The 144179-nt window shown below is 44.4% G+C and overlaps 1 protein-coding gene across 1 annotated transcript; it reads right to left on the bottom strand.

Moving 5' to 3' along the window:
• Positions 1–15111: 15111 nt before the first annotated feature.
• Positions 15112–94864, bottom strand: BARX2 (BARX homeobox 2). Its single transcript, XM_055415878.2, has 4 exons — positions 94533–94864; positions 30792–31089; positions 24978–25062; positions 15112–16487 (listed from the first exon to the last, which is right to left on the bottom strand). Exons 1-4 carry the CDS (start codon positions 94717–94719, stop codon positions 16221–16223), a joined length of 837 nt encoding a protein of 278 aa, XP_055271853.1. The 5' UTR covers positions 94720–94864; the 3' UTR covers positions 15112–16220.
• Between the last annotated feature and the right edge of the window lie 49315 nt (positions 94865–144179).

Genomic DNA, 144179 nt, shown 5'->3' on the forward strand with positions numbered 1-144179 from the left:
AAAGCAATCCAAATAAAATATAGACAGAGTATCTAAACAGACATTTTTTTCCAGAGAAGACATACAGGTGTCCTGCAGGTACTCGAAAAGATGCTCAGCATCACTAATCTCAGGGAAATGCAAATCAAAGTCTCAATGAAATATCACCTCATACCTGTTACTATCAAAAAGACAAGAAATAACGAGAATGGTTGAGGATGTGGAGAAAAGAGAACCCTTGTACAGTATTGATGGGAATGTCCTTTGGCGCAGCTACTATGGAAAACAATATGGAGGGGCCTCAAAAAATTAAAAATAGAGCTCACATGCGAACCAGCAATTCCATTTTTGGATATTTATCCAAAGAAAATGAAAACACTAACTCCAAAAGATATTTGCTTTTTAAAGTAAAAAAGTAAATGGTAGATTACAGTAGATTACTAAGGTGAGGGGGAAAAACGATATATGTGTCACCCTGTTCATTGCAGCATTCTTTACAATAACCAAGATATGAAAACAACTTAGGTGCCCGTTGATGGATGAATGGATAAATAAGGTGTGGTTTATATATATGCAATGAAATATTATCCAGCCATAAAACAGAATGAAGTCTTGTCATATGACTTGAGGGCAACAGGCTAAAGTGGAATAACTCAGACAAAGATGAATGCTGTATGATCTCATAAGTAACAGCCAACAAGACAAAACCACACAAAAAACAACCTTATAAATATTGACAGATACGGGAGACAGATTGCTGATTCCCAGAGTGGGGAGGCGGGGGAGGGGGGGCAAAATGGGTGAAAATGGTCAAAATGTACAAACTTTTATTTATTTTATTATTTATAAAATAAATAAGTCCTGGGAACATAAAGTATAACATAGTGACTATAGTTAACAATACTATATTGTACATTTGAAAACTGTTAAGAAAGTTGATCTTAAAAGTTCTCATCATAAGAAAAAAATCTGTTAACTGTGAATGGTGATGAATGTTGTTCCCAAGACTTATGGGGTGTATATTTGGAATATACTTATTTGGAAGTGTATACACATATCTAATCATTATGTTGTATACCTGAAACCAATATAATGTATGTCAATTATACCTAAATAAATAAACAAATGAAATAATTTTAAAAGTTTGGCCAAACGGGCAATTTTCCAGGAAAATAATTTTTAAAACTAATTCAAGAAAAAAGAGAACGTGAATCAACCTAGAGTCATTAAAATTGATTGAGTAGGAAGAAAGGAGATTGAAAAGTATAAAACAAAACTGCTATTGTTTTCAGAGGATATAATTATTTAGAACACTTGAGAATGTCTATAATCCTAATATTAGAATTTTAACAAAGTTCTACATAAAATCAGTATATAAAATCATCAGTGTTCTTACAGACCAACAGTTATCAAATGGAAAATATAAATTTTGAAAAATGATATAATTTGCAATGGGGCTTCCCTAGTGGCTCAGACAGTAAAGAATCTGCCTGCAATCTGGGAGACCTGGGTTTGAACCCTGGGTCAGGAAGATCCCCTGGAGAAGGAAATGGCTACCCATTCTCCAGTATTCTTGCCTGGAGAATTCCACAGACAGAGGAGCCTGACAGGCTACAGTCCATGGAATCACAGAGTTGGACATGACTGAGTGACTTACACAGACACACCATTTGCAATAACAACAAAAACTGCAAAGTACCTGGGAATAATTCTAACAATGATGCGTAAGACTTTTGTGGAGAAAATTATTTATTATGAAAAGGAACTTAAAGAACTTAAAAATCACTTTACATAGACAATATATCTTCCAAATTAAAGTACAAATTCAGTGCAAAATATAAAATTACTGGTAGAGTTTTTCCCACATAATTGATCATCTAATTCTAAATTTAACATTTAAAAATAGGCAAAACAATTGTGTAGATGAAGAGTCTATGGAAAGGAATTAAACTTAGCAGTAAGACTCACTAGAAATTAAACTCACTAGAAAGTAAAATAAAGTGAGCATGGTATTATAACATGGATAGACAAAATGCAAATTGAGAGACCAGAGACCCCCTAGACACAAATCTAAGAATATATCAATATAACCATAAGTTTGGTGTCATTATAAGTCAGTGGAAGACAGCTATTTAAGGCATGATACCTGTCCATATGGGAGGAAAAATGTGTCCTTACCCTACAGTGATTCCGTGGTAAAAGAATCTGCCTGCAATGCAGAAGAATCTAGTTTAAACCCTAGTCGGGAAGATGTCTTGGAGAAGGAAATGGCAACCCATTCCAGTATGCTTGCCTGGAGAATCCCATGGACAGAGTAGCCTGGCAGACTGCAGTCCATGGCATCGCAAAGAGCCGGACATGACTTAATGACTAAACAAACATAACAACACCCTACATGATATATAAAAAAGCTATAGTCCAAAGATGTTAATTTTTTGAAAAGAAACATTCCAAATTTATAGAAGAAAACATTAAAAACACAAAGTGATAAGTACAAAATGGGAAAAGATTTTTGTAACACTTTATAACTCAATATGCCAGCAAATTTGGAAAACTCTGCAGTGGTCACAGAACTGGAAAAGGTCAGTTTTCATTCCAATCCCAAAGAAAGGCAATGCCAAGGAATGCTCAAACTACCGCACAATAGCACTCATCTCACACGCCAGTAAAGTCATGCTCAAAATTCTTCAGCCAGGCTTCAGCAATACGTGAACCGTGAACTTCCAGATGTTCAAGCTGGTTTTAGAAAAGGCAGAGGAACCAGAGATCAAATTGCCAATATCCGCTGGATCATCAAAAAAACAAGAGACTTTCAGAAAAACATCTATTTCTGCTTTATTGACTATGCCAAAGCCTTTGACAGTATGGACCACAATAAACTGTGGAAAATTCTGAAAGAGATGGGAATCCCAGACCACCTGACCTGCCTCTTGAGAAACCTGTATGCAGGTCAGAAAGCAACAGTTAGAACTGGACATGGAACAACAGACTGGTTCCAAATAGGAAAAGGAGTACGTCAAGGTTGTATATTGTCACCCTGCTTATTTAACTTATATGCAGAGTACATCATGAGAAACACTGGGCTGGAAGAAACACAAGCTGGAATCAAGATTGCCGGGAGAAATGTCAATAACCTTAGATATGCAGATGACACCACCCTTATGGCAGAAAGTGAAGAGGAACTAAAAAGTCTCTTGATGAAAGTGAAAGAGGAGAGTGAAAAAGTTGGCTTAACGTTCAGAAAACTAAGATCATGGCATCTGGTCCCATCACTTCATGGGAAATAGATGGGAAATAGTGGCTGACTTTATTTTGGGGGGCTCCAAAATCACTGCAGATGGTGATGGCAGCCATGAAATTAAAAGACACTTACTCCTTGGAAGGAAAGTTATGACCAATCTAGACAGCATATTAAAAAGCAGAGACATTACTTTGCCAACAAACGTCCGTCTAGTCAAGGCTATGGTTTTTCCAGTGGTCATGTATGGATGTGAGAGTTGGACTGTGAAGAAAGCTGATCGCCGAAGAATTGATGCTTTTGAACTGTGGTGCTGGAGAAGACTCTTGAGAGTCCCTTGGACTGCAAGGAGATCCAACCAGTCCATTCTAAAGGTGATCAGTTCTGGGTGTTCATTGGAAGGACTGATGCTAAAGCTGAAACTCCAGTACTTTGGCCACCTCATGTGAAGAGTTGACTCATTGGAAAAGAACCTGATGCTGGAAGAGATTGGGGTCAGGAGGAGAAGGGGACGACAGAGGATGAGATGGCTGGATGGCATCACCGACTCGATGGACATGAGTTTGAGTAAACTCTGGGAGTTGGTGATGGACAGGGAGGCCTGGCATGCTACAATTCATGGGGTCGCAAAGAGTCGGACACGACTGAGCGACTGAACTGAACTGATAACTGAAAAAGAATAATATCTATAATACATAAAAAACTACTCAAATTAGAAAAATGAACAAAGGATATTTATACACAATTCACAGAGGAATAGATCTGAACAATAAACGTGAAAATATGCCACACCTCTCTAATAAACAGAAAATGCAAATTAAAATGATAATTAAATACCATTTCACCCCAATTAGATTGCAAAACATTAAGTCTGATCACACTGTCATTCACTGCTTTCAGTTGGGACACGTAGGAGAGTGATTTGTCAACATCTATTATGTTGGCCATGTGCACCCTAGCAGATGCTAGAAGAGTTAGGTGTCTATTCTAGAGTTGCTTGCAAACATGCCCCAGGAGATGTATATAAGCATATTTCTCATATTCCTCGTGTTCCAAATTTTCATGACAGTTGCCTTGATGTGGGTCTTTTCTCACTCACACTAAGCATAAAGTAGACTTTCTTCATCTAGAAATGAACACACTCAAATTCTTGAAACTATTATGACATTTATTTCTTTGATAAATGCCTTCACTGCAAACAACTTACAAACATAGGTACCCCCTGCCCCCAAAAGAGGCCAGGTCCAAGCCTGAAAACCCATTGGGAAATAAAGCCCACCAATTGATAATTCTACCTGCAGTCTCCATCAACTACCTCATGCATAATTTATGTAGTTGGGCAAGGATCATGGATGAGAAAAGCTGCCAATATGAAAGACAGACAAAGAGAAGAAGGTAGAGGGAAGAGACAGCACGGGGCAGGAAAGAAAGTTCTTCCTCTGCAGCCTCTGAATTAGGAGCTATACTTGGGACTTGGGGTGGGAGTTACTCAAGGATCTCCAAAGAAACAGAGCCAGTGGAAGATATAGGTCATCTATGGATAGACATGATAAAGAGAAAGATAGATATGTATTGGCTTATGCAATTGTGGGACTGGCAAGTCCTTAATCTGTGAGGCAGACTGGTGGGCTGAAAATTCCAGAAGGAGTTGATTGCAATTTTGAGTCTGAAGGAAGCATGGAGGCAGAATTTCTTCCTTTTGGCAGCCTCAGTGTTTTCACTTGCAGCTTTCAACTGATTGAAAGAAGCCCACCCATATTATGCAATATTATCTGCCTCAAAATCTGCTGCTGATTGTAAATTTTTTTTTCAGTTTGACAATTTTTACAATTTTTTTTCAGATAGAACTGACATGTAACATTGTATTGGTTTCAGGTGTACGGCATAATGATCTGATATTTGTATATATTGCAAAATGATCACTCTCGAAAGTCTTAACATCTGTCACCATATATATAGTCGCAAACTTTTTTTTCTTGTAATGAGAATCTTTTAGATCTACTCTTTTTCAGTTCATTTCAGTCGCTCAGTCATTTCTGACTCTTTGCGATCCCATGAACCGCAGCACGCCAGGCCTCCCTGTCCATCACCAACTCCCGGAGTCCACCCAAACCCATGTCCATTGAGTCGGTGGTGCCATCCAACCATCTCATTCTCTGTCATCCCCTTCTCCACCTGCCCTCAATCTTTCCCAGCATCAGGGTCTTTTCCAGTGAGTCAGCTCTTCACATCAGGTGGCCAAAGAATTGGAGTTTCAGCTTCAACATTAGTCCTTCCAATGAACACCCAGGACTGATCTGCTTTAGAATGGACTGGTTGGATCTCCTTGCAGTCCAAGGGACTCTCAAGAGTCTTCTCCAACACCACAGTTCAAAAGCATCAATTCTTTGGCGCTCAGCTTTCTTTACAGTCCAACTCTCACATCCATATATGACCACTGGAAAAACACTGGCCTTGACTAGATGGACCTTTGTTGACAAAGTAATGTTTCTGCTTTTTAATATGCTGTCTAGATTGGTCATAACTTTCCTTCCAAGGAGTGCTGCTAAGTCACTTCAGTCGTGTCCGACTCTGTGTGACCCCACAGACGGAAGCCCACCAGGCTCCCCCGTCCCTGGGATTCTCCAGGCAAAAACACTGGAGTGGGTTGCCATTTCCTTCTCCATTCCAAGGAGTAAGTGTCTTTTCATTTCATGGCTGCAATTGCCATCTGCAGTGATTTTGGAGCCCAGAAAAATAAAGTCAGCCACGGTTTCCACTGTTTCCCCATCTATTTGCCATGAAGTGATGGGACCAGATGCCATGATCTTAGTTTTCTGAATGTTGAACTTTAAGCCAACTTTTCACTCTCCTCTTTCACCTTCATCAAGAGGCTCTTTAGTTCCTCTTCACTTTCTGCCATAAGGGTGGTGTCATCTGCATATCTGAGGTTATTGATATTTCTCCCGGCAATCTTGATTCCAGCTTGTGCTTCTTCCAGCCCAGCGTTCCTCATGATGTACTCTGCATATAGCAACTTTGAAATGTGCGACACAGAACTGTTAACTGTAGTCACCATGCTGCACACGACACCCCCAGGACTTATTTATCTTATAATTGGATGTTTGTACCTTTTGGTCACCTTCACCCACTTTGCTCACTCCTACCTCTGGAAACCACCAATTTGTTATTGGTATCCATGAGCTCAGTTTGTTCTTTTTTTTTGAGGGGGGGTGTATGTGTGGTTATTTTTTTTTTTTTTTTAGATTTCATACATAAGTGAGATTGTATGATACTTGATTTTTGTCTGATTTATTTCACTTAATGCAATGCTCTCAAGGTTCATCCATGTTGTCACCAATGGCAATATCTCATTCTTTTTTATGGTTTAACAATATTTCATTATATACATTATACATGTATATACATACCACATTTTCTTCATTCATCCATCTATCAGCATTCATTTAGGTTGCTTCCATATCGTGGTTAGCATGTATAATACTGCAATGAATATGGGGGTGTAGCTATCATTTTTGTTGTTTTGGTTTCTTAAGATAAATACCAGAAGTGGGGTTTCTGGATCCTGTGGTAGTTCTATTTTTATTATTTTGAGGAAACTTCATACAGTTTTCCAGTGATTATAAATGGCAATCATATCTATCTGCACAGCAGCATTTAAACTGATGTTTGACCAAACAACATAGCCATAGTTTAGCTAATTTTGACACATAAAGTTAATCATTACAGGGTCTCACTGTTGTCCATGTCCCACATATCAAACATTATTTAGCACTTACTTTCTTTTTTAGAGGGTGGGTTGGGGGTGTTTGGGGGCTTTTAAAAAATTATTGAGAATAATTGATTTACAATGTTGTATTAATTTCTGCTGTACAGCAGTGACTTAGTTGTTGAGACTCCTAAATGTGATTGGTTTGAAGAACATCTGAGGGGTTTAATTTTATGGTAGATGCCAATGCCAAAAACCTGGAAAATGTGATTTCTCATACAAAATCAAAGAGAGATGCAAGTATAATAATATGGCTTAGGAAATGTGGATACCTAAAACCCCACTTTGGAAATGAAAAGACTTTACCTTGATCTAGAATAAAAGAATAGAATGTAGAATGGAGACTCAGTTTTCACTTTGGTAAAATCTAAACAGATGTAAAGTAATTAGATCGTATGAAAACTTCCAGGTTCCTATCTACATGCACAGTGGAGGGAACCTCCAGGTTCTACCTTGAAACTTCTTTGTATTATTTCAGCAGCACTGATTTAATGCTGACTTACTCTGGATAAAGGTTTCCATTGATAAGCCTTCACTGTTCTCTTGGGAACTAAATTGTTTCCTCCAGGGTTTTGCACTTGACTTCCTGAAAGTAATCGGCATGTGCCAGAGTAGTTATAGATTGGAAACTACCCCAAATGGAAGATAATTACTAAATCTTGCTTATAAGCCAAAAAGATTGAAAACTGGGCATTTCCCTTCACATATTCCCATTCACCAAAAGAGTCATATTCTTTTGGCTGAAAGAATGTGACCCCCAAATAAAGTTATTTATTCTTAAGAAGTTTTTTTACTATTTTTAAAGACCTAGATAGCATATTAAAAAGCAGAGACATTACTGTGCCAACCAAGGTCCATCTAGTCAAGGCTATGGTTTTTCCCGTGGTCATGTATGGATGTGAGAGTTGGACTGTGAAGAAAGCTGATCGCTGAAGAATTGATGCTTTTGAACTGTGGTGCTGGAGAAGACTCTTGAGAGTCCCTTGGACTGCAAGGAGATCCAACCAGTCCATTCTAGAGGAGGTCAATCCTGGGTGTTCATAGGAAGGACTGATGCTAAAGCTGAAACTCCAATACTTTGGCCACCTCATGTGACGAGTTGACTCACTGGAAAAGACTCTGATGCTGGGAAGGATTGGGGGTGGGAGGAGAAGGGGACGACAGAGAATGAGATGGCTGGTTGGCATCACCGACTCGATGGATATGAGTTTGAGTGAACTCCGGGAGTTGGTGATGGACAGGGAGGCCTGGCGTGCTGCGGTTCATGGGGTCGCAAAGAGTCGGACACGACTGAGCGACTGAACTGAACTGAACTGAAAGACTTTATTGAATTTGTTATAATATTGCTTCTGTTTTATGTCTTTTGGTCCTGAGGCTTGTGGGAGCTTAGCTCCCTGACCAGGAATCAAACCCACACCCCTCACACTGAAAGTGAAATCTGTACCACTGGACCACCAGGGAAGTCCCAAATAACTTTAAATTAGTGCTGTTTGTTTCAGTATATGTAAAAATTTAAAACATCCCGTGAGCATTTTTTGTAAATCTTGGAAGAAATTAAAAAAAAAAAAACTGAGGTAAATTGAACACTGGAAAGTTATCTGAATTGAGCTCATAAAAATTCTTTTATGTTATTTTTATACTTTTTCCGCCTTTATGAATAAGGCTAGCTTTGAAGCACACTCTGTCAGCCAGTGTTTTAAATGGTTAGAACCTGACACCCACTCTAAAACCAGCTTGATTCTGGAAAGTACGTTTTATACAATTGCCTGTGTGTACAGAAGCCTGTGTTTAGAAATATGCACTCACTGAATTCTTTGACAACCATGACCATACTCTGGTGTTCCAGGGTCCAGACAGGTGTATAGGCTTGATAACAAAAGCAAATATTTGCCATTCTTAGAAAACAGTATGAAACAAGCATCTCCAACACATCTCAAGCTTTCGTATGCCTCATGAATACTCCTTGTTGCTTTCTATTCGTGTGTGGAACATCTGCTTGGATCATCCTTGTATCTGTGTAACGACGCTCGGATTCTCAGTGATTTACTCATATTAGGGAATTTGTTTGCCTTGAACACATACTACAAATCAAGAGAAATAAATGGCTGAAGGAGAAATCAAGAGGAGGAGGACAGGGAGGAGCGGGAAAAGGAACACTAGCTTTGGGACCTCTAGGTATAGAAGGCAAGCTCCAAGGCTGGCCCAGACCTCAGAGGGCACCCAAGACTGCCAAGAAGGCATAGCATCCACATTCGGAGCCAGAATAGAAGTCTCTGGACTCCACACAGATCCTACCAGGGGTCTCCCAGCTTCTCTGTGTCCCTCCCACTTCGGGATGGAAGCTGGTGTCCCCTGGCACTGCTTGCCACTTGGTAGCGAGGATCTATGCTGTCTCTATGCTTCAGACATGACCCCTCCCACCAATATTCCTCCAAATGCCGGCACCCCTTTCCAAGGTCACTGCCAAGGACAACACACCCCCAAACTCTGACTCTTTCCAAGCCTCTGAAAACACAATAGAAGAAGTGGGAGGGGGAATCGGGTGTTCTCCATCACAGGTGGGTAGATGGAGGACTTGATCATTCACATCCGAGGGGAAGACTGCGCTCTGTTCTCTGTACCCCACACTGTAAGAACATGCCATGACAGGGACCCCAGTGACAGTCGTGTGGGAGCTGGGCAAGGGCACCTGCAGGGTGCTACTGACCTCAGATCAGACTTGGTCGCCTCAAGCTTCTTAGAAGTAAGCCCAGGCATGATTTGTGGGGGAGACAGACCCATAGATGTCGGGGAGACCTCACCATGTTGTCTTCGCTTCCCTGTCTCTGAGCCGAGATGCTAATGATGCTGCCATCACAGGGCTGTTGAGGTGTTAGCTGTGATGATGTAAGTGGTCCTCATTGCAGGGCCTGGCATCTGGTCAGAGGGTATAGAGAGACATGGACCAGGGTCAGCTACCCTCTATATGTTTAAGCAGTGGGTGCTTGGGAAGAGATGCCACCTGGATGGGGGAGGGGAGCTCTGGCAGAACCGGCCCATCAACCGAGGACGCCCAAGGGGCACCGGCTCACCCAGGAGGCCTTGAGGTTCTTGGAACCGCTCAGAGCAGGCGCACACAGCCGAGACCAAGGAGTGAACTCTAGACCCTGCAGTCCCACGGGCACGATGACACCTGTCTTGAAGGACAGGGTGAGTGCGAGGCGGCTCCAGGCGCTGGCTGCATTCTTGAGCTGAGAGGCCAGGCTCTGGTTTCGGTCCCTCCTGGCCTCCTCATTGACCCGGGGCACTACTTCCTGGTCCTCTCCTCTCCCCCATCCCTCCCCACCCTCTTGTTAAAAAAATGTTTCAAAGGTTTTGTCCGTGAATAATCTTATTCATAAAGCAGGGGTGCTGACAGTTTGCAGAGCTAAATGGGCACTTAACTGCGTATCTAATAAATCGGCACCCAGAGTAAACAGAGGGAAGAGGGTTTGGGAAGGAAAGGAGGCCAGTATGAAAGGGGCCTGTCACGGTGACTTACCAGCCCTCAGCAACCACAGCGTCTGCCCGCACCCTCCCGGTCATCACTGACCTGGAGCAGCCAGGGGCCAAGACTGTGCATGGCTGGGTGAGCACACACACCTGGACGGGTGCACACACCTGCAGGGGCACACACAGCTGGATGGGGAGGAGGCGGGGAGGACCACTCATCCCCTGTCCACAGGAGGGGCAAGAGCAAAAGGAGGCAGCGAGGCCGAAGCAGGCTGGTGCAGAGCTCCATTCTTTTCAGCATCTGCACCCGGATTAGAGGCGGTGTTACCAGAACCTTCCTGCCTCCCAAACCACCCTCCGCCCAGGACTGGGGCAACGATCTGGGATTAGAGGCAAGTTCAGGTGACTTATCGCACACCTGTTGTTCCAGCGTTAATCACCCTCCCAGGTGCATAAGGGTCCCACCTAAGGACTCAGTGCTGCCTTCGCTGCGTAGCCTGGTAAGGACATGGTGAGGATGGGCCCTCCATGAATCACCTTCCTTGTCCGCAAAGAACACCAGCCCCCGGGTAGAGGCAGGGGAGAAACACAGAGATCTAGCTGGAATCCCCGCCTTTGCTCCAACACTCACTCAGGCGTGTCTCCGGCAAGCTTACTGAGGACAGAGAAGTGTTCCTTGGCCCCCTTGCAGCTCCCCTCCTCTTGGCACCAGCCCTGGGCAGGCACGGGAAGTGCCTGCTGACTCCAATGGGGCTGACACTGCTGCTGGGCCCGGAGGCCAGGACACCCCGATTTCTGAGGGCAGAGGTTGCTGCTGGCTTCCCGCCTGAGTGTCAGGCCTCTCTCTGCTGTCTCCCCCAGCCCTCCCTCCCCACAGCCTGCAAGTACTGCCAGCCCCAAGACTTTAGACTTGAGCCCCGGGCGCAACTGCCACCTCCCCCTTCCCTGTCCCCCCAGTCCTCCAGGACCAATGCCTTCCCTTCAGCCACCTCCCGCATTGCCTCAGGAGCCAGACCAGACCGCCTCACCCACCCGCCACCAGCTACAAATAGGATTTGCGTCTAAATAGGAGATTTTTTATTCATTTATTTTTGGCTGCGCTGGGTCTTTGATGCTGCATGGGCTTTTCCCAAGTTGCGGTGAATGGGGGCTACTCTCTAGTTGCACTGCTTCGGCTTCTCATTGCAGTGGCTTCTCTTGTGGAGCACGGGCTCTAGGGCATGCAGGCTTCAGTAGTTGGCAGCACATGTGCTCTGTATTTGTGGCGCACGGACTTAGCTGCTTCCCAGCCTGTGTGATCCTCCCCAACTAGGGATGGAACCTGTCTCCAGGACTGGCAGGCAGATTCTTTACCACTGAGCCACCAGGGAAGCCCTAAATAGGATTTTAATTCTGTTTTAGACAAACACTTCTGTATGCATCTTTTTCCCAGGCTGCCGGCTGCATCCCAGCCTGTGATCTGGAGAATCTTCCAAGGGTTTCTTCTTCAAAGCTGTTTCAATGCCTTTCCCCTCAAAGGGTTAGCCAGATGGAGGTGAGCTGACCCTCGGCCCTGCAGGCCAGCCAAGTGGGGGCTCCCCATCACCCTCCCCAGTGCCTCTGTCCCTGGGGAAGCAGCCTGGCACAGTGTTTCTTGGCTGGTGGGACTCTTTCTGCAGACAACAGATGTTTTGCTCAGCCTTCTCTCTCGTCTCTGAAAAGTGCTGGCAGCCCCCTGCTGTGCCACCAGCAAGCAAGGTGCTAACAGGGATCAGTGATGGGAGAGGCAGTGCATGGCTCAAAACCAGGCCGACCCTCCTGCTGAGAACACAGAAGCCCTGGGCCAGGAGTGGTGTCAGCAGGTCCTGATCTCCCAGTGCTTGTGTGTGGTTCTTGGGAGCCTCTGTGCAGAAACTCGGAACGTATCAACTGGAAAACAGCCTGAAGGAATTCATGCTCTAACAGGGAAACCAAACAAATCCGTGTGCTCTTTGGAAGAATGGCAGGATCACAACGATGATGACAAAAGGTGCATTAAGAGGAAGCAGGGGAAGAGGAGGGAGCAGGTTAGACTGGCGTAGAGGTGAGCTCAATGAAAGAAGGGGAAGATGTGGCTTCAAACTCATGCTGGAGGAGGGGAAGGGAGAGGGAGCCAGTGCGGAGGAGGACGTTGTCTCCTGGGTAGGGAGGGGCGCAGCCTCGCGGAGTGGCACTGGAAGGGTCCAAAGAGGGGGGAGAAGCCTCTGGAGAAGCCTGGAAGATGCAGCTTCTCCCTCCACGAGGATAGCAGAGAGGGGACCGCCAGCGAGTCTGTATGGACACAGAGCAGCAGCCCCCCACAAACTTTAGACAAACAGGCATTCACTGCATAGAAATCCTGAGAAACATGTGTGGGGTGTGTGTGTAAAGCACATTTCAGCTGTCCAACCCCAGTACTTCCTGGTCTTCAAATATGATGGGGTAAGATTTCTGTCGCACCTACAGAAAATCACCGGGGGCTCAGGCAATCATCCAGCGGGTGACCCGGGCAGGAGCTCTGTAGGGTGAGTCTCCAGGACAGCCTTTAACCCGGTCCTGTGAAGTCCCTGGTCATTTTCTGCTGAGTGGACAACATGCAGGCAGGCTGACAGAGCACAGCTTCTTGAGGAAAGAGCTTCCTGCCCTGCAGTCCAGTTCTAGCCCCGGCCCTTCTTAGGACATGGGGCAAGGCCTGGTGATGAAGTTGAAAAGTGGTGAGAAGTGCAGGGGAATCTATACACAACTCGAAGGGCAGATCACTGAGGTCCGCAGACTCCCTTCTCTAAGATGGCTCTAGAACTGATCAATCTCTGAGACTGACTGGAAACCAGCCCAGTTAAGGTTGGTTTCTGATAGATCTGCCTGGGCTAGTGTGAGGGCTCGAAGCTCACAGCATGACCCATTGGGAGACTGTGTGAGTCAAGCTGGGTGAGACCTTTGTAGACCGTGGAGAAGTCATTCAGGGGATGCCATGGCCCAGAACGTGAATGCAGAGCTCGGCAAGCAGGCCTGGGCACCCAGGGAGACTGGGACCTGCCCTAGGAGTCCAGGTGGTGGGAGCGGAAGCAGGGAGGCCACCTCCCAACCCTGCATTAGGATGAAGATGTGTGCAGGGAGCAGGCTGCTGCTGGAAGCAGTTTCCCCACTACCACCCCAAGAAGGCGCAGGCGGTTTCCAAGTAGGGAGAGAGGGCAGGCCAGTCATGGAGACCTTCTGCAAGGACGAAGGCCACCAGGCTTAGTTCTTGGCATGGCTCCCCACCAACTGCACGACCAGGGTTAAATGATCAATCTCACTCCAACGAATAAGTTTCCTGTAAAACTGGGAAAAACAGTCCACATTGCAGCCCAAGGGGCAGCATCAGCTATAGTGCTTGTAAGAGACTCCTCCATCCTCACAGGGATGCAGGAATCTCACGTAGTCACCTTCCCTCCATGCTTAGTTTGCCTCGGCCCTCTTCCGTCCTTTGGAAAACAAAAGTCAGCAGGTGAGCAGGCCCCAAAATAAGGCCCTGAACCCTCAGGGGTCACCACCCTGGATGCTGGAGAAGGGAATGCTTTTGTTCATCAGCATCCTCGAAGGTGGACATCCAGCGGCTGCTGATAAAGAGAGAAGGCGGTCCCCCATAGGGACTTGTGGAGCTGGTTTCTGGGTGCCGATCACGAGGTTCGAGACCTGGAAGGAAAAGGGAAGGATGGAGGTGGAGACGGAACTTGACTTGGCCCCTGAATCTGCACCCACCAGCTTTGGAAAGGCCCAGCCCAGACCCACCTCTGAGCCACGGGGCTGAATTCCACAGAGCTGAGGCTGGAGGAGAAGCTCAAGGCTGGTCAGTGGATGTGACATTGAGCTCGGGGCTTCGAAAACAGGAGGGAAGATACCCCCAAGCTCTTAAGACTCTCCACTCACCCCTCCAACCCGTAGGGCCAAGTGCTGTGCTGTGCTAAGTGGCTTCAGTTGTGTCTGACTCTTTGTGATCCCATGGACTGTAGCCTACCAGGCTCCTCTGTCTACAGGATTCTCCAGGCAAGAATACTGGAGTGGGTTGCCATTTCCTCCTCCAGGGGAACTTCCCAATACAGGGATCAACCCCCTGTCTCTTACGTAGGGCCAAGAAACAATACCAAAGATGACGGGCCAAGAACCCAGGGCTGGAAGTCAGAAACAGTGCCCAGAGCCAGGCTGGGGAAAACCCAGAGTATGTGCAAACACCTCCCCTGAGCTGTGGTGGTCACTGCCAGACACCTATAAGAAGGACAGCATGAGAGCCCAGACCAGAGTCTGAAAACCAGCCTAAGAAAGCTGCATCCTAATGAGGGCCTTACTGGGGCAGGAGAACAGGACAGAAGGGAGACTCACCTGCTTACTTTGGCCATGGTGACACCGCCTGGTGGGTAGATCCTAAAGCCCTGGGTGGGGTGGGCTCAGATGAGAGGCAGTGGCCGAAAGCTGGGTGTGGGCTGCACTAACTGGTTCGCAGAAGCCAAGTCCTTACCTCCGCGTTAAGAGAGAGACTGCTTTCTCTTTGTTGATCTCAACGGCCAGGGGAAGGCACGGCCTTAGCAAAGTTGAAGTGGCAGTCATGACACTTGAATCCAGTCCTGTCGAAGGAGCTGTATACTACAAGCTCACAGGCTTACGAGTTTTGGTTTTCCTTTCTTAATTTTATTTTTGGCTGTGCTGAGTCTGTTGCTGTGTGTGGGCTTTCTCTAGTTGCAGTGCATGGGTTTCTCACTCCAGCGGCTTCTCTTGTTACAGAGCACGGGCTCTAGGGAGCTCAGGCTTAACAGTTGTGGCAAATGGGCTTAGTTGTCCCATGGCATGTGCGATCGTCCCAGACCTGATGTTGAACCCGAGTCTCTTGTGTCTCCTGCATTGGCAGGCGGGTTCTTTACCACTAGCACCACCCTCTTTCCGTAGGACATAGTTCAGTTCAGTTCAGTTCAGTCGCTCAGCCATGTCTGACTCTCCGCGACCCCATGAATCATAGCACGCCAGGCCTCCCTGTCCATCACCAACTCCAGGATGTATTTAAGAAGATCTAAATACACTCCCCAGAAGAAACACACCCCAGCCTTTTTGAGAGATTTATTTTTAATTAAAAAATAAAAGTTATCTTAACATATCTGCATTGCAGCTTTAGGGATGGCAACTGAATCAAGCGAGAAAAACAAGGTTTATCAGTTCCTGGGTCACCTGACTACCTTATAATGGGTACAAAGGCACACGTGTCTTCAAACAAACTTTATTCTATTAACTCAAAACTCCCTTCCCCCAACTCTTATCTGCCCGCCCTCACCGACCACCCCTCCCCGCCAAAAAGAACAACAATCAAAAACATTAAATTCTCTTTTAAAACTACAGAAATAAGTGCTGAGTCAGCAAGGAACCTGGACATGCTGCCCACTCCATCTCTCTCTGCTTTGATGGCTAGCTGCTCCGAGGCTGGTCGGAATGTCCCCCATCATGCCAGGGGGAGCTTGGACCCGGACAGCTCCACGGCGTCACCCCAACTGGGGCCGGCAGTTCCAAGGCACTGTGTCCCTTAGTCAAGGGCTTGTGTGGCTTAGGCACCCTTTCAGGAAGAGCAGGCCAAGGCTAGCAAGCCTTCCTCAAAAGCTGGAGCTGAGAGCCATGGGCAGGAGGGAGGGAGCCGGCCGCGGTCTTCTCCCCCAGGTCTCGGCAGCTTTCTTCTCCCTGCTCTCCCTGCCCTCTCTCTTCCCCTTCTTACCAGTCTCCCCCTTCCCCCCCACCAAGAGTTTTATTTTAGCTTAATGGTGGGGGTTCCGGAGAGGCTACTGGCAACTCCTGGGCCTGGCCTGGGGGCTCAGCCACCTCCACGGGGACCACGCATGCCTTTGGTTCCTGCGTATCATAGAGCCCCTCCAGGCCCTGGGAGGGCTCCCGGAGCTCCTGGCTCTGAACCTGACTGTTCAGCTTCTCTTCAGCTTCGATCTCTTCTGATGTGGGGATGGAGTTCTTCTTGGGTCGACCTTTGGGTTTTGTGGGTGCTTCCTGTCCACCTTTAAGAACCTACGTGGGAGACAAATGAGATCAAATCTAAGATAACTTCTTCCCTCCACTTTCCCATTCCACCTCTGAACCAGCAGTCCCCAACATTCTGGCACCAGGGATTGGTTTAGTGGAAGACGGTTTTTCCACAGACAGGCGTGGGGATGGTTTCAGGATGACAAAGGCACATTACATTTTAGTGTGTACTTTATTTCTATTTTTATTGCATCAGCTCCACTTCAGATCATCAGGCATTAGATCCCAGAGGTTGGGAACCCCTGCTCTAAACAATTCCTTCCCGGCAGTGAAGTTGCAAATTCTGGCAAAAAATATTCTCCATGAGTCACCTGCAGCCTACAAAGACAGCTTCATTCATGAACGGTTCGATGCACTTTTAGTCAATATCATTTCTATTAAATACAATGATCATAATACATTAAAAATCCAACTTCAAAAAGAGGGAAATAAATGAAAATTAAAATATGAATGTGACAGCAAGTTGATAAGTTAAAAGAAAAAAACAGTGTTTGTCACAGACAGGAAAATAAACACTCATATGTCTGCGTAAAAGTGTAATTGGTACAGCTTTTTCAAAAGACAACCTGAGGATGCAAATCAAAAGTCTTTAAAAAAATGTGCATAATGTTTGACACAGAAATTCTACTTCTAATAATTTAGCCTAAGGAAGTCATCAAAGATTGGGACAATGACTGATATGCAAAAATGTTCATCACAAAATTGGCAACAACAGCAAAAAAAAATACTCTAACGTTTCCACCATATAATTGAGTACATAATTATAGTATACGGCGAAGAGAGAAAACTTAACAACCATTACAATCATTATATAGGAGAACAAATAATAACATGGGAAATATTAATATATTTTTGTGAAAATGGGTTCTAAACCAGCATAATTTAATTTGGTGGCTAGACAACTACACACTATCCTGCTTGTAGTCTCAAGATCAAGGATAATTTCAATTCTTTTTATGTATTTTTAAATTTTTCAACAATATATTTCTGTCATCAGAATAGGAAATATCATGAAACATATGGTTTTATGTTGTTTGAAGAGCAGTAACGCATAGGAGAGAATGTGTTCTTGTTTTGAAAGTAAAATAACAAGATTAAACACCAACTGTGCCCCTTGTCTACTTTGCTTTTGGGAGAGTCCTTTAAAGACTCTGGGCCTCAGTTTCCTATTCTGTAAAACAACAATGCGTGCGTACGTGGTGTCACTTTAGTTGTGTCCAACTCTTTGAAACCCTATGGACTGTAGCCCAGCAGCTCCTCTGTTCTTGGGATTCTGCAGGCAGGAATACTGGAGTGGGTTGCCATTACCTTCTACAGGGGATCTTCCCGACACAGGGATATAACCTGGGTCTCCTGCATTGCTGGCAGATTCTTTAGCGTCTGAGCCACAGGGGAAGTCCAAGACTGAGGAATTTCCAGACTGTTCTCTTAAAGCAGAGCACCATGTTACATTCCAATCAGCAGTATGTGAGGGCTCCAGTGCTCCACATCCTCTGCAAAACTCATTTTTTAAAGGACTGTTTTGATGTGGACCATTTTTAAAGCCTTTATTGAATTTGTTACAATATGGCTTCTGTTTTATGTTTTGTTTTATTTTGTTTTGGCCTCAAAGCATGTAGGATCTTAGTTCCCCAGCCAGGGATTGAACCTGTACTCCTTGCATTGAAAGGTTAAATCTTAACCACTGGACCAGAGGGAAGTCCCAATACTAGTTATTACCTGTCTTTTTCATTCCAGCCATCCTAGCGGTTGTAAAGTTGTATTTCATTGTGGTTTTGATTTGTACATCTCTGATAATTACTGAAGTTGGAGCATCTTTTCATGTGCTTATGGGCCAGTTGTATATCTTCCTTGCAGAAGTGTCTATTCAAATCCTTTGCCCATTTAAAAATGCGGTTCTCTTTTGTAATTACTGCGTTATGAGTTCTCTATTAATATTAATACGTTAGAGGAAAGCCCCTTATCAGATAGAAGATTTACAAATATATTCTCCTGTTCTATGTTGCCTTTTCACGTCCTTTCTAAAAATGTTTATTTATTTATTGGCTTCATTTCTCCTTGGCATGTGGGATATTAGTTCCCTGATCAAGGATTGAACCCATATCCCCTACATTGCATGGCAGATTCTTAACCCCTGGCAAATTAAGAAGGGAAGTCCCACCTTTTCACTTTGTTGATGATGTCCTTCAACAGAACAAAAGTTTTTAATTTTCATGAAGTCGAATTTTGTTACTATTACTTGTGCTTTTGGTGTCTTATCTAAAAAGGTTTTGCCTAACCCAGGGTCATAAGCATTTACTCTAAAAGAAAATGTTTTTGTCTAAGGATTTCATAGTTCTTTTTTCCTTTTTTAATATTTAAATTTGGGAATTCCCTAGTGGTCCAGTGGCTAAGACCTTGAGCTCCCCATGCAGGGGCTGGGGTTTGATCCTTGGTTGGGGAATTAGATCCCACATGCCACAACTAAGATCCAGTGCAGCCAAATAAATAAATAATTTTTTAAAAATTTAAATTTAATTGGAGGAAAATTGCTTTAAAATATTGTGTTGTTTCTACCATATATCAGCATAAATCAGCAACAGGTATATGTATGTCCCCTCCCTCTGAGTTTCATAACTTTTTTTTAATTTATTTTTTTATTGAAGGATAATTGCTTTACAGAATTTTGTTGTTTTCTGTCAAACCTCATCATGAATCAGCCATAGGAGTTTCATAGTTTTAATGTTTACACTTAGGTTTATGATTCCTTTTGAGTTAATTTTTGCTTGTGGTATAAGGAAAACCATAAATTTGCACTAAACACCTCCATTTAGCTGGGCATCTACTCAGCCACTGTACTTTCAACCCAAACAGCTAACACAGAGATATGAAGGGGACTTCTAACAAGACAGAGATGCTGACAGAATCAACCTCTGGGGAAAAGAGGTCTCCATATTCCTTTTCATATGTCAGTATCTGATTTTGGTTTCAAGGTGAGCGCAGGCTGTTTAAAGCACCCAAATGTGCCAAGATGAAATTGACATGTTGAAAGCAGCTCCACTCGGTATGAAAGAGGTTATACAAAATCAAGTTGCCCCATGTAGTAATCAAGTTATAAAAGAGCAGGTCTAAGGAAGCCACCTAATTGGCAAAAGAAAGTCCAGCCCAGCAATTAGGGAACACCACCCACACAGCTTGGCTAGACCCCACCTGGCTGTTTTCCTACAGCATGAAAAAAAAAAAAAATCAAAACAATCAGACCATTTTCTAAATGGAATAAAACATTCCAGCACAAGCAATAATTAGGACATAACTACACTCTTGGCTGCTTTCTGCACCTGACCTCTGGCCCCTGCCTCCCAGCACACCTGAGACATGCAATTATCTTGCAACCACCCCACGCTAGGCCTACAAACTCGCATGCACTCTGCGGCCCTTCTCTCAAGACCCCTCCTCCCTAGGCATCTCTGGAGCCAATTTACTTTCCTTCATCCAGAGAGACCAGGCAACCCGTTGCACGTGAGGTCACATGCCTCTGGGAAAAACACCCAGCACACCACCTACTTTTATTAACCTGGCCCGCTGGCAGCCTTCCTCCAAACTCTAAAACTAGATTCTCCTGTGCCCTCCTGCTGGGGATGTCAGGACCTTCCTTCTCGACCTGCACAGGTGGGCAGGGGACAGGCACATTGATGGGAGGGCCCGTCTGTCAGCACAGAGAGAAACCTTCTACCTCTCTCACTTTTCAAGCAGAAGTGGTTTGTCATGGTGGAAAAGCAACCCAAGGCGGAACTGGGATTTGAACACAAAACCTCAGTTGTCTGAATCTAACACTCTCATTGGTATTTCATTGCACGTAATGTGCAAGGGAAGGATTCGACTGATATTTCTACCACATTTATCTTACCGATCTCCTAACCTACCAGCAGATCCTAGGCTATGGACTCATTATCCCACTGCCTTTTTGTTCCCTTTCTCTACCTGCAGCTCTATGGGAATGATGAGAGCCATGTTGTTGTTTAGTTGCTTCAGTCATATCTGACTCTTTGCAACCCCATGGATTGTAGCCCACCAGGCTCCTCTGTCCATGGGATTTCCCAGGCAAGAATACTGTAGTGGGTTGCCATTTCCTTCTCCAGGGGATCTTCCTGAACCAGGATTGAACCTGCATCTCCTGCATTGGCAGGTAAATTCTTTACCATGGAGCCACCAGGGAAGTCCAGAGAGCCATGTAAACTGATGCTATTTCTCTGAAGCTGAGACGTTCACCATCTCCAGCACAGATGTTTCCCCAGCTCACTGTTTAGCAGATTTTCTGCCAGAAGATGGGATGTTCCACTCAACTCAAGCCTGAATGCTAAAGCACCAACTGACCGGGGAAGGCTTGCAAGTGGGGAGGATGCAGAAAAACACCTGTCTTAACCAGCATCCTGGAAACTTGCAGAATTCATTTTCAGGTTATCTCTCCTGGCCTCCAAAAGTTGAGATTTCCTGGAGATATGAATTTTGTGGATGGGTAAAGAATTAAAAAAAAAACAACACTGAGACGAACAGCAGCTAACACTTCTTGACTGGATCCTATGGGGCAGACACGGTTCTGAGTCCTACAGGGATTGGCTCAGATTAGCTCACTGAGCTCATCTGCATCCCTGTAAGGTGGACGTCGGGCATTTACTGATGAGGAAACAGGCGCTTGCCCATGATTACATTGGGATAAACCGGTAACAGTCTCATAGAATTGTCGACCAGCTGGAGACTTCTGGTGCACAAGAAGACCGCTGGGCGTGGTATGTGGCCCATCCAGTTCCGTGACTGGGAGAGGAAGGTACCACCCATCTGGACCCTCTCACAGAACAGAACCCTACTTTGGAGATGAAAAGTACCCCTGAATGATGAGGTACTTCTGACCCGCTACGAAGCCCGCTGGGCCCTACTGGAAGCCAAGCCAAGCAGACATGGAAGGGAGGGTGCGCATCCCACCGAATGTGGGAGACCACATTCACCCAACCCGCTACAGGTTCTACACGCTGACCGGTAAAAACTAGTCTGAGATGCTATCTTGGTTCTGGCAGCATGCGAGTAACTCTGAGAAGCGAATGCTAATCTTTTTCCAATTCCAGTGAGGTTACTTGCCTTGAGACATCTTTATTACTCAATTATTCTTTTCTTCCCCAGTCCTTGAAGAGACAGCCTTGAAAGTTTTACCAGGGGAAACTATGAAGCAATCAGGATCCCAACAATGCCTTGCTGTTTTGGGAGAGTTAGAACGTGACCCACAACTGAGCCACCTTGTTCTCCTCTTCACTCCAGCTGTTCTGAGGTCCTTGCAGTGCCCCCACGTACTTCTGTTCCTTCCTTCAGCCTGCGACACCCTTCTAACTTCATCTGGCAGGTGTCTATTCATCCATTAAACCCAACTTAGATGGCACCTCTTCCAGGAAGCCCTCCCTTCTCTTACTGATGCTAAACCTTTTGTTTCCTTCCACTGTTGCCCTGATCACTCTGAATAATGAGTGACTTACAGGTCAGCTACCCCCACTGACTGAGTACCTTTCATGAATTTTTTCTAATGGATGGCCTGGTATCATGCTCATTGGAAAAGACCTTGATGCTGAAAAAGACTGAGGGTAGGAGGAGAAGGGGGCAACAGAGGATGGTATGGTTGAATGGTATCACCAACATAATGGTCATGAATTTGAGCAAACTATGGGAGATAGTGAAAGACAGGGAAGCCTGGTGTGCTGCAGTCCACAGGGTCGCAAAGAGTAGGACACAACTTGGCAACTGAACTACAACAACTGGTGTGTTATAGCCACATCTCTATTGCCTGGTGAAAAGTAACTGCTCATAAGGTGAAATGAAGTGGACTCTAATTTCCAGCGGCGCGCATTCGGTTGGCTTGTGGACAGTTCAGAGATTTAAATCTGTGCAGTTACTTCCATTTTGTTTTCTACGACATTGATAACCATCTACACGTGGCCTGCGGCTGTGCCAGCAGTGCCGAGGCCGGTGGAAAACAGCTGACGTCAGCGGCAGGGGCACATGTGTTCCCCACGGGCACTGGGCGGTGCTGGCAGAGCCAGTGAGCTGTCAGTGCCTCCATCGTCTGACTCACGAAAAGATCGCTGATAACCAACTCAAACAATGCCTCTGCCACTCAGGAGACATCAATTCTGATGACGATGATGGCTCGGGGAAGGAGGTGGGTGGTGGAACTTGCACAGAGAGCAGTGAAGAGACTTGCCCAAAGCAACCAGGGAAGGGCACGCCTGGAAACACAGCCCAGTGTTTCCAGGTCCCAGATCTGGTTCCCTTAGAGATCAGTCCCCTAAAAGGCTCCATGGGTGTCTGAGCATTCTAGAAGTTGGGAAGCAACAACATGTTTGTTGAAACTTATTATTTATCTTTCCATTTCAACTTCTCCCTGCAAGCTGTCCCAATACTTCACTTCTCTGGACTCTTGCTTGTGTGTGCTCAGTGGTGTCTGTTTGCAACCCCATGAACCGTAGCCCACCAGGCTCCTCTGTCCATGGAATTTTCCAAGCAAGAATACTGGACTTGGTTGCCATTTCCTCCTCTAGGGAATCTTCCTGACCCTGGGATCAAACCTACAACTCTTATGTCTCCTGCATTGGCAAGTTGGTTCTTTACCACTAGCGCCATCTGGAAGCCTATTAGCAGGCAATAGCAAGGACCAAAGTTTTCAGAGACAAAAATACATATATTGGATAAAAACACAAAATGGAGAAAACTCAAAATCTATTACCTATTATCAAAAAGTGCCTATTAACTTTTTTTGTTTCTGAAAACTAGGTGGCTGGTGCAGGGGAAGGGGGTCTTAGTTATTTGGTCATTGTAGAAAATTCATACTCCAGCCCTTGAGACACCAAGGCTTGTGACCAGATGGCTTAGCAATTAGGACATCATGCAGGCAGGCCTGAGATGCTCAGTCCACAGGACAGGAGAGGGGCCCAGAAACCCAGTGAGAACATGGAAAGGCCTGGGTCAGAGGTTTCTTCCCACTCTCTTCCCAACCCTCCTGTTTTCTCTGGGCTTTGACTTTGACCCTTGGAGTTTTCAAAACTGGAAGTGAGACAACTGCTTTGGAAAATCTGGATTTAACTGTTGCTTTTTTTTTTTTTTTTTTTAATAAGAAAAAGAGAGAGGGCTAAACCATTATGAAATGAGTTCCTTAAAATGTAGAGATGTTTCTTTTTTAAAGAGATGCTTATACTAATTTGGTGGTGTTGTTCAGTCACTAAGTCATGTCCAACTTTGTGAAGCCCCATGGACTGCAGCTTCCCTTTCCTTCAGCATCTCCCAGAGTTTGATCAAATTCATATCCATTGAGTCGATGATGCTATGTAACTATCTCATCTTTAGCTGCCCTTTCTCCGTTTGCCTTCCAGTCTTTCCCAGCATCAGGGTCTTTTCCAAAGAGCTGGCTGTTCACATCAGGTGGCCAAAGTATTGGAGTTTCAGCTTTAGCATCAGTCCTTCCAGTGAATATTCAAGACTGATTTCCTTTAGGACTGACTGGTTTGATCCCCTTCAGTCCAAGGGACTCTCAAGAGTCTTCTCCAGCACCACAATTCTAAAGCGTCAGTTCTTCAGCACTCTGCCTTCTTTATGGTCCAGCTTTTATATCCTTACCTGACTACTGAAAAAACCATAGCTTTGACTATATGGACCTTTGCCGGCAAAGTGTTATCTCTGCTTTTTAATATGCTGTCTAGATTTTTCATAGCTTTCCTTCCAAGGAGCAAGCGTCTTTTAATTTGATGGCTACAGCCACTGTCCACAGTGATTTTGGGGCCCAAGAAAATAAAATCTGTCACTGCTTCCACATTTTCTCCTTCTATTGCTATATAAGTTCATTTAAAAACCAAATAGGGAACAACTCATCTGTGAGGCACTAGCATGGTATTTGGGAAACCAGTCACTATACCATGTTCATCAGAGGAAGCTGGGTGCTAATTAACACACCCTGCCTTGGGCCAGCAGAGCAGAATCTTAGGAAGGGCCTTGAGTTCTGCATTCATACCTGCCACCCAGGTTCCTCTGATGCCCCCTTGAGTCGAGAATCCCTGTGTCAGAAGACACACAGCTAAAAGAGCAGGTGTACCCTGTATGTCCTCTAAAAACACAAGAGGACTGACTTCTATTCTTAGCTGTTGGTGGGAGTGGGAAGGAAGGTATTTGAAAAGGCTAGCAGGTGGGGTTAAAAGCAGCAACTGACAAGTCTGGAGGCTTTCTTTTTCTTTTATTTCCAATGAAAGTGTGAAAAAGAATATCCTTCTGGTCAGGAAATCCAGGTCAGAAAGAATTGCTTATCCTTTTGTTCAAATGGCCTCCCTTCCAGCCAGCATCGTAAAAGGCCTTCCAATCTCTGGAGCTCAATCCACCAAAGGGTCCTTCCTGCCTTCTTGCCAGCCCTGTAGTAAGAATTCTTCCCATCATGATGGGCCCGTGGCTAGGACTTACTCTCTTTCTTACCATTTTTTTCCATTTCATCCTGCGGTTCTGGTACCAGGTCTTCACCTGCAGTTGAGTGAGTCCCAGAGACTGGGCCAAGTCCAACCTAGAAGGCACGAGAGACAGAGGCAGGATGAGGAAGAGGGGAAGGGGCAGCAGAGGTGGGGCCTGTTACCAACACGTGGACCTCCCCATTAAACCAGTTCCTCCCAAAGAGCTCTGCTTTCCTTCCCAGAATCCGATGGAGGAAACTGTGCAGCTAAAAAATAAATGCCCAAACCTAAGAACTGTCTACATTGAACCTGAAAAGAATTTCTGAGCCTTCACTGCAAAGTGCTCTCCCTGACCCGACAGACTCTTTACTCTGATCCTGTATAAAATGAAGGCTCTGACCCCAAATCCAAACTGGGGAGGAAAGGTAAAGTCCCATTTTTCCAGGCAGTAAGCCTCCCGCCACCCCCACTCCCTCACCCCTGCTTTCTCTACACAACCCTTGAAGGTTGCTTCCTCTGCACAGGTCACCTCTCACCCAGGGGGTTCTGAGTTCTTGACGGTCTCTGCTTCTCATGAGTTATTTCTGCTTTCCTAACTCCACTGCTTCCTTCACAATCACAAACGTGCTTACAGCATTCTAAATCAAGAACAAGGGCTCAAAAATATGTTTTGACGGGTTGACTCATCCTCCATCCCTGCCCTCAACTGTTAAGATGCCACATTCCAAAAGGAACATTACATCCGTATCCTTCCTGCTCCCCATTCCACAGCCAAGCGTGGTCCTACATTTCTCTGTAGCCTGCAGAGCCACCAGCCTGGGCCATGGGGACTTGGGTGCACATCCTCAGCTGCACCCAAGCTTCCCTGGGGCTTCCCTGGTAGCTCATCTGGTAAAGAATCCACCTGCAATGCGGAAGACCTGGGTTCGATCCCTGGGTTGGAAGATCCCATAGAGGAGGGCATGGCAATCCACTCCAGTATTCTTGCCTGGAGAATCCCCATGGACAGAGGAACCTGGCCAGCTACAGTCCATGGGGCCACAAAGAGTCGGACACGACTGAGCGACTAAGCACAGCACCTCAGCTTCAACTTTCTCTACCTGAGGAGTAACACGTGACACCTCACCATCAGGAAGACCAGTTGTACAGGAGTGAAGGCTCCAGGTGTGGGTCCTGGCATGCCAGGTGCACTCCTCAGACCCCCTGCTTGGACCAGAGTGCCCAATTCAATCTCCAATAATAAAAACCATTTTCCTTCAAGGACTTCAGCTCCTGGCTTCAATCCCCATTCACACCTATCTGCTTGCCCAGTAAAAGGGCTACTGTAAGCTGACAGTTTTATTGGAAGTCATTAACAGACTGAAGCCAATAAATTCCTTGTGCTAGCAGTCCTCCCCTCCCCACTAATGAAGCCCTGCATCCCAGGTGTGTGCGCATGCTCAGTAGTGTCCGACTCAGTGACCCCATGGACTGTAGCCCACTAAGCTCCTCTGTCCATAGAATTTTCCAGGCAAGAAGTACTGGAGTGGGTTGCCATTTCCTTCTCCAGGGGATCTTCCTGATCCAGGGATTGAACTCACGCCCTTTGCGTCTCCTGCATTAGCAGGTGGATTCTTTACCACTGGCACAACTTGGGAAGCCCAAGAAGCACATATAAGAATCTAAACTTTTTCTATTAAGGCAGACATAAATTTGCATAAGTGAAAACAAGACCAGTTTTCTCACTTTTTTGGAAAATTTTTAAATTTAAAAATTGTTATTTATGTTAATGTGATAGGTCTAATATTGATATCCTGTAATGAATAACTAAACATTTTTAAACTTTCTCAACTTTAATACTTAATTTGGTAAATATCAATAGTTTTACCAACAAAAGTTCTCTGGGAGGGGGGGGCTCAAAAATTTTTAGGAATTTAGAAAAGGGTCCCAAGACCAAACCCTTTGAGAACTGCTAATGTAAAGCACCTAACAATGCCTGTCACCCAGTGGGTACACTGTAAGCAATAGTGTTATTAACAACCACATAGCAGTTCATGGTATCTATGGATAGCTCTTCGGGGGGCATAGGTAAATTTTGCACCATAGCCTTGCTGGCCATAATTTGGCATCCCAGGTAGCTATTCATTTAAACACCAAGAGCCCAGGGGGGCCAACCCACCGGTCTCCCAGACCTCCCTGGAGGCAGAGGGCTTCCTCCCTCCCCATCCTTCCCGGCCGGTTCACCTAAGGCCGTCAGGTGCATCAGTGAATGGAAGGATCAGTTCACAGTTCTGCCACAGCACTGGCAAACCAGGATGAGCTCACTTGGGAAAAATGCACTCCTGACTCATGCTGGCCCCAGAAACACACTTCGCTGTCATCAGCTCTCTCTCATTACCTGCCGCCGTTACAGATTCTCACTTCCCTGCGCAAATTCGCTTCAATGGGATCACCTAGGAGACTGGAGAAACAAACACAGCGCAAGAGGGTGTGCGCCGTGGGAGGAGGCGTGCTCATGGCCCCGGTCACGTACGAGGTGAGGAACAGCTGGCGGGGCAGCTCGGGCGGCAGCCTCCACGCCAGCCAGATGGTCCTCCTCTGCAGGCAAGTGGATCAAGCTCACCTGAGAGGTGCCTGGGCAGGTAGCAGGAAGCCCCGGGAGGTTGATTTGGAACTAACGTTTCTGCTAAAAAAAATTCTGACTTCTAAAATAAGCCTAGAATGTCATCTTGAGTGCGCTGATTCATAAATCCAGATGCCCACTCCACCTCCTGTACTCCATGTGTGTTGAGTACAGGAGGCGCTTCGTTACATCAGGGAGCATCAGAATAGCAGAACACCGTGTGTGTGCACGTGTGTGTGTGTGCTTAGTCACTTAATTGTATCCGACTATTTGCGACCCTATGGACTGTAGCCTGCCAGTCTCCTCTGTCCATGGGATTTTCCAGGCAAGAATGCTGGAGTGGGTACCCATTCCCTTCTCCAGGGCTTCTTCTCGACCCAGGGATCAAATCCAGGTCTCCTTCTTTGCAGGCGGATTCTTTACCATCTGAGCCACCAGGGAAGCCCAGAGATCTCATCTATTGATCCCCACATCACAGACCTGCCTCCATCCTCTGCCTGAAGGTGCCCCAAATTGCACATGGCCAAAACAGAACGCACTCTTTCCTCACCAAACTCACTCTGCCCTCTGCCTTCCAGCTTCAGCTAATGCTTGTCCCTCTTTCCCTGGTGGCCCATGCAGGAGCCACAGAATTCTGAGCTCTCTGCATCATGCCAATGGAAATTCTGTCGTTCTGGCTTCAAAACAGGCCTCCGATCTATTCTCTCGTCTCTGTTCCCACTGTCTCCACCTTAATTCAGCTCTTCAGTGACCCTCCCTGGACTCTGTCCACTGCTTTCCCTGCTCCATCTCTTCTCACTCTTCCCTGTTACTTATGGTACTACCAATACGAGGATTCCGAGATATAAATCTCGGGACTTCCCTGCTAGTCCAGTGGTTAAGACTCCATGCTCCCAATGCAGGGGGCCCAAGTTTGATTCCTGATCAAGGAACTAAAATCCCACATGCTATAGGACATGGCCTAAATTTTTTTTAATAAATAAAAATTTTTAAAAATAAAATTAAATCTGGCCATAGCACTTGCAGCTCTTCACAGATACTGACAAACAGCCTGCACAGCAAAATCCACATCTTTTAGTCAGACATACAGGGTCCTTCCTATCTCTGCAGCCTCATCTCCCCCCACACCCCCACCAACTCCTGAAGCTGGAGACACCCGACTACCTGCAGGGCCCTCAGCATCCCAGCAGCACATCTGGGCCTTTTGCACGTTGTTCCCTCTGTGGGATGCCCCCTCCCTTCTGGGATCAAAGTGCTTCTGAAGTGCTGCCTCCTCTGAGAAGTCTTCCCGGCTGCCACTGGACACACTCAGCAATACCTTTGTGCTCCTACAGCCCTCGGGAACATGTTGGCATCCACACCCCAAGTCATGATGCGGTTACTGCAGCCAGATCCTTCCCCGCGACCTCCTCTAGAGCAGGTCTCGTGTCTGCTATCTTCTGGACTCAGAATCCCTGGCACAGTGCCTTGCACACAGCTGCTGGGAGCTCAACTAACTGAATCAGTAAACAAATTCCCTTTCAATCAATGACTTGAAGGCTCCTCTCTCAAATTTTTATCTAGGAGCTAATAAACAGCTTGAAATGCATTTGAGTTTCCTTTCCTTCTCTTTAACAGGGTCAGACCTGAAATAGACAAGGCAGTAAGCAAAGAAAGAGAAAAAGTACCTGGAAAATCCTTCCAATAAACAGGGTCACATGTCAGGTCAGTCATTCCAGAGTGAGTTTGAAAGAACAAGGTAGAACACACACTCTTGCAGCATATTTCTTTGCTAAGATGTTAAATTAAAGAAAGTGGGGAGGTACTGAAGCCTCTGAGTAAAGCAGGGGTAACAGCCACCCTCACTGAGATCTCAAAAGGGTTTAAAGAGACCTTCATCCAGGTCCTCCTTGGTCTCAGCCAAATGGTTCTGACTTGCTACCTGTCAAGTCCATCAGGACATCTGACAGCTCCGAAGCCCCATTAATCCAGGCTGCCATGCAGAAGCCAGGTGTGCCTGCTAAGCCAGTTGGGGGTTAGAGGGTGGGCAGAAGCCTGGGAAGATCATGGACCTCAACTCCAGGTCTAATCCCAGTGCATCTGATCCTAAGTGTCAGTGGTTTTAAACGCCAAACCTGTTTTCCAGCTGAGCGCCTGGGCAACCATTTGCTAAGCTTTAAAATGCTTGTTGTATGGTAAACAAGCTTGCTGGGCTTCCCTTGTGGCTCAGCTGGTAAAGAATCTGCCTGCGATGCAGGAAACCTGGGTTTGATCCCTGGGTTGGGAAGATCCCCTGGAGAAGGGAACGACTGCTGCTGCTGCTGCTGCTAAGTCACTTCAGTCGTGTCCGACTCTGTGTGACCCCATAGACGGAAGCCCACCAGGCTCCCCCATCCCTGGGATTCTCCAGGCAAGAACACTGGAGTGGGTTGCCATTTCCTTCTCCAATGTGTGAAAATGAAAAGTGAAGTCGCTCAGTCATGTCTACCCACTGTATAGTCCATGGGGTCGCAAAGAGTCGGACACAACTGAGCGACTTTCATTTTCACTGTGCTTGTTGTACTGTGGTAGTTAACATACAGAGATGCAGTGAGGAGTAAAAATTCAGCATCAGGCAGGCTTCCGGGGCTAAGTATGACGAATTCAGGTGGGCTATGTGTGTGCTTAATGGCTCAGTCATGTCTGACTCTTCTGCGACCCCATGGACTGTAAGCAGCCCACCAGGCTCCTCTGTCTGTGGAATTTACCAGGCAAGAATACTGGGGCAAGTTGACTATTTCCTACTCCAGGGGATTTTCCCCACCCAGGGATCAAACCTGGTTCTCTTGCATAAAGGCGAATTCTTTATCACTGCACCACCCGGGAAGCCCTCAGGTGGGCTGGCTTCTGTTTAACCAAGGCTCCCTGGTGGCTCAGAGGTTAAAGCGTCTGCCTCCAATGCGGGAGACCCGGGTTCGATCCCTGGGTCGGGAAGATCCCCTGGAGAAGGAAATGGTAACCCACTCCAGTATTCTTGCCTGGAGAATCCCATGGACGGAGAAGCCTGGTAGGCTATAGTCCACGGGGTCGCAAAGAGTCGGACACGACTGAGCGACTGAACGGAACGGAGATTATTTGAGCCAAAGCATGGACAGACTCCTGCCCTAGTGTCCTGCACAAACCCTAGAACAGTCCTTGTGGCTCTCCCTGCCACATTGAGAACAAAAGGAGTCTCCCTTCTCAAGGGCCTTACCTGGAACATCCCCTTCCCTGTGTCCTCACCTGTCTGGGGTGGACAAGTACTTCTGCTTCTGGAACTTCTTCTCCAGGCCCATGAGCTGCAGCTCGGTGAAGATGGTGCGGCTCCGGCGGGGCTTTTTCTGCCGGGGCGTGGGCTGCTCCGTCTCAGACTCGCTGCTGCCGTGGTTCTCGCCTGGGGCCTCCACAGAGGCAGCTTCGGCGGCCGGGTGGCGGGACAGAGCCTGGGCGATTCCCGGGGTGGTGGGGACCAGATGGGAGATGACCGTGGGCTGTCGGGTGATCACTGAGAGGAGAGGATATGCCCGGAGGGAAGCGGGGCCTGGAAGACAAACCGGGAGGCAGGTCACATAGAGGCGGGGCGGGGGCGGGGATAGGAAGGGGGCCAGAGATCCCAGAGGACCCCACACTGAGACCCGTCTGCCTGGCAGGGCCTCCTGTTCACAAGCGGGTATAAATGGAAGGCAGGGTGGGCAGGACGCATGCAGGTTAGATCAGCCTAATGGGTGAGAACATTCAAGTCTTCCATGACAAAGAAGAGGGTCCCGAAATTCCTCTGGTTTTAAATGACTCTTTCCTCATCTCTTCCTTTTGAATCTCTAAATTCTGGTTTCACAGATATGAGTCAATAACACAGCAGATGCAAGGAAGTAGTCAGATAAAGCAAGGAACTGAAGACTTAAGGAATCTGAAATAGATTTGTAATGTACAAAATACCTGAGAACCACCTCCAGTCTTTATAAAAAATACATGGTTGTAAGTATAAATTCTTCCTGGGAAGTCTACAAACCTTGAATCAGAACATTTTTCAGAGGTAGAAGATGCTTAAAAGTTACTTCAACTCCCTCATTTCAGAGACTAGAAAACAGTTCCAGCCAGAAAGGCTAAAGGACTTATGGTGTCACAGAGCTAGAAACAAGCACATTCAGGAGTCAAACTAGGTTCTTCTGGCTTGAACGACGGGGCAGTTACCACACCATGAATCACACAGATGCATCATTTAGAAGAGGGGCCCAAAAGATTTTAATTCACATGAAAATTCAGATCTGTTATAGTGGCTGCCTCCAGCACTATGTTAAGAGGATTCTCAGGCTGGGTCAGAGTCCAGCTGATGGAAGCGAGCTGGGGTTGATTAGCAATGTCTGCCCCGGCTGGAGGGCGGGGGGGGGGGGGGGGGGGGGGGGCGGAGGGGGTGTGGTAGTTCCCAGACAGTTCTGTGTATCTTCTGAATTTTAAGAGAGGAGACCTTTCCTGTCCAAAAATATGTTCTCTCTTTTGTTGACTGAAAAGAATTGCATAACCTAAAAGTTGAGAGTTATGTTTTATATTTTAGGGACTTTCTTAAGACATGAAGCCCAGGAACATCCTTGCAGATAGCTCCAAGGGACTGCTCTGAAGAGGTAAGGGAGGAGCCAGGATATATAGGAATTTTTGCAACAAAGACTAGGTGGTCACAACATCAAGATTACTATTAAACTAAAGAAAACCATGGACAGACCTAGAGACTGTCGTACAGTGTGAAGTAAGTTAGAAAGAGAGAAACAAATATCCTATAAATCACTTATATGTGGAATCTTGAAAAATGGTCCAGATGGACTTAAATTTCCAGAGTATGAATAGAGACACAGACATAGAGAATAAATGTATGGACAACAAGGGGGAAGGGTTGGTGGGATGAACTGGGAAATTGGGATTGATATACATACACTGCTGCTAAGTTGCTTCAGTCGTGTCCGACTCTCTGCGACCCCACAAACGGCAGTCGACCAGGCTCCACCGTCTCTGGGATTCTCCAGGCAAGAACACTGGAGCGGGTTGCCATTTCCTTCTCCAATGTGTGAAAGTGAAAAGTGAAAGTGAAGTCGCTCAGTCGTGTACGACTAGTAGCGACCCCATGGACTGCAGCCCACCAGGCTCCTCTGTCCATGCGATTTTCTAGGCAAGAGGACTGGAGTGGCTTGCCATTGCCTTCTCTTTATACACTACTATGTATAAAATACATAACTAATGAGAACCAACTGTATAGTACAGGGAACTCCACTCAGTCCTTTATGATGACCTAAATGGGAAGGAAATCCAAAAAAGAGCGGATACATGTATACGTATGGGTGATTCTTTTTGCTGTATAGCCAAAACTAACACAACATTGTAAAGCAACTGTACTCCAATAAAAGTTTTAAAAAGAGAGGGAGAGAGAAAACACAAACATCTCAAGTTAATGGATTTAGCACTTTTCCACACAAGAGAAGAACAAATCTGGACTCACTAAAGTCATTCCTTTGATATGCACCTCAGCTATCTGGGGCCAGTATGCAGTTTCTTCTTCTCCTGAGTCCCCTCAGGGTGCACCGCTGGGGGCAGCTGCAGTGGTTAAGGGTAGTGGGCAGCCTGCAGCCTGTTGGTCTCCCTCCTAAGTTCCCTCAGGCTCACCAAGGCAGGGGCCGGTAGTGGCTGAGGGCTGAATGGCTTGAGGGCTACACCTTTTTTTGTTTGCTGATACTTTTAAGGCTCAAGTGAAAAAGTTCTCCCTTTCCATTTTTCCATAGAATTGCATTTCAAATGTCACCATCAGTACCTTTGGAAATCATTTTATCCCTCTGGGCCTCAGTTTTATCAGCTGTACAAGTGAGTAGAAGGAGACAATTTTGAAGAATTCTTCAAACTCTTATACAGGGCTTCCTCGATGGCTCAGATGGTAAATATATCCGCCTCCAATGCTGGAGACAAAGGTTCGATCCCTGGGCTGGGACGATCTGCTGGAGAAGGGAATACCCACTCCAGTATTCTTACCTGGAGAATCCCATGGATAGAGAATACAAGACTGAGCTATACACTTCCACTTTTTCACTTTCATACTGATGTCATGAAAGCACCTTTCATCCCAAGCCCATCTTGATATATGATGAAAACACAGGAAGTTCTGGGGTGCCCTTTGGGACTCAGCCCAGCCCCGACAACTCACTACAAGAGCAAGGCGAATATCTGAGCCAGATAACACTCACACTCGTTTAGGGTTAAAACCAACTTCACAAAAGCTCCTGGGTGCTATGTGTATGCTCTCTCCTCTAGGTTGGCATTTCTCTTTTTGCTCATTTCCATGCTTCTGTTTTTGGACCCCAGTCACAGCTATGAAAACAGGTAACTTCTCCCGTTCTTTGACCACATGTCTGATAAGACCTAGTAGAAACCACAAAGTTGTTAAACAATAAATCATCAAGGGCTACTACTTCCAATAACTATCCAGATAAGGCTAACACTTAAGGTTTTCTTGTTTCTTTTAATTAAAAAAAAAAGAATTTGTGAATGATATTTTATAATAAGTAGGATACCTAGTACAGTGGTTTTGCATCTGTGTACATTATGAGATGCTGCTTCTTCAAAAAGAAACTATCTAAAAGCTTCTTATACTACTATTTTTAAAAAATTATTTCATTTATTTATGGCTGCACTGAGTCTTTGTTACTGCAAAGACTTCCTCTCGTTGCAGTGATCAGGGGCTACTTTTCCTGGTAGCGGGCAGGCTTCTCATTGCAGTGGCTTCTCCTATTTCTAAGCAAAAGCTCTAGATCCATGGGCTTCAATAGCTGTGGCACATGGGCTTAGTTGCTTCGAGGCCTGTGGAATCTTCCTGAACCAGGGATCAAACCTGTGTCCCCTGCATTGGCAAGAGGATTCTTAACCACTGGACCACCAGCAAAATCCACTACTTTGTTTCTCATTACCAATGTAACACAATTTGTTATAAAAGAACTTTAAAATAATCGGAAATATATAAAATAGAAGTCTCCCCTCTCAGTTTTCAACCCCAAATCTTAGAGGTAAATTTCCATAACTGCCCCTGTGTATATACAAACATGGACTTCCCAGGTGGCACTGGTGGTAAAGACCCGCCTGCCAATGCAGGAGACTTAAGAGACACGGGTTCCATACCTGAGTCAGGAAGATCCCCTGAAGGAAGGCCTGGCACTCCATTATTCTTGCCCACTCCATTATTCTTGCCTGGAGAATTCCATGGACAGAGAAGCCTGGAAGGCTACACTACATATATAGGGCTGCACAGAGTCAGTCATGACTGAAGCGACTTAGCACGCACATATTCACAAATATACATAAGTTCTAAATCTAATAATGTATATTCTATTCCACTGAAACCCATAGTTACAAAGTGTTTATTTGGTAAAATATAGACATGCCACTTTATTTTTTCTAAACAGATAGCCAACAATTCCCCAAATCCTTTACTGACTAGTTCATTACTTAAAATGTCAACTTTGAGACATTAAGTTCCTAAAGAAATGAAGTTGGGAATTTGAATTCTGAGAGTCTACTGGGGAATTTTAATCACCATAAGTATGAGAACTTCCTGCTTTGTAGAAAAGCAGCCAAACTAGGACAAGAACCACCCTTCTCAAGGGTGGCCCTCTATTAGTATGGTTATAAATAGGTATAGAGCTGCTACATGAGGGCAGTGGGTGTGCAGGAGGAGATGGGGTTGGTGAGGTTAGCGTTAGGAAACCAGGTGGAACAGAAAGAGGCAGATTTTGAGGGGGCTGCCAAGAGTCTGCACTTTGGGGAGAGTGAAGACTATTTTGAGAGGATTTCTGAAAAACATTTTAGGGGTGTACTGGGTAAAATCCTTGAATATATTCCTTTAAAAATACTAAAGATCTTCATGCTCAAGGCTTCTGTAAATTTCAGTTGCCATTGAGTAGAATTCTACAGATACACTGGGGCATACGGAGCCTTAGAAATAGATGGATTACTTTATATATACATGTATCTGTTTCTGGACTCTATCTACTGAACTAATATATGGTCCTGTTATAAGACCATTCCACTTTTATTATTGTGGGGTGTTGGGTTTTTCCAGTGGTCATGTATGGATGTGAGAGTTGGACTGTGAGGAAAGCTGATCGCCGAAGAATTGATGCTTTTGAACTGTGGTGCTGGAGAAGACTCTTGAGAGTCCCTTGGACTGCAAGGAGATCCAACCAGTCCATCCTAATGGAGACCAGTCCTGGGTGTTCACTGGAAGGACTGATGCTAAAGCTGAAACTCCAATACTTTGGCCACCTCATGCGACGAGTTGACTCATTGGAAAAGACTCTGATGCTGGGAGGGATTGGGGGCAGGAGGAGAAGGGGACAACAGAGGATGAGATGGCTGGATGGCCTCACTGACTCGATGGACATGGGTTTGGGTGGACTCCGGGAGTTGGTGATGGACAGGGAGGCCTGGCGTGCTGTGATTCATGGGGTCGCAAACAGTCAGACATGACTGAGTGACTGAACTGAACTGAACTGGGGAGTTTTATTATAGAACAAATTTCCCCTTTTTATTCTTTCTATAAAACTTTTTTGGCTATTATCATTAATTAATTTTTTCAGTTGAATTTTAGAATCAACTTGTTAGTCTCTAAAAAAGCAAATCCTACTAAAAATGTATTAGACTTCCACTGACCTTATAGATTACTATAGGGAAAAATGATTCTTTTGACAATCCTGGTCTCTGGTAGGCTGAAAGCAATTGTGGGTATTTACAGATGGTTTTTGGAGATTTATAATATTTGGTTCCACAAAGTTTAAACCCAATGAAAACCTCACATTAAAAAACACAAACAAAATAAAAAACTTTGGAAGAATGGTAGTGATTTAAGGCAACATTCTAATCACCAAAGTTTATAATTTCAGGAATCTTTACCCAATACTCTGATGCTGATTCAGTGACAAAATTGTACTCCCCCAGTAGGCTTCCCTGGTGGCTCAGATGGTAAAGAACCCACCTGCCAATGCAGGAAACACAGGAGATGCAGGTTCGATCCCTAGGTTGGGAAGATCTCCTGGAGAAGGGAATGGCTACCCACTCCAGGATTCTTGCCTGGAGAAACGCATGGACAAAGGAGCCTGGCGGGGGTGGGGGTGGGGTGCTATAGTCCATGAGGTTGCAAAGAGTCAGACATGACTGAACGACTAACAGTTTCAATCAGTGAAAAGAGCACCTTCTGATGTTGAAGATACCCACGAGGCCTCTGGGATGCTGATAAATGTTTGGAGGGTTCAGGGAGGCCATCACTGTAAATAAACACAATCACAGTGAGACACCATGTCATGTTTTTAGTATCTGACGTGTGTCCCTAAGGAAAGAACTGCATGGCTGCACCAGGACACAGGGTGGGGTCTGCGTGTGCAACAAAGCGGTGAGTCCCTGAGAGGCAAACCAATGGGAGCAGAAAAGTGAGACCAAATATACTCCAGCCAACTGCTCCCTGTCTTTTCTTGTTTTAATATATGACCTGATTTCCAACAAAACAGTACCCAGCGCTTTCATTCCATAAAGCACTTACACACTCCCATTTCACATTCTCACAGAAGTTCTGTGAAATCATCCAGCCCCCTATTTATATTTTGGCTAAAAAATCAAATTTAGGTTTTAAAAATAGAGGGGAAATGATAAATGAGCATATACAGTGGAGGGGGGCCACTTGGGTTACTAAGAAGGCAGACAATGTATAACACTATGTATTAAGTACGCCTTTCTCTTTTCCTGAGAATCATCACTATGTGAAAATGTTGACTGAAGACAGCTGCCTGGCCACCCTGGATCATTTACATACTCTTGTGAAATTCGAGCACATTGTCTGCTACTGAGAGGGAGTGATGACTGTCATAAACCAAAGACTTTGTTTAAACAAACACATTTTAGTTGACAAAAGGAGTATAAACATGACCACAGTGAATGCATCTTCTAATAGCTGTTTTCTTCAACCCAGCCCCCAGACCAATAAGGCTGTAAGATGGGTATCGCGTAACTGCGTGTCCTGTCGACCTAGAAATAGCTGCCTGCCAAATGTTGGACTGTTTTGAGAATCTGTTTTGGGATTAGAAAACCTGAGCACATTTGTGATAGGCCAATGCTCAGGGACATCCCCGGCAGCCTGGGAAGAAGTGGAACATTCAGGAGGCCAAACAAAATGTTCCATCGCATGGATTCCACAAGTTGTTTAGCTGCTCAGTCTTGTCCAACTCTTTTGTGACCCCATAGACTGTAGCTGGCCAGGCTTCTCTGTCTGTGGGATTGCCCAGGCAAGAATACTGCAGGGGGTTGCCATTTCCTCCTCCAGGGGATCTTCTCCACCCAGGGATCGAACCCTCGTCTCCTGCATTGGCAGTTGGATTCTTCACTGATGAGCCACCTGGGAAGCCCAAGTGGATTCTGCAAACAGTGGAAGTGACGCATGTGAATGCAACTGGGCCAAGTACGGGCACAGTCCAGAATGGCCAGTTCCAGGCACAGCTCCCCAGCATAATTCCTCCTTCCCCACAAAGACCAGTCTACCACTAGCTACAGCAGGACTTGAACCTCAGAGCACCGTGCCGGCTCCCAAACACCTCCTGGGAGCTCCTCTTCCATTCCTCCAAGACACCAAATCCCTACATGGGCTCTCCACACCCACAGTCTGGTTGACACAAGTGAAGGTCAAAGGTCTGAGTGGATAAGGATCTCTATGCCACCTGCTTGACTGATTTATGTCCTGGGAATGTGTGACCTATATACCCGCAGAAAGCTTCCGAGGAACAGAGGCAGCATACACAGAGGCATGGGTAGAGATGTATTCAGTTAACCTAAAAGACAGACTTGGTGGAACAACTGGGGAGCTCTGGCTGAGTTTCCTGGGAAAAATCATAAAACCACACACACCAAACGGCTCCCATGGACTCACATCCCTACACACTGGCTGGTAAGCTAGGACAATGGAAAGAATGGGACCTCACTGACTCCTGGAGGGACCTTGAGCAGGTTAGCAAAACTTTCTTAGTTTCAATTTCCTCTTCTGTAAAGCAGGACTAATAATAATTTCCCCGTGTAGATTACTGTAAAGATGAAATGCATTTCATTGTCATTAGCTCTCTTTCTCTCCTCTTTTCACTTCAGTGGTTTGATGCTCCATGAATGAGCTCAATGGAAGTTAGACTTAGCAAGAAAGCAGACTTCCTTGTGAGCTACGCATGCGTTCTCTTCTTATCCTCTGCACAAAAGCATGAAAAGCAAGATTCAGCAACACTAGAATATGCCAGCTTCTCTTTGCCAAATGGCGGTCTTTAAACGCCCTAACAGCAAAACAAGACACAGCTAGAGTAAATCAGTGAGAGGGCTAATCTAGCCAGTGCATGCGTGCTAAGTTGCTTCAGCCATGTCTGACTCTTTGCAACCCCATGAACCATAGCCCACCTCTGCCCATGCGATTCTCCAAGCAAGGATACTGGAGCAGGTTGCCATGCCCTCCTCCAGGGGATCTTCCCAACCCAGGGACTGAACCCACGTCTCTTATGTCTCCTGCATTGGCAGGCAGGTTCTCTACCACTAGTGCCACTGACATCCCCCTAAAACCATCAAGAAATAACTATTGTGGTTATGCACACCTGGATAAACAATTCACAGCCCTTCCCAAGGTCAGTTGCAAGCGAAGAAGGATGAAGGTGGTGGCACACAGGACCGTACCAAAGTCAATTTCTAAAAATTGCAGGGCAAACAGAGATGCATGGTTAAAATTAACGTGCCTCGTCTTATGTTGAAGGTGGACTAAGAAAAGGCTAAGCTGAGGCTAAATGGCAACCAGACATGAAAGTTCAGTGCTTGTTTCTCTGTAAGAATATTCGTTCTTTAAGATTCTTCTTAATGTGGACCATTATTTAAAGTCTTCATTGAATTTGTTACAATATTGCTTCTGTTTCATGCTTTAGCTTTTTGGCCGTGAGGCATATGGAATCTTCGCTCCCTGACCAGGGATCAAACCCGAATCCCCTGTGTTGGAAGGTAAAGTCTTAACCACTGGACCACCAGGGAAGCCTTCTCCCTTACCATTCTTGAAGATTATCCATATAGGGACTTCCTTGGTTCCAGTGGTTATGAGTCTGCCTGACAACACAGGGCACAACAGTTAGATCCCTGGTCTGAGAGGATCCCACATGCTGTGGGGCAACTGAACCCATGCATCACAATTACTGAAGCCCGTAGAGCCTGTGCTCCACAAGAGAAGCCACTGCAGTAAGAATCCCAGGCACCTCAACTCAAGAGGAGCCCCTGCTCACTGCAACTAGAGAAAAGCCTGTGCAGCCAATAAATAAGTAATTTTTTTAATTAATTATTTTTTAAAACACACATAAAGAAAGAAGACTTTCAAATTGTTTACAATGGGTGAAAGTGAGTTTATATTTATTAAAATAGTATCATATGTGAAAAATTGTTCTCTGTTTCTGTTGATAATTGATGTAATTCATCCCAATACCTAAAGATACACTTACATAAACATTTTAAAAACAGCGGTCTACACTGTGATTGCACCTAATGCTTATTCAGTCATTCCTCCCTTTGTGGATATTTAGGATAGTCATTGGAGAAGGCAATGGCACCCCACTCCAGTACTCTTGCCTGGAAAATCCCATGGATAGAGGAGCCTGGTAGGCTGCAGTCCATGGGGTCGCTAAGAGTCAGACATGACTGAGCGACTTCACTTTCACTTTTCACTTTCACGCATTGGAGAAGGAAATGGCAACCCACTCCAGTGTTCTTGCCTGGAGAATCCCAGGGACGGGGGAGCCTGGTGGGCTGCAGTCTATGGGGTCACACAGAGTCGGACACGACTGAAGCGACTTAGCAGCAGCAACAGCAGCAGGATAGTTATGTTTTTGCTACTACATGTAATGCTGCAATGAACATCTATCCCTGCTGGGTACATTTTTAAATGTAAGTTTCTGGACCAGACAGTATGTGAATTTTATTTAAATATTTGCTTATCTATTTCTTTGGCTGTAGAGAAAGAAAGGCAAGGAAGGGAGGAAGGGATATAATGAGGCTGAATCCACATTTAACTCTGTGACACACTAAGTTTCTAGCCCAGTAAGAGTTAATGGAATACATGCTCCCTTTACAGGTTATAGCTTTGTATTACTAAAGAAAAAAGAAAATGTTTTAAGAGGCCAACTCAAAGGCTAACAAAACATCTTAGCCATTAACTACCTCATTAAAAAAAAAAAAAGCGGGTGGTCATTTTGATGAGTTAAGTGTAAATGAATTAGAAACACGTGGAATAAATTTATTCCACCATCCATATGCGACGGCCATAATGTCGATTCTGAAATAAGCATCTAGTTAAATTAAAAACTGAAGAAAGTTCACAAAGATTGACAAAGGGATGGAGTGGGGAGAAGACATTTTGGGTATTTAGAGCAATGAAGATTTGGGAAACAAAGAGGAGACATGAGAGCAACCCCAGCAGGCTGGACTTCATCATGCCATCTTTCAGATTCTTGATTTCGCAAAAAGACAAGCTCAGTCTTACCACATTCAACCTGCAGCATCATCAAAACGACAGACGCCCACAAAAACACAGGGCTTCACAGGGAGCTCCATGAAATCAATTAAGCTGGTGTGTGGACCTTCCCATCCTGCCTAAAGTGACCCACCCAGATGTGGTCATCAACCACCCTCTAGCTGTCACTGCTCCACGTCCTCTGGCACCAAAGCACACATAAGAAATGGCCATCCTGCTGTCTCCATACACCCACACCTGCTTTCAGCCATTCCTCGTAACCACTTATGGATGGAAAGCTTCCCAGAGCAGCTGTTGTTTAGAACAGAGATTGAATTCATCACTCCTACCTCCAGGCACCCCCACCCCAGCTTTTTGTATGTGTCCTGATTCACCCTTACTTAATCCAAACCTTGGAGCAAGAGTTAATGTGTTTACCCAACTATTGCTCACTAGATTGCAAACCCCATCAGGACAGAATTAAAGAGTGCATCGTTTTATGGACACAGGTTGGGGCGGGGAAGGAAGGAGAGGGTGAGATGAATGGAGAGAGTTGCATGGAAGCATACAGACTACCATATGTAAAACAGACAGCCAATGGAAATGTACTCAGGGAGCTCAAACCGAGGTTCTGTAACAACCGAGAGGAGTGGGAAAGGGTGAGAGGCAGGAGGGAGGATCAAGAGGGTGGGGACATAGGTATACCGATGGCCAATTCAGGTTGATGTATGGCAAAACCCAAAGCAATATTGTACAGAAATTATCCTTCAAATAAAAATAATTTTTTTAAAGTGCATCTTCCCAGTGAAAATGCCACGCCTGACTTGAACTGATTTTACCTGGTATCAGAAGACTGGGGCTGGAGACATTGTTCTGACACGTTTGGAGTCTGTGGTCTTGGTCAAACCATCCTTCCAACCTTCAGCTTTCTTTCCTAAAAATGACACTAATAATACTTCTCCCAAGCTTGTTGAAAGATAGCAATGGATAATGAGCATAAAACAATTTTGTAAACAATGAAGAACTATACCCAAAAAAGGTAGTCTTTTTTTTTTCCAACAGTCAAAAAAGTACTAGCTTTCCAAATTTCAGAGATGTTTCTATTTCCAAAGAGATCATAATCCTGGGACTTCACAGGCAGTTCAGCGGTTAAGACTCCGTGCTTCCACTGCAGGGAGCATGGGTTCAATCCCTGGTAAAGGAACTAGAATTCCACAGGCTGTGTGATGCGGCCAAGAAAACAATCGGAAAGACAAACATTAATCCTGCTTTCTGTACTAACCTAATCCCCCTTTGTCTTGTCTTTTGTATGCTGTCATTTCCAGTTAAGGTCCTTTGTCACAGGGCTAAAGGCTACACAAAACTGACCAGGAGGGGCCCTCTGGTTCACTGTCACCATCATCTGTGAAGCCTACTGAATAGCTCTGCCTCCAGAAGCTAATTTTCTCACTGGAGACATGAGGAATTACAATAAAAGTTAATAAGTAGACAAAGAAGCGAATGGCAAATGCTGGATAGCAGAAGACTCATGGGAATTCAGGATGGATTTCTTTGCTCTAGAGCAAACAGTGGCTGGTCATGAAAAAAGGAGGAGCTAGGGTTCTGAGAGGGAAGGAAGGAACAGATTCCAGAATCACTGTCTAGGAAGAACCCACAGGACCTGGAGAAGCACTAGATTGGGAAGAGAGGAGGGCAAACAGAGAAGATGCTGGAAGATTCAATACTGCAGCAGAACTGCTGGGAGCAGACAGCCTCTGCCCCTGTCATGTGACAGTGTTTCATTAGAAGAGATATGGCTTGCAGAGGCTTATTTAGTTTGAGGTAAAATCATACACTGATTTTGACATATGATTCCTGGCAGGCATGCGTGGGCACAAACTCATTTTTGCTGAAGGACTTGGAGATGAGTCTGTGGATTTTACATAGGGTAAGAGTTGAAGAACTGACTCATTGGAAAAGACCCTGATGCTGGGAAACAATGAAGGCAAAAGGAGAACAGAGTGGCAGAGGATGAAATGGTTTAGACAGCATCACCAACACAACGGACATGAATCTGAGCAAACTCTAGGAGACAGTGAAGGACGGGGAAGTCTGGCGGGTTGCAGTCCACAGGGTCACAAAGAGTCAGACATGACTTAGCAAGTGAATGACAGCAACTCTTTCAGCCTCTCTTACTACCAAGCTATAACCCAAGCTGCTGTACCTGGGCCATTGTGATAGCAACTGCCAGAATGAGGTAAAATGCAAATTTAAACATGTTACTTTCATGGTTAAAAGTGTTCTGCAGATTTCCACTGAATTTAAAACTAAACCCAAACTACTCACCAAGGCTCCTGAGGGCCCTGCAGGATCTGGACCTTGCCTGCTTTCTGAATCGTGGGACAGTCTTCTCACTCCTGTGCTTTGCTCTCACTAGCTTTCAGTCATTTCCTCAAAGACCCTGAGTTTTTTCCTCAACAAGGCATTGGCCTTTGGTCAGCACATAACGGAAGGGTTGAAAGTAGAATTCATCTTCCAAGAAGAAAGATTTAAGACCATCAGGGGATGAAGGACTGGGCCTTGGGGTACCTCTTCATCAATGGAGCTGGGAAAGGAAGTAGGACCAATAAACCAGACAGACATTGCAGTGTAAGAAGCAAGGAGCACAAGCAGGAGGACAGGGTCAGTGGAAATGACCAGAGAATTTCAAGAAGGATCCATTTTCAATAAGGTTTAGTTCAGTTCAGTTCAGCCACCCAGTCGTGTCCGACTCTTTGTGACCCCATGAATCACAGCACACCAGCACTCCCTGTCCATCACCAACTCCCGGAGTTCACTCAAACTCATGTCCATCGAGTCGGTGATGCCATCCAGCCATCTCATTCTCTGTCGTCCCCTTCTCCTCCTGCCCCCAGTCCCTCCCAGCATCTCACTAGGAAATCTCTTGACGTAAGTTTTGAAAATTTCTCCCCTTCTCTGATACTTCCAGACCGATCTTCATGCTATAGGAAACTCCACCAGGCAGACTGGGAAAATACATATTGTGCTAAGACCCTGGGCAGTGTCAAGGAGAAGCCACTGAAGATTACTTTCTGTCAGTGGTCCCGTGGGGCGCAGGCAAGCTCTTGATTACCAAGAAGGAGAAGCAGCCACCAAACACTGAGCATCTCATGCCAAAATGTAATTTTCTAAGTCCAATTTAGTTTTTTTCCTCTCCCTATACATTCTCTGTGCGTGTACTCAGTCATGTTTGACTTTTTCTGACCGCCTGGACTGTAGCCCGCCAGGCTCCCCTATCCATGGGATTCTCCAGGCAAGAATATTGCAGTGGGTTGCCATTTCCTACTCCAAGGGATCTTCCCAATCCAGGGATCGAACCCACATCTCCTGCATTGGCAGGTGAATGCTTTACCACTGTGTCACCTCGGAAACCCTGGAACATGAAGGCAAGACGTTAAACTGGAGGCCTCTCAAACCAGTGCCTGGTAAGCCCCCAGTACAGTCAATGACTAGAACATCTCTCTCTGCTGTGATAACCAGCATAACACAGGCATTACCATCAAGATTCCTTGATGTCATGCAGATAGTCATGTGATTTCAATGGCTAAATCTCCTCTTCCTGGTGCCGCATTATTTTCTGATAAAAGTGTACTCTTGAAGCTTATACAGATGCAGAACTGTGTTGCAAAATGCACTCAAACTTTGGAGGAACCTACTAATTGAAAAGAGAGGGATAGAACTCTGTTATTTGGTGGAAAGCTCTTATTACAATGACACAATCCCTCTCCTTTTCTCTTTTGTTCAAAGAGTTAAGATCAAATGGCAGCCAGCGTACCCCCAAACAGTCGTGGGAAAATTATACAACAGATTTCAACATGTACTCATGCTTGAGTCTTGCTCTTGTAGGTAATAAGGGAAAACAGTAATAAAATTCTGCAACACATTGAATGTGACTCATGTGGACCATGGTAATCAACTGGTCAACTGGGACCAAACAGAGTTGTTTCCTACAGCAAGATGCTCCCTGCACGGAGCCCCATCCTGTCTAAGATCCAGCTCTACTCTCAACAATGCCATTCCCCTTGCCTTAGCCTCAGTCCAAGATGAGGTCTCTCTTTCTCTGAGTTTTCCTCATCAGTAGTTGGGGGAGTTGGTTGGTTTCTAGGGTCCTTTTCAGTACCAAGATACAATGACTTTATGAGCAATAACCACACTCAGACACACGGAGTCTCTCACATTTGTCAACTCGATTGTAAAGTCTTTGTCTTATACTTCCTTTCCCACGATGTACTTCCCTTGCTTTGCAAATGGCATCAACTAAATAAATATTAGCTGCACTTAATGAGAGAGCTGAGAGCAAGAGTATTAATGCCTGCACGTAAACTTCCCCAGAACCACTAAATCTTGTCAGTTCACACGGGAGTGGAGTGATGAACTATTTACTCATTTGATAGCCTCATAGGTGATCCAGACTTTAACTATAAAGGCAAAAGACTATCTTTGAATAAATCTCACCACGCACAATTAAGACCTCGACACTATTTGATTTATAGGGAATGACACACTGAGTAACAAAACACAGAGTAGTTTTTTCTAACCCAGCCTTTGACGGGATAAAGTCACACAAAGTCCATGTCTGAACTAGGACCAGAGCCCAGACCTCCAGTTTGTTATTGTTGTCTAGTCGCTAAGTTGTGTCTGACTCTATGTGACTCCATGGACTTTGTGTCTGACTCTATGTGACTCCATGGACTGTGGCACGCCAGGCTTCCCTGTCCTTCACTATCTCCCGGAGTTTGCTCAGACTCATGTCCATTGAAGAGACAAATGTTCTTTTCACGTCACTTTTTTCACGTCACGTATTGCCTTTCTAGGCAAGAGCCTGCCAAAGTGCTGAGTACTGTTTGGCTTCAGATACTTATTCTTCCTCATTCATGTAGTCTATTTATTTTAACAGTTAACGCTTTTATTCTGCAATCTAGTGTTAAAGCACTATGGTTTTAATAACCTGAGAAGACATGGTAAATGTTACCTTGGAAGTTACTAAGGTTTTGCAATTTTACTTGTTTTTTTCAAGCTTTACTGAATCATGATTGACAGATAAAAACTGTATCTACTGAAAGCATATGACACGATGATTTTATATATTTTTGTATATATATACATTAGGAAATGATCACTGCAATCTAGCTAATTAACACATCCATCATCTCATACTGTTTTCTTTTGGGTGCGTGGTAAGAACCCTTAAGAGCTACTCTCTTAACAAATGTCAAATATATAATACATTATAATTACCTTAGTCACCTTGATGCACATCAGGTCTTCAGAAGGTATTCATCTCATAACTAAAGTTTGTACCCTTGGACCAACATCTCCCCATTTCCTCCACCCATTAGCTCCCTACAACCACTCTTTTCTCTGTTTCTATGAGTTATACAGTTTTGTTTTGTTTTGTTTTTTTGCCACACAGTGAAGCATGTGGGTGGGATCTTGGCTCTCAGACCAGGGAGAGTTTTTTCCCTGTAGGGGAAACTAACCACTGGACCACCAGGGAATTCTCAGTCCTACTATTTTAGACTTCACCTATAAAGGAGATCATGCTGTATTTGTATTTGTCTGACATTTCACTTAGCATGATGTCCTCCTGGTTCATCTATGAAGTCACATGGCAGGATTTCCTCCTTTTTCAAGACTGAGTAATATTTCACTGCCTAGAGAATGTTCATCTCACATTTTCTTTATTTATATGTCAACGAATACTTAGGTTGTTTCCATGTTTTGGCTATCATGAATAACATGGTACTGAACATGAGGGTACAGTTGTCTCTTTAAGATAGTGATTTTACTTTCTTTGGATACATATCCAGAAGTGAAATTATCACATCATATGATCTATCTTTCATTTCTTAGGAACTTTCATACTGTTTTCTGTAATGGCTGTAATCATGTGGTCTAGTTTTTAGGACGTTTGAACATATTAGAGATTAACAGCTAATAATCTGATATTTTATCAGCCAGTCTAAAAGACTTCTGCTTGGAATTTTTTCCTAAATTTGGCTAGTAGATGTTTAGGAGAAAGGTGGAAATAAGTGTAGATTTCTGACTATATTACAGCTCAATGGCCCAAAACATTGACATCGATTTGTTCATAAGAAAAAAATAATAACCCAATCTCCCCAAAAGAAGAGAAGCTTAACAGATGCTAAATCAACCTCACATCCCTTAAATTCCACCCATAACCTCAAGGTGATGGACAGATGGAGGGGAAAAAGGGAGGAGAGTTTATTGGCACCACTACCATGGGCTAAATTTGCACATACATATCTCTTTTAGTCCTCACAAAGATTATCTGATGATGAGGGCAAATATCTGGAATCTGTACAGAAACTTCATTCATGGCCATGCTAGTTATTATATCATGCTACCTTTCAAAATCCTAAAATTCACCTTACCAGGGACTTTCCCGTATGGCATTCTATTGTTCCAGTTAGTTGATGTACATTCAAGCACAGTTAAACCCCTGCCTCTTCCAGGGTGTACTTATGAATTGGGCACTAATATTGACTCACATGGGCTTCCCAGGTAACACTGTGGTAAAGAACACACCTGCCAATGCGGACGACATAAGAGATGTGGGTTCGATCCCTGGATGGGGAAAATCCCCTGGAGAAGGGTATGGCCACCCACTCCAGTATTCTTGCCTAGAGAATTGCACGGTCAGAGAAGCCTGGAGGGCTACAGTCCATTAGGTCTCAAAGGGTCAGAAACAACTGAAGCGACTTAGCATGGGGCACGCATGTGGGCTCACATGACATTCAAATAGTTAATTCTTATCTCAAGGTTCCATAATTTTCATGACTCAGTGCCCTATTTCCCCTCTCCAAAATAAACAGGCAAAGGATATCATCTTTTGCTTCTTCTTAAATCACATTAATTTTTTCCCAGTAGGAAGCAACATGTTTCAGTGTAGAAAATTTAAATCTATAGATACACAGACACGAAAAAAAAAAAAAGCTATGTACATTCCCACATACAGAAAAACCAGCAAAGCTCACAGATTTCTGAAAGACATAGGAGGTCCTATTTGGATAGACTCTGGTCTGCCTGGAAGAAAGATGGTGCCATGGTTTTAGTCCAACAAGAAAAAGAGGACAAACAGTTGTGTTTCCTGGGGAACAGCTTGGATGGAAACAAAGTATGACATTCTGAAATCCATCTAACATAGCAATAATGAGCCTATTACCAAGACCAAAGAACTGAGCCAAGCCACACACATGGCAAGGAACTCAGATTTGTAGCCAGATGCCCAGGTATTTTCTCATTTTCCATGAGCCATTTCCCCACTGACCATGTGAGAAGCAGAGAGGCATTTTTATAGAACTTGCAACTCTTATTCCTAGAGATATACATCAACACTGCTTCTCCCAATTAGTCAAATTTATTTCTAGAGCTGGGAACGAGTTGACAATTGCTGTAGAAAAGTTGTGCAAGCACAGATAAACACTACTTCTCACTAGATTCTAAGCTCAGGACTACTGGTTCAAAAATTGTCAATTATTTTTTTTAAATTTTTATTTAATAAATGGTACAAAGCACAATGCCAAAAACATTAGCAGTTAAAATTTCACCAAATGAAAAAATACTATAGAATACACAGTTGTAACAAGCTACATTAAGTTATTTTACAACTGCCTCAGGCTGCAAAAAGAAAATAAACCCAATGCCATACCTAAGTTATCCCTCTCTCAAAATAATGCCATTTATGTTATAAACCATGAGCACCCCATCAAAAGACGGGAACTGCTTTTGTTAATTCATATATATATATATATATATATATATATGACTGTATCACTTTGCTATACACCTAAAACAAACACAACACTGTAAATAAAATATAGTACAATATAAAATAAAAATAAGTAACAGAACTTTGGGGCTTTACACTGAGTTAGAATTCCTATCAGAGGGATAACAGCACCACAGCCGTACTGAATCCTCAAAAAATTGTCAATTATTAACAGAAAAAAATAAGGTCAATAAACGGCAGTGTAGAATTCTACCAAGATATCTCAAAGCACAGAATTTTTTCAATTGAAGTTACAGTTGATTTACAAAGGGGCAAATTTTTAAAATAAAGATATATAATTCAATATCCCGAGATAAACCATAATGGAAAAGAATATTTTTAAAAAAGAATGTATATATATATATATATATATATATATATATGTATAACTGAATCACTTTGTTGTATAGCAGAAATTGCACATCCACTATATTTCAACAAAATAAATTAATAAATCAAATAAGGCTATATATATACTAATTTAGGGTCTCTTCTGCCTATAAGATGAATATTAGAATAAGATTTTGAAATTTAATCAGAAAATAGAAAATTATACAAATGTCAATGTAATAATTGATGTATTTCACTTATATATACTATTTTATACTATTATACTACTATATATATACTATTCTAAACTGAAAAGGGCAATACACCTATAGACTAAAAGTTATCATCTGACAGGGACCCCCAGACAGGCACAGTCCTCCCCAGAACTTCTCCCTTCCTGCCGTCAACATGACAGAAAACAGTTCCCACATGAAGCATAACTAACTACTAGCTCAGACTCAATGGGACTCTGCAGTAGGTTCAACAGTCAAAAAAGATTCATCTCCACTCTTTAGATTTAGCACAGAAAAGAGAGTCTTTGACCAAAGCAACTCAGGCCCCAGTGAGAAGAGCTGAACACACAGCATGTCCTGTAGGCATGAGCTCTTTTCCAGTGGTCCAACCCTGCAGGCCCTGCGCCCAGCATCCCTGGGTCCTTATTTCAGGCCAGAACCCGCCTTCCCTCTCTCATCACACATCTGAGAGCTAAGCTGAGAGCTGCCCCAGGAAGCATCTTCTCAGTCGTGGGAGTGGAGCTGAGAGAGTCAGAACACGGCGGGGTCCCTCGCTGGTCTGTTGCATTCACATCATTACCCCACAGCTCATTAGAGGGCTGGCAGAGGCAGGAATGTGGTCATGTCATTTAAAGTACAGATAAAGACCCTGGTTGGATGAATTCCTTGGACACTGCAAAAGCCTCCCAAAATAGCCTCATGCCAATCTACACCCCATCAGAATCTCAGTGGCAAACATCCATTCACAAAGAAGATGAAGAACTGCAGTTAGTCTTTTATATTTTTAGGCCTATAGTGAAATTATTAGAGTCACGCTCAGGCTGTCACTTTTCTAAGGCACCAATTAAATAGACTCATGGTGACACCTGTTATCCTGCTCACTTAGCTGATGAGGGTACCCGGCTCGTCAGAGTTCAAAGGGGAAATAATTCACATGAACACACCAACTCCAAGTACAGATCATGGGCGCCACAATTTCTTCTTATTCTTAACCAGCAAGGATCTCTATAATCCTGAGTTTCAAAACTCTTTGGGCATTACAGCCAAAGATATACAGCCATTATGGCTTCCTTCAGAAGCACCAAGCCAGCTCGTTTCTGCTAAGGAATTTCTGAGAAAGTTCATGTAGGAAGAGCCTGTCCTGCCAAACTTCTCCATCCCCTCATGGCTCCTCCCACTGTCCACACACTACTGATTGCTAGTCTTTCATAACCAGCATTCCCACCTCCACCCCAGCCACACCCTACTCTCCCCACAGCCACCATCAGTGTCACCTCTTGTCAAGGCCAGTAAGCAATCTCAGAATCCACACACAGCATGGATCCCAAGCATGAGACACAAGAGACCCAACTCAGAGTCAGGCATAAGGATCAAAAAAGCACCTCCAGGAATTTCCTGGTGGTCCAGCGGTTAAGGCTCTGTACTTCCAACACAGGGGACAAGGGTTTGATCCCTGCTAGGGGAACTAAGATTCCCACATGATGACAGGTATGGCCAAAAAATAAAAAACAAATGAAAAAGCACACCCCAGCCTTACCCTCCATGCCAGCCTCAGCCCTGAACCCACTTGCAGACCAAACAGAATGTCTACATGGAGGTCAGCCAGCCCATCTAATCCAACCTTTCCCACACAAGACAAAGATGAAACAAAGGACAGGAGATTTCTGGGCTTCCCTGGTGACTTGGTGGTAAAGAATCTGCCTGCCAATGCAAGGGACACACGTTCAATCCCTGGGTCCAGGAAGATCCCACATGCCTCGGGAACTAAGCCTATGTGCCAGTTATTGAGCCTGTACTCTAGAGCCTGGGAGCCACAACTACTGACGTCCACATGCCCTTAAGCCCTTAAGGTTTCTCTGCAACAAAAGAAACCACCACAATGGGAAGCCCGCGAACCACAACTAGAGAGTAGCCCCTACTGTCTGCAACGAACGAAAAGCCTGCCCAGCAACGAAGACCCAGCACAGCCAATAAATAAATAGATGTGTGTGTGCTTAGCCGCTCAATGGTGTCCAATTCTTTGCAACCCCGTGGACTCCTCTTTGCAATCCCACACCCCGCCAGACTCCTCTTTCCATTAGATTCTCCAGGCAAGAATACTGGAGTGGGTTGTCACGCCCTCCTCCAGGGGATCTAGCTAAATAAATAAATCTTTTTTTAAAGGGAGAGGGACAGAAGATTTCTAAAAAATCCACATCTCTGAAACCGATGGGTCTCTCTGGGTGTGAACTCTGGGAAGCCAAAAAAGGGAGAGAAGAGCCCAGGGGAGGTTGGACCTTGGAAGAAGGAGCCTCCAGAAACAGAATCTTTGAAAGATTCAGGGAAATTAGTGGGTCTTCAGCCACACTTTTACTTCAAAACCAGTGAGGATCAGCTAAGGCTTCAGAGAAGACCTAAACTGGCCTATTGACCTCTTTTCTTCAGAAGGAGAAGAACAAAGAAAAGTTAGGGTTGGGGGAGAGGAATTTGTTCAACCAAATCTTGATAAATGTCTTGTGCAAAGATAACCTGTACAATAAAGGACACGCTCAATCCTCGGCTTATGACTCTTTGAACACTTTAGTTATGGAAAGGAGCCCATAATTTCCAGGACTCGGTGTTCTGTGGCCTGAGAAATGGTTTGCAAGCAAATTTGGTCTTTCTTGAGGAGAAGGGAGAGATGCCAAAAGTGATGGGAGAGGCACTTAATATACAAATTAGGAGAAATGGGCTCCAGGGAGCAACCAGCATTGCTTGTCTGGAATCTCTGGGCAGGTAGTTGTAGGAGGGGAAGCTTGCTGCCTGGGTCAGTTGTGTGCCAGCAGTTCCCATGATATCCTGGAGGCCTGACTATGAAAGTAAGGTGAAAGGCTTTTCCCGATACTTCTGGATCTAAAAGGAGAAGGAAAAGGATATCTAAAGGGAAGTCCAGTGTACAGCATGCTCAATTGCTCAATCGTGCCTGACTCGTTTGCGACTCCATGGACTGTAGCCCGCCAGGCTTCTCTGCCCATGGGATCTCTTGCCCAGGCAAGAATACTGGAGTGGATCATCACAGACACAACAAAACACTCATTGGGATCTCTATTATGGGGCCTATCACAGGGAAGGAAATCAGAAAGTTACAAAGCACCAAAAGCATTCTTGCTCATAAGGTTTATGATGGGGTGGGTATGAGGGATGGAATCTAATTTTTTAATTAAAATAAAAAACTTGGGACTTCCCTGGTAGTCCAGTGGTTAAGACTCCATGATCCCAATGCAGGGGGCCTGGGTTCAATCCCTGGTCAGGGAACTCAATCCCATGTGGTCCAAGTAAGAGTCTGAATACTGTGACTAAGATCCAGTGCAGCCAAATAAATTAATAAAAGATTTGATATTAAATTAAGATTAAAACTAAAAGAAATGAAAAGTAAAATAACTATCAAATAAATGTATACAATAACTATTAAATAAAGGTATAAATGAGCAATATTACTACTAGTCATCATCACAAAATGAAAGGCTTAATGAGCCAAAAAGAACAATGAGCCGGTTCACTAATCGCCATCTCATTATTTGGTTGCTCTTCTGGTAGCTCTATTGTTCACTCTAATTATTTTTGGCCCAAACACTTCGGCCATTGTGAAAATCATTAGTAATAACGCTCCTGGCTCACCTAGTATTTTCTCACAACCAGGATCCCAATAATCAAGGCACAGAATCTCTCCTATGCTAGCACAGGACAGCAATAGCAGAGAGCTCCAGGCAGACTCTGAACTGTCCCTTGCTTCTGCCTGCTTACCCCAGGCAGTGCGAGCACAGCACTTGAAGACACAGGTGTCAGCACAGCATTAGGGAAGCCCAAGATTAGATCTAGAAGGGCTTCCCATCCAAGACTTGGAGAAGATCTCATTTGGTAAAGTCTTGGGTTATTAAGGAAAGATCTGTACACAACCCAGGAGCTGTAATTAATACTAAAGAAAACAGGGGAAATGAGAACTAAGGCTTATTGGTTCACTGAGAAAATATTACCAGTTCTACATCAGAAGGAAAGGTTGAACTTACGAAATTCCTTTATCTCAGAAGCTCTAAGATAAGCCATGTGAAGTAGCTTAGTCCTTAGTTTCAGGGCCTAAATTAAATAATATCCAGGACTGAACTGAATCAAAGGTCATTCAATCCTTACAAGCCTAGAGCTAATTTAGATAAAAGTTAAACAATTTCAGAAAAATTGCCATTGGCCTTTTTCTTAAAAGAAGGAGAGACATGCTCAACTCCAAAATCTCCTTACCTTTCCTTAATTTAATGTAAGGAAATTCAAACACAAATCAAACCAAAATAAGCCCCAAGATACTTACTGTCCAATCCCACATACCCTGCCATCTTTGGACATGAAGAACAGATATTCCTCTCCAAGGTGCCCAAAATCGAATGCTTCCTTGTCCCTCTGTCACTGACCTTGTTCAGGCACTTTGGCCTTCATGCCTTGACTTCTGAGACATTTTTTAAAATTTATTTTATTGAAGTATGTATGTGTATGTATGCTTAGTAGCTCAGTCATGTCCAGCTCTTTTGCAACCCCATGGACTGTAGATTACCATGCTCCTCTGTCCACGGGATTTCCCAGATAAGAATATTGGAGTGGGTTGCCATTTCCTACTCTAGGGAATACTCCCAGTCCGGGAATTGACACAGCATCTCTTGTGTCTCCTGCATTGGAAGGCAGATTCTTTACCACTGTGCCACTTGCGAAGCCCTTATTGAAGTATAGTTGATTTAAAATGTGTTAATTTCTGTTGTAGAGCAAAGTGATTCAGATATATATATATAATATATGAAAATAGTTATATATATATAATATATAAAATACTGAAAATAGTTCCCTGTGTTGTATAGTAAGACTTTGTTTTTTATCCATCCTGTATATAATAGTTGCATCTGCTGATCTCAAATTCCCAATCCAACCCTCTCCTGCCCCCTTCTCCCAGGCAACCACAAGTCAGTTTTCTATGTCTGTGAGTCTGTTTCTGTTTTGTAAAACAGTTCATCTGTATAGTATTTTAGATTCTACATATAAGTTTTATCATATGCTATTTGCCTTTCTCCTTCTGACTTACTTCACTTAGCATGATAATCTCTAGGTTCAACCATGTTGTTGCAAATGGAATTATTTCATTCTTTTTTTTTTTAAGATATTTTTTGACATGGACCATTTTAAAAATCTTTATTGAATTTGTTATGGTATTGCTTCTGATTTATGGTTTTGGTTTTCTGGCTATGAGGCATGTGGCTCCCCGACCAGGGCTTGAACACACACACCCTATATTGGGAGGCAGAGCCTTAACCACTGGATCGCCAGGGAAATTCCTCTTTCATTCTTTTTTATGACTGAGTAGTACTCCATTGTGTAAATGTACCTCATCTTCTTTATCCATTCACCTGCTGAGAGATCTATATAGAGTTACATTCCATGAAACGGACATCAAAATCCCTGATAAACTGAACTGGGTCCCAACTTACTTTTCCAATCAAAGGTCTACTCAACCTCACCTGCTACTTCCTCAACATGCAAGAAATATTATTTGCCTACCCTGGCCTCCCCTCTCTGCTCATGCTGGTCCTACAGACATGAGTTCAAGCCCAGTCCAAGGACCACACAGCCCAGGTTTTGAATTTAACTCTACCAGCTTATATTTGTGTGGCCTTTGACAAATGTCTTCCTCAATAAGCCGTGGTTTTGCCACCCACAAAAGAGAGATAATAATAACATAGTTCATAGGTACACTGTGATCACTGAATGAGGGAATTCCTGCAAAGTGCTTAGCATGCTGCCTGGGAAGAAGGATGTCCTCCTTGTTTGCTTTTTAAATTGTAGAATTAAATTATTTGCTGTTCTCTAAGGCAAAACTCAGCAAATTTGGAAAACTCAGCAGTGGCCACAGGACTGGAAAAGGTCAGTCTTCATTCCAATCCCAAAGAAAGGCAATGCCAAAGAATGCTCAAACTACCGCACAATTGCACTCATCTCACACGCTAGTAAAGTCATGCTCAAAATCCTCCAAGCCAGGCTTCAGCAATATGTGAACCGTGAACTCCCAGATGTTCAAGCAGGTTTTAGAAAAGGCAGAGGCACCAGAGATCAAATTGCCAACATCCGCTGGATCATGGAGAAAGCAAGAGAGTTCCAGAAAAATATCTATTTCTGCTTCATTGACTATGCCAAAGCCTTTGACTGTGTGGATCACAGTAAACTGTGGAACATTCTGAAAGAGATGGGAATCCCAGACCACCTGACCTGCCTCTTGAGAAACCTGTATGCAGGTCAGGAAGCAACAGTCAGAACTGTACATGGAACAACAGACTGGTTCCAAATAGGAAAAGGAGTACGTCAAGGCTGTGTATTGTCACCTTGCTTATTTAACTTATATGCAGAGTACATCATGAGGAACGCTGGGCTGGAAGAAGCACAAGCTGGAATCAAGATTGCTGGGAGAAATATCAATAACCTCACATATGCAGATGACACCACCCTTATGGCAGAAAGTGAAGAGGAACTCAAAAGCCTCTTGATGAAAGTGAAAGAGGAGAGTGAAAAGGTTGGCTTGAAGCTCAACATTCAGAAAACGAAGATAATGGCATCTGGTCCCATCACTTCATGGGAAATAGATGGAAAAACAGTGGAAACAGTGTCAGACTTTATTTTTTGGGGGGCTCCAAAATCACTGCGGATGCTGATTGCAGCCATGAAATTAAAAGATGCTTATTCCTTGGAAGGAAAGTTATGACCAACCTTGATAGTATATTAAAAAGCAGAGACATTACTTTGCCAACAAAGGTCAGTCTAGTCAAGGCTATGGTTTTTCCCGTGGTCATGTATGGATGTGAGAGTTGGACTGTGAAGAAAGCTGATCGCCGAAGAATTGATGCTTTTGAGCTGTGGTGTTGGAGAAGACTCTTGAGAGTCCCTTGGACTGCAAGGAGATCCAACCAGTCCATTCTACAGGAGATCAATCCTGGGTGTTCATCGGAAGGACTGATGCTAAAGCTGAAACTGCAATACTTTGGCCACTTCATGCGACGAGTTGACTCACTGGAAAAGACTCTGATGCTGGGAAAGGTTGGGGGCGGGAGGAGAAGGGGACGACGGAGAATGAGATGGCTGGATGGCATCACCGACTCTGTGGACATGAGTTTGAGTGAACTCCGGGAGTTGGTGATGGACAGGGAGGCCTGGCGTGCTGTGATTCATGGGGTTGCGGAGAGTCGGACACGACTAAGCGACTGAACTGACTGACTGACTGACTGAAGTATCCCGAATACAAAAATATGCCCCTACTCTAACCTCATCTACACATGTTACAGACTACTCACTTGGCACAGGCTTTGTGTAATCAGTTGAATTATCATTGTTAAAATTTCAAGCTCCAATCAAGCCCCTTAAGGACAGGAGTCCTATTACATATCTGATTATCTTCCAAAGAGACTCCATGCCTGTAAGTCTCAATCCCAGTTGCAAATTAAAATGATCTTGGGAGCTTTTAAAAATATTCACTCCCAGGTCCCACCCCTAGAGGTTCTGATTCAAATGGCCTGAGGTGGGCTTTGAGGAGTCTGTTGTACAGCCAGGGTTGAAAAGCAACTTATCACCAAGTTCAAACTATAAGTCAACAAATGCTTGTTGATTTACTGATTGACATGCTTACAAACTATCATGAAGCCTCCCAGTCTGCCTGTCTCTAAGTTAATAAGCCTCTTTTCTCTGAACTCTGCCTTACAGGAGCCTCATGGCAATTACACTCCTGATTTCACATAGCTCACCATCCCACGATTCCATTACTGAATTTCCATGTAAACACGGCTCTGCCATATTTAAAAGGCAAGTTATTGAGCATAACTCCATCATGTCCATATTATTCTCATTTATATCTACTGTCTGCCTTTCTTTTTTAAAATCGTATTTATTTATTTTGGCTGCACTGGCTTTCTCTAGTGGCAGTCAGCAGCGGCTATTTTCTAGCTGTGGCGTGTGGGCTTACTGCAGTGGCTTCTCTGTTATGAACCATAGGCTTTAGGGTGCACAGGCTTCCGTAGTTGCAATTCATGGATTCCAGAGCACAGGCTCAACAGTTGTAGTGCATGGGCTTAGTTGCTCCAGCAGCATGTGGGATCTTCCCAGACCAGGGATTGAGCCCTTGTCTCCTGCGTTGGCAGAAGGATTCTTTACCACTGAACCACTAGGGAAGTCCCCCTGCCTTTCTTTATAGACTCACTTTTACAGGGAGGGTTACCATAGCATAAGCAGAAAGGTTGTGACATTCCCTGAACCACAGACCTACTTCAAGACTGTCCAAAAATATACTTGGAAAGGATCTTGCTATAATTTAGCCTCATCTATAATATGGCCATCACTTTGGATTTTGGATAGTGATTAGACTCCCCTTTGGTCAGCCTGAGATCAGCAAAGGTCATTGCCCATATCCTAGGGTCCATGTTCCACCATATTTGATGGGTGTTCACGTAGAAACCTCCACATTTAATAGCACCTAAATATTTCCTGAGCACCTGTGGTAGACAGAGAGACCTGGTCTCGCCTCTCAGAAAGATTACAGCCTATTTGTTGTATGACTCAGGGAACTCAAACTGGGGCTCTGTAACAACCTAGAGGGGTGCAAAGGCGTGGGAGGTGGGAAGGAGGCTCAAGAGGGGGGGACATATGTACACCTATGTCTGATTCATGTTGATGAATGGCAGAACCAACACAATACTGTAAAGCAATTCTCCTTCCATTAAAAATAAACAAATTTAAAAAGAAAGCTTACAGTCTAGAGAAAAGAGACAGAAGGTTAATAAATAATACGGTAAAAAGTTAACAAATATATAAGCATACTCATGATACGTATATGCAAGAAGTGTTCAGGTGGAATGATGGAAAATACCCAGGTGGGGTTTGGGATTAAGAAGTCTGAGATACAGTCTCTGAAGAGACCTTTTAGAGAAATCTCAAGGTTGAGGAGAACCAGCCATAGAAAGAATGAATGAATCAGGATGTGGAATGACTGAGGCATAGGCCCAGAAACAGGGAAAAGCTTAGTGCGTCCCAGGGACAGCTGAGAGGACGTGCATGAAGCAGAGCAGGTGTCTGGGGAGACAGGAAGGGCCAGGTCAGGAGAGTGAGCAGCTTTTGTAAGACCTGCAGCTGCTCGCTGACCACCCATATTCAATGCTGTTGAACGGCTACCTTCATGTCAGGGGCCTCTGTCCATGTTTTATTATTCCTTTTCCAATATTTTTATCCAAAATTTATCTGGAAACAGAAAAGGTATTCTTACCAAACCGTCCTCTCATACCACAAAAAAGTAACGCGCTGCATGATGTTATCAGAATTTGTAAAGCTTGGCATGGGCTAAATTCCACAGACATAAATAAATCCTTCAGTAGCTTCTCGGACAATATCCAATCTCTCTAGCAAGGCATGCAAAACCTGCCCACCTCTGCAGCTTCCTCACTCATCACAGAACCTGTTCTGGTCAGTCCTCCAAACACCCTCAGGCATTCTCAGCCACCCCACACACTCTTACAAAGGTTGTCCTATTTGCCCCGTTCTCCTCCTTCCCCTGGTTAAGTTATATTTTTTTCTTTTTTACTGCTCCAAGCTTTCACAGAATTACCAAATCCCCAGGAATCCTTCTCTGCCCTCTCCCTACCTTCTTTCCTTCCAGGGAGTATCCCTCCTCTGTGACTGTATATGTGTGTGTTAGTCACTCAGCCGTTTCCAACTCTTTGCGACCCCATGGACTGTAGCCCACCAGGCTGCCCTGTCCATGGAATTCTCCAGGCAAGAATACTGGAGTGGGTCACCATGCCCTCCTCCAGGGGATCTTCCCAACTCAGAGATCGAACCCAAGATTCCTGCACTGTAGGCAGAGTCTTTACCACTGAGCCACCAGGGAAGTGGCTTGTGACTATATAACACCTTGCAAACATATTTGTCACAGCACTGTCACACTCTGTAGGTAATTTCTATTTATGTATGTCTTTCCTACTAGACTAAGTTCAATTTCTTTTTAAAGAAATTTTATTTATTTATTAATATTTGTATTTTGTATTTTTGGCTGCTCCGGGTCTTCACTGTTGCACGCAGGCTTTCTTTCCCTAGTTCTGGTGAAGAGGGGCTACTCTCTAGTTGCAATGCACAGGCTTCTTGTTGCAGAGGTTTCTCCTGTTGCAGAGCATGGGATCTAGAGCAAGGGCTTCATTAGTTGTGGCACATGGGCTTAATGTCTTGCAGCATATGATCTCTTCTCAGACCAGGGATCGAACCTGTGTCCTCTGCATTGGGAGGTGGATTCTTCACCTCTGGACCACAGGGAAGTCCCTGAGCTCAATTTCAAAACTGCATCTTGGTCCAGAATTAAATCTTAGAGATGGCATCTGGTATAGTACTGAACATTTAGTAGATACTCAAAGTTTACTGGGCTTCCCGGTGGCTCAGCAGGTAAAGAATCCACCTGCCAGTGCAGGAGACACAGAGTCAAGGGTTTGATCCCTGGGTCAGGAAGATCTCCTGGAGGAGGGCATAGCAACCCACTCCAGTATTCTTGCCTGGAGAATCCCATGGACAGAGGAACCTGGTAGGGTACAGTCCACAGGGTCGCAAAGAATTGGACACGACTGAAGCAACTGAGCAGGAGCAAAGTTTATGAATGAATAAATGAATTAAACAGATATAACATGGAAGACATGATTTAACAGCTGCCTGTGGAGCAGGTATGGGTGAAAGTGGAGATGTGAGTTGATTACAGTTTGAATCGCTAAAGACCGATCTCACAGAGCAATGGGCCCAATTGTTGAAAGCATCCTTTAAATGAGACTTGACTCTCCAGGAGAGGGTTATGGGATCAGGGTAATTAGAAATAATGTTCTGTCAAGAATTGCTAACTGAATTAGGCTATGAGCTCCTGGAGAAAAAGCCTGGTCTCAATAAGGTTAAGAAAAGAAATCATGGGCACAAAACTATTATTTTTTATTTTAATTTTAAATTAATTCTTATTGGATTATAGTTGGTTTACAACTTTGTGTTAGTTTCTGCTATACAGAAATGTTAATCAGTTATACATATACATACAACCATTCTTTTTTAGATTCTTTTCCCACATAGGTCATTACAGAATACTGAGCAGAGTTCTCTGTGAATACAGTGGGTCCTATTATTAACAGTTATCTATTTTATATATAGTACTGTGTATATGTCAACCCCAGTCTCCTAATTTATCCCTTCCCCCCTCCCAAGGAATACTAGATAAATGTGTGGATATCACAGTTGGTACCATCCATCTGCTTTTTAAAGTATTTGTTTAGGGGTTACCTTATGCAGGGCACCATGCTATGCTCTACAGATAACAACTATGTTTAAGGGGAAAAAACATCCAACAACAGATGACTAGTTTAAGGTGTGGTACATATATACAATGGGATATTACTGAGCCATAGAAAGAATGAAGTAATGCCATCTGCAGCAACATGGATGGACCTAGAGACTAGCATTCTAAATGAAGTAAGTCAGAAAGAGAAAGATAAATATTATATAATATCACTTACATGTGGAATCTAAAAAAATAATACAAATGAGCCTATACATTATATGAAACAGAAAGGGACTCACAGACATACAAAACAAACGTAGTTACCAAAGGGAAAAGGGAGGGAGAGGAGGCGTATATTAAGAATATGGAATATCACTAATACACACTGCTATGCCAACAAAGGTCCATCTAGTCAAGGCTATGGTTTTTCCCGTGGTCATGTATGGATGTGAGAGTTGGACTGTGAAGAAAGCTGATCGCCAAAGAATTGATGCTTTTGAACTGTGGTGCTGGAGAAGACTCTTGAGAGTCCCTTGGACTGCAAGGAGATCCAACCAGTCCATTCTAAAGGAGATCAGTCCTGGGTGTTCATTGGAAGGACTGATGCTAAAGCTGAAACGTCAATACTTTGGCCACCTCATGCGAAGAGTCGACTCACTGGAAAAGACTCTGATGCTGGGAGGGATTGCAGGCAGGAGGAGAAGGGGACAACCGAGAATGAGATGGCTGGATGGCATCCCCGACTCTGTGGACATGAGTTTGAGTGAACTCCGGGAGTTGGTGATGGACAGGGAGGCCTGGCGTGCTGTGATTCATGGGGTCGCAAAGAGTTGGACATGACTGAGTGACTGAACTGAACTGATACATAAAATAGATAAGCAACAAGGATATACTGGATAGCACAGGGAACTATATTCAGTATAACAGCCTATAATGAAAATAGTTTGAAAAAATATCAAATTACTTTGCCCTATGCCTGAAACTAACACAATATTGCAAATCAACTAAACTTCAATTAAGAAAAAACACAGTAAATAAAATAAACCCCCCTTTGGTCCAGGAATCCATAATCTAGTAAGGAGACGGGTAAGAAATATACACAGGAAATTAGAAAGCAAGGTATTCAATTAAAAGTGGAATAAAGTATATAAAAGCTCTGAAAATTCAGTCAAGGGAGTGAAGATTTCTGCCTGGAATGTTCAGGAAGGACACAGCTATGAGCCACTCTGATTAACAGGGAGGATTTGGGTCGGCAGAAGGAACGAATGAATGCCAGTATTCTAGGCAGAGGGAGCATTGTGACACAGGTACAAAGACGAAAACTTGCAGGACTGGTCAGGGAGGAAAAGCCATGGAAAATAACTAGAGACCAGCATTAAATAGTGAAACGTTTCTAAACATTTAACCACTGCCATCTTTTGAATGTCATTGCCTCTTCTTTGTTCTCCCAAGCGTCTAAACCGTATGAGCTTTCCACATCTTATCACAGTATTATCCAAAATATTTTATGTATGTCATTAAACGTAAAGTTATACTATCAGTTAGGAAACTGTTGCATTAGCTCTGATCAGGAAAACGATCTGAACTCTGTCAATGAAGAGACAGACTAATAGGGAACGTTTATGGAGACTGCTTGGAGGTTGAGAGCAAAGGAGACTAGGTCACTCCAGGGTTTTGTGCCTGTGAGCAGGCAAATGGTGGTCCCATTAAATAAGTGATAAGTGTCAGAAGAAGGACTTCCTTGGGAGGGAGGGGCACAGAAAAGATGAATTTGGCCTCAGACTTGCAGACTCTGTTGTCTAAGTGTAAACTCATTGCCTCTACTATACAATCAAGTTACCTGCCGTCTACAGTGTGAGTAGCCTGCTTTTGGCATATTGAGGAGGGCTGTCTTATTACACTTGAAACGATTACAGTTGGAATGTCTCAGAACTGCTGCATGTCCAAGGGAGAGAAATGCTTCTGCCCAAGTGCTCTGAGTCCTTAAACTCCTCGAAGCATTAAGGGACTGAATTTTACTGCATCCGATGGAAATCTCTCTCAGATCCAGCGATGGTCACAAGGATGCAAGACCAGATCAAGAGGATATGTGTACGAATGTATATATAACCCACATATTTTTTGCATACTTCCAAATTGCATTGTTTATGCAGCTGTCCACAAACTCAGCTACTCTGTTTATTTTTGTCCTTACAGGAAACAGAGAAGAGGGTTCTGCCTATTAGGTGAAGTGAGATCAAAGAGTCCCCTTCCCAGCCCAAGAGGGGATCCCGCTAAAGCCTCCCATCTGAGTGAAGATCAAAACAAGCCTGGTGCCCCCTGAATGGACCAGAATGCTCCCCCAATGGCACCTGTTGGCCTCCTCCCTCCACTGCTCACACCAAATGGACAGGCTCTGTATGCTCCTGGGAAGGAAGCATGCAATAACTGTAGGCTCTCCAAAGAGAAAAGCATTTCCCACCAGATTCTTTAAGACTAAATGACTCTCACTGAGGAGGTAGCAACTCTGCTGTTTCAGGAACCAAGGGGGAGAAGAGCCCAGAAAGGTCAGCGGACAAGCTAAAGGTGTCCAACAGTTTACAAGGGCACTTGTGAAGTGGGCAGATGCAAATGCTTGCTCTCTCTCTTGGGCCAAGAGAAACCAACTGACACCCTCTGTGTTTTCCTTCTCCATCTCTGCTATGTGTCACCCTCTTAATTGGTTCTAATCACCTGAAGCAAGATCAGAAGAGAGACATCTATCCTGGGCACCATTTTGCTTGGAGCAGTAGACAGGCCCGCCCTTGTAACCTGTGAATGGGGCATTGTTCCCCCATGTCAGCCTGCAGCCTCCCACGATGACCTCTCCGATCTGGGTTTACTTAAGGATGTGGCAATAGCAGTCAGAACGGTAACAAAAATGGCTGTGTCAGCAGGTGTGCCTGTGGGTCTCAATAATGCTCCTTCTGGAAAATCTCAGGGTGAAATGGACACTGGATTCTCTCTCATGGAAGTTCTGATCAAATCCCTATTTAGAATGGGTTCCTCCAGATATATAGCTGCCAAGGATGGAGTGGGAGTTTGGGATTAGCAGGTGCAAATACATAGGATGGATAAACAACAAAGTCTTACTATATAGTACAGGGAACTATATTCAATATCTTGTGATAAATCATAATGGAAAATAATTTGAAAAATAATGTACATATGTGCGTAACTGAGTCACTTTGCTGTACAGCAGAAATTAACACATTGTAAATCAGTGTTTGTCACTCAGTCGTGACCGACTCTTTGCAACCCCATGGACTGCAGCCCTCCAGGCTCTTCTGTCCATGGGATTTCCCAGGCAAGAATACCGGCGTGGGTTACCATTCCCTTCTCCAGGGGATCTTCAGGACCCAGGGTCGAACCCGGATCTCCTGCATTGCAGGTGGATTCTTTACCACTCAGCCACCAGGGAGACCTCCAAAAAAGAAAGGATCCTTGGTTCAGCATCCCATCACTTGTTCTGATACAGTCCTTACTCCTACTGACCTTTCTTTGCCTACAGAAAAGTACAGATTTCCATTGGCTCCAAATCCACTTGCAATGGAAGCAATCGAGATAGATCTTAGCAAGAAATGCGTGGAGGCTCTATTACTGCTTTCACCTCCCAGCACCCACCACTCCACACCAGCTCTACAACACAACATGCCAACTGGTCATACAGGAAACATAAGATGGAACCGCACATGGTAGTAGTACTGTGCCCTCCAGAGTCACCACCAGCTTGGGAAATACTCATGCTGAGTGAGCACTGTGGCCAAAGGTGCAGGGTGGGGAGTAGACTGAGAAATGGTGGTCCAAGAGTGGAGGCTCCCATTGGGAAGCCAAGGCTTGAGAAACCAGGAGCAGCCTCACAGATGAGCTGGGCAGAACATCTCCAGGCAGATGCAAATTTCACACAGTCTTCAAGTATGTCCAAGAAGACAAAGCAGCAGTCACCCAGTTTCCATGATGAAAATGAAGTTCACAACCCTGCCCTGTTACATCCTCTTCTATTTCTCCCACCACCTAGTCTATATATAAAAAACCGTGGAAAGGAAGAAATTTCAGAGTAACCAGTAACCACCATTCCAAACGAGCTTGTTCCTGAGTAAGAAACACAGAGAGGCCGAGGAAGCCCCTAGGGTCAGAGCTCCTTGAAGTCGCAAAGCGGCCAGGGAGACTATTGCAGCTCAAGGAATGGGATTATTCCAAGGGCACCACTAGTCTTAGCAGCTGCCATTCCTCCAAACATAGTGCATCCGCAAAAAGAAGTGACTTGCAAATGCTCTCCTCCTCTTCTGAACAAGTTCCTGACCGTGAACTGTTTGAGCTCCTGACATGGCTAGAATCACTTCTACCCTGGAACATCATGTCTTTTGTTAGACTTGAAGCTCCTCATGGACTTTTGTTGTTGTTTGTTTATTGTGGCTCTCCTTCAGTGTCTAGAATGTTCTCTTACATACATTAGACATTCAATGAGTCATTGCTGCCTGGAGAAGGAAATGCCAACCCGCTCCAGTATTTCTGCCTGGAGAATCCTATGGACAGAGGAACCTGGCGGGCTCCAGTCCATGGGGCTGCAAAGAGTCAGACACGACCTAACGACTATGCACATACGCGTGAAGATCGCAGACTGACTGATTACTTGACTGATTTCTCCTTTAGAGGATTTACAAGAAAACTGACACAGAAAAAGATAACCAACCAGTTAATCGTCAGCACTGTGAAACGTTTCCTTTAACTTCTGAAGCATTAAATTTCATACAACTGTTTCATAAATGGCTCCTTTTTCTCTTAATAAAATTCTATAAATGAAAGGGTGCTATTATTAGCCCTTTTCCACAGATGGGGAAATTGCAACATTCCAATATTAAACAGCCTGCCTAGTCACGTACTGATTTTTACATCAATTCTCTTAGTCATTCCTTCAAACAGTTGTTGAGTGCTTATCCTGTCTATGCTAGTACGGGACACCTTAGAGTTTGCATACACACTTTCTCATTTAATCACCACATTAACTCACTATAGTGGAAATTATTATGCCTTTTCTAGAAACGAGAAAACAAATGCTAAGAGTGTCTAGATGATTTGCTCATGTTTACACATTTAATGGTAAGGGACTTAGAATTCAAACCAGATATGGAACTGTGGTGCTGGAGAAGACTCTTGAGAGTCCCTTGGACTGCAAGGAGATCCAACCAGTCCATTCTAAGGGAGATCGATCCTGGGTGTTCCTTGGAAGGACTGATGCTAAAGCTGAAACTGCAATACTTTGGCCACCTCATGCGACGAGTTGACTCACTGGAAAAGAGTCTGATGCTGGGAAAGGTTGGGGGCGGGAGGAGAAGGGGATGACAGAGAATGAGATGGCTGGATGGCATCACCGACTCTATGGACGTGAGTTTGAGTGAACTCCGGGAGTTGGTGATGGACAGGAAGGCCTGTCCTGCTGTGATTCATGGGGTCGCGGAGAGTCGGACACAACTAAGTGACTGAACTGAACTGAACTGATGTGCCATAAATAGCTGTGGCTTATTATTAATATACAATGTACTATTTTTTAAACATATGGGATTTTTAAATATTTATTTTTATCTATTTATTCCTTTGACTGCACGAGGTCTTAGTTGCAGCATATGAACTCTTAGCTGCAGCATGTGGGATCTAGTTCCCTGACCAGGGATTGAACCCAGGCCCCACAAATTGGGAGCTCAGAGTCTTAGCCACTAGACTGCCAGGGAGGCTCCTACAATGTACTATTATTCATACACAAGATTTCTCAAAGAAACTTTGAAAAACAGAGCCAGAATTAAACCCCATGCCTCACAACCCCAAGGCAACAGCCATTTCTCTCAATCCCACTGTATAGTAATTTACATTTGTTCTTACACTGCTATGAAAGGATATGTATGTCTTCTACATATTTTTTTTTCTTTAGCCACCTCCTTATCATAAACCTCAATCTTCCTACTTTCCTTTAGACCAAAAAAAAAAAAAAAACAGGTGCTCAAGTCTCAGCCATGCTACAAAATGTGTCTTCTTTTTTTTTAACATATAATTTTTATTTTATTTTATTTTGGCCATGCTGTGTGGCATGCGGGATCTTAGTTCCCTAACCAGGTATCAAACCAGTTCCCCCTGCACTGAAAGCACAGAGTCTTGACCACTGAACCACCAGGGAAGCTCCAGAAATGTGCCTTGTTGACTTACATCTGTCTCTAACAAATTCATTTTCCTGTCTAGGTCAAGTTTCTTTCAAGACAATATTAGCTCCACTTTCTCATTTTATATTAACTCCCAAATTGTCTGCAGTGTTGATCCTGTCCCAGCCACTCCAATAAAGATGATCTGTCCAGATCATCAACAGCCGCCTCTACATCCATAATATGTCCCTCAAGTATGGGTCACGAGTTTGCTCTTGCAGCCAGCCCCCAGATACTACTGGCATTGCTGGGCCACAGGCCACCACTTTGGACACTTCTCAGTCTTCAGCCAACTGGATCCCTCCGTTCCGTTCTGTCGCTCAGTCGTGCCCGACTCTTTGCGACCCCATGGACTGTAGCCTACCAGGCTTCTCTGTCCATGGGATTCTCCAGGTAAGAATACTGGAGTGGGTTACCATTTCCTTCTCCAGGGGATCTTCCCGACCCAGGGATCGAACCCAGGTCTCCCGCATTGGAGGCAGACGCTTTAACCTCTGAGCCACCAGGGAAGCCCACTGGATCCCTCAGCTACACTTAATACCTCCGATCAGCCATTGCTTCTGAAAGCCTCTTCTTGACACTCTTTGCTGAGTTTTTCTTTTATCTCTCTAGGGTTTTGCTTAGGGTCCTAATTTTCCCCTTCCCGTTAAGGCTCCATCCTTGATCCAGGCCTACCATTGTCCTGTGTGAGTTCATGTGTGCTCAGTCATGTCAGACTCTCTGCGACCCCATGGACTGCAGCCCACCAAGCTCCTCTGTCCATGGAATTCTCCAGGCAAGAATACTAGTGGGTTGCCATTTCCTCCTCCAGGGGATCTTTCCAACCAAGGAATTGAAGCTGCGTCTCCTGCATTGGCAGGCAGATTTCTTACCACTTGAGCACCTGACAATGGGAAGGCACTACTGTCCTAGTCCATCATCTTTTCCCTGGATGATGGCAAGAGCCTCCTAACCGGTCCTCCTGTGTTCAGTCTTGTTCCGGCAAAGTCATCCCCCATAGTGATTCTCCCCAAACCCAAACTCAATTGTTCTTCTTTTGCTTGGAGCCAGGTAGGTACTCTCCAGAGTCTACAGAATAAAACCTCTATGGTGTGGTCCCAGCGCACCCCACCTCTCAGCACTTGCTCTCTGCATTTCACCTTCTATTACTATTAAGCTGCCCACAGCTCCCAGACACATGCTATCTCTAGCCGCCTCATCTTTGGTTCCATTTCCCCTCTTCCCAGGATGCTGTTAGCCTCACCCCAAGACTCTCATTCCCCTGGTTAATTCTTTTCATCCTTTAAGATTCAGCTTAGGTTTTCTCATCCATAAAGCCTCCCCAAGCCCTTCCCGTTGCCTCCTACACGGACAGGGCTGAATCTCTTCCTTTGTGCTCCCACAGTACCTCCACGGAGCATTTAAATTGACTTATGTTTGCAGCCCTTTACTGCTCAGTAAGCTCTTTGAGGGGATAATTCAACATTGTAGCTGCTCCCTCAACCTGGCGAAGAGTGGGCGCTCCAAGAATGTTTTCTGAGCTGACACACACCTGCCAAACAAAGGTCCTTAAGATGAGCAGCCTCAGTACCTTTCAGGTCTATAGGTCTACAGTTCTAATCAAAGAGCCACAGACTCTCCAGGCTTGGGACAAGCAGCAGCTGGCTTACAGTCTAATCTGTTCTCCTGGCTTTCTAGAACCACTGGTCCTCCCACTCTGCCCCTCCAGTCGATCTGCAAGTCTTCCCATGAGAACGGTAATCTCAAAAATAAGCTGCCTAATTAACTCTACTTCAGGAGAGCCTATAGCACCAAAGCCCTACGTGTTATGAATGCAATCAAGAAAAAGGAGAAAGCGTCAGTCACTCAGCTGTGTCTCTTTTGTGACCCCAAGGATGGTAGCGCACCAGGCTCTTCTGTCCCTGGAATACTCCAGGCAAGAATATTAGAGTGGGTAGTCATTCCCTTCTCCAGGGGATCTTCGACCCTGGGATCGAACCTAAGTCTCCCAAATTGTAGGCAGATTCTTTACTGTCTGAGCTGCCAGGGAAGCCCCTATAAATGCAATACTGATGGACTACTCTACTAGGTGAACGTGAGCTGATCCACGGACTGCCAAGCGGTCTGTATGATGTTCCTTGAAGAGCTACTGAACATTGTAAAGCAACTATACTCCAATTAAAGATAAATTTTTAAAAAAGGACAGAATAGAAAGAGAAAGAAGTTGGTAATAGCTTGAAATGAGTATGAGGAAATGTAATTATACTTTCAAAATGATTTAAAAAAAGAAGAAGAAGAGTTATGGGAAAAAGTGGCTATATTTTTTTCTCTTTCTGAAAATATCCCTAGGGTTGAACTGTAATCCCAAAATAAGTTAGGGAGGTAAAGTAGTCAGAAATGGTTTTCTCTGAGCCACTATATTACCAAGGAACAAAACACAGTTATCCTAGACCTCTGAGGATAAGGAAACTCATAGCTACACAGCTGCTTCTCCCACAAACCCCAGCATGGTCACTGGGCTCTCTTGAGGTTCCATAAAGCAAGTATTAGAACTCAAACTCAGCTTTTGCAAATGGTGCTGAGCTGTATACTGCACAAACCGAGCTAACTTATTTCCTGACCTCCCATGCAGATTCTGATGAACTGAGCTAACCAAACGATGAATGGACCGGAATCAAAAATATTCACACACCTATGCTTTCACTGCTGAGGACCGGGGTTCAATCCCTGGTCGGGGAACTAAGATCCCACAAGCTGTGTGGTATGCCCAAGAAATACTCTCACATGATGCTCTCAAAGTCCAATAGAAATATCAGTGAGTTTTTTTTTTTTCACCTGCTGCAACTAGGATTCCAATGCTTTACAACGAACTATGAATGGTTAAATTCTCAGTCAGACTTACTTCAGGACACATTTATCATACATCTGCTTGGAACAGGCAAACCCATTTGTATGTAGAGAATCATTCTTTACGTTTTCCTAAGTTTCCTGTTTGATATTTAAGAACCTCCAAGCACTTGACTAATGAGCATACTGTGTCTCTTCTAAAGGAAAAAGAGTTCAAAAGAAGTGAAACAGCTTACCCCTGTCACTCTGGGGGCTCATTATAAAATTAAAAGTAAACCCAGTACATCAATGAACCTCCATTCCTGGTAAAACACAAAGTCCTAACTTCATCAAGAGACATGAAAAATATTCTGACCTTCCAAGGGGAAAATTATGAAAAGGGGGGAAAAATAGATTTATGAGGCAACAATAAGTCATGATTCAAAAACACACAATTCACCCTAATGGTTTTCATTGTCTTACCACACTAGTATTGAGTTTTATTTTTAAAATACAACTTCTGAATGAAAGATGCATTTCAGATCATGTTAATATTACTACATTTGATACAATTTCATCTGCAATATTATATAAATACTGATGATAAAAATATTATTATTGGGTTTAGCAGATGCAAACGAGTATATTTAGATAAACAACAAGGTCCTACTGTACAACACAGGAAATTATATTTAATATACAGTGATAAACTGTAACAAAAAAGAATGTATAAACATGTATAACTGAATCACTTTACTATACAGCAGAAATTAACACAGCAGTGTAAATCAACTATACTTCAATTTTAAAAATACTAAAAAAAAATAATATTTACCCTGAAGGTCATAAGATCTTCAACCATCAAAAAAAAAAGTTCAATTACATTCATTACAGCATTCAGGAACATGAGCTCAGTTTAGCAATATTCTGCCTCTGTTGGGGCACTGCTTTCAGCCTGTTTCTTCATCCTGCAGTTTCATCTTAATGCTGCCTTCCATAACTGCTACGCCATCCCAGCCTGGGTTAGACACCCCCTCCGCACACCGACCTTCCCCACCATGGAACGTGTCACGTCTTGTTGGCTGGTGACTCCACATTTATTCCTCCGCATATTTCTCCCACAACCACAAGGGCAGAGCTCTGAGGCTCTGTCCCCATCATAACCACACTCTTAGCACAACACCTGTTTTGTTTTTAATGAACTCTAGTTAAAACAACAAGTGCTATTAGATTTTCTTTGTTTTAGCCAGAAAGTTAAGTATGGATCACTCCATCAATTAAGGGTTAGACTGAATTCACTAAGGTTTGCAAAGTAGACACTAAGTTTTTTATAAACTTGTTTAGAATCTAAGTTTGTATAAAATTCAAAAAATAACAGCCATCAGCAAAATTTCTGGTGCACAAAAAAATAGGCAAGCGAGCTTATTGATAATTTTTATTTCCAAATGGGTCCACACTCTTTATTTAAATTTATTTTTACATTGGAGGATAACTGCTTTACCATGCTGTTAGTTTCTGCTGTACAACGTGAATCAGCTATAAGTATACATATAACCCCTCCCTCTTGGGTCTCCCTCCCACCCGCGCCCCCACCCCAGGGCGTCCACACTCTTAAAATGATGCTTTCAACTAGGGCACTTTTCGATAGCCACTAACTTAGACTAGATTCTTTCATAAAAAAATGTTGAATGCCAGTTGTGTGCACTGGGCGACTTCTCTCCATTTCTTACCACTTTTCATCTCTGAAAGTTTTAAAAGGTTTTGCAATTGGTTTGATCATCAGCCTTACGGTTTCATGATGGGGGCAAGTCTGTATGTCTCTATCACAGGGAACTTGAAGGAAGAAAGGAACAGGTGGGGTGTGATGACAAAGCGTAAAGGTCCAGGGAGCTACACCGGAAACTTGCTGGTAACCCAGCAGCCCTTCTTGGGGACACCACGGGACTGAAGGGCTCAGGAGCGCTTGCTTTGGAAGCATGGTCACTGTCTGCAACTGCAAGTTCACGTCCCCTGTCCTGTAGCACTCAATGTCCTCATCAAATTCCAGCATATTCTATTACTCCGATTCCTTTTTCATGTTTAAGCCCTTGTGAGGAGTTGCTATGCACTGCTTAACAGCTGCCATTTAACTCCGGTCTACCATCAAATAGGCTACACTTTAGTCTCGAAGATTAACTTGAAATGAACCGTTATCCCTCATGGTGAAGTACAATTAGGGTGAACTAAGAGAATTAAAAAAACAGCAGACACTGTAAAATAGACAAATAAAGCCTCCAACTTAAGGATTCTCACGCTGAAGCAGACCATTCCAGATAATAAAGCCTATTAGCTAAGTGTGGCAAGCTACATATTATAAATTTTTGGACTCCACCCCAAAAAAAGCGGGTGTATGGAGGAGCAGCAATGTGTGAAAACTGCATGTGTAGGATCTGGGTGGTCCCCAGACCGGGTAAAAAAAGTCAATTGTGTGGAGGAAGCAGGGAAGGCTGAGTGAGAGAGAAACCCATTAAATACAGTAAGATTTCTGTAGGGGCTTCCCTGGCAGCTCAGTGGTTAAGACTTCTGCACTTCCAAAGCAGTGGGTATGGGTTCAATCCCTGGCCAGGGAACGAAGATCTCACATGCCCGAAAGTGTGGACAAGAAAATAATAAGGAAAAAAACAAGTTCCTGTAAAGAAACACCAGAGACAGACAATTCTCAACAGTTTATTGCTGTTATTCAGTTGCCCAGTCGTGTCCGACTCTTTGCGACCCCATGGTCCAGCTCCTCTGTGCATGGGATTTCCCAAGCAAGAATACTGGAATGGGTTGCTACTTTCTTCTCCAAGGGATCTTCCCAACCCAGGGATCTAACCCTCGACTCTTGCATCTCCTACACTGGCAGGCTAATTCTTTTTCACTAGCTGGGAAGCTTAGTACCTACCATGTGCCACTAATATGTTAGATGCCAGAAGCACAAAGAAGGACGAAGCACAAACTTTGCCTGATGGAAGCTCAGAGGCCCACAGGAGGGACAGTCTGACAGTTTCAGTATAATATCCCCACTGAGTCAGTGCTGCTGGAGCGCAACACTGGTGTGTGACCGGGCTGGACAGGTCGTGAGCCCAGCAACCAACCACTGGCACTCTGGCCTCTTGCAAATGTGTTCCTGGTTTTGATGTAGCTGCTGCTGCTGCTGCTGCTAAGTCGCTTCAGTCGTGCCCAACTCTGTGCGACCCCATAGACTGCAGCCCACCAGGCTCCCCTGTCCCTGGGATTCTCCTGATGTAGAAACATAAGGAAATATGTAGGGTTGTTTTTTTTTCCCTCAGATGTATTTCAGAGGTGAAATTATTTGTATAAAATGATGGAGATTCAGCTCAAAAAAGCAGTATTGGTGCTATTATAGCTGCTTCACAATCGAAAAGGAAAGACCCAAGAAAGGGTGGTGGCTGGTCCAGAGTCACCAATAGAGGAGCTGGGCTGGACCCTCAGTTTCCATGGTGGGCCGCCAGGCTCTGTTACATTCCTATCAGGTATTTAAACAGATTTTAAGCTTTCAGATTCTCCTGAAAGGAAAACAAAGTCAAAAGCCACCCTGGGGCAAATGCAGGGCTCACCAGCAATTCCCCCCCTCCCTCTGAATTATGGCTATTTCAGGATGGGGCAGAGGGTGGAGCTCTGTGGGGCGCTGGAGGGAGTGACAGGAGGGCAGGGGTGATTCCAGAAATACAAAAAGCCTCACATCCAGCCCCAAACACCCGGTATCCACTGCCTGCAATTGCAGCCTGATTCAGATGATCTTGCTGCCAATCCAGGTGGCGCAGGTTCAATCCCTGGTGAGGGAAGAAAGATCCCGCGTGCCAAGCTGCACATCCAAAAGTTTAAAAAAAAAGCACAGAAGATGGTCAATAAATTGAAAAAGAAAAGAAAAGAAGCTGTGGCTTCTAATTTAGAAATGAAATCATAGCTCACAACGCTGTTTTAGAGAAATCGTATCTAAAAGGCTAGAAGGCCTTGCTGTGATGGTGGTGAAGCCATATAATTATTCGGAGCTTTGGTTTTCCTTCCAGTCAAAAAAAAAAAAAGCAGAGTGAACTCTAAATCCTTCTCCGATTAAATCTCTGTGCCTGTGCACAATTCTACCAGTGATTTCACAAGTTTTTTCAGTCCTATCTTTTTAAGTTGGAAAATGTTAAAAATTTATTTTCTAGTCTCCTAAGAAAAGAAGGGGGCAATGACCCTCTGAGCGACATAATGGAACATTGTTTGTTTGTTGTTCTGGAAGACAAAAGTTTATTTCATGTTTAATTTACAGAAGAAAGTCCTTCACATTCTAATTTAACTACTATTTTCAAACTTGTTTATCAAAATATTTACAAAGCCTTTCCTGTAAAATTGGGCAGTGTTTTTTTTACAATCAATGCTTCAATTTGTTTATCAAATAAAATACACAGATCATTGTCAATTCGGGAAAAAAATTAACCCAAAAAGCAACTAAAAATAAACCCATGTAATATGTGCCCCCAAATGAAAACTACATTTATCTGTGCAAAGAACAGACATTATAATTTTCATTAAGCTCTAAGACTATTTTTTTAATAAACAAAAAAATTTAAATGAGTCCTCCTGGTCATTGATTTTTAAAAAAGACTTTAGCAAGAATATTCAAGCAGCAATATCGGTAATAAGAACTGGAAACAATGCAAAAGTCAATGGAGTGGATAAATACATTGTATAATATTTATATACTGGATTCTATACAGTAACGAACATGAGTGAACTGCAGCTACACACAGCATAGGTGATTCTTGGAACCAGGCAAGAATACTGGATCGAGTTGCCATTTCCATGACCAGACAGACGGTAAAGTGTCTGCCTACAAGGCGGGAGACCTGGGTTTAATCCCTGGGCTGGGAAGATCTCCTGGAGAAGGAAATGGCAACCCTCTCCAGTATTCCTGCCTGGAAAATCCCATGGACAGAGGAGCCTGGTAGGCTACAGTCCATGGGGTGGCAAAGAGTCGGACACGACTGAGCGACTTCACTTTCACTTTGTCCAGATGCAGAAATCAAACTTGCATCTCTTGTATCTCCTGCATTGGCAGGCTGGTTCTTTACTAGCTGAGCCATCAAATCCATGGTAAAACTACAGAAAACCACAAGGGGTTCACAGAGAGCTGAGATACAGGTTCCTTAATGGGCAAAGGGCTGAGGACAGTGTCAGGCCAGAGCATAGGCAGCCTGAGGCAAAATGCCCTTTTTCTTAAACTGAGTGGCAGGTACACAGCTATTCACTGTTACTCTTTTTTACAGAAGTGTGGTTGATTTAAATGTTGTATTAACTTATGCTCTGCAGCAGTGATTCGGTTATGTGTATATATTTCATATTCTTTTCCATGATGGTTTACCACAAGCTACTAAATAGAGTTCCCTATGCCATACAGTAGCACCTTGTTGATCCATTCTCTATATAATAATTTGCATCTGTTAATCCCAAATTTGCAGTCCCTCCCTCTTCTACCCCTCTGTATTGTTATTTTTTCTATCCTATGTATCTTATATAAATATTTTATCTACCTGATATTTATATTAACAATATTTATAATCAGGTGATATTTATTTATTTAAAATTTTTATTGGCGTATAGTCACTTTACAATGATATGTTATTTTCTGCTGCACAGTACAGCGAATCAGTTATGCATACACATGGATCCCCCTTTTTTGGGATTTCCTTCCCATTTAGAGCTCCACAGAGCACTGAGTTGAGCTCCTTGTGCTATAGTGTGGGTTCTCATTAGTTATCTGCTTTTTACATAGTGGTGTCTATACCTCCCAATCCATCCCACCCCTTCTTTCCCACCTTGGTGTTCAACAATCAGGTGAAATTTACTTAAATCATACCCACCCTGGAACAATACCTAAGGAAGCGAAGCATAACGGGTAAAATAGTGCACTTCGTTCATCACTAGCACACCTGGCAGATTTGGGCATCCAGACATTCCCTAGGGGTCCAACTGTGTAAGGACTTTACTGCTCCTTGAGGGAAAAAAAAACATGTTCTCATCACTCCAGGGGTATTTTTATAGCCTAGAAATAAAGAACTAGGTAAGGAAAGGCAAACTGGTTGTAATAAAAGAAAAATACATTTAAATATTGCTGAAGATCTACTTTGTACCCAGCACCATGCTTTTGAAAATAAGTTCCTCAGGTGTTTAAGCTCCAAACGAGGCAACACAGTTCCCTATGCATGACAAGGTCTTGATTTCTCCTCTGCCTTCCCTCACATATTTTTTGAGTAGAGTTTTTGTCTTTCTATATTAGCATCATAGAGCCCAGAGATTATCCCTTAATGTAGTCAATCTCTACACAACCTAAAATCCTGCTGTCTCTCCTCTTCTCTCCCATAATCTCCCACCCAAGAAGAGGTCTATCTCCCTACTTCTTTCTATCTGCTTCCTCCTCTATTAGGTGCTTTCCTGGTGGCTCAGTTGGCAAAGAATCTGCCTGCAATGCAGGAGACAAGGGATCTATCCCCAGGTTGGGAAGATCCCCTGGAGAAGGAAATGGCAGCCCACTTCAGTACTCTTGCCTGGAAAATCCCAGGCATAGAGAAGCCTGGTGGGCTACATTCCACGGGGTCCCAAGAGTCGGACATGACTATTAAATAGGAAGAATAATAGTGTCTGAAATGCAATGAGGCTGGAAAACAGCAATTAGGAGAGTCATTGATTCTACCCTCTCCCACATTCTAGGCTTCATTTCTCAGCTGCAAGTGAAACAGGGATTATAAGAGAACTAGTCTGCACAGGAAATTATATCCAATATCCTGTGATAAACCATAATGAAACAGTATATGTATACGTATAACATCACTTTGCTGTACAGCAGTAATTAAAACAACACTGTATTTCAGCTTTACTTCAAAAAAAAGAAAAAAAAGTCTCAAATGATTGTATTAGGAATTAAATAAGTTAATTCACGTAAGTCATCAGAGCAGTGCCTGGTACATAGGAACAATTACGTAAGTGTCTGCTATCACGTGGATTTGTTTTTACAGTTTCTTTGTTGATGATTGTTATTATTGTCGCTTTGTGACTTCACCTCTGATTTGGTGTAAGAAAGTCAAATGAAGCACGTCCCACACATACTTCTCTTCCAGGTAGAATTTTACCTGCAACATCAACCACTTCCCCCTCTGAAGTTACTCTGCCTTCCACTTGCCTTCACACTCTCCACTCCATCCCAGTGGCAAGCGTTAAACCTAAAGGGTTCTCAGGCTGGTGGCTGGAGAAACACAACACAAATAGGAAGTTTGTGCCTCATCAGGTTAACTTCAGTCTCCCACTTCCCCTAACACTTCATGGCTGCTTTGGAACCCAGAAGCCTCACTGGAACTCAAGTGCCCAGACAAAAGCAAGGATGGGATAAGGCACCGAGAGAATCATGCTTGGTCCCTCCAGGGAGGCCTGGCGGCCCTGACCCTGGTGAGCTGATGGTTCCAACGGACACACACAGATGTTGTGTGGAAACCACAGCAAAAAGGACCACAGCAATTAAGCACTTCATCCAGCGATACACACCCTTCCAAGTGGGGTTGTGCTACCGTGATTACACAATGTTTGTTATTATTACTATTACTTCAAGGGACAGGCAACAAATTAAAGTCAGAGAAGACACCCAAACCTCAAACGGAAAAGGACCAGTAATTTTGCTGCTCCCAGCCTCTCATCAGTCATCATCCTAAGATTTCCTCTTTAGAACTATAAAGAAAAATCCTCCCAGTTCAGTGGAATCCCAACCACTTTCCTGTAAATATTTTTGACCCCTGTCTCTGTACAGAAAATAATCTAGTGTTATTTCTAGAAAGGCATGGAAATGTCTCCGTAGAGTTAAGAACCTGACCCCAAGTTCAGAGAGTCCATGTAAAATTCCCCACTAAGCTCCCACTTTCTGGCCTCCACACATTTCAAGATGACTACGCAGAGTCGGACACGACTGAGCGACTGAACTGAACTGAACTGAACGCAAGCCTGGTGTGTGAGGCATCAGATTGTAGCCTAGAAGGACATCCATGTGTGAATCGGTAACAACCTCATTTCACAACTGAGGAACCCTGTTTCCAACAGTCTCTCATTCAAGGGTCTGCAAACTCTTCCCACGAAGGGCCAGGATAGTAAATATTTTAGATCCTGTGGACCACACTCTCTCCGTCGAAATGACTCCGTATGTACACAAAGGGGAATGGCAGTCCCCAGTAAAACTTCATAGACACCGATACCTGGACCTGATATAACTTTCACACGTCATGGAATATTGTTCTTCTGACTTCTGCACACAGATGTAAAAGCCATCGTGAGCTCATGGCAACAGGAAGACAGGTGTTGGTCCAGGTTTGGCCTCCCTGGGGTCCAGCCCTTTAGAAAAACAGAATGATCCGGACACTGAACAGCTGCCCTCACATGGAGACTGTGCTTATTCACTGCACCTTGATCTTCTCAGGGCATTAAGTTAATAATCCTTAATCAACCACTCTTGCCCACACACTGGGGAGGCAGGTCTGTCTTATCAATGCAGAACCTGAGGTACTGAGCCAGAATGAGCCCAGAGAAAGGGGGCCCCAGAGGAGGTTTTCTTTTTTAAAAAATGTTATGTTTATTAGGTCTTAGTTATGGCACGCAGGCTCTCTGGTCTTTGCTGCAGCATGCAGGATCTTGTAGTTGCGGCACGTGAACTCTTAGTTTCTGCATTTGGGATCTAGTTTCCTGACCAGGGATCAAACCCCAGCCTCCCGCATTGGGAGAGCGGAGGCTTAGCCCCTCAACCACCAGGGAAGTCCCAGGGGAGGCTTTCTGAGAGCAATTCCACCTTGACCTCTGTGCCCCTGTTGCCTGCTCATCTCGAGTACACACATCTCCTGCAGAGCCCTGCAAGAGCACTATTACTGCATCCTAATGGGATAATAGTACCTTCCATGACCCAGGATGGTGAAACTCTTTAATGCATCCTTAATATATATTATCATAATATATATGATAATGAGGCAACCTATGTGGCTGAGCAAGTCCTGGCCCAACCCCAAGTCACCGCTGCTGTCAGTTCTGAGTTACGCCTCTGAGAAGCAGCACGTACTCACAGGGCAATTTCCCAAATGAAATGTTCCATTCTCATATTCAAATCTGGACCACAAGTGCTGAACAAGCACATAAGGATCCACGCGTCAGGAGAATAGCCTGTTTAAGCCTTCTGCTGACTCCTCTCTCCCCACCCCCCTCATTCTTTCTCACCCCCCACCCATCCCTGCTTGCTCCCCTCCCACCAGAGTAGAAATACTTTGCTTCTCCGAATTCACCGGGAACACAGTATTCTCAACAGGCTGCCACAGATCCATATCTCTTTGTTGTCCACCTGAAACTATCACAATATTGTTGATCGGTTATCCTCCAATATAAAATAAAAGGTTTAAAAAGATAATGAAAATAGGGACTTCCCTGGTAGTCCAATGGTTAAGACTCCTCGTTCCCAAAGCAGGGGGCATAGGTTCAATCCCTGGTTGGGGAACTACTAAGGCACAACTAAGGCACAGCGCAGCCAAATAAATAAATAAATAATGGTCTTAAACACAAAGAGAGGGGAGAAAGATCCGTATCTCCAACTGAGTCCTATTTCTACAATGGTTCTGAGGAGCTTAAGGGACCACTTTGGCGCTCTCTCCACAAATTAATACAACCCCAAGGCAACAAAACGACACCTCCTCCTTCCTATCCCACCTGCTTCCAGCCAGCCCCCACCCCCTCTGAACCTGAATGACATCACTAGAAACTGCCTGCAGGAATTGCCACTATAAACAGTTGAACAGAGCTGCTGCCCTGGTCACTGTGACTTCCTTCAGCCTATGGGAGAATTCCACTCACCCTTCTTAATCTAAAGGATTTTTCTCACCCTGTGAAGGGGATCCACCAGTTAGCTTCATTGCAGATACTTGGCTTCCTATGATACCAGTGACTAGTTAAGAAACACAATTCCAGGAAAAATCCATGCAGAACCCTGTGCATTCAGCCCCTTCTATACAATGGTCATCATTACTGATCAGAAGGCAATCGTAAAAGATCCCCATGAGCACCTGAAAGCTGTAATACAGGGGTTTCCTTTAGAATTCCCTCTGAATCACAGACTCAATAATATAGGAAGACAAGGATTACCCCCAACCTGCCACCTCTTTCCACACCACCAATTAGAAAGAAAGGTATCGATTGCATTTCTTTCCTTCTCTTAGTACTCTGAGATAAGGAAATAAAAACAGTCATATTCTCTTTCAAAAGAAAAGACTTTTCCTAACTCTATTTGTCAAAGGGGAAAAAAATAAACATGCTGAGAAATTCTGCCACTTTTCTAAAACAGTTCTTGAGATACACAGCTGTATGATGAAACATTTCCTAGGCATAAATGACTTCCGAGCAATTCTTGTAAAAAGTAAAGTAACAAAGCACCTTTTGTGATGCCAGAGTGTTTGACTTGTTTGTGCCACTCATGTATGAATTCACAAAATTCTGAATTCACACTATAAACCAGAATGGTGGACAGAATGAAGCATACCTACTCACGAAGACTTCAACAGCTCACAGACCACCCAGGTTGCAGAGGACTTATGAGGCAGCCAGTGCAATGACATAACCCCTAAGAATGCCCTAGAGTGAAGTGGTTTTTAAAGGATATTTAATTTTTCTTGAGTTTCATTCACCAGGAATAGGAATCATTCTCTAAAGCGCTGTGCTTCAGCCAACCAGGATGAGGTTATTATTATAAGATAATTATTTGTAATAGAAGCTATCAATTACCAAGTACTTATGTGCCAGGAGCTAATGCTAAGTGGTTTATATACATTATCTCATTTAACCTATATGACTAACCCTATTAGGTAGTTATTATTATCTTCCTTTTACAGATGAGGAAATTGAGTGTCAGAAAGGCTAAATGACTTGCCTAAGGTCACACCAATAATAAAACACAAACAAATCCAGGACCATCTGACTCAAAATCCATCCAGCAGGATCATTCTGCTCAACAGCTTCATATATTTGAGTCATGGATACAAATTACCTCACTCTCATCCTTAAGCTGCCATCTACTACAGTGATTCCAAAACTTGACTTTTCGTGACAATCTCTTTTTCAAAATAGAGATTCCCAGAACTCACCCCAACCCAACTGGATAGAATATGAAAGAAATTAATCTCTTATTCTTTTGTTTTAAGCGATGCCAAAAAAATGGCCAGATTTTTTTTTCTCTCATTTTGAATTTCTCTTGGCTCAGTAATACTGCCCAGGCTTAGTTGCCCCTCGGCATGTGGGATGTTAGTTCCCCAACCAGGGATCAAACCCAGATCTCCTGCATTCCAAGGCAGATGCCACTGGACCACCAGGGAAGTCCCTGATTTTTTTTTTCCCCATTGAACTTAATAATGAGCATTTCACAAAAAATATTCCAAATCTTAACTCTCAAGGCAATTGGCTAGCATTCCATTGTTCAGCACTTTCTGGTTCACAAGAATGAATAAATGGATGGACACAGGCACGCCTGGGAATTCCACTCTGGATCCCACAGAAAAGCTTTATCCAAAAGAAGAAGCTTCCAGGGGCTTCCCTGGTGTCCAGTGGTTAAGACCCTGCACTTCTGATGCAGGGGGTGTCAGTTTGATCCCTGGTCAGGGAACACCGATGTCCAGAAACAGTGAGATGAGCTCAGGGTGACCCAGCCAGACAGCAGCAGGCCCAAAATCTGCCCACCACCCACTTCCTCCAAAGACGGCACTGCTGCTTAAGATTCATCTGGAATTGTTCAGAAACATGTGAAATGATCATAAATACATCTGTATAATACATGTGTAAAGGAGTTAATACATTCAAAATAAATCCTGAGGGAGCTGGCACTCACTGGACCTTTCCTTACACAGAGCATGGTGCCTCCATGCAAGAAGACATACTTGACTCCTAATTGACACACTTTCATATGATCACGAAAAAGGTGATGAGTTTTATTTTCTTGGGCTCCAAAATCATTACAGACGGTGACTGCAGCCAAGAAATTAAAAGACGCTTGATCCTTGGAAGGAAAGCTATGACACACCTAGACAGCATATTAAAAAGCAGAGACATCATTATGCTGACAAATGTCTGTATAATCAAAGCTACAATTTTTCCAGTAGTCATGTATGGATGTGAGAGTTGGACCATAAAGAAGGCAAGAGTGCCAGAGAAATGATGCTTTCGAATTGCAGTGCTGGAGAAGACTCTTGAGAGTCCCTTGGACTGCAAGGAAATCAACCCTGAATATTCATTGGAAGGACTGATGCTGAAGCTGGCCACCTGATACCAAGAGCAGACTCATTGGAAAAGACCCTGATGCTGAGACAGACTGAAGGCAAAAGGGGAAGGGGGCGACAGACAATGAGATGGTTAGATGGCATCACCGATTCAGTGGACACGAGTCTGAGCAAACTCCAGGAAATAGTGAAGGACAGGTAAGCCTGGCATGCTGCAGTCCATGGGTTCTCAAAGAGTCAGACACGACTTAGTGACTGAACGACAATAACAACATATGATCACAGGACGGAATTTCATACTGAAAGAGACAGACCTGAGTTCCAGTCCCAACTCTGCCGCTTCCTCACGGGATCGTGTTACAATTTTCTTAACCTCTCTGAGTTTTATTAATACTGTCCTCCTCTGAAAAACAGTGGTAACCATAACTACTTCCTATCGGGTCTCCACTTCAGTTTAAATTCTTCAGTATAGAGGAGCACGGTTGGCTCCTCTACAAATGGCTCACAGTTACCATTCATAATTGTTATTATTTTTACTTTCCCATTCTCTGGAAAGTGAAACACATTTTGTTTATGCAGCTAACTGCACAGGCTCAATGTCCCAGTTTAAAAAAAAAAAAATAAAAGTCCAGCCTTCCAATAGGACATTCCTTTCTGCCATCCTCCAAACTGAAGATTGAGAGCATGCTTCCAAGACACAGAGCTGTCTAACATGCTAAGAACAATAATGAGTTGCCATGATATCCAGGGATAACAAAATTAACAACATTCTCTCCCCCAAAAAAAATATCCTCTGAGGTGAGTTACCAATTATTTCAATCAAACGTTCAGTGGTGACAAAGAAAGGACTTGGGCTGGAACCTTAGTAAGATATATCCCCTTCTGTCAGTGAAACTTGTTCAAAGTTACCATAAATACCCCAAATCACTGCTTGTCCTTTCCAAGTCATTCCAAAGAGAAGATCAAAGGTGGAGCTGTCAGATTTGCTGCCAGTAAATGGGCAGAAGATAAAACTTGCATTTTATCTTCCTTGGACAGCCGCACACAGCCCATGGAGTGTGTTTCTTGACAGTATTCACTCCGTTCAGAGCCTCGAGCCTGGTAAGTCCATCTTGAAGGAATAAGATTTCACTGAAGAGACCCAGGAAGGCGATAGAGTGTGGCACAAATGAAGTTTCAATCTATTCTCACCGTGGCCGTTCTGTGCTTCCATATAGATAAGATCAAATGCAGAAGGCCTTGCTCCTGTAGCCCTGAAAGTCTGTCCACTGGCAGGAGTTCTGCTAGATCCACCGGCCTTTCAGTCATGTCCAATTTGGCCACCACCCTCCAGATGCGGTCACTAATTCCTGCAGACCTCGCCACACTGCCAAGTACCGAAGACAGTACAGTGACCCTGGCTATGGACGGTAGGGATGGGATATGGGCTCTGGATGCTTTGATCTATTTGCTTCTCTGTTTATATATGGATTTTGGAGAGAGGCTTCCCAGCTGGTACGGTTGGTAAAGAATCTGCCTGCCAATGGAGGAGATGTAGGGAAACCCAGGTACGATCCCTGGGGCTAGAAGATCTCCTGGAGAAGGAAATAGCAACCCATTCCAGTATTATTGCCTGGAGAATCCCATGGACAGAGAAGCCTGGACGGCTACAGTCCACAGGGCCGCAAAGAGTCACACATGACTGAGCACTCATGCACCCTGTACCTTACTTTGGACAGAGGGGTGATTTTGGAAGGAGAAATGCTTTGGCAAACTCTTGACTGTACAGACTGTTTCATTCACACCAAGGAGTATGTTCCCTCTGAAGGGACATAGGAAGATAGAGCTCCCAAAGTGTCAGATTTTTGTCACAGTACCTTAAAGCAACGTTTATACATTGCAACTATTCTGCAGAGAAAAGAAGAATGTGTGGGCTATTAAGAGAGGCTGAACAAAGCACCTGCCACCACAGTTGTCACTGGAGAGTAATGCAGTCCAGGTTAACCTCTCCAAACCACAGGACGACCATCCATCACCCCTAACAGACAGCTCTCTGTGTGATTACCATGGTAACAGTTCTCATTCCTTCCTAACAATCCCTGACACCACACATCAAAGTTTTAAAATCAAATCATGGTTACAGACTATAAAGAGAACTCACCAGCTTATGTGCCAACATCCACATGATTCTTCCCAGCTAAGAAGCTATGTTTTTTAAAACAGTTTTTGATTCTTTGGTATTCACCAATGTCCCTAGACAAATTTTAAGTTAAATTGTTAATAGCAATGACCGCTGTTCAAAAGCCAAGGGTGGCATATCATCTGAGCAGATAAACAGTAAAGCAGGATGCAATCAAAGGCAATTTACTGGGATTTTGAAACATCATTAAGAAAGAGGGGAAAGAACCTCACGACTCTTGCTTGCATGATCACTGACGGGTATCTAGAGAAAATAAACACACAGTTTATCAGCAATTCCCTCCTGCCTCCAAACCCAACTCAGAGCCCATTTATTCAGATGCCAAAGCATTACTTGGGGGAACAGCAGTTATCTGGTGATAAACGACATCCCCAGCCAGCCAGGATAGGTGAGTGAGATCCAAAACCCAATTTCAGCAGCCACTTTGGTTGTTTCAGAGTAAGTGGTTCACACATGTCTAATTTTAAAGTTCTTCTTTCCCTACTGTAGGTCTGAATATAGGAAGCTTGTATTTAAAAGTTTCTGTTTCAGGATAGAAAGCTGTTAAGAAAACCATCAAAGGTCCCCAAGATCAAGAGGTGTATGAATATGTGGAGTCTCCTGTACTATCATTTTCAAAGTTTATACTATAAAAAATTTCAAACATGCAGAAAAGTCCACAAAATAATGTAAGGAACATTTTTGTGCCCATGACCAAGCTTTGTCCAATATTTATGCCTGGCTATACTGACATTTTGCTATACTGACATTATGCCTTTTCTTTTGCTTAATAAATAAATTACTACACAGGAAAATGAAAAATCTGTGTGCAGCCCTCCCAATTCCATGCACCTGCTTTCCTAAACAATAGAACAGTGTCAGTCTGCACATTTTCCAGCATTATATACATGGTATATAATGTATAATATATATATAATATACATTATATTCAGCATTATATACAATCTACAGCTTGTTTTTCCTCAGTCCTGTATTTCTAAATCTTATCTATCTCAATATAGTCAGGTCTGGGTCATCCATTTTCGGGTTTCGTTAGTGGCGCGGTAGGAAAGAATCCGCCCAGCAATGCAGGAGGCAAGAGACCGGAGACGAGGTTGTGATTCCCAGGTCGGGAAGACACCCTGGAGAAGGGAATGGCTACCCACTCCAGCATTCTTGCCTGGAAAATTCCATGGACAGAGGAGCCTGGTAGGCCACAGTCCATGGGGTCGCAAAGAGTTGGACATGACTGAGCGTGCATGCACACACGCACACGCACATTCATTTTCATTATTGCGTGAATTTAACTGCATGAATATAATACATATGATTTTTTTCCCTGAAGGCAGTTAGACTATTTGAGATTTTTCACTAGCATAAGCAACAGAGACATGAACATTCCTCTCCCGGTGTCCCGTTGCCCACATGCAGTGATTTCTCAGGGCGTAAACAGAGGTGGAAGCGCCGGATCGAGGGCTTCTGTGTGTATTTGCAGTTTCAGGTGCTGCCACATGGCTTCCGAAGTACCTGGACCAAACAACACTCCCACCATCAGGGGATGAGAGTGCCTATTGTTCTGCACCCTTATCACCAAGCAATAGCATCAGACTCTTTCGCGCTTGCCTGTCCGACGGATATGAAACGGTACCTCGTTTTCATTTGTGTTTTCTTGATTACCAGGAAAGTCTTCTCCATGTTCACTGGACATAGATCATTTCTATGAATTGCCAATTTTTCTACTTGCATTTTTCCTTTTTTCTAAGCTGTCTTTTCAAATTTATTTTGGGCTGAGCTGGGTCTTTGTTACTTTTCGTGGGCTTTTCTCTAGTCGCAGTGAGCAGGGGCTACTCTCTAGTTGGGCAAGGGCTTCTCATTGCAGTGGCTTCTCTTGTTTCACAGCATGGGCTCTAGAGTTTGGGCTTCAGTAGTCGTGGCACATGGGCTTAGCTGTTCCTTGGCATGTGGGATCTTCCCAGACCAGGGATAGAACCCAGTCCCCAGCATTGGTAGGCAGATTCTTATCCACTGTGCCACCAGGGAAGTCCTGCTGCTGCTGCTGAGTCGCTTCAGTCGTGTCCGACTCTGTGCGACCCCATAGACGGCAGCCACCAGGCTCTGCCGTCCCTAGGATTCTCCAGGCAAGAACACTGGAGTGAGTTGTTGCCATTTCCTTCTCCAATGCATGAAAGCAAAAAGTAAAAGTCGCTCAGTCGTGTCCGACTCTTAGCGACCCCATGGACTGCAGCCTACCTGGCTCCTCCATCCATGGGATTTTCCAGGCAAGAGTACTGGAGTGGGGTGCCATTGCCTTCTCCAAGGGAAGGCCTACTTGCATTTTTTTTCTTAATTGGTCTGGAAGAGATGTTTATATATTCTGTGACTTTGGGAAAGTTACTTAATTTCTCAGCTTCCCATTAGAAAAGTAGAGATAACATCTCTTAGGAACAATTGGAAGCAGACCAAAGATCACTGAGTCCAGTGCCTGTTACACATAGAGCCTCAAAACAAGTCACTATTTCCACTATTGTGATGAAAACGAAGAACGAGGTTTAGAGTATGCATCTGTAGCCTTCCTCCCCAGTTCACAGCTCCTTTGGGATAAATGCTGCAGGACTCAGGAAGAGGACTCTGAGCATCTCTTACTCTGACTTCCAATAGATAAAAGAACATAACAGGATTCTGTTGTTTACAAGTTTCTATGAGGAACATGTGCAGTACTGATTCTCCCAGACAGCTTAAACGAAACATCAAAGTGACACATCCTCCAATCTACAAGCGACTGTGATCTTGTGTGCAAAAGGACCATGATCCTGAACTTCAAGTACCCACATGAAAAGGGAGGGGGGCAGGAGGTGGTAGAAGCTGGCAGGTAAGTCAGTGCTAAAGACCTGTTGGTGTTCCTGGGATGGAAGAACAGCCTTGACTTCATGAGATGCCACCGAGCCCAAGACCTCTGCATGTCCCTCACATAAGAACAGCAAAAAGACAATCATCCTATCATGTATCAAACACAGAAGTGATTTTTTTAATAGTGACCAAAAGTACACTGACATCACCTCGGTGGCAAGCACTCTGTGAAAATAGTTATCTATCACTACTATCCAGAAGCACATGTTTCTAAGGGCATGGTGGTGAGCTAGAGAGATGTAATAAAAAGGAATCACGTAAGCCTCTCTGCTCAGACTCTTAACATATTTAATTTTGTGCCAAGAGCCTCCCAGGTTGGCTTCTACTCAGCGGCATCTTGGCTTCTCCTTGGAGAAGGGCCACGTTCATCCTCATGAACCCTGCCATGGGAGTCAGGGACCATTTACAGCTGACCTCCAGGCTGATCAAGAAGTCCTGACATCAGCTTCAAGCGGTGACTGGCACCTCATCTCTCCCTCCAGATTCAGTTTCCACCAGCACTCAAGAAACCAGAGACTTTCCTCAGTGACCCTCGTCCTGCCTTCTGCAGAGCAATCATGTGTAAGCGCCAACTCCAGCCCAAATATAATTAGACCCTCTTCTGATATCTATCTGGCTGCACTGCTTTCTTCCTTAAATGTGCGCCAAGTTTCCGCTTCCAAGAAGTTAAATCGCCATATAAAAATGCCCTGGTGATGATAAGTAATTAGACACTGTAATGGAAAATTAACAGTGTTTTTATTTAGAGCATTCATTTTAACAAGACATTTCTTTTTTTAACTGTTATTAAACTGCAATAAAAATAAATTAAATTCTGAGGGTTTGCAAGGCATTTCTGGTGAAAAACAAACAGCTCTCCTCCTGGACCAAGAGTATTTCTGATTTTATTAACATCACTAAGTTGGTGCATGGTCCTGGTCTGAACCCCATTCTTGATCAATCCTAAGGCCAGTTCTAATCCTGTCATCTGTGTTACGGAAGGAGAAACAACCACTCCAACATCACAGCAGCTGAAACGGAGGCAGGCGTGCCGGGTGGAACCGAGGACCTTTGCCTCACATGGGAAGTCTATACCCGAAGGTTCTCTATTTTTCTTTCTCTCTTTCCTCCTGTTTGTCACACTGTTCCCAAAAGACCTGCAGCCCAGTGATTTGCAACAGGCCAGAGAGCACCTGTTGGTTTTGGCAAGTTCTGGGTTAGAAGGGGGGGAATCTAGCAGAGTCCGGGATCCATAAGAAAAACTCCATCATCTCAAGATCAGAATGAACACTGACATTCCCCAAAAGAACGCAGAATGAGGCCTCTATCCATCTAACCAAAGCCCCACAGCCTCTAATCATATTCCAGCTAAGAGGTCAGCAACAGTGTCACCAGGGGACCCAAAGCGTCTTCACTCTGGATGGATGAGTGGCAAGTGCGGCCTCTAGGCTCCAACACCAAAGTCCCCAGGCTCCTACAAATGAGGGCGCTTCTGGTCTGTGCCCTGACTAACTTCCACCCCTGATCCTCTTCCTTCTGACCTCGAAACAAAGTGCAAACAGCACCTAAAAATGCTCTGGGTTCACACGGGCTCAGTCCTGCACCGTGAGGCCTAAATGCCAGGCAGAGAACTGGCACCAGGCTCTTCCCTGAGGGGCCCCCAGGGAGGTGTCTAAGTAAAATCAGCATTGGTCACTTCCTCTCCACATAGGGACAGAAGAATCTTAGAAGCCACCTTTGTGTCACCCCTACAGTCATCCTGAAGGCCACTGGGCTTCAAGAGTTTCAAAGAAACCTACTCTTTCTATTTTTCCCTATTCCGTCTCTTTTCTCATTTTCATCTCTCTTTACAATTTCAACAACATTTTACCATCCTTACTGCTTTTCACATAGATTTCTTGGGTGTAAAAATGTTAACAATCTTTTCATTTAGATTTCCGAGGTATGGTAAAACTAGCAACTGTATACAGGCGACGCTGGGATCACAAATTCTATTTTCAACCCAGAGGTACAACTGACCCTGTAAGGAACTGGTTTCATAAAAGATTTATTATCTATACAGTGTCAGCTGAGTTGCATTTAAGGAGGTTAATGTGACAATTTTGGTGCTGATAATACCCTTCAGGTGGCGTTCAAAGAGAAAATTCCAGATGGTAAGCAAAAGGATTTAATTGTCATGCGTGCGTGCTCAGTCACTTCAGTCATGAAGTGCAGTCATCTCCGACTCTCTGCAACCCTGCCAGGCTCCCCTGTCCATGAGATTCTCCAGGCAAGAATACCAGAGTGGGTTACTATGCCCTTAATGGCCACAATTCTAAAGTGGCTGAACAGACTTCAGAGGACCACAAAGAAAGGTAGGTAGTGGCTCTACAGGTGCTTCAGAGGAAGGTTTAAAATATCCCCACTGTTAGTCAAGACTTAAAATAAACTTAAAACTAATGGGACTGCCTGTCACCAACCAAGTGTAAATATTTGTTGAATTAAATTACTGAGTTAAATGATACTAAAGATTATAGACTTTTGTAAAGGCGTTTTTAACTTGCTAAATTTGGAATCACTTTCCCATTTCCTATTAGAAAAAGCAGAACCAGAAGAAACTGCTAATAAACTCCTTAAAACTGACTCCTAAGGAATCCCCTTAGCCTCTCTATTTAGCAGAGGCATTATAAAATTTAAGGAAGAAAGAGACGATAGCTGAGGATCCCAAAAGAGCTCGGCATTAAAAAAAAAAGCTCCACTCCAAATATATTCTAATCCTGAGTCCTCTCTCCCATGCATTCCTCAGTTTATTTACCCTGAGAATGGGAACAGGAAAGACAGAGATGAGTAATTGCTAATAAAAACCCATTTGCCTCTGGCAGAAATACAAATGCCTGTTGATAAAGACCATTTTCCAAACCCACAGTTTACATTTCTCCATCAACATTTCAGGGCCCAGGACCCAGGCTCCCAAAATCCATGGGTTTCGAGCTCTAATTTTAAAAAACTGAGCTACAATTTGGGGACTCACTGGAGCCAACTCATGAAGCAGCAGTCAGCTCCCTAACTCCCAAAGAAGTCATCACACATGTCCACACCTCATTTCATTCTTAACCAGGATAACACTCAATCTTTATGATAAAAAAATGAACCCAAGGACACCACCCAAAAGAACTTGTTTCTCTTAGACCCACCAAAGAATAAAATGTTCTCAAAGCCACCTCCTAAGATAAACACCCCTCCTCACATGCCCCTTTTAATTGAGTGGTTGACTGTCTCTTGGGTGTGACTCTGCGGATTTGTCCCGGGTGTGTAACTGAGTTGGAAAACTCTTCCTGAGTTCTAAGTACCCTAATATGAAAGGCAGCAGTGTACAGTGCAGGCTGAAAGTACATCTAAGCTGTCATATGTCACTTTTGTGACCACAGCACTTTTTTTTAACTTTTAATTTTGTACTAGGTATAGTCAGTTAACAGACAATGTTGTGATAGCTTCAGGTGAAGTGAAAGGTCTCAGCCATACATTACATGAAACTCTTCTCCATATTATGTGGCAGCCTGGATGGGAGGGGAGTTTGGGGACTTTGCAAAAAATAAAAGTATGTATACTTGGGAAGCTTGGTCTGTGATTGATATGTTTCCTTCCAGCTCTAAAACTCACCAGTCAGCTCTGTAAGACTAGCCACTGGAGGTCCCGGAGACAGTCAACAGAACCCAGAGAAGAGAAAAGGAATTAAACTATAGGTTTCAGTAAGATCACTAAAAGTCATGTAGCGGTCACGGGTTATAAAATGTTTAAATGTCATAGTCAACTCCCCCTAAATGTGCGTGTCCAAGACCTAGGATAATTCTAGGTTATAAATATCAATAATTATAATGCTACATGTAATTATGCACAGTACATTGGTTTCTCAGTATCCTCATATGAAAACTCTTAGGGTAAATTGTAACAACTCGGTTTTGTGATTCAAGTTACTCATTTTTTCCAAACACTCCTCAAATTTAAAAATCCTGCCCATTTCTAAAGATCAAACTGAAAGACAGATTCTTCCAAAGGAACCGTGACGATACCTCTGCAATGTTCTGTCCTGAGAAGCCAGTTCAAGTGACTATCCCACCAAGAAACAGTCATCACAGCCAGAAAAATAAAACAATGCATCAGAGAGTTAAATATGATATCATACACTGCAAGTCATATTTCGCTTCAATCACTGTCAACATTCATTTATGAGAGATCATCACTGGCTTCTAAATGGCAATATCATTCCCCTCTGAATAAAGATTACTGTTATCAGATTTTAAAATATGAACAACATGTTATAAACTCAATTCTAAACATGTTCCACATTCATCAATGGTTGGAATAACAATTTTCTTTTTCCAAATGGAGACTCTAAGTTATTTCATTTTAAATTTAATGACAAATGTTCCTTTAGTTTGGCCTTAAGAAAAGAATTGCTTCACTCAGTATCTATTATATGATGTAAGAGATTTATTAGGAAACTTAAATCCATTTAGAGATTGCTTCCTAAAACTAAAATTACTATATTTTAATAAGAAAAGACCTATTCAAACAAATAGTTTTTTTGAAGATGAGTATTCCATCAAGGTTAGAGTATCTAATAATAAATTACTGTGAAGTGATTATCTGCCTGATGAAAAATGTTTCCATTTCTCAGTTTACTTGAATACATGCTCTTCTGCCTGAGGAGATCGGTATCATAAACTGACATTTAGATTGCTAAATCTAAACAACACAGATTGCTTAATTATGTAGAGGCTTTTAAAACACTGCAGCTTTTTCTCTACAATTTTATGTACTTACTGTGGAGGGTGGTCACTTAATATCTTAGTTTTCATTATTTTATCTGACAAACTTCACTTGTCTTAGTTATTTAAATCTTAAAATAGCAAAACCAAAGGATGAGACAGTTCAGTAACTTTAATTCCAATTTATGCCTTTCACTTGATTTGAATAATTTATTCATTGGTTCCACCAAAAGTGCTAAGGTATTTATTTCTATCCTATATATACATATATGTGTATATATAGTTTCATTATGGATGCCAGCAACTTATTGCTGTTTTTTTCAATTAATAAAAATTAAAAAAATTGAGTCCATCCAATCTAAGATTTGTGAACCTGAATATTACAGTTAAAAGCAAAACTTTCAAAGCGTGGTATTTGCAAAGCCTTTGAGAAGTCGTTAATGGTATTCCCATGATCTAATACATGTAAGGCTTTAACTGTAATCGTAAACCCACTGAAAGCTTATGATCTGAAAGGATGGACTATTGTAGCCAGTTTTCTTGGGTTTAATTCCTCTGGCCAATCCCAGTTTCTATATTTTAAATCTCAACTAGAGCAAAATCATAACACACTTTTCAAAAGAATAACCTAAAGAAATCAAGCGCGGGAATGATAGGGAAAGAATGTCAGTGCCAACAACCATGCTTCCCAACAAACCATCAAAGAACTTCAAGAGCACAAGACTGAGCAAAACTTTTAGTTTGTGAAATATGTGCAATTCACTCTTAACACTCACAAAAGTACATATGAATCATTGTATTTTCCTCTGATTTATGTCCCACACAAGGTTCAATAAAACACAGAACTTACTCAGCCTCGACTGATGACTGGATCATTGTTTTTGGAGGCTATTTATTACTCTTTTTCTGGCATGATTTCTTCTATGATCCAACTCTGTGACTGCTAAAAGCCAGGAAAAGCTGCCTTCAAGTCAACGCATGGTACAAAGTCACTAAAAACTTTGCAGGCATCAGCCTATGCCAAGGTGCTTAGGAGAAGCTGTTCTGCTTTGTCCTAGGGACCCCCAGGTATGCAATGTCTTCGCAGGGTTCACAGAGATTTATGATTAAAACAGATACTCTCTTTTTCCTTTAAGGGATTTGAGTTTTTTCAGGAAATGATTCTTCATACTCAAAATAAGGTTCAGCCTACCTCCTCTCTTCAAGATCTATGTGGACGATTCATCCCAGGGTTAACACACAGCAGACACACAAAAGTAAAAACATCAATATCAACCATATCTGTCTTGTTTCTAAAATTTCTTCATTTCTTGTTTCGTAAATTTCTTGGCTTTTGAAATTCAGTATTTCAACTCTTGCTCTGGGCTATCAGACCTAGCTTCACCTTAAGACAAATTGTATTTTACAAAGGAGTAACTGAATAGAATATTCATTGATTACCAAACACATGTAGGAACAACTTGGTTGTGAAAGAACTTTGCTGTATCTATTCACACACTTATTTAGTGATTTCACTAAAGAGCCTGTCAATGGAGCCAACAGAAAATGTAGTATTCCAAGCATTGTGTACCAGCAGTTGGCCTGAACATTGCAAAATTGTCTTTGAAAACCACTGCTAACACTTCCCTTTACTTTTTCAATGTTAGTACAATTAAATTCATTTATTTCATATCACCCATTCAACAAACATAACCTCAAAGGGTCTTTCAGTTTGGAAATACTAAACTTTTTACCTTCAACAGGTTTTTTTTATTTAAAAAAAATTTTTTTTTTTTTTTGCTATACCCACGTTTGGATAGTCTAAATTCAAATTATAATGATTTTATAATACCAGGGCACTATGAAACTTGGAGCTTCTCTTAATGTAAAGTGTTTTTTTTTTAAAAAAAATACCTTTGGATTTATTTTCTACATAAACCAACGACTTTTAAAATATATTTATTAAGTGCTCTTTATCTTTCCCAAGGGTCTTAGCTCTTATGGAAAAAGGAAACCAGACCTGAGGACCGTTTTTATTGTGAGCATTGTTTCAATCGCTTAGAACTCAGGGGGTTGACCTCAGATTGCCGCACAACGCCACACTTCCCAGTACTACTTCCCCAGAAGGCGATCCTTTAAAGCAAACTTCAGTGGATTCACGATTTTTCTGGGAACCTCAGGATACTACTGATTTACATGTAAAATTCTCACTGGAAACAGGAGGGGGTTGGACGAGTTAACTCAGGTGAGAACAACACCACTTCCTGAAACAATGATTTAGGCGCTGAACCAGGTCAAGGGGTTGCCTTTTGTGCCCAAAAACAAGCCTTTTCTGCCGGAAAACCACAGCGGAGCTGGGAAGAGGGAAGGTTCTCCTGCCGGCGGATCCCAGGGCGCTGCGGAGCCACCGTTTCTCGGGGACGCGCTGCCGTGACTGCGTTTCCAACCTGGCCATCGTCACCTTGTGAGGCCTTTCGGCAAGTTGCAGAGGCCTCTGCCATGCTAGCTGCGGAGAAGCCTAGTTCCCTTGCAGGGGCCCAGAATTCCCGGGTTCCTTCCTCTCGCCCTCGGGTCGGAGAACAGAGGTGGTCAAGCGCCCGACCCCGGGGCCAAAGCTGCCGCACCCCACTGCGCCCCCGCGGGCCGTCTTACCGGTACAAGAATGCAGGGGCTTGGGTCGCACAACCAGCGACGGGCACACGGAGTAGAGGGAAAGTTTCTCAAAGTAATCGCAGGTCTCCTTGGAGAGGATCTCGTCGATCATGAAAGTCTTGTAGCGCCGCCTGGCTGCTTTGAGTTGGCCGGGCGAGCTCAGCCTCAGCTCCGCGTGGCAGTGCATGGTGAGCCCGGGCGAGCGCCCGCCAGCCGGGGCAGTGGGGCTGGCGCGCCGGCGGGGGCCTCGGCCCGGCTCCTCCGCGGCCGGGAGGCGGCGGGGCTCAGGAGGCGTGCGGAGGGGAGGCGGCACCGGGCGCGCCGGCCGCGCGTCTAGACCCACCCGCGGATCAGCATCTTCGCGGAGCCTTTTGGGGACATCGCAGCTGTCAATCAGCGCGCGCTTCCTGCGGGGCCTGGTGCGGAGCTGAGCAGAGGGCTGGCCGCCGAGGGGCGTCGGCGCCCACCCCGCCCAGCCCGCCTGTGCAACCCGGCGCGGACCTGCGCGCCCAGTGCCTGCCGCTCGCGATCGCCTCCTCCCGCCTCTCAGCGTCTAGCGCTCTTCTGCCTGCCTATTTTAAGACACTTGCTTCGGCTCTCCTCCCCGCCCCCCTCCCGGGACGAACTCCAGGTGTGTGTGTGTGTGGAGTGTGCGCGCCCGTGTGTGCGCGCGGTGCGGGGAGCGCGCGCCGCCCCCGCCTGCCGGCCAGGCCTCCGCTGCCCGCTGCCCTCGCCGAGCCCGGCGCTCCGGGCATGCTGCGCTCCCGGTCCCGCTCCCATCGCCAGCACCCAGCCGGCCGGCACGTCCTGGTTTGTTAGTAGAAAGAAGCGGAGACCTCGCCGTGGCTCCCGAGGCTGCGGACGACAGAACCGACGACCCCCAGCATCTGGTTGCCTTCTTCCCTCTCCATCTGGACTTCCGGAGGCCGTTTCCCGAGGACCACGGAATCCCCTCGCGTTCCTTAGGCTCGCAGCCCGCGCCCAGCCCGCGCGCTCCAGCACCCGGAGTGTGCACTGGGATCGCGAACGTAATGGTTCCACGGAGATCCCAAGCCATCAATGACCCTAGCGCTGTCCGTTATCCCACCAGTAAACTTTTTAAAAAAAAAAAGAGGAACCAGTAAAAAACATGTGTTCTTTTTTTATTCTTTAACTCTGTTTATAAACCCTTTTTCGCCTCCAGGAGGGCCAGCGGAGCGTGACTGCCGGTGCGGCCGGTCCTCAGGCAGCCGGCCGGGTGGTGGCTCCTGGCGCCGAATACTCGGGCACCGCTGCGTTCCTCCCCCAGGTCCCTGGCGACGCGCAGGGTTCGGGGACTCTCGAGGACACGCGTTCATGAAGAGTTTTGTCTTTTGCCTCCTGGGTGCCTAACTTCCGAGTCTGCTCCAATTAGCAGCTGAACGAACTTTTGTTTTCAGTTGAAACTGCTGGGCGAGGGGACCCCACTCAGACTAGGCACCCGGACTGACCGTTCTGCCGGCATCCTCCCCAGAAACTGGCGGTGCTGCCAGTTCCGCGCGATTTTGTCTGCAAATTGGTTTGCTTGGGGCCGTAAGTGTATTAAGAATTACAGATGCGGATGGCCTTCGCCGAGACGAGACCGAGTTTGTGGCTGGTGACATCTCGCGGTCTCGATAGCGGCGGGCTCCCCGCGGAGCTTCTTGTCCCGGAGCCCGAGTCGCCGCAAAGCAAGTGAACGCGCGCCTGGGCGAGTGGTTCGACTCCGAGGGAAGGGCCACGTCTGGAGAACTAATAACGAAGCACTTAGAAAAAAAGTAATAATAAACCGAATTATAGCCTTACATTAGACGTGGCCTGCTACGCGCCTTTCAGGAACTTCATTCCCAAAGTGTTTGCGTGCTCCCTGGCTCCCTGCCGCCTCTCCCCTCCTTTTAGTACGATTTTCGTTTATTCTCATATCTCCTTATGCTCATTCTTCTCCCCCGCGGAGAGACAGCTCGAGGGCCCGCGGGAGCTGCGGCCACGTGTCCGGGTGGCGGCGCGCGTCCCGCCGCAAGGCCTGGAGGGCACCCTGCTGGACCCCGGTGCGCCCCCGGCCGTGGTGGCGGGTTCCGCGGCCTGTCCGCTGCCCGGAGCCTGGCAGAGGATGCTCCAGGCTCAGTCCGGGCAGCGCCACCCTGCGCCTTCAGAACACGCTGCGCCACGAGCTGGGGACCGTCCCAGGGGTGCGGCGTTGAAGCAGAGGACATTGTTGGATGCGGAGCTAAATTTCCTGCTGGAAAGTGCAGCGCTGTCTGCAGAGACGAGAAACTGAGTGTTTGGTGGGAGCGGAGGGCGCGGCGTGGCGTGGGGTGTGGGTGCCTCTGCAACGCACCCAGCGACCCTGACGAGGGATCGAGCGTTAACCGCTTGGACCCTCTGTCGGGCCTTCGCGGAACGCGCGCGCCCTTTGGCCCCTGTCTTTTCCTCCACCTCTTGCCCGGTCCTTCCCTCGCCGGCTCTTCCACCGCCACCGTCCCTTTCCCCGGCTTGCGCCCATTTCTCCTTCCCCCACGGTTCCCAGCCCTTCGGGCCTCCTCTGCTCGATCGAACTCCCGCTTCTCCCCCTCTCCCCATCTGCCAGCCTGATTTCATTTTCTTTCTTTCCTCTCTTCCTTTCCTTGCCCCTTCTTGTCCTCTCCTTCCCCCTCTCTTCAGACACGCATCTGAAGCCGCGCTCCTGTGCCCCTGCATCGCCGCTCTGCCGCCCGACGGCTGCGGGTGGCTAGCGGGACTGGACTGCGCCAGAGCCCCAGCCGCCGGGTCTGGGGGAACCGGCCTCGCCTCTGCCCGCCGCGCCCTCCAGCCCGCGTTCCTCCCAGAGTGCACACGAGCACTGCACAACGTTCGCTCAGACTCTCCCGCAACTGGTCCTGCGATCGGAAATCTGCAGCGTATTCAAGTAGCTACATAATAAATTAAGTAATAATTCTTGGACTTCCCTTCTTTTCTATTTTCTACCACAGACGCAAGAAATCTCAGAAGGGGTCTGAGGGCACAAGTCTCCAGGTAGAGTGGAGAGGGATGCCGGATCTTGGAGTCTGGAGCCTCCAGCTCCGAGTTGCTTATAATCGAAAACAAGCCTGTTTTCTCATTTGTACGTGAGCATCATAATATCTGTTTCACAAGGTTGGCATTTCATGATCCGTGCCTTTTTACAGGTCTTGCCTTCAATGAGAATGCCCAAGGCACCCCATCCCCTCCCTCCTTCTCTGCCTGAAAAAGTAATTCAGGGCCCATCTCATATGTCACCTCCTCTGGAAAAATATCCCCCACTTCTCAAGACTGTGGTTGCTGTCCCTATCTTAGGGGTTTCTTTACCGAATTACTGTCTTCTCTGCGTTAGTGTCAGCCACTGAACAATTCATCTTGTACCATCAAGACCAGCATAGCACCTGGCACATAGTGGGTTCTCAGTACATGTCATGGAATAAGTTCATGCATGAAATTTTGGATCATTATATAATGTGTGTAAGACTCGAGAACTTGGTGGGACTTGAGATCTTCACTAGCTGTCCTGAATTTGTCTTTCTCCTTAAATCCATCTCTCCTTCCTTTGTAGTTTTGATTTTTCAGCACCGGCATCTAGCCCAGCTCCTATTTTGCTCTCATCTCTCTCTTTCCACTCCCCTTCTCCTGATCTCAGACTGTAAAGGGCTTCCGTAGAAGGAAGCACACCCCAGCTGTCAATCACAAAATGGGGCTTTGGTCAGGAATAGTCCGGGGTTTAGTTTCCAACATTAATGAAGTGGCTGGAACAGCAAACATCTGCCAAAGAGCCTCAAACCTTTTCCAGCTGCTGGAGACCCACAGACACTTCCCAGTCTCCTGTGACTATGGTGCCCCAGCAGTGTCTGCCCCTCTACCGGGAGGAACACACACGGAGAGAAACAGACCCGTCTGAACCCAGCCATTCTTGCTCAGGCAGGCAGGGAAGGGGATAAAAATGCACACCCCCAGGAGGCTTCAGGAGCTCAGCTCCCCTCCCCCACCTGGCGCCTGATTCCTGGGGATAGGGCCCAGCCAGAAAGAAGGGGCACAGACACCTGTGTAAAGTTTAAGGTTTTGACAACTAGAAACCAAAAACCTGCTCGTTCCCATTTCAGCTGACACCCAGTGTCTCTACTCAACTAGAATACATGAAAATTTAATAAAACATAATGGTACTTAAAAATCCTAGTGTGGCATTTAAATTGCCTCTAGGAGCTAACCCTAGGTAAATGAACTCAGCTTCATTTTCTGTGTAACTATCATTTTATAACCTTGGGCAATGTGTCAAGGTAGATACAGAAGTGGCCAGTGCATAAATAAGTCTTCTGAGTAAACGAATTCATTCCCCATCATCTTTTCTCCAAGTAGGGGGAGGGGAGCGAAAGCACTCCTTACACTCCAGTAAAGTGTGTTTAATAACTTGTATTTCAGTCGCTAAGTTTTGAAATAGTTTCAGACATGTAAAAGCAAAATAGGGAAAGCCTTGTAAGTTAATATTCCCCTGGGCTCCAGGGCCATGCCAAAACTGCTGCCTGCAGAGCCCGGCCCAGCAGTCTTGCACAAGAAGTCAAAGGAGGCAGACAAGAAAGACAGCTTATTTTTAATGATGATATTAATTTACAAAAACTGCTCTCATACTCTGTAAAGCATCTTTTTAAGAGAGGGTACAAATGCAATCCACTTGACAAATGGGCTTGGAAATGTCTGAAGAGGTCCTTCTTTCTCGAAACATCTTTCTGGTGGAAAAGTTTGAACTGAAAAAAAAAAAAAGACGATTGCTGTATCTACAGGGCACCTGACATTTATGCGAAAAGTGAAAATGCAGTGAATCATCCAAATGTTTCCAAATTTTTAGAAGCTTGGTATACAGATTTAAAAATTAAAACACACACACACATTTGTTTTGAGGACCTACTGTATAGCACAGGGAACTCTGCTCAGTGTTATGTGGGAGCCTGAATAGAAGCGAAGTTTGGGGGAGAATGGATACACGTATGTGTATGGCTGGGTCCCTTTGCTGTCCACCTGAAACAATCACAACATTGTGAACCAGCTATACTCCAATATAAAATAAAAAGTTCAAAAAGCATTTGTTTTGCTGATTATTTCCTTTTTTAAATTGCTCTATCCTAACATTAGACGGTCTTCTTTCTCTTTTTTTTTTTTATTTTTTGTTTTATATTGGAGTATATCCGCCTAGCAATGTTGTTATACTTTTAGGTGGATGGCAAAGGGACCCAGTCATACATATACGTGTAGCCATTCTCCCCCAACCTTCCCTTCCATCCAGGCTAAACAGTCTTGTTTCTGCCTATTTTTCTCAATTATCCCACTGGATACAGCCAGGAAAATAAAATTTAAGCACTCCTATGTTTTTCATAATGTTGTAGAAATGGATTTTGATGTTTGGGACACCACTGGTTTTGGTTTGTTCTTTTTTTGTAAATGATATCCCTCACTCATAAGGAAGCTGCCACAAGAGAGGAGAATCATTTTTCAATATGTCAGGGAGCAGTGCTCTGAGCCTGGGGTAAGTGGAAAGAACTTTTGAGTCAGGCAAATGTGTGTTCCATTCACAGCCCAATCAGTTAGTAATCTCCCTGGCCTCTGGTCTTCACCCACAACTTGGGATGATGATAGCCAACTCAGGTTTGCTGGAGGGTTCCATGGAGGGCTGTATGCACTGCACTAATTTATGAGAAGCCGGTGTTCCCACTGCCTTTACTCTGAGTTCAATAAAATAAGCTATTCACTTCCAAAAACTATCACACATACAACTGCATTTTTCAAAAAGCATCCAAGCCACTGCTGTTTCATGTGTGTGGGGAGTTGCTTGGTTTTTTTGTTCAATGTTCAGAACATAGGAAGCAATTTGCTTTCAAAAACCATCACAGGGCTTCCCTGGAAGCTCAGTGAGTGGTAAAGAATCCTCCTGCCGAAACAAGAGATGTGGGTTTGATTCCTGATCTGGGAAGATCCCACAGGCCTCGGGGCAACTAAGTCCATATGCCATAAATATTGAACCCGGGCTCTAGAGCCTGGGAGCTGCAACTCCTGAAGACCATGCACCCTACAGCTTGTGGCCGGCCACAAGAGAAGCCACGGCAATGAACAGCCCGCTCACCCCAGTAAAGAGTAGCCCCCACTCACTGCAACTAGATTAAAGCTTTTGTGCATTAGTGAAGACCCAGTGCAACCAAAAATAAATAAATGAACTAATAAATATATATATATATTTTAAAAAATCACAAAAGGATTTCCCTGGCAGTCCAATGGTTAAGACTCCAAGCTTCCAATGCAGGGGGAGTGCAAGTGAGAGGTCAGAGAACTAAGATCCCACACGCCTTGTGAAGTGGCCAAAAAAAATTTTTTTTAAATAGATAAACAGGATTAGGGTAAAAAACCATCACAAAATACAACTGCATATTTTAAAAAGAGTCAGAGCCACTGCAGTTTCATATATGTCTGGTTTGGACTTTTTTGTTCAGTGTTCAGAACCTAGGATCAACCAAGAAATGAAGAGTGGGAGGAACCGGTATAAGAGTAAGGGACTATCGTTAACTGAGGGGAATGGCGCCGGCCACCAAGCGTCCCTGAGTGCTACTCAACATCTGGCACCTGCAGCCCAGACTCAGCACATCTGTAGGTGTCAATCATCCTAACCAGCACGTCACAAGAGACTGGCTCATTTATCGTTGTTATGTTTTCTGTCTGCAGAAAACAATGATAGGATCCTGCACCCACTGGGTGACAGCTCATCCAAATCATCTCATAAAGTATTTTTACTCTCCTCTCTGCCTCAAGCAGGCCTCAGTTAGTTTCATGTGAATTCTCTGTAATCTGCCCTAATACAGGGCCAGCCAGCAACCAACCCAGAGAGGCCAGATTTCAAAGAGAGCGATCAGTCCTTTGGTTGTTGGCATGGGCTGTTATCAAGGACAGGAAGGTTCCTGTGTCACCCAGCACAGGGAAAGACTTGTGGAGCCAGTCTGCCTCTGACCACATGAAGGGAAAACAACGCTCGAATGATTAACTTGCTGGCGGGTTTGTTATTATGCTCTTACAGAACAATATTTACAAGAACACTGGGTGCAGAGTGCCAATCAGAACGTAATGGCCTCTGCTCTCCAAGCTGATAAGGAAGAGGAAGTTTGCTTGGACTCCTGGACACAGGTGCTAATCAACCACTTAGTTCTAAGTGCAGAGGGGGTGAGTGTGCACACTTGCCAGAGCCCAGGTTCTAGGCATTTTTTAAAATATAGGAATGAATGAGTAGGAAGCAACAGGAAAAGGGGGAAATAAGAGATATTCAAAAATCTTGTTTCCTAAACAAATTCAAGAGGAATCCTTAATCTTAGAGGAGAAGGAAAAAACAGGCTTAAAAAAAAAAACAACTGAGGCCAAGTGAATTGTCCAGCCCAAAGTTTGACGTTTGTCCTTCTGCCCTGTGCTCTTCCTAGCTTGGAAGGCTTTTAGACACAGAAAGACGTGTAGACGGTTTCCTTTTTTTTTATTAGACTGTTTCCTTTTCTAAGGAATAAACCACCATTTAAAATCTCTCTTTTGGTTATAGGCTTTTAAGAGAAAGTTGACCTTAGTGAGTTATTCATGATGAATATTTTTATTATCAGTAGAGATTATAACACAGAAGTATGCTCAAAGCAAAATGGAGAATCAAAAAGTAACATGGAAAATTCTGGCATTAAATATTTTCTCAAAAAATCACTCAAAAACTTAAGGCAATGCAATTGTATCATTTTCTAGATTAATTTGAGTCAAATGAAATTCTGCTTCAATCTTTTCATCTGGGGATTTTTATGTAGAAAAGTATTTCATTTCACTTGAGCAGACAGCCTCACAGACAATTTTTTATAGCTCTCTAATGCTGAAGCTTTTCCTTGCTTTTTTTTTCTGAAAGTTACAGAGATGCTCAGATCTATATAGGCTATAAATTACTAAAGTAAATGAATGAGATGGTGCCAATCTCTGTTGTGTGTTTCAATTACACAAGCAGCCTTCCTTTTAAAAAGGGATTTGAAGTCATCACAGAACAGAGAATCCCCAATTCTATTGCCAGTCCACATCCTGATACGTTTACTTAAGTCAATTACTGAGTTTCTTAGATTATGTCTACATAAGCTGCCAAAACATCTGGTCATTTCAATCAGTTCAATAAAAGATTCTGCCAAGTCAGGGGAAAAAATTAGTCAAATTAGTCATTTGTACAGCAGAACAATGGGTTGTTTTCTCAGCATAGACAGTAAGTGGATACAGCTCAAAAGGTTTTAATTTTCTCTTCTGAAACCGGTTCCTGAAAGAGGTTGCGATTTTTATCGGTTAATGTTTGGGAGGTGTTCTGACAGATCTTCAGTCCAAAATGTCATGGGTATGAAGATGGCTTAGCCATGTCTCTGAGATGATTCTGTGTTCATTTGAATTCGACGTTCTCAAGGTTGGGATCATGCCAGAATTAAGCCAGACTGGTGTTTGTTAAATGTTGAAAAATAAAAGCAGCAGTATTAGAAATCACCGAATAGTGTTTATTCCCCTGGAATTTACTAGCATTCCTGTCCGCCTATGTCCTCACTTAAAGGAAATCTGATCCATTATTTGAACGACCACATATATGAAAATACAGCCTTTTCTTTGAATCACTGCTGCATAGAATGCTTCTCTGCAAAATCATCAAAACAATGAAATCCTTTTATTTTTTTCAGCCTCCTATATGGAATTGTCAATGAATATTTGTGATTTCAAACACTGCCTTTCTAGATCACATAGAAACAGCCCAAGGAGAAACAAATGCTCAGAGAAGGGAAGAGAAAGTGTCAGGACCTCAGCCCAACATTCTGCTTGTACTAACCCGTCTTCCTTTCACATTCATGCTCTCATTTACAGACTAAAAATCTTCTGATCTGAAACAGTTTATAAAATAATTTGGTTCAGAAAACTGTATCAGAATGAAAGCTCTCACTTGCATAAATGCATTAGAAAGAGAAGACATTTTTATATTCTTTTGGGCAAAATGAAATCCAGGTAACTTACCTATGTCTAATTTTACAGGGCTTTATTCCCTGCACATAGATTTAAATGTTGTTTGTTTTTTTTTTTTTTTAAGATACAGACAATTAGAAACAATTACTGTCATAAATGAATAATGTAAACTTTAAGTCTGAAATGACTCACCCTCCTACTGAATATTCCAGAGTACATGGTCACTTAGGGGTTGTCTGTGTATAACTTGTGAAGTGTCTCTATCTTAATTGTTAAAGGTTAATTGTTAACAAATGAGTTTAAAAAAAAAAAAGTCTATCTTCTTTAGGAGAGAAAATAACTCTTTACTTTGAGGACAAATTCAAAGAAATCCAGTTTCCTAGGTAGGAAGAAGATAGTTTTTGAAAAGGAGAAAGGGAGTTTTATTTAGAACTTTAGTACAAGGAGAATCTTGCTTCATAAACTCTGGGATCCAGTAAAGGAATGATGTTCATGTAGCCAAGGGGGAGGACGTTAGTTCTGATGTGGGGAGACTTGAAGTTGGTAAGATCAAGATATTTTGGAGAATTTGGCAGAAGGACTCTGGGTTAAGAATAGGACAAACTAGGGAGATCAAATGGGGGGCGGAAGGTAGATTGTAGTTGACTTCTTATGGAAATAACAAGAATCTGTTTTTCACCTGGAGGTACTAATTATGCAGTTTATACTTTCATTTATCCAGTAGGATTTTAGGAAAATACATTTTACAGCCCTGAAGACAATGGCTTGGAGACCAGAAAGAGAACAGCATGAGGCAAGGTGTTGGAGAGATGAGACAGGAAGAGAAGGTAGCGTTGAACAGAATACGCACAAAGGTTCTTGAACTTAAGAATAATTAACATATTTCAAAACAAGTGCTCAACCTCAAATTGAAACTTTAGCTCACACACACACACGCTAAATAGCCAACAAGTAGGTTACTGTCCTGATGACAAACTAGGAAGCAATTTATAAGATAATATTGTGGAACAGAAAAAGAGATCCAAGTAAAAGAGCCTAAATTAGTCACACGGTTTGTGGGAATGTAAACTGGTTGACATTTCTGGAGGGCCGTTTGGCATTATGTCTCAGATTTAAAACTGATCCAGCAAACCCAACCTAGGAATTTAAACCAGGGTTGTGGTTCTCAAACATGACTGCACACATAACAACTTCCAAGGAGAGCTTGTTTAAAAGATTCTCAACCCCTAAGTCTCTTTCCCCAGAGATTTGCAGGTATGAGACTCGATGTATTAAATAAGTAGCTCTCTTGATTTGACTACCAATAAACAGGGTGCTGAAGACATAGTAATAAAAGTAGAAAAAGCCATAAGCAGAAGTAAATATGTTAGTTGTAAGACTCCTTAAAGTGGCAGGAAATTGGAAAAATATGTTATTTCACTTCTCTGAACCTCAGTTCTCCATCTTTATAATAAAAGTAGATACTCAATGCCAGTGCTCTGAGATTAAATAAGTATTCACTTAAAAGGCTTAGATAAAGCTTGACACATTATTAAAGATCAATAAATATTAGATATCATGCAAAGTTGAGTGGAGGAAAAGGCATTTAAATAAGAGAATGTGGAATACAATTTAATTTTTGAAACACTATTTACATACATACGTAAATATGGACATGCAGAGTTGTCTGAAAATGCTCAAATATTAACAGTGATAATTTCTTGATAGTGAAATTTTGAGGGACTTACTTTCCTTTCTGTAGTTTGCATATTGTTTGAATTATTTTTCAATTAACATTTCTCATTTTTCCTCAAAAGTGTTTCATTTAAGTTCAAAAATATTATGTACTTTTAAAACATCTTACATGTGCAGAACACTTACATTTACAGAAGATTTCCAAACAGCTTATTTCATTAGAGGCTTACAAAGTCCTATGAATGAAAAGGGACGTATCTCATCATTTCTGCTTCAGGTATGAGCAATCAATGTTTTAGTGAGGACCCCACCCACAGCTAAGAAGGATGTAGACCCTCATCTCAGAGCCTCAGGCTCCCCAGGGAGCCCAGTGGTAAAGAATCCGCCTGCCAGTGCAAGAGACAGGGGTTCAATCCTTTGGCTGGGCAGATCCCTGGAGAAGGAAATGGCAACCCACTCAAGTATTCTTGCCTGGGAAATCTCATGAACAGAGGAGCCCGGCAGGCTACAATCCATGGGGTCACAAAAGAGTCTGACAGGACTTGGCAAGGAAACAACCCAGACCCAGGTCTTTTGAGTTCAAGTTCACTATACCTCCCACTGGACAATGATTCTTCAAGAATCCCAGTTTATTTTTCCAAACAGGAGGGAAGAGGGTGGGAAGAGTTATAATTACAGTTATACAAATATCTGTTTTTCATCTTCCGCATTAAGAATAATGCTCAGCATTTTATAAAACTGAGAGGTACGGAATACTAAGGAGGCTGATATGAAAACATATTAAAGTCAGGAAATAGCAAAGATGGTCTCGGATGGTAAGCCAAAGCATCTCATGTGTCCTGCGGCTTCGGTTACTCTAAATATAGACAGTCCCAATCACCTGTTCAAAGTTAACAGAAATTTCATGAGCAAGGAAAATGAGATGATAATCATGTAGAAGGTAGACTGTCAACGGGCTTTCTCGGAGTTCTCACAAGTTTTTCACCTCCTAGCAGTCCTTCCCGGCGCCCCGGCGGGGCTCTAGGGCCCAATCGCCTTGGCTTTCGGAGGGACCCTGCCGCGAGTCAGCCGCGGATCGTCCGGCCGCCCGCGGTGTCTCGGGCGGCGGCGTAGCCGGCACTGCCCCCTCCCGGATGAAAGGCAGAACTGCGTCGTGCTGTGGAGCCACGTCTCCCTCTATTGGCAGAAAAATCTCCATCGCCCAAGACTGGCTTCAGAGAGGCGCCGGTGGGCTCAGAGCATCACCTGGACCCAGAACAGCAGCCGAAGTCCTCAGGAGGTACCATTCTATTGTATTGCAATGCAGACATTTAAGGAATGCCCTCCCTGGCTAACTAGTTCCCCTGTCCTCCACTCCAGGGGCTCCCAGACCGCAGTGCTGTCTCAGAAGTACCACAAATCCCTATCATGTCCTGAAATAGGGAATATCAGGCATCCTTTCTGGGAGACGGAAATGGCAACCCGCTACAGTATTCTTGCCTGGAGAATTCCATGGACAGAAGGGCTTGGAGGGCTACAGTCCATGGGGTTGCGAAGAGTTGGACACGACCGAGCAACTAACACACACACACACACAGCAGAAGTGATGGTTCTAGACCCGGCTCTTCAGAGGACTGGCGATTCCATTTTTTGTCCCTTGGAAAGCACATACTATGCAAGAAATCCAGCTCCCCTGACAGACCACAGACCTGTGAGGAATCCCAAATTCCTGGGAGGAGAGTGGCCATGCAGAGGGATCTCAAGGAGCCAGGCATGTGAAGTAAATGCTTTTGGATGATCTGGCGCCACCATGGTCATGACCTCACAGCATGGAGACATGGCAGGGAGCTCATGCGCTCCCCCGTTGGGTCCTGCCTGAATTCCCAGCCCACGGAATCAGGAGAAATAACAAGTGATTGCTTCGAACCACTTAATTCCTTGCACTGCAACAGAAAACATGCCTCCTGGACATGTTCAGGCCTGACCTCATAGATATTGGTTCCATCCTATGCTGACATGCTGCTCTGTGGTTGCATTTAGTTGTATGACAAATGTAGTTTAGTCAAACAGTTCAGGTTACAAACTCATCTCGTGTCCCGTCGTCAGACATCTCGTCTCTGCCAGGACCCAGCTGTGAGGTGGCTGTTTGCAAATACAGTATAGTTGTTCACAGAACAAGCATGGCTTTGCCCCTGGGGTCTCCTGTGGGAGCTGGGTGGAGGTTGCATCTCTGTCTGCCAGAGATGCCATAATTTTTGGTCTGCTGGATTTTACAGTGAAACTGGTGGGACAGTTTGAAATGAAGCCTGCAGCTCTGCCAAGGGTTCTTGTATCAGACTCCACTCAAAATCAGAGGCCTAATGGGGGACCCAGTGTGTGAGTCAAAGTAGCACAGCCAAATGTCAGATATGAAGCCCCACAACCCAAACAGTCCCGCAAACGGGGTGCTTTTCCTTTGCGGTGAGCATGCAAGGTTTTGGAGTTTGTGGCTCACTTAGCAGTGGCTGTTAAGTCCCAGACCATAGGAGCCCTGGAACTGTCTCTGATGTAGCAAGCACTTCTGAGCCCCCTTCTAGCATGCATGCATCTTGTCAGAGTGCTCCCTAATTCTTTCTTCCAGATTCAACTAGAAAAAAATGTCATCAATGTCAGGGGCCAACATGATGTTCCACGGGAGAGCAGGATGGTCAAATCCTTCTGGATTTTACATGTCAGAGAGCTGGAGATGTAGCAAGGCTCTGAGACAGGACTGTAAAGGGCTTCCTTCATTCCACCCAGGTGAGGGCAGACTGCTTCTGCTTATCTTTTCTGATAGAAGTGGAGGTGGAGTGGGACCTGGAGGTATGATCAGTAGTTGTCAACCAGGGGCCAAAATCCCTGGAGAAGGAAATAACAAACCACTCCGGTATCCTTGCCTAGAAAATCCCATAGCCCTGGCTGGCTATGGTCCATGGGATTGTGTGAGTTGGACACAACTTTACAGGGAAACTAAGTGATAAAGTGTCCCCATGAACTACAAAATGCAAGCAGTGGGGGCAACCCACCCATGGCACAGGCTGGCAGGGCATTGGCACATGTGCAGATGGAAACAATGGGGTATCTGAGAAGTTGACAAAAGGTGAACCCCAAAATAGCAACTGCTGCTGCTGCTGCTAAGTCGCTTCAGTCGTGTCCAACACTGTGAGACCCCATAGATGGCAGCCCACCAGGCTCCCCTGTCCCTAGGATTCTCCAGGCAAGAACACTGGAGTGGGTTGCCATTTCCTTCTCCAATGCATGAAAGTGAAAAGTGAAAGTGAAGTCGCTCAGTCGTGTCTGACTCTTCGCGACCCCATGGACTGTGGCCTACCAGGCTTCTCCGTCCATGGGATTCTCCAGGCAAGAGAACTGCACTAGTATTCCCTAAAATCTGTGATGGTCTAACTTGAGGGCAGCACCAGACACTAAACAGTTTTAACAGCACGGGAGTACCATTTACGTGGGTAATAGGTGAGTGCAAGGAGTCCAAGGTGAACATGAAAAGGTCTAGAGAGCCTAGCCTCTGTAATTCTCAAAACTGACTTCCAAGACTCCCTCCCAGGGACTTCCCTGGTGGTCCAGTGCTTAAAACTCTGAGTTCCCAATGCAGGAGCATAAGTTCAATCCCTGATTCGGGAAACAGGATCCCATATGCCTCATTCAGTTCAGTTCAGTTCAGTCGCTCAGTCGTGTCCGACGGTTTGCGACCCCATGAATCACAGCACGCCAGGCCTCCCTGTCCATCACCAACTCCCCTGGAGTTCACTCAAACTCATGTCCATCGAATCGGTGATGCCATCCAGCCATCTCATTCTCTGTCGTCCCCGTCTCCTCCCACCCCCAATCCCTCCCAGCATCAGACTCTTTTCCAGTGAGTCAACTCGTCGCATGAGGTGGTGAGTACTGGAGTTTCATCCTTCATAGTGAGGCCAAATAAATAAATGAGTGCTTTAAAAAAAAAAAAAGTGGCTGTACCATTAAAAAAAAAAAAAAAAGACTGACTTCCAGAACAGAATTTCTACTAAGGGGAAAGTCCCAAGAGTGAAATCAGATTTCACAAGACGGGGATAAAACCAACAATGGAAGAAAAGGCCCAGACAAAGTTGGGGTGGAGGAAAAGAGACCGGAAATCTCAGAAAGCAAGCTATCATGTTTGTTAATGCTTTTGGAAGTTAGATGGGCCTCTCTAACTCTGCTTCTTTCTAAAAATTCAGTGAAACTAACCTCATAAAAAATAGCAATAGAAAAGTATCAAAATCAAATCTTACGAAAATTCTTACAAGAAATAAAAAGAATAAGAAGTAAAATAACATCCTTACAGATAAGAACATGGCATAATCTTACAACAGAGAACAGTGAATCTCTATTTCAAGATACACTTAAATTTATTTTTTAAATAAAACAAGTTTATTTCCTTCTTAAAGAATTGAATAGAAGAGCCACTGGTGCTCAGTCTTGACTGACTCTGCAACCCCATAGACTGTAGCCTGCCAGGGCCACTGCCCATGGGATTTCCCAGGCAAGAATACTGGAGTGGGTTGCCATTTCATACTCCAGAGAATCTTCCCAACCCAGGGATTGAGCCCATGTCTCCTGCATTATACACATATTCTTTACCACTAGCTCCACCCGAGAAGAGCTATTAGGGGACCCAAGCAAAGAAGGACATTGGGCAGAGAAGTGGCTTAGCAGGTGGTTAGGACAGAGTGAAAAGATGGCCAAGTGAGACCCAGGGGTTGGGGTTGAAAAGACTGATTGCCTAGGGTGACTAAGCAAATAAAGTAATATTGAGGACGAAAATAATGAGGACAGCGAGAGTCATAGTTTTCATTGTCTGAGATTTGAAATGAGGGCAAGGCGAAAGCAATACTCTGCTGTTGGATTGGAACCGGGGGTGTTGATGTGCACTCACAGGTTTCTGTAGAAATAGAATATGTGAATATAGGGGTGTGTGTGTGCGTGACCCTGTGCACCCGTGTACACACACAGTCACACAGGCACATGTTAGTCTGCTTGTGCTGCTATAACAAAATGCCATAGATTAACCACAGGCTTAAACAACAGACATTTATTTCTCACCGCTGTGGAGCTTGGACGTTCAAGACCAAGGTGCTGGCCAATTCACTTCCTGGTGAGACCCCTCTTCCTGGCTTTCAGACAACCACCTTTGAGAGGAAATCTTAAGTGTTCCCACAACATACATATGCAAAAGATGACTACGTGAGGTGATGGATGTGTGAATTAGCTTGACTGTCGTCATCATCATTTCACAGTATATGTATAGATATTATATATAAATATGTATCAAGTCATCCTATTATACACTTTAAATAAATACACATATTGGGGATGTCTCTAGAAGTTCAGTGGTTAAGACTCCACGCTTTCACTGCAGGGGTCACAGGTTCTATCCTTGGTCACTAAACTCATATCTCACATGCTGCATAGAGCAGACAAAAAGTAAATTAATTAAAAATAAATAGTTCAGCGGGGAGGGGACATGTGTATACCTATGGTTGGTTCTTGTTGTTGTACGGCAGAAACCAACACAGCATTGTAAATCAATTATCCTCCAATTAAAAATAAATGAATATGTTTCATTTGTCAATTATACCTCAGTGAAGCTGGGAAAAAATAAAGGTCCTCAGCACCATGAACACAGAAAAGTAACGCCAAAACTGATGAACATTAAGCCTATGCTTACTTGTAAATTTAAGGCTAAATGAAAATTAAAAGGCAGAGAACATTGTGTAATGGTAATATGCTCTATAAAAATATAGTAGAGCTATATGAGGAAAGTATAAGGAAAGAGCTTCAGCCTTTTTAGTGATTATATGATGAAAATGTTCCATTATATAACATAGTTGGTAGTTTCAGTGTTGTTATCCTGGGACTGTAAGCTATTTAATGAGGGATAAACTTTACTTGGTCTTGTCCATTAAAGAAGCTAAAAGTAATCACCAATCCAGTAACAATGAGCATCCCAAGCATATTAGTCTGTTCAGGTTGCCATAAAAAAAAAAAAAAAGCACTGATTGGATGACTTAAACAACAGACTTTTATTTCTCCCAGTTCTGGAAGCTAAAAGTCCCAGATCCAGGTGCTTTCTGGTTCACTCCCCTTCCCAGCTTGTACATGGCCACCTTCCTGCTGTGTCCTCACAAGAGAGAAAGAACTGTCTGGTCATCAGAGTAAGGCTCACTCCTTTAACCTCATTTAACATTGGTTACCTTTGAAAGGTCCTAGCTCCCAATGCAGTCACATTAGGGGGCTAGGGCTTTGACTTGGGGAAGTGGACACAATTCAGACCATAGTACCTAGTGCTCAAGCTCAGTAGCTTCAGTGGTGTCCAACTCTTTGTGACCCTATGGATTGTAGCCTGCCAGGTTGCTCTGTCTATGGGATTTTGCTTCCCTGGTGGCTCAGAGGTTAAAGCGTCTGCCTCCAATGCAGGAGACCCAGGTTCGATCCCTGGGTCGGGAAGATCCCCTGGAGAAGGAAATGGTAACCCACTCCAGTATTCTTGCCTGGAGAATCCCATGGACAGAGAAGCCTGGTAGGCTACAGTCCACGGGGTCGCAAAGAGTCGGACACGACTGAGCGACTTCACTTTCACTATACTAGTTCAGTTCAGTTCAGTCACTCAGTCATGTTCAACTCTTTGCAACCCCGTGGCCTGCAACACGCCAGCCATCACCAGCTCCCAGAGCTTGCTCAAACTCATGTCCATCGAGTCAGTGATGCCATCCAACCATCTCATCTTCTGTCGTCCCCTTCTCCTACTAGACTAGGTTGCCATTTCCTCCACCAGAGGATCTTTTCAACCCAGGGATCGAACTCATGCCTCCAAGGAAGCCCATGATACCTTTCAATTGAAACCTGATACCGTTTGCACTATTAACTGAAGAAATTAGTACTTCTTGGGCTTCCCTGGTGGTCCACTGCTTAGGGTTCTGTGCTTCCCCTGCAGGAGGCACAGGTTCAATCCCTGGTTGGGAAATTGAGATCTCACATGCCATGTGGCCAAAAAATAAAGTTAAAAAAAAAAATGAAAGAAACTAGTACTTCTGGAAAAAATGGTTGACTTTCAGGTCTAGGGAAGGAAATGTTGTAAGACTAGAACATACTGTCTTTCTAGATAACAAGGAAGCTATCAAATATTCCTAGGATCTTGCCAGAAAGAATCAAGAACCAAGGTAAATAGACTCTCACTGGCCAAAGAAAATCCGACTGGAGCTTCAAAATGAAAATAATTGCAAGTCTTTGGAACTCCTCAAACAGGTTTAAATCTATGAATTCAAAATTATATTTTAAAAAATCAGTGAGTTATCGATGAGAAGAACTAGCACTCTGGATCTCTAAATCTGTGGGTCTGCAGAGGGGTGACTGTCCAATGCCATTTTAGAGATGAAAGAAGGGTCATTACGACTGATACCACACAAATAGAAATGATCGTAAGAGACTACGAGGAATAAATTGAACAATGCAGAAGTGGATAAAATCCTAGAAATACACAATCTATCGAGATTGAATCTTGAAAAAGTAGAAAATCTAGACAGACTAATCGGTGATAGGAAGAATGAATTAGTAATCAAAAACTTCCCAACAAGGACCATGACCAAATGGCCTCACTGTTGAATTTTAGCAAATGTTTAAAGAAGAATTAATACCAATCTTCTCAAACTCTTCCATAAAATACAAGAGGAGAGAATACTTCCAACTCATTTTATAAGGCCAGTATTTCCCCAGTACCAAAATTAGACAAGGACAGTACAAGAAAATCATAGGCCCATATACTGATGAAGTGAAAAAGCATTAGTCACTCAGTTGTAAACAACTTTTTGTGACCCCATGGACTGTAGTCTACCAGGTTCCTCTGTCCATGGAATTCTCCAGACAAGAATACTGGAGTGGGTAGCCATTCCCTTCTGCAGGGGTACTTTCTTGACCCAGGGATCGAACCCAGGTCTCCCGCATTGTAGGAAAATTCCTAACAATCTGAGACACCAGGGAAGCCCCATATTGATGAACATGAATGCAAAAATTCTCAACAAAATACTCGCAAACTGAATTCATTATGTTTAATGTATTCAACAATACATTAAAAGGATCATATATAATAATCAAATTATATTTATTCCACTTTAAAGTTTATTTTTTGTTCTGATTTTAAAAGAAATTGAAACATTTTCATAGGTCCCTAAAAATATGAAAGACTCCAGGCACTGGGCCTTCTGCATCCAATGAATTAAGTTGGCCCTGGTCTTTCCACCATCTCTGTACCCCTAGTTCTAATATTGAGCAAGTCAATACTCAGTAAATTTTTGTTGAGTGAAGGCAATATTCTAGACATACCTACTTCAAAAAAAATTGAAGCCAATGAGTGAGTAGTTTCAGAAGAAATTTCTAAACTGTGAGCAAATAAAGGGGATTTGAGGAAGGGAGAGAGATGTTAATTTGGTGAATGGAATTCAAGTTTTCTTCCCCAAACCAGGCTGTTAGCATCATTGAAAGGCAAAACAGGAGAAAATCGAAGACAATTTTTGCCTCCTGCAGTATTTTGCAAAGGCCTGGGCCTGCATGGGTCTCGCCCCTGGATTTGGACAGCTGTCAGGAAAATCAGCAGGAAAGGAGAACAAACATATGTCAAGACACAGGCAACATCAGACTGTGAAAGGCGGTCCACAGGCCCCGCTCCACCAGATGGCAGTGTGTCAACAGGGAGTCAGACAGTGTGTCCAAGAGGTACCAATTACAGGAACTTGTGCTGATGCCAAAGTAGAGGCACTGTTTGTTTGAATTATTGCTGATAAATTTTCTTTTTATTATCTAACGAGGATTTTTTATTGACACAAAGAACACACAAAGGAGTACATTATTATAGTCCTTGCCAAGGATAAGACATGCACTCAAGATAAAGACATGCAAATATATCAGTAATATTTATGGATAGTCACTGTACAAAACTTCAATCACTGGGGACTTCCCTGATGGTCCAGTGGCTAAGACTCCATGCTCCCAATGCAGGAGACCTGGGTTCAATCCCTGGTCAGGGAATTCGTTCCCACATGCCCCAATTAAGACCCAGAGCAGCCAAATAAATAAACAAATAAAAATAAGTATTGAAAAGAGATGAAGACATGCAAATACACCAGCAATTTTTATGAATAGTCACTGTACAAAAATTAAATCAGCATTATTTTTATTTTCTTTAATGTGGCTGCACCAGGTCTTAGCCAGACTCTTAATTGTGGCATGTGGGATCTTGTTCTTATATAAAGAACGGATAAACAACAAGTTTTGACAGTATAGCACAGGGCTTCCCAGGTAAAGAATTCTTCCCAATAAAGAATCCACCTGCCAGTACAGGAGACACGGGATCAATCCCTGGGTCAGGAAGATCCCCTGGAGGAGGAAAGGGCAAACCAATCCAGTGTCCTTGCCTGGAAAATTCCATGGACAGAGGAGCCTGGTGGGCTATAGTCCAGGGGGTCACAAAGAGTTGGACATGACTGAAAAGACTGAGCACATATATATAAAGCACAGGGAACTATATTTGATATCCTGTGATAAACTATAATGGAAAAGAATATTTAAAAAAGAATGCCTGTTTGTGCATGACTAAGTCACTTTGCTGTATAGCAGAGATTAGCACAACACTGTAAATCAACTCTACTTCAAAAAATTAATAAAATTTAAAGTGTAATCAAAGTCCCTCTTTGTAAAGGGACTCCACTCATTTTGGATTAGGGCCCACCCTAATGACCTTATTTTAACTTGATCATCTCTTTAAAGACCATATCTCCAAATACAGACACATTCTAAGGTCCTGGGAGTCAGGACTTCAGCATATGGACTTGTTTGACAGAGCTCCTCCAATGACAACACCCCAGTTCTCATCCTGGTTCTCCCACTAAGTAACTGGGCGATGCAGTCATGCTGAACAAGTCACTCTCTGGGCCTCAGGCTTTGGCTATAAAATGAGGTCATTGGATGATGTCATCTCTGTGGTCTAGAAGTCTGTGATCATGACAATCAATGCAAGCCTGAACTTTGCAAGACCGGGAACACAATGATTTCCAAACCAGCCACAAAGGACAATTGTCTCTGCGCATAGACATTGGTGTGTGTGTGCATACAGATGTCCTCTCTACTCTTGTAGGTATAAAGACAACTTTCATTCACTTATGGGAGCTGTCTTCCCCATGCACACAGGCATACAGTGATTTCAAGACAACAGCAGCACAAAACACAGGAAGATGTATTTTCCCCAAGTAAGTTGGTCATTTTCCCTTTACTGCATCTTTGAAAGAAAGGAAATGTATTTAAGGACCTACAAATAATCCGTGGACTACGTTTTCCAGTCACCCCATCCTCTTTCATGCGTCTTTGTTCATGCATGTGATCTTCTCCCTGCATGGATCACCCTCTCCTACACCTCCTCCTGCCCTATTTTTGCCAGCAAACAGCTATATCAAGTGAAAGTGAAAGTGTTAGTCTCTGAGTCGTGTCCGACTCTTTGCAACCCCATGGACTGTAGCCCACCAGGCTCCTCCATCCATGGGATTTTCCAGGCAAGAATACTGGAGTGGATTGCGGTTTCCTTCTCCGGGGGATCTTCTCTACTCAGGGATCAAAACCGGGTCTTCCACATTGCGGGCAGACTCTACTGTCTGAGCCACCAGGGAAGACCAAACTATATCAAGACTTAAGTCAAATGTTATCTTCTCCATAAAACCTTCCAGAATCATCTGCTCTTTCCACCGTGCTCATCTAGCAAATGGGTGCATGCCTGCTAAGTCACTTCAGCTGTGTCTGACCCTTTACGATCCTATGGACTGTAACCCGCCAGGCTCCTCTGTCCTTGGGATTCTCCAGCCAAGAATACTGGAGTGGGTTGCCATGCCCTCCTCGAGGGGATCTTCCCAGCCCAGGGGATTGAACATGAATCTCTCATGTCTCCTGCATTGGCAGATAGATTCTTTACCACTAGCACCACCTGGGAAGCCCCAGCACATGGTGAGCTCGTCTGTAAAAATAATTATAGTTGCCCACACATACATAACGCTTACTTTGTGCCAGGCAGAAGTCTATATGCTTTATGTATAACTCATTCAACTCTCACACCTACCCTATGAGGAAGAAAGACATTGTTATTATCCCCATTTAATAGATGAGAAAAATGAGACATAATGAGGTTAATTGACATGTCCAAATATACTCACAAAGTGATAGTAGCATGATTCAAAGTCACACACTCCAACTCCAGAGGAGGAGCAAGCCTTTCAGTACTAGATTCTATACCACATTGTTTTGTAATTAGTATTTATTTAGATATCTGTCTCTCAGTAGATAATATGCTTGTTGGTGACAAGGACCTACTCTTTTTTCCAAAACAAATAATGTTTTATTGAAGGATCCTTGGTTTGTAATGTGTTACTTTCAAGTAGACAGCAGAGTGATCCAGTTAAATATATATGAAACTTTTTCAGATTCTTTTCCCTTACAGGTTATTACAATACTTTATTGCATATAGTTCCCTGTGCCATACAATAGGTCCTTGCTGCTTACCTATTTTGTATGTAGTGGCGTGTACCTGTTCAACCCAAACTCCTAATTTATCCCTTCACCCTCCTTTCCCCTTTGGTAACCATAAGTTTGTTCTCTATGTCTGTGAGTTGATTTCTGTTTTGTAAAAATGTTCATTTGTATCAGTTTTTTAGATTCCATATATAAGTGATATCACATGATATTTGTCTTTCTCTGTCTGACTTACTTCACATAGTATGATCATCTCTAGGTCCATCCATGTTATTGCAGACAAGGACCGTTTCTTAGTCATCTTTTTTCTTACAGCCTGGTACAGACCTGGCCCATGATAGATAGTTTAATAGTGAATAAATGTATTTGTTACTTGATCTCTCTGCTGTTTACTGAGCACGTGGTACCTGGCACCTCCCTTCTCCCTAGATCTCCCCAACTCCCATTCTTCTCAACATCTACTAGATCATCTCTTTTCTGGCCTGTGTTCCTCAAGTCCAAATAAACTCTGAGGTGTATCTGTCTACCACTGGGGCTGTTGGTGGGATAGAGATAGGCCCAAATGACAAATAATAAATAGAGTAGCTAACGTGCATATCTCAGCTTCAGGTTTAGACGTGACCCCTCCTTCTCCCATTCTCTTTGGTCCCCCATCTGCTCACTTCCACCATTACCACAAGCTGTCTGCTCAGAATTACTGGAATAGAGGAGGGGAACAGACGGGTAAGTGGGATGGTTATCCGTGGGGCTATTCATTCAAAAAGAACCTGACACACATGGAAAGTCTTGTCCCATAGCCCTCAAATACACATTTGAAACGTGTAGTTTTGTTAAAGAATCATATCCCTAAGCTTTATACACAGAAAATATAGACATGGCTTTCACAATACACATTCTCTTTCTCTTAATACAATAAGTGGCTACCGTTAACATCCAACCACTGCATTAAGCCCTTTACGTGCATTATCTTTTCTAATTTTCACAAAAACCAATGAGGGAAGCTGACCTTTTCATCTTCATGTTACCAATGAGTAAGCACAAGCTCAGAGAGTTTAAATAATTTGCTGGGACTTCCACAGCTAGCAAAGGTCAAAACCAGGATTCCAGCCTCAAGTCCAGACCTGAAGTGCTCCACACTTCTCCCTGTGGCCTCTTAGGAGTCACTCTCAGTTGACTCCTAATTTCTCTGTCTCTCATCTGCACAAGAGAAAAACATGGGGGAATAGAAAAGAAGAAAAAACAGGAAGGATAGGAATCGAAGAAAGAAGCGGATTAAGATGGAAAGGAGAGGACAGGCTGTAGAGGGGAAGACATGGGAAGAAACAGAGGAAACAGAGCATGGCTACTGTGCACCCCGACTTGTCGTTAAGTTCAGTGTCAGGTGTGAAACTGCTGAGTAAGTCTTTTCCCATTTGTTTTATTTTTTAATTTATTTTTTAAATTTTTTATTTTATTTTTGGCTGCGCTGGGTCTTCATTGCTGTGCGTGTGCTTTCTCTAGTTGCAGCGAGTGGAAAGAGACATGGGTTTGATCGCTGGGTCAGGAGAAGGGAATGGTGACCCACTCCAGTATTTCTGCCTAGGAAATCTCAAGGACAGAGGAGCCTGGTGGGCTACAGTCCGTGGGGTTGCAAAGAGTCTAGTTGTGGGCTACTCTAGTTGTGGTGCTTGGGCTTCTCATTGTGATGGCTTCTCTTGTTGCAGAGCACAGGCTCTGCAGTGCACAGACTTCAGTAGTTGCGGCGCACTGGCTTAGTTGCCCCACGGCATGTGGGATCTTAGTTCCCAGACCAAGGATTGAACCTGTGCCCCCTGCAGAGGAAGTATGGCGTCCTTACCACTGGGCCACCAGGCAAGTCCCTCCATTTGTTTTAAATAACAAAATTCAGTAAATGCCCCTCGGTGGGACATGGTAAGGGTGTGTCCCATATGAGCCAAGGCTGTCCATGCAGATATGCCCTGTGGGCAGGAGGAAGACCCAGATGCAGAGAACCAGAGACCCTGACCAGCAAGGTTGATGTAGTTGTTCTTCCTAAATCTCCTGTCAATTTTTTTCTGTCTCTTTCTCTTAATGTGAATGCATGGAGTGTAAAATTGAGTCATTTAGTTAGCAAAATTAGGATTAATTTATGTAATCTTCTGTTTAGCCCTGCAGGGTTAAATCAGTAAATGTAGCGTGTGTGTGTGTGTGTGTGTGTGCATGCACACGCGCGCGTGCTCAGTCTCATCAGACTCTTTGCAACCCCACGGACTGTAGCCCACCAGGCTCCTCTGTCCTTGAGATTTCCTAGGCAGGAATACTGGAGTGGGTCGCCATCCCCTTCTCCTGACCCAGTGATCAAACCCATGTCTCTTGAATCTCCCGCTGGCAGATTATTTACCATCTTGCCACAGAGAAAGATCAGACATTAAGCATAATCAGATGCAAACCAGCCTATTCTATGCCCATCTTGTAATTTTCTCTCGGGCGTCCTCCACACCAATATTCCCCACCTGATTTGGACAATGTGTTAGAAATAGTCCCTAAATTTCTCTGTGTCTGTAACTGAGCAGGACCCTATGGGGCCTTCCCTCCACCCCAGCATCATCTGCTTTATGCCCTCTCTGAAGTACCTGCTGCTGCTGCTGCTAAGTCACTTCAGTCGTGTCCGACTCTGTGTGACCCCATAGATGGAAGCCCACCAGGCTCCCCCGTCCCTGGGATTCTCCAGGCAAGAACACTGGAGTGGGTTGCCATTTCCTTCTCCAGTGTGTGAAAGTGGAAAGTGAAAAGTGAAAGTGAAGTCGCTCAGTCGTGTCCGACCCTTAGCGACCCCATGGACTGCAGCCTACCAGGCTCCTCCATCCATGGGATTTTCTAGGCAATAGTACTGGAGTGGCTTGCCATTGCCTTCTCCGTCTGAAGTACCTATTGAATAGATAATAGCATTTGACACACATTTCCTGAATTGTTTTGCAGATATTAAAAAAAACAACAAAAAAACACTAAATGAAAGAACTACCTGATGAGCCTGAGCACACAGCCCCAGGCCTCTTGAAGCCTGAGGACTGATCGTGTTCACCCCTGTAACACCACCCTGCTCCCTCACCATCAGCAGATCAGAGAATTGGGTTCGATAAGATCCATCTAGCGCCCTTCAACCCCCATCTCCCTCGCCTGGCTTTTAAAACTGCTTTGCTGAAACCCTCCAGGGAAACCCTTTATAGAGCATGAGGCACCCATCTCCTTGCATGGCCTTGCAGTAAACCTTTCTCTGCTTCAAAGTCCCGACATATCTGTTTGTTTGGCTTCACTCCGCGTTGGAAACACAAACTTGTGTTAACACGTGTCTTCACATTTCTCATCGAGGAGGGAAAGCTTGTGTTCATTCCAAGTGTGTACAGTTGGGATTAAGAGAGTCAACACTGGAGCTCAAGAGGGGAGAGGAGAACTGGGACTCCTGGCCAGAAGACAAGCTGCCCAAATAAATGCCAGAAGTCCAAGGAAAGGCAGAACATAACACTCTTTAAGGGACTAACAGTCTGTCAGCAGCTAGCTGTGTGACTGCAGGCTAATCAGCAACCTCTCTGATGCTTTTATCCGCAACAAAATAAGATGTTGAACTTTAAGATCACCAAAACACTCATCTGTCCACGGAAGCCAAGTTCTGCTAATCCATCCCACGGAGATTTTTATGAAGAACAATAACATCTTCAAGACAAAGGAGAAGAAAGAGTGATAGATATGAAATTACAGCCTCACTGCTTTCTCTTGATGAAAAGAGACCAATTCACAACAAATTATCCTACCTACTGACCAGGAAAAGAGCTCTAGATGTAAGCCAGTCATTTATATTTCAGCTTTTCACTAGTGAAAATACTTGTCTATTTTAATTGAAGATTGAATTTGCTTAACTACTGAGTTGGTTTAATAGGCTGGCATTAGAATAGAAGGTCTAACATGTATCTCTGTAATTTATCGTTTTCCATTCTGAATTCGATCATACATTTTGTATAAGTGCAAATGTAAAACATTTTGATGCAAAATTCATAGAGCAGAAGTCTATTAAAATGAAATTAAAATGGAATCCTTTCTCTTTGACAGCTAAGCTCAATAACTTCAGTCTCAGATTTATTGGGTTGGCCTAAAAGTTCATTTGGGTTTTTCCATAAGATGTTATTTTTAAGCACTGGACTATAGGTGGGGGCTGGATTAGGGGTCTGGGTGAGGGGAGTTTGTCTCAGCACCCCCTCCCTTCCCCACCACACCCCAGGTCTCTCCTCTTAGCCTCCAGGTTGGAATGACCTCCCCAGTCACCCCACTCCTATTTTATATTTGATTTTTGAGGGAAGGGAAGGGGAAGGGGAACCTTCCCTCCCTGCATTTTTCCACCTGTGATAACTCCCATCTTGACTTTGTCTTTCTCCCAAAACTCCAGCTCTCCAGATAGCTCTCCACCCTGTCTGCATCAAAACTCAGCTGCCCTGTCCTCCATTTCCTTAGGGCTGCATTCCTGAGAATTTGCAGTCGATTGTGGTGGCCTCCTAAAGGCCTGAATGCTCTACAGGTGTACTGGTAGAAAAGGAAAGCAGGAGGCAAAGGAGGAAGTGACTCTGTCCAGAATGACTTTGCCCTCTGCCCCAAAGCCTGGAGGGCAATTCCTGGTGCTCACCTTAAAAGGCTTCTTAATAAACAGGAGTGGTTTCAGGGGCAAATACTCTAATGTATGCTCATGAACAAGTATTTGAAGAGAGTCACCCAGGCAATGAGCACTAAGAAAGTTTGTCATATAAGAGAAAATTCAAGGATTTAGAAATGTTTAACATGGAAAAGAAGTTTCTTAGAAAACCAAATATCACCCAGGAAGAGGTATCTGATTTGTAATTTTGACTCGAGGGCAAAGTAGAAAGAATAAAGGCAGATTTCAATTCCATTTAAGAAAATTCTCTGAAAACGTTAAGAAGTACCTGTTAGTGGAATTGAAACAGGAGGGAAGAAGGGGAGGGCACAACCTTTGAAAGAATGACATGGCCACGGGACCTGACAAAAACTAGTTAGATCCAACCAGGTCCAAGATGGTGGGAGATTCAACTTCCTGTGGACCTTGAGATTTATTATACACGCACTATAATGCATTAGCTAAATGACACACCCATAGGTTTCACAACAATTCTTAGGCCAACCCTAAAAGGCCAAAAAATTGGGCAACCCTAAAAACCCAATTCTTGGAACTCTCTGCCCCTTCCCCCAAATAGTTGGGCTAATCCTTCCACTTACAAGCCTGTGAAATTACACAGCCCGTAAAACCTAACCACCTCCCATTTCAGGCCCCTGGCCTTCTGACATAGCCCACACTGTCTGTGGAGTGCATTTCTTCCAAGGCTGTTCTCCCCTTTTGAGATAGACCACATTCTGTCTCTTATTGTTCAGTAGCTAAGTCATTTCCAACCCTTGGCAACCCCATGGACTGCAGCATGCCAGGCTTCCCTGTCCTTCACTATCTCCCAGAGTTTGCTCAAACTCATGTCCATTGAGTCAATGATGCCATCCCACCATCTCATCCTCTGTCACCTCATTCTCCTACCCTTTATCTCTCCCAGCATCAAGGTCTTTTCCAAAGAGTCAGCTTTTTGCATCAGGTGGCCAAAGTATTGGAGCTTCAGATTTAGCATCAGTTCTTCCAATGAATATTCAAGGTTGATTTCCTTTAAGATTGACTGGTTTGATCTCCTTGCTGACCAAGGGACTCTTAAGAGTCTTCTCTAGCACACATTTTGAAAGCATCAATTCTTTGATGTGCAGCCTTCTTTATGGTCCAAGTCTCATATCCATACATGACTACTGGAAAAACCATAGCTTTTACTAGATGGATATCTCCATGCATTCTGTTTGTGGAATATGCATCTCTCAATAAACCCTCTTCTTACCTATTGTTTTGTCTTTTATTGAATTCTTTCTACATGAGACTTAAAGAATCTTTTTTTTTTTAATTTTTAATTTTATTTATTTTTTGACTATGCAAAACAGTATGTGGGCTCTTAGTTCACTGAGCAGGGATGGAACCTGTGCCCCCTGCTTGGAAAGCATGGAGTCTTAACCACTAACTGCCAGGGAGGTTTGACATAGAGAATCTGAGCGTCATTAAGTCCTGACCCTAGGTGTGTGATTTCAGTAAAAAGACTGGATTCAAGTCCTGACCTGGGTTCAGGCCGGGTTCGAGTCTGGCTCGCTGGTTCAAGTCCCATCTGGGCAGTGTGGTTTCAGCACAGGCTACTCTGTGAGATCAGAAACTTGTCTGTGCTCCAGATAATCACATAGAGTTAACCAGTCACACCAAGGAGTTATTTTTGAAGAGGGAAATATGTTCTGTAACCATTCATTGAATACTCTCTATGGTCAAGCACTGGGCTAGCTTCTGAGGATGTGAAACTGAGTAAGGTATGGTTTCAACCAGGTATGAAAGAGATATCAACAAGCAACAACGCCCCCAAGTAACTCACATCATGGGCCTCATCAGCCTATAACAGAATGAGATCACACGTACTTTTTATATACTACACTTATTTCAGCACCACACCCCACCTGCCTGAATTCCAGAAATAAGGCTCCTTGAAGTGTCTCTCCAATTATTCTCAGTCTCCTAGGATAAAGCTTTCTTATCTGGCCAACAAGGAAAAGGAGCCTTAACCGTGGAAAACCATGGCAATCCTTGCAGAGCAAGCTCCAGAGTGACAGTCACAGCTGCAGGGGGAAGCTTGCTTGGGAACTCGAGTGGGAGTGGAGGCTCCTGCTTGAGGCTGATCAGGAGACTTGAAGGGTGGGAAAAGAGCTTCAGAATTCAGTGGCTGAGTAGATGCAGTTTGACCTGGAATTGATCTGGTATCTGAACCCCAACCCCCAAAGGATCTGGTTTGCCCAGAAAAGGCGGCCAAGAAAATTTGGATTCACAGGGTAGGAGTGTGTACCCAAGAAGGGCACCTGAACTGGTGAGTTTTGTTTAGAAGACGGTCTCTAAGCCAAGGATAGCCATGGATCTGTCTTTTAACTCTCCCTTTTTTGTGCAGTTCTTATAGCCAACCAAGCAGAAATATGCTGATGACACTGTCCAGCTAAGGAGGGAGATGAGAACAGAGGGCTTCCCAGGTGGCTCAGTGGTAAAGAATGGGCCTGCCAAGCAGGAAACACAGGTTCGATTCCATGGTCAGGAAGATCCCCTGGAAAAGGGAACGGCAACCTGCTCCAGTATTCTTGCCTGGAAAATTCCATGAACAGAGGAACCTGGAAGGCTACAGTCCATAGGGTCACAAAGGAGTCAGACATGACTGCGTGATTCAACACACAGAAATATGTTGATGACACCATGCTGCTAAGGAGGGTTAAGAGAACAGACAGGTCTGAAGGCTGAGGAAGATTTTCAGGAGGAGTCTCTTTATGCATGAGAGTTTCTTGCCCAGATTGAGGAAGTGGGACCAGCCTCAGCTGTTCATTCTCAGTTTCTGAATGTCAGTGGTTAACACAATCTTGTAGCCTCTGGCCCTCTTTACCTGCATTTACTCACATCACTGCAAACCTGAACCTTCAAAGTCAACATCACCTCTGCCGGTCCCATTTCCCTTTCCAGTCCAGACACGTCTCCTGGGTCAAGATGCCAACCAAGGACAGATGGAATTCCTTCTGCAGAAGTGACCCTAAGGCTCCTTAGTGATCCTGAGCAGGGATTTTACTTTACTGTTTGCCATGCAAACAGGATGCCACCTATTTCAAGCACAACAGAATAATACACCTCACGGAAATGCCAAGAAGTCCTGGCGGGGGAGGAAATAGCCTTGATTCTGGAGAAAAAGAAAAATTGTACTAATAATACTACCCCCAAAGAAACCACTTAGGGAAGTCAGATGATTTTCTAACACAGAGAGGCTGAAGTAAAACACCACGAACTAGAATGGATGCCAAAAGGAGGTGTCTTGAAAGAGTCAATATTGCAGCATTAATACCCAGATGGCTCTCTCTAGGGCACGCAAATTCTGCTGGAGAAGGAAGTGGGTAGGAGGCAGGGGAGAAAGGCAGCTTCACACTGAGCATGGAAAGGGAAATATGCATTTAATTTTAAGCTGTCCTCCTGGGCTCCCCACTGTGTGAGCCCACCAGTGAACAGCGGAAGGGAAAACAGTAACATTCTGGGCTTTGTGTGTGTGTGTGTGTGTGTGTTCTCCCCTCTGTGAACTGTTTATACGGTTCACACATGTTACCAGGGCAGTGGATTCCAGGGGGGTCCTGCTGAACAGAGGCTCTTCTTCTTTGAATTACTCATCTGGGGGAAGAAAGGGAGGAATGTCCTGTGATCAAACTATTTCAGAAGTACTGGATTCATTAAATTTTTAACTGCTTGTTTACTGCAGAGTTCTTAGACCGATTTATTCTGTTAAGGTACATTATGACTTCCAAACAGAGAAATATGTGGTGTTTCTCCAATTTAGATGAATGGGTCCTTTTCTTGGGGTGCTTTCTGGATCTAGAGTTCTAGAAAATGTGGCCTTGAAACATCGCAGAAGCAATCCTTTATCCTCATATCTGATCTGTCATTCAGTCTTGAGATCTGCCTCGTGGTCACCACATCCCTACACCCTGATCCCAGCAGCCACCTCTTGGCTGGGCTGCCTGGGTCTGATTCTTCATCCCAAATTCTATTCTACACATTCCCCATGCTTTATCTGACCAAGCCCAGTCTGCCTCCTCCATCTGCCTTTGAGATCCTGCAAAAAGTCTTATTTCAAAATGAGAATGAACATTTCTGGAGAGCTATGTGCACAGAACTGTTTTCACTTTACTTCTTTTTTAAAAAATGTATTTGTTTTTAATTGCTTTACAATATCGTGTTGGTTTCTGCCGCACATCAACATGAATCAGCCATAGGTATACATATGACCCCTCCCTCCTGAACCTCCCTCCCACCTCCCACCTGTTCCCACCCCTCTAGGTTGTGACAGAGCATTGGGTTTGACCTCCCTGAGTCCTGTAGCAAATTCCACTGGCTATCTATTTTGGACATGGTAATGTATGTTTCAATGTTACTCTCTCAATTCGTCCAACCCTCTGCTTGCTGCTCTGTGCCCACAGGTCTGTTCTTTATGTCTATGTCTCTCTTGTTGCCCTGCAGATAGATAGGTTCATCAGTACCTCACTTTACTTCTATTAGCTCATTCAATCCCGCCCCTTCTACAGCCTCTTTTAAAACTTGACAAATGGGAAACCCAGATAGAGAGAAGTTCAGTTACACGCCCCAGGTCACCAGGCTAACAGCGGCTGAGCCACAGTATGAACCTCTCAAGCCCAACTGCCAAACCAAAGCTCTTTTGCAGCCACAGCTGCCTGCCTCTGCACCCGCCTGCTTGTCTCTGCTTCTCAGGGAGCCTTCCCAGCTGGGGGCCCTCTCTCCCTGACCTTGTTCCACTGCAGAAAATGGATGAGACTAGGTCCAACCCTGAAGGCTCTAGTTAGCCCTGTTGAGGAGTTTGGACTTTGCCGGGCAGGCCACAGAGAGCAATCAGAGGATACAGGAAGGTGTGTGGCAGCATTCAATGTGTGCTGATGATGGCCTGCTCCAGAGAAAGGGTAGCAAATAAACTGGGCTGTTTCACAAAATCAGAGAAGGTTAGAGGCTCAGGCTAACACACAGCCCGTAAATGAATGAATTGATTGCATTTTCACAGCCCTACCTGTGCCCACTCTCATCACCCCCCATTTCACAAGTGAAGACTCGAAGGTACAGAGAGGTCAAGGAGTTTGCCCTGTGTGACCTAGCTGGAAAGTGCTAGAACCAGGATTAAGCTGAAACTGTTTCTAAAGTGATCCTCTCATCGTATTTCCCAAGTGAGCCTCTCCTGAGAGTTTTCATACTGTTCTTTAAACTCTTCTCTGTGCTCAAGGTATTCCGTGACTGTTTTTTTGGCAGACTGGAAGGGGACAGGTTGGCTGCAGTGAACCTGTGAGAAGTTGCTGCAGGTGACCCCTCCTAGGGATGTCCTCACAGGGTCCTGAATTCAGGCAGAAGCTGGGAAGAGGCAGACAAGTGGGCAGATTTGAGAATGAGCCAGGAGGGAGACCCAGCAGGGACTGAGGTTGCAATTGGGGTGAGGGATAGGGGAAGGAGAAGAAAGACTCACCCTCAGTTGTCAGGCTGGAAAACTGGGGGCCCTTCAGTGATTATTGGACCTCCTAGATGGTTCAGGTGGTAAAGAGTCTGCCTGCAATGCAGGAGACCTGGGTTCTATTCCTGTCAGGAAGATCCCCCGAAGGAGGAAATGGCAACTCACTCCAGTATTCTTGCCTGGAGAATTCCATGGATAGAGGAGCCAGGTGGGCTACAGTCCATGGGGTCACAAAGAGTCAGGCACAACTAAGCGACCAACACATGCACAGCGCTTACGGTCTTGTTCGGAGGTTACCAGAGCATACTCCTGGCTGGACCGCCTGGCTCCCATTTCTTCAGCTGACATCCTATTCTACACACAGCTGACATCCTTTCCTTTACCAAATGGTGAGTCAACTATGAGTACTTATAATGCACCCCTTTATTATTTTTCTTTCTAACAGAAATAGAAATTACCAGGAGGCATATACTGTATGTCACACACAGTGCTAGGAATTAGAAAGAATGGGAGAAGACATGGATAAAAGTACTCAAAAAGAAAAAAAAAACTGCTTTATTGATAGCCCAGAAGGTCCATGAGAGACATGGTGGCCTACTTACCACCTACTTATTTGAATGGGAAGAAGTTTTCTCTGCCCCAAAGTGTCCCCTTGTTGATGCCTGAAATCCTCCATATGAGTCCTTAGACCCTCCAAATAGGAGATCTTGGAGCACATGGAATCTGATATTCTAATTATTCATATGAGGACACTGGGCCCAGAGAAATGATGTGATTGGTTCAGCTCACCCAAACTCATACTGAACCAGGATTTAGAGTACTTAAATTCCCTCAACTTTCTCTCTCTAAATTTATTTATTTGGCTATGCTGGGTTTTAGTTGCAACACGTGGGATCTAGTTCCCTGACCAGGGATAGAACCCAGGCCCCCTGCATTGGAGGCATGGAGTCTTAACCACTGGACCACCAGGGAAGTCCCAACATTCTCTCTCTAGAATCTTCTTGGATAAGGGAAGGCGAGGCAATACTTTGACATTTCCAGTACTTTGGTGTGAGTTCCTGAGCGGCTTTCCTCTGTTTCCAAAAAAAGGTTGCACAGGAAACTGCTGAAGACAGGGGTCCTCAACCTCTGGGCCATGAACCGGTACCTCCTGTCAGATCAGCGGTAGCTTTAGATTAGAAATAAAACACAAATAAAATAAGTGTAATGCTTTTGAATCATCCTGAAACCATCCACTGGCACAACTCCCATCCATGGAAAAATTGTCTTCCACAAAACAAGTCCCTGGTGTCAAAAAGGTTGGGGACCACTGTAAGACACCTCCAGTATTTCATCAAAAGAATTCCTTTTTCTGCATCGAGCAGCAAGGACGGTGCTCCCAGTCCTCCTCCGGGTTGCAAAGGCACATTGTCCTCAGGGTCACCATTACTCCCTCTACTCAATCCTTTAGGGAGCAGTCTACACAGGGTGAGATGGTTAGATAGCATCACGGACTCAATGGACATGAATTTGAGCAAATTCTGGATGACAGTGAAGGACAGAGAAGCCTGGCTTGCTGCAGTCCATGGGGTCATAAAGAGTCAGATACAACTTAGCAACTGAACAACAACAACAGCAGACCTCATTTAAACACCCAGGAGTCCAACTCTGCCTTGGCTGAAGCAGATGGGCCCCAGTCCTCAAATCATAAATCTTTGGCAGGGAGGGATTCTGTCTAGCCCAGCTCCCTGCCTGGAGATAAGATTTTATTGTCCCTAATTTTTCAGAGAAGGGCCTGAATCCCAGAGAGGTTAACCGACTTGCCCACGGTCACACCTCCAGTAATTAGAACAGTCACTTAAGGTTATTACCTACTTAGACTCCTAGTAGCATAGAATGTCAGTGCTGAAAGTGATCTTAGAGAACAGGGACCATATTTTCAGAACCCAAAACTAGGACATTTAGTTTGGCAAACCCAAGTGCCCTTATGGGGGCAGAGAACACATTATTAGAATTGGTGATGGCCCAGAAAAAGGGGAATGTATGGCTGTGGTTCTTAGACACCATCCAATCCAGTGCCCCTCATTTCACAGTGAAGGCGACCGGAGCCCAAAGAGGCTCAGTGACTTGCCGGAGGTCGTAGGCAGAAACGTTTTCTGTTTTCTCAACTCTGAAGGTTGAGTCAACAGGGCGTGGGTGGGGGAGTAAAGAAGGGTCCATTGTTCCAGGCAGCTTGCCCTCCAGTAGACTGACTTGACCCCACAGTGCCTGCCTTAATCCAGAGTGGGTGCGGCTGTCCCCTACACACCAGAGAAATAACATTCGAAGCCAGACAAAACTTGGGGTCTTGAGTTCTTCCAGACCTGGGCAGTGAGGCGAAAGGAATCTAGGGAACTAAAGGTCCTTTTCCTTCAAGGGGTAGCATTCGACAGAAAGGAGATGCTACTTTCTGGGGCTTTCTTTTTTTCTAATTTCCTCCCAGAAACAAGATGTTAAAATGACAAGATATAAGCTAACCACTCCTCCAGCTTTCTAAATTCTAGTGTAAATCAAAGAAACAAGTCAAGTTGACACACATTTAATAAGGATCTGCATAAGCCCTGTCATGAGCAAGGCACTATGAATATGTGTTATTAAATCTTCAGTTTGCCCCTAACCCTTTCCTCGTGCACTGCGTGACCTCATTTTACATTTAGTAGCAGAAAAGGAGACCAGAGAACCAGCCCGAGTGCTCAGGGTGAGTCCATTGCCAGCTAGTTCCTTTGGCCTGGAGGCCCTCAATCTCTAGATCAACATTCCTTCCCACATTAAAAAGTGCATTTTGTCGTGTCCTTTTAACACCCTGGCCATCCAAATGAGGACTTTGAGCAGCAGATGGAACTCTTCCAAGAGTCTGCCTAACCTCTCCTCTATGCAAATGCTGATACTCTGCTGATGGAGAAATTGCTCCCGGAAAACTAATTTCCTCCTTATCATCCCACAGGCTTCTGGGATACACCCTGCTGTGTAGGGTGGGCTCCTGGGCTGTTACCACTTCCCCTCCCCGCAGAAAGAGGAATTGCTGAGAACTGCCTGCCCCACACTGAGATTTCAGAGACAAGTTTGAATGGGAGCTGTGTTCCCACTCCCCAGTTTAGAAACTGTTTTCCTGAGGCTTATTTTCCAGTGTTCTAGTTGCTTTGCACCCTCGGGGCCCTGGAGCTAGCATTCTCAAAGCCTTGCCACCCACAATCCACCCGCTATTGTCAGGGTCCAACAAGCGTTTCATTCCTTCCTTCATTGATTTCCTCTGCATTTGTTTCCAAAGGACCGTAACCTGCCATTCAAGCCCACCCTCTATTCCACTGGCAAAGAATCAAGACGGGAGGTGAATGGCCAGCCTGCACAATGCGCTCCCCAGCTCTGTCCAAATGAGAGCACGTTTCCATGTCCGCTGTTCAGCCCAGCCTTCAATCCTGCCTTGGGTGAAAGCAAGTGACAGCGAACTCGAGAAGAGCTAATAACAACTTGATCTCCCAGATAGCATCTTCTTTAATTATTTAGAGAAAGGGACAGCCGGTTTAAAAACCCGTCCTGTTCCAGTTCTTTTGTTAAAACCCTCTTAGAGTCAGTGACAGGTTGTGCAGCTGAGACTAGGAAGAGGCTAGTCCTGGGGAGGGAGTCTGGCAGGAAAGATGCTTTCTGAATGGAAAGGAAGGATGCGGCGAAAGGCCCTTTGTTTACAGGACAGTTATGCGCATGGTTTCTCTGCCAAAAATTCCAGCAAACACAACTTATGGATTGTATTTTGCTTTTTAAAAATATGTGTTTATTTGGCTGCACCGAGTCTTAGTTGTGGCACACGGGATCTTTAGTTGCAACATGCAGACTCATAGTTGTGATATGTGGGATCTAGTTCCCTGACCTGGGCGCCCTGCATTGGGAGTGAAGAGTCTTAGCCACCGGATCTCCAGGGAAGTCCCACCTTGTATATTTTAAAGAGCATATTAGAGAAAGCCAAGAGAACAGCCAAGTCTAACTCCCATGGAAACTTGTTTGTGTCTATGGATGTAACAGAGGAAGCAAGATCTCTGGAAGCAGCTTTAAGGACCAGCTCTGCCACTGACTAGTTATGTGATGTGTGTGTGTGTTTGTGATGTGTGTGTGATGTGTGTGTGTTAGTCACTCAGTCATGTCTGACTCTGCATTCCCATGGACTGTAGCCCACCGGGCTCTTCTGCCTATGGGATTCTTGCCCAGGCAAGAATACTGGAGTCGGTTGCCATTTCCTTCTCCAGGTGTGATGTGGGATGGGTTATTTAACTTCTGTAAACCTTCTGTTTCCTCACCTGTGAAACAGACATCGTAATAGCTATTCTAGAGGTGATTTGAGGATGAGATGAGAACAGCTTACAGCAAAGTCACCATAAATGTTATCTTAAACATGAATTTTGTTGGTGTTGTTTTTGTTGCTAAGCTCTGTCTGATGCTGTTACAATCCCTTGGACTGTAGCCTGTCAGGCTCCTCTGTCCATGGGATTCCCAGGCAAGAATACTGGAGTGGGTTGCCATTTCCTTCTCCAGGGGATCTTTCCAACCCAAGGATCAAACCTCTCTCTCCTGCATTGGTAGGCGGACGCTTTACCACTGAGCTACCAGGGAAGCTAAACATGAACAGGGCAATCCATGAATCGGGGAGAAAGAAAGTCAACCAAGTGACTATGTGGACTGTTCTAACATTCTTTCTGGTGGATTTGTTTCCTTGCTGGACTTCGTGTCCTGGAATATGCACTTGAATTCCTCACACAAATTTAATAAACACGTGCTTAATGAGGATTAGATGCAGCATTATAGTGGTACTCTGGGTCTTTCGATTTGAGGTCACAAAAGGAAATTCAGATAGAGATCTGGACGCTCACGTGCTTTCTCCGTTGATAGGGGAAGCCTGGAGTCAGCTGCTGTTCCTTTCATGAAAGATGAAGTACCAGGCATGGGGAACAGGGTAGAAGGCTGATAGGAGGATGCAGACTAAGGAATCAGCAACGTTAGAATAAACTAACAAAACAAAAAATAGAAGCGTGTTCTTCAGTGAAATCAACGCCTCCTCCCTCGTCTCTCCTGAGCCCTGTGGCTGCAGTGGACTTGCATCTGCAACACTTAGCACAGTCCTCACCTGCACAAGGTGATGTCCAGGTGTTGAAGAAAGTGACAGGAGGATAAACTTTACTCACTAACACCTGGACAGAGTTTAATCATGTGTGTGGCATCTCTCTAAGAACGTTGTAAATATGAAATTGGTTAATCTTCAAAACAACTCACTAACATAGGTATTTTATGGTCCCTATTTTACAGTTGAGGAAACAGAAGCCTGACGGTAATAGCTATGTTTATTAAGTATCTCATATAATAATAATAATAAACACAGCTATCGTCACCCTGCTTATTTACCTTATAAGCAGAGTACATCATGTGAAGAGTTGGCCTGGATGAAGCACAAGTTGGAATTAAGAATGCCTGGAGAAATATCAATAACCTCAGATACCCAGATGACACCACCCTAATGGCAGAAAGCAAAGAAGACTAAAGAGCCTCTTGTTAAAAGTGAAAGAAGAAAGTGAAAAAGGTGGCTTAAAACTCAACATTCAGAAAACTAAGATCATGGCATCCAGTCCCATCACTTCATGGCAAATAGATGGGGAAACAATGGAAACAGTGACAGACTTTATTTTTGGGGGCTCCAAAAATCACTGCAGATGGTGAATGCAGCCATGAAATCAAAAGATACTTGCTCCTTGGAAGAAAAGCTATGACCAACCTAGATAGCATATTAAAAAGCAGAGACATTATGTTGCCAACACAGGTCCATCTAGTCAAAGCTACGGTTTTTCCAGTGGTCATGTATGGATGTGAGAGTTGGACTATAAAGAAAGCTGAGCGCCAAAGAAATTATGCCTTTGAACTGTGGTGTTGGAGAAGACTCTTGAGAGTCCCTTAGACTGCAAGGAGATCCAACATGTCAATCCTAAAGGAAATCAGTCCTGAATATTCATTGGAAGGACTGATGCTGAAGTTGAAACTCCAATACTTTGACCACGCGATGCGAAGAACCCACTCATTGGAAAAGACCCTGATGCTAGGAAAGATTGAAGGTGGGAGAAGAGGACAACAGAGGATGAGATGGTTGGATAGCATCACTGACAAGATGGACATGAGTTTGTGTAGCCTCCGGGACTTGGTGATAGACAGGGAAGCCTGGCATGCTGAAGTCCATGGGGTCGCAAAGAGTCGGACACAACTGAGTGACTGAACTGACTAAGTATCTATGATGTGGCAGGGTTTTAATGTGTCTTCAATGTAGTCCTCAGAACCCTATAAAATGAAGTTATTATTACTCCATTTATTTTTTTAATTCATTTAAAATTTATTTTGGGGGGTTCGCCATGTAGCATGTGGGATCTTCCCTTACCAGGGATCAAACTCATTCCTCCTGCACTGAGAATTCCCTATTACTCTATTTATTAATACTAGTCTTTTACAGACAAAGAGTGAAGTTCATGGAGGCTCAACGACCTGCCTATAATGCAGGAGACCCAGGTTTGATCCCTGAGTTGGGAAGACCCCCTGGAGAAGGGAATGGCTACTCATTCCAGAATTCTTGCCTGGAGAATTCCATAGACAAAGGAGCCTAGCAGGTCCCAGTCCATGGGGTTGCAAAGAGTCGGACAAGACTGAGAGACCAACACTTTCAGAGACTTGCTTGTGGTCACACAGACACTAAATGGTCTGATACAACTGCTCCAGACAGCCCCTGGACCTCCAGGACACACTCACTACCCTCAGGAGGTGAGGTGAGACCAGAGAAAAAGGCTCCATCTAACATAGACACAAGTGACGTCAAAGTAAAGCAAAAATGTCCTACGTTCTAGCCTTCCCTCTCTTGCCCATCACCACCCCATTGTGGGACTGAAGCCCCGCTTTGCTGGGTGTTTTGGAGATGACCAGACTTCCAGAAAAACCTGATGTGAGAGTCTCTCTCCTCCTCCTCAAACTACCCCCTGTTCTAGACATTTAACAACAGACATTCCATTCTGTTGCTATCACCCTTGTGACCCCGGCTTCTCACTCCCCACCCCAGGCTGTCTCTGCCCTTACTCTGCCTTTATCTCAAAGATGAAAAAACAACTGCCTCTGGGAAGGGAAGGGCTCTTAATGAGGTGAGAGGGATAGGAGGAGAGCCCTGGCTGGGGAGCATTGAGAAGGATGGGGACAAGGGACCCAGAGGTGGGACTCAGAGGCACGTTCCCAGAGGGACAGCCGACCCATGCAGGATGAGACCACAGCCCACACTCTGTTGGCAGACCGCAGCCCGGCTTCCAGAGCTGAAGGTGGCGACCCTCATTGACAGGTGTCTTCTCCAGGGCAAGACTCTCTGCAGTCTCAGGGCAGGAAGGATGAGCAGACGGCCAGGGTCTCCAGTGAGATGGTGGTATGTCTCCATCTCTCCTCCCCTCTGGGCCATCACTAGAGGTCCAGTGTTTGGCCAGTGCTGCTTGGAAGCCTCACCTTTTGTCCATTCCCGAGGGCTGAGGCACACCTGGCCCAGCAGGTTGGAGCTGGGTGGAGCCCTGAGACTGCCCTGACCCGGGGTAATTGTCACCCGGAACAGCCAGAGCGCAACCATCAATCACGTCTCACCTGTGGTTGACATTCCCTTCCCCCAGCTCAGGGCCTTGGGTCCTTCTGGGTGGGACTGGAACCAGGAGAGCCTCTTAGCCAAGGCTTGGGGAGGATGAATTGAGACATGGGAAAAGAGGCGGCCTGCAGCAGCAGGTGGGGAGTTAGCAGGGAGTAACCAGTCTGGGACAATTGCCTAGAATAAACACTGTTGTCTGCCACAAGCTTTTCTGTGCCAGCCGGGGCCTGCTGAGCTGACCGTGCTTAAAGGGCCAGTTGCCGAGCTAACAGAAGCAAGCTGAGATCTGTCCTGGGGGAGCTGGTGGTGGCACTGAATCTGAGGGAGGAGCTCATGGGAGCAGGAGTCAGGGGGGATGGGAAGGAAATCTGAAGGCAAAGCATCCTGGCCCCAAAGGAAGGCTGGGAGTCAGGCTCGGTGACAGACCGTTCTGACCCAAGGCTGGCTGCCGGCTGTCATCCGGGATTGTTAGTTGAAAAAAATGAGACCGAACCAGAAACACAGCAGCCTTTCTCGATGTTTCGGGCTGAGTCTGCCTTTCACCCACTGCTCTCTCACACCCAGGAATTCACGTGCTGCTCCATTTCCCCCTGTGGTCCCTCCCAGTTTCCATCCACCTAAGGACTATCCTTTTCTGTCACAGGAAACGCGCATCCTTCTATTCTCGTCTTTACTCCTCTGAAACCCAAACTGTGAAGACGAAAGATTTAACCATATTAAAATCCACACTTTACCCTCATTTTACCAGCAGTGATGTAATCTGTCTCCTACTTCCTGGGGAAGGATACATGGCCTCCTTCTCCATCTCCTTGTATATCAGCAAACTACTCCCCGCATTCCAGGCCCCCTGCACGAGGGAGCTGTGGTTACCTGGAAACTGATCTGCAGAAAATACGCCTCCTGATCTGAGTAGGGATTGTTTGGTCTTCTGGGAAACTGGTTCTACCTCTCTGCTCCAACCTCCACCTCTGCTCCATCCTGAGGCTATTTGAATTCAGGACCGGTCACAAGAATGTCCTGGAGCAAAAGCTTTCAGGACCCCAGTCAGTCAGGTGGGAGTTCATCTGGAGGAAAGAGAGGTGTTCTCTAAGGGAGAACCAAGGAGATCTATTTGTTTTGTAAGAAGAGTGAGGCAGACAGGAAGGAAGGGACGGAGGAAGGGAGAAAGAAAGAAAACAAGCCAACAAGCAGGGGTAGTTGGGGTGCTGCAGGATTCTAACTTGTCTGCCTTTTCTTAAGGTGCAACTTTCACTTGAGAGGGAACTAAACAGGGCAGAATAAAACTGTGGGAGCAAGACTAGCTCGGGTGTGGGTGTGATCAAAACAGTGGTGTTATACCGCCTTTGGTGGGCTTCCCTGGTGGCTCAGATGGTAAAGATGGCCTGCAATGCAGAAGATCTGGGTTCGATCCCTGGGTCGGGAAGATCCCCTGGAGGAGGGCATGGCAACCCACTCCAGAGTTCTTGGACAGAGGAGCTTGGTGGGCTACCATCCATGGGGTCGCAAAGAGTTGGACTCGACTGAGTGACTAACACTTTCAGTTTGTACCTCCTTTGACTTATTTCCCAGCCAAAGACCATTCAGAAAAACCCTTAAAGATTTCTTTCAGGAAATGTGTAGCACTTGTTCTGTGTCAGCTTCATCTTTATATCTCTTCGTGGGAAAGGCAGCCTGAATACAAGTTCCTGGCTTCCTTGAAGGCAAAGACCCGCCTGCCTAACCTAGTGTATTGCATACAAGGCATTAATGAATATTTCTGACTTGACTTTTCCGGGCTCCCTGGGCTCCTCTTATTTGGCTTCATAGTAGCCTCTGTTATGACATTCCTTGGCAGAGGCTCTTAGCCTCCTTGCCATGTCTAATCAGGAAGCTCCTGACAGAAGGGGTAGCGAGGGTCCTCATTAAACCTTTTTGCCATTTCCCACCTACTAGGGGAGGTACCACCAGCCCAGAGGCCAGCACCAAGACACTCAGGGAGAAGCACCTTCAGGGTTTTTACCATAAGTTCTGGCAGAAGCAGTTTCTCAAAGGAAACGTGCTGGATATTGTACTAAAGTTTTGCACTAAAAGGAGGAAACTAAATATGGTGTCTGATGCCTCCTAAGAATTTTGGAAAAGTTTTCGCTGCCAGAAATGGGTCTTTCCTTAAGGATAGTACTCAGCCAATAGGAGCTTTCTCTGATGATGTCATGCTCTGCCAACAAATTTTATTGGTGGGAAGGCTCTGAGGTGTTGTGAGAGAGTAGAGTTTCCACTGCAAGCTCAGGGGAAAATTGTATGTGGATTCGTTTAAGGTTCTACAGAATTCCATGGTGCTTATATTTCCAACCAAGCTGAGTTTATACTTGGCAATTGTTAAAAATTTGGGAAATTGAGAAACTTTCCTTTTTCCCTGTTGTCAAAAGTTGCTGATTCCTCAGTTGTTGGCTCTTTTCCTGTACTTACCTTCAGCAGAGGCCTTGGGACAATGCTCAGCAGAGAAAAAGTCCATGACAGTGGGTAGGGAATGACGTCACTACAGGTTAGCTAGTAGAAAGGCATCTTCCGGTGAGGATGTTAGCGAGCAGGCTGTATGCATGCATATATTTACATCTGATGGATTCCCAGGCATGCACGTGCCTTAAGTTCGCTCTGCACAGAGACGCAGAACTGAAAATAGCTCAGAGCTTTCTTCCCCCTCCTTTCCATGTGTCCCCAGCTCCCCCAAGTGAAGCCCCTGCTGTCTGCCTGTCTAGGCTGGAGTTAGCACACTAGCGTCTGTACTGAAGGCTAGTGCTGGTACCGTTTACCTTGCGCTGCGGGGGAGTGCCTTGGTTACCTGCATCCACGCAGCTGGGAGCACCCGCCCATAACCACACATTAAAAGGATATCGCGGACTGACTCACAGTCTCTGTTATTTCAAACAGCAGGCCGTTCCCGCCCTTGCCACTTCTCCCTCAGGATAATCGACTCCACCCTCCCCTCATCCGGGAAACCTCAGAGGAGCCCCACCTTGCCTCAGCGCTCCCCATCTTCACTCCAGTCCTGTCTTCCAGTTTTTATCCTTGTCACCCCTCTTCCCAAATATGTGACAATTTATTACACTGTCTCTAACTGCGTTAGTGACTCGTGAGTGTGCTTACATATTTCAGCTCTTCAAGCTTCTATGTACTAACTATATTCACTTTCCCCCTGTCACATATTAGAGACAGTGCTGGGCATGGACTTGAATGCCCTGGGAATAAATACTGGGATAGGGACTTCCCTGTGGTCCAGTGGCTAGGACTATGTGCTCCCAATGCAGGGGGCCTGGGTTTGATCCCTGGTCAGGGAATTAGATGCTTCAACTAAGAATTCGAATACAACAATGAAGACTGATGACGCCTCGTGCTGCAACTAAAACCTGGTGCAGCCAAATAAATAAACTGGGATAATAACACTTGTGTTATTATTATATAGGTACTTTGTAAGATTAAATGAGAGGATGTATGCTTGACATATCATTGGAGCTTGGTAAATAATAGCTGAATCTGAATCCTAGCATGTAAACTCTTTAGGAATTATATATGGTGGTTAGTCACTAAGTCATGTCCAACCCTTGTGACTGCATGGACTGCAGCCCAGCAGGCTCCTCTGTCCATGGGATTCCCCAGACAAGAATACTGGAGTGGGTTGCCATGCCCTTTTCTAGGGGATCTTCCTGACCCAGGGATTGAGCCTGGGTCTCTTGCATTGCAGGCAGATTCATTACTGACTGAGCCACCAGTCATCCCCCAATACCTAGTCTCTGAGGATAAAGACATTTAATAAATGTCAACTGGCATACCTTGATTTTTATTTATTTATGGTCAAGCCTCATGGCCTCTGGGATCCCCATTCTCCAACCAGGGATCAAATCCCAGCTCTTGGCAGTGAGTCCTAACCACTGGACCACCAAGGAATTCTCATACTTTGATTTTTAGGATACCTTTCTAGATCAGACATATTCTGCAAGTGGGTGATTTGGGGCATCAAGGAATTACAATGAGAATGAGTTAATACCATTTGATATTTAAGCATCTTCATCCAATGGTCCCCCTAGTTTGGGAGGGGGGAGAGTCAATTACTTTCAGTGGCATATTCAGGACCAAGGCAAGCAAGATCGTAATAAGCACATGGTGACACACCTGTCACTACAAAAGACCTTTGTCCAACTACTTCCTCCTATACTTCTGACAGTTCTTACTTTCAGCTGACACTCAACTAATTAATTCCTACAGAGGTGTTAACAGATAAGGCATGACTGATAAAACATTTGCTGATAAAGGCTTGAGGACCCAGCCTGACTTGCTTTGGTAGACATCCTATCATATTTGCAAAGTGGCTTCTAAAACGTGAATGTGTTTCTTTACAGTCTCAAAGGAGACATTTTACTTGAGTCATAGACAAGGTGGCACTAGTGGTAAAGGACCCACCTACCAATGCAGGAGACAAAAAAGACGTGGGGTCAATCCTTGGGTCAGGAAGATCCCCTGAAGAAGGAACCGGCAACCCTCTCCAGTAATCCTACCTGGGAAACCCCATGGACAGAGGAGCCTGATGGGCTACAGTCCATAGAGTCGCAAACTCTCACCATCCCCAGCCACTTGCCCAGGTCCTGGTCCAGCCATTGAGATCACTGGCAGTCATTGCTGCCTTCCTGAGGTCAGCCATGTATCCCCACTCCCTCCACAGTGTATATATAGAATGATGCCTGATCCAGCCTTCAGTTTTCCATGAAGCCCTGGCCCCTTGTTTAAACTGTGGGCTCTTTTTGTGGGCCATGGTGCTACTGAGTTGGCTTCTGTTGTCTGTCTTACCCGTGCTAAGTTGCTTCAGTCGTGTCTAACTCTGTGCAAGCCAGGCCAGGCTCCTCTGTCCATGGGATTCTCCAGGCAAGAATACTGGAGTGGGTTGCCATGCCCTTCTCCAGGGGACCTTCCCATGTCTTACCCTTTAAATAAAACTGATGACAAGTCACAGTCTGCTCTTTCTTGAGAGCAAGACCCAAACGGTGGTGCATATTTGAAGCGAGTTATTCCAGTCTCACTTCCATCCGCACTCCACCTTCTTGGCTTTTTATTCTGACATGAATTCCCACCTTTGGCACTGTCTAGCCCTGGCGGTCTTCCTAACTTTTTCCATCCTATTTGGACCAGCTCTCCTCCCCGATTTCTAGCCAGCTCATGCGTCTGCCTGGTGTTTCCCTGATCTGGGGGGACAGGTCCACGTTCTATACTCCCTCAGAAATCCTCCTTCTTTTTCCTGGCAGCCATGCCCTGCCTCTGTCCTGCCTTTCCTCCCTCCACTCTGGCTACAGCTGAGACTTCACTTGGTGCACGGAAGAGCATAGGAGAGGGAGGAGGACTCCTGTAATCTCGGCCTCATCTTTTCCCAGTTTCCTCCTCTTCCTCACAGCCAAGGCCATCGTTGATCATTTAAAACTCTGTAGCAAGCCTGCAACCATGTATTTTGTTGTGCGTTAAATTTTTATTTATTTATTTATTTTGGCCACACAGTGCAGCAAGTGGAGTCAAAGGCACCCCGCCTCCCGCCTCCGGCCCTGCCTTCCCACACCCACCCTGCCTCCCCAACCCCTGCTTCCCCACCCAACCGCATCCACCCACCCCTTCTCCCCCAGTGGAAGTGTGGATTCTTAACCACTGGACTGCCAGGGATCCTCCCTGTGTGTGTATTTTTTAAAATCAGGTTTAAAGTCTATTGTTTACTTGCCATGCTGTAAACTGGGGGTTTTGGATGAGGAAACGTAATCACCATATGTGTATGTGGCAGAGACAGTGTTCATGAGAAGCCCCATATGCTCCCCCTGTTTCCCAGCCTCCCTTGCAGGTAGCTGAGGGCTATGTGAACACTCTGGCCAGTAAACTAGAAACTAGACAAGGAAATGTCCTTTCGACCTCTCTGTTCCCCTGCATTGACCTTGAGAGCTGCATGCTGAGATGGCTCCCTGAGCCACAGCTGATGACAGTGGGTCCCCACTGACCCACACTGGCTTTTACATGAATAAGAAATACACCATTGGTGTGTTAAGGCACTGAAATTTTAGGGGCTTTTCTGTCTTCAGAGCATAGCTTGACATCACTCTGACTCATGCAAGTGTGGAGGTTTAGTCCTGCCAACACCCAAGAACTGCTTTTTAGATAACTTAAAATGTATATAAATTATCAGTGCTGATCATGGAAAATTATAAAATACAAATAAACAGAATGAAAGAAAATGAAAATCATCTATAATCTTATTAGCCAGAGATAAACACTGGTAACATTTTGGTGTCTGTACTTCATGTCTTTTTTTCCTAAGTCTATATAAATATATATTTATTTATTATTCTGGAATCTATTTCCTTACTTGACAAAATATCCTGTACATTTCCCCAGAGCAATAAATATTACTCCATGACACAATCTGTAATCACTGCATAGCATTGCATTATGGCTGTGTCATAATTTATACATTGGTGTCTGTATTTCTCTGCCTAAATTTTTTCAGTGATGTTTCTGCTCCTTTTCCACATAATTTATCCTTTCCTTCCCCTCCCACTCACAGACTGACTCTTAATCATCTACATTTGTAGAATGCAAATAAGACATTCCAAAAATAATTAAAGTGGCCGTGAAATTCACAAGGTGATATTTTTGGATGGGGAAGGAAGAAGTAAAGTTTTCGCAATGTACTTATCCTTCTAATTATTATTGTTATTATTAATCTTATTTGCTTCGTAAATCCTGGTTTTTATTCTCTGAGTAGTAATACATGAAGTAGAGGGGAGAAAGGATATGTCAGGATGGGTAGCAGGAGGAAGCTATTTAAGTTAGGACTAGGTGTGGCTGCCAAGAAACAAAACCACATCAAACTCAAACAAACAGTAGATTAAACAAGCAGAACTCTATTTCACTCTCATAGAAGAGTTTAGAGGTAGGCACTCCGATACCGTACTCTATGGAGTATCAAAACCACACTTCTACTTGCTTTCCTAAACATTTTCTTCCACTCCCAGTCACGTTTTCACAAAGTTCATATGATTGCTTTAACTCCAGCCATTATATCTACATTCCATCGTGAAGAGAAAATACTTTTAAAAAGGAGAAGAAAATGTCACCTTTTTGGGAAATTGAACATATTATGTCTCTTTAGTCATTTGGTCACCTGTGGATGCATGAGAAGCTGGGAAATATAGCCTTCATCCTCAGTATTCATGTGCCCAGCTAAAATTCAAGAATGTTAGGGCCAAAAAATAAAAAAGAATGCTATGGACTTCCCTGGTGGTCCAGTGGTTAAGACAATGCTTCCACTGCAGCGGGCACAGTGGGGAACTAAGATCCCACAAGCCCCATGGTGCTGGCCAAAAAAAAAAAATATTGCCATAGAAGAAGGAGAGAGTGGATATTGGATATTGGTAGACAATCAGATATCTCTGCCATTTGAACCACCAGATGATTAATAAATATCCACGTTTTTCTAAGGTAAATAATTTAACTGAATGTAACTATGAAACTATTTTAGTCCCTCATGGAGGAAGATCAAACTCAAAGAAAATATAGATTACACTAACAGTCAAATGTAATCAAACTCTCATTTTGAATGGATGGGCTAAGTAAATACACATTCAGCACTTTACTCCCTGCAGGATTTCTGAAATCAGCCAGCTTCCTCTGAATGAGCAAGTGCTAACGGAAAGAACACCTGATAGCTCCGGGCATCTTCGTTGGCACCTGGTTCCCTCCAGACGGAGCTATACAGTCCATATGAGCTGCAGATTCTGAGGCACACCCAGGTCCAGTTCTCAAATCCCTCAGATAGAGAAAGGGAGAAGAGTAGGTGAGATGGAGAGATGAAGAAAGTCAGAGCCTTTGCGCCTGCTGCTTTGACCATCTAGATTCTCTTGTCACTTCTCTACATGAAAAATAGCTGAGGGCCTTCTCTGGTGGTCCAGTGGCCAAGACTCTGCACTCCCAGTGCAGGGGGCCCGGGCTCGATCTCTGGTCTGGGAACTAGATTCCACATGCAACAGCTAAGATCAGACATAGCCAAATAAATAAATATTAAAAAAAGAAAAAAATGTTGCTCTTCTTTCTCATCATTTAAGGTACCATTCAAATATTTGCTTCTCATGATGCTTTTTCTCTGACTTTAATTTTGGGGTCCATTCACTCATCCATTCGGCAAATACTGAGAAGTCTATCACAAACCAGGATTGGTACTTGGCATAGGGTGGGGGGGACTCGCCAGTGAACTAGACAAGTCTGTGCCCTCAAATCAACAGTAATTAGGATGGCTAGTGTAGCATTACCCACAGTGTGCTGGCTTATCTGTCTCAACAAAGGATAGAGAGCTTCTGGAGAGAGGAAGCCTGGTGTTTTAATGAACAAATACTTACAGAGTGCTCACTATGTGCCAATTACTGTTTTGTTTTGTGCACATTAAGTGTATTGATTCTTTCAAGTCTTGTAACAATCCCATGAGTTACAGTCTCATTGTTACTTTGAGTGTGTGTGTACTTAGTTGCTCAGTTGTGTCCGACTCTTCTGCGACCCCATAGACTATAGCCCGTCAGGCTCCTCTTTCCATAGGATTTCCTAGGCAAGAATTCTGGAGTGGGTTCCATTTCTTACTCCAGGGGATCTTCCCAACCCAGGGGGTCAAAACATCTGCTTTTCCTGCATTGGCAGGTAGATTCCTTACCACTGAGCCACTGGGAAGCCACTGTTACCTTATTTAATAGATAATGAAACCATAGCATAGAGAGGTTAGGTGACTTTTCACAAGGTCACAGAACTAGCCAGCAGTGAAGCTAAAAGAAACCCACATTCAGTGCTTTACTGTGAGTTTGGCTCCAGTGTGCATGCTTCACTAATATGCCATGTTTTAGTATGATGCATGCTACCTGAATTCCTAGTATTTAATAAAATGCCTGGAACATAGTAAATATTCAATAAACATATGCTGAATAGAAATGAGCCAGCTGCTTGACATTAGGCAAGTTATCCTTTCTGAAGTAGAATTTCTACAGATAAGAAACTGGACTTGGAGATCTCTGGAATCCTTTGAAACTGTATTTGTTCCCCCATTCATGTAGTAGATAACAGATCTGAAAGAACTCTTAAGGGATCATCAAATGGAGTCTTAGAGTTCAGCTTAATTTCATCTGTAGCAGGTTAGGTGGGAATTCCTTTATTGATCAAGTTTTTAGGATGTCTTCCATCTAAGGAGCAGATGATTCAGATTCTATAAATGATGTACTGTACCAGGATAAATGGAGTTTCCCAGGTGGCGCTAGTGGTAAAGAATTTGCCCTTCCAATGTAGGAGACGCAGGATACGCAGCTTCGATCCCTGGGTTGGGAAGATCCCCTGGAGTAGGAAATGGCATCCCACTCCAGTATCCTTGCCTGGAAAATCCCATGGACAGAGGAGCCTGGTGGGCTACAGTCCATGGCATTGCAAAGAATCAGACATGACTGAACAGGCACACACGTTCCAGGATAAATAGGATATCTAAAAATTTCCTTCACTGGGTGCAAAGGTAAAGTGCTTTTCTCTTGCATGGACAGTTTTGTAACAGAGTATTTTGGTCACATTTCACTTCAGTCTTAAGCATCATTGGATTATGTTCTGAACCACTGTGGACTCGTAACAGATGGAACAATGCTTCTA

The sequence above is a fragment of the Moschus berezovskii genome, chromosome 25 (genome assembly GCF_049115385.1).
Source record: "Moschus berezovskii isolate FMDL1 chromosome 25, NW_MosBer_1.0, whole genome shotgun sequence".
In the NCBI taxonomy this organism is placed as follows: Eukaryota; Metazoa; Chordata; class Mammalia; order Artiodactyla; family Moschidae; genus Moschus; species Moschus berezovskii.

Excerpts from the sequence above, each read along its gene's own strand:
- BARX2 (XM_055415878.2), bottom strand. The coding sequence starts at position 94,719 with ATGCACTGCCACGCGGAGCTGAGGCTGAGCTCGCCCGGCCAACTCAAA. Across the intron at positions 31,090-94,532 it reads GCCCCTGCATTCTTGTACCG|GCCCCGCTTCCCTCCGGGCA; the intron begins GTAAGACGGCCC and ends TTTGTCTTCCAG. Across the intron at positions 25,063-30,791 it reads TACTTGTCCACCCCAGACAG|GTTGGACTTGGCCCAGTCTC; the intron begins GTGAGGACACAG and ends CGTGCCTTCTAG.